The 114,529-nt window shown below is 36.9% G+C and overlaps 2 protein-coding genes and 1 long non-coding RNA gene across 5 annotated transcripts; 1 reads left to right on the plus strand and 2 right to left on the minus strand.

Moving 5' to 3' along the window:
- Positions 1-21,538: 21,538 nt before the first annotated feature.
- On the minus strand, positions 21,539-94,507 carry LOC584889 (divergent protein kinase domain 2A). Of its 3 annotated transcripts, none has more exons than XM_011663312.2 (7): positions 94,209-94,507; positions 81,259-81,498; positions 61,371-62,206; positions 41,764-41,908; positions 41,018-41,324; positions 29,923-30,153; positions 21,539-21,730 (listed from the first exon to the last, which is right to left on the minus strand). In XM_011663312.2, exons 3-7 carry the CDS (start codon positions 62,105-62,107, stop codon positions 21,549-21,551), a joined length of 1,602 nt encoding a protein of 533 aa, XP_011661614.1. In that variant the 5' UTR covers positions 62,108-62,206; positions 81,259-81,498; positions 94,209-94,507; the 3' UTR covers positions 21,539-21,548. The 3 variants fall into 3 exon arrangements, with proteins under 3 accessions (XP_011661614.1, XP_030829319.1, XP_011661612.1); XM_030973459.1 differs by lacking the exons at positions 81,259-81,498; positions 94,209-94,507 and adding exons at positions 66,684-66,795; positions 68,033-68,270; XM_011663310.2 differs by lacking the exons at positions 81,259-81,498; positions 94,209-94,507 and adding an exon at positions 68,033-68,270.
- Positions 94,508-97,845: 3,338 nt separating this feature from the next.
- On the plus strand, positions 97,846-104,300 carry LOC115919445 (isochorismatase domain-containing protein 1-like). The gene is made up of 5 exons (XM_030973278.1): positions 97,846-98,026; positions 100,408-100,455; positions 101,098-101,256; positions 102,143-102,259; positions 102,739-104,300. Exons 1-5 carry the CDS (start codon positions 97,898-97,900, stop codon positions 102,883-102,885), a joined length of 600 nt encoding a protein of 199 aa, XP_030829138.1. The 5' UTR covers positions 97,846-97,897; the 3' UTR covers positions 102,886-104,300.
- Positions 104,301-104,782: 482 nt separating this feature from the next.
- LOC575061 lies at positions 104,783-112,213 on the minus strand. The gene is made up of 3 exons (XR_004061767.1): positions 112,120-112,213; positions 110,636-110,793; positions 104,783-108,688 (listed from the first exon to the last, which is right to left on the minus strand). It is a non-coding gene; the product is annotated as an uncharacterized LOC575061 (long non-coding RNA).
- Positions 112,214-114,529: the final 2,316 nt, after the last annotated feature.

Here is a 114,529-nt window from a genome sequence, read left to right on the forward strand (position 1 = left end):
TTGACCATAAACTAGACTTGAAATATGGACGACTCAAAACCAACTATAATACTTCAGCCAGCGGTCACGAATGGGAATCTTCTCGATCTTGAAGATGTAATCCAAGATGAAAGCTTGGCGCCATGAGTAATTTACCTTGATCTGAAGGGTAACTATGGCAAGGTAAAGCGATGGGATGTCATGAGGAGGAGACATGCATTCATAAAATACAATGTGGTTTTCTGCATACAACTCCCATTTATCACAATCCTTTTCATTATTTATGCTGCATTGCTGTATTGTTTATCTGATCTGATGAAGATGATTTTATAGTACATTGGTGTAGTGTTTATCATATCTTATGAAGATGGTTTTATAGAACATTGGTGTAGTGTTTATGAAGATGGTTTTACAGTACATTGGTGTAGTGTTTATCAGATCTTATGAATATGGTTTTATAGTACATTGATGTAGTGTTTATCAAATCTTATGAAAGTGTTTTTATAGTTCATGGGTGTAGTGTTTATCATTTTTACGAAGACGGTTTTATAGTACATTGGTGTAGCGTTTATCAGATCTAATGAAGATGGTTTTAAGGTACATTAGTGTAGTGTTTATCATATCTTATGAAGATGGTTTTACAGTAGATTGGTGTAGTGTTTATCATATCTTACGAAGATGGTGTTATAGTTCATTGGTGTAGTGTTTATCATATCTTATGAAGATGGTTTTATAGTTCATTGGTGTAGTGTTTATCATATCTTATGAAGATGGTTTTATAGTTCATTGGTGTAGTGTTTATCATATCTTATGGAGATGGTTTTATAGTACATTGGTGTAGTGTTTATCATATCTTATGAAGATGGTTTTAAAGTACGTTGGTGTAGTGTATTCTAGGTCTCATGAAAATAGTTTTATAGTACATTGGTGCAGTGTCTATCATATCTTATGAAGATGGTTTTATAGTACATTAATGTAGTGTTTATCAGATCTTACGAAGATGGTTTTATAGTGCATTGGTGTAGTGTTTATCAGATCTTACGAAGAAAATTTTATAGTGCATTGGTTTAGTGTTTATCATATCTTACAAAGATAGTTTTATAGTACATTTGTGGAGTGTATCCTAAATCTTACGAAGATGGTTTTATAGTACATTGATGTAGTGTTTATCATATCTTACGAAGATGGTTTTATAGTGCATTGGTATAGTGTTTATCAGATCTTACGAAGATAGTTCATTGGTGTAGTGTTTATCAGATCTTACGAAGATGGTTTTATAGAACATTGGTGTAGTGTTTATCAGATCTTACGAAGAAAATTTTATAGTGCATTGGTTTAGTGTTTATCATATCTTACAAAGATAGTTTTATAGTACATTTGTGGAGTGTATCCTAAATCTTACGAAGATGGTTTTATAGTACATTGATGTAGTGTTTATCATATCTTACGAAGATGGTTTTATAGTGCATTGGTATAGTGTTTATCAGATCTTACGAAGATAGTTCATTGGTGTAGTGTCTATCAGATCTTACGAAGATCGTTTTATAGTTCAGAATATGTGTAGTGTTTACCATGTCTTATGATTATAATTATAGCACAATGGTGTAGTATATCTGAGTTTCATGGCCACATTCGTGTAGTGTCTATCAGATCTTATGAAGATGGCTTTATAGTGCACTGGTGTAGTTTATCTTAGATCTTACGAAGATGGTTTTATAGTGCATTAGTGTAGTGTTTATCAGATCTTACGAAGATGGTTTTATAGTGCATTGGTGTAGTGTTTATCATATCTTATGAAGATGGTTTTATAGTACATTGGTGTAGTGTTTATCAGATCTTATGAAGATGGCTTTATAGTGCACTGGTGTAGTTTATCCTAGATCTTATGAATATAGTTTTAAAGTGCCTTGATGTTTATCGGATCTTATGAAGATGGTTTTATAGTTCATTGGTGTAATGACTATCATATCTTATTAAGATGGTTTTATAGTGCATTAGTGTAGTGTTTATCAGATCTTACGAAGATGGTTTTATAGATTAGATTGGTGTAGTGTCTATCATATCTTATGAAGATGGTTTTATAGTAGATTGGTGTAGTGTTTATCAGATCTTACGAAGATCGTTTTATAGTTCAGAATATGTGTAGTGTTTACCATGTCTTATAATGATATATTTATACCACAATGGTGTAGTATATTTTGGTTTCTTGGCCACATTCGTGTAGTGTCTATCAGATCTTATGAAGATGGCTTTATAGTGCACTGGTTTAGTGTATCTTAAATCTTATGAAGATGGCTTTATAGTGCACTGGTGTAGTCTATCCTTTATTTTACGAAGATGGTTTTAAGGTGCCTTGATGTTTATCAGATCTTATGAAGATGGTTTTATAGTGCATTGGTGTAGTGTCTACATATTATATCAGAATATATTCTAATCCCCCCTTTCTCGCTCTCTCTTTCTCTCTCTCTCTATGCCATTCTAAATAAAACTGAAGCGTAAATGAACATGAAGCTATCATCGCTATTATCATGAAAGACCTTTACCTTCCCTGCTCCACTCAATGAAAACTCTATGATTGGCTCATCTAAGCTCATCACTTTACCAACCAGCCTTTTCCCCGGCATTCCTCTCATGATAATTAGCCATAATTGTGGCGAGAAATATTGCATTTGTAACGGTGATGATCTTACCGATTCCATAAGTTCTATGGTTTATAATCTTGTCCCAGTCACAGGCATCAAAGAAGATACGCTCAGTTTCCCGCTCTTATGGGAATATGACTTCACGGTACGATTTCCGCTGTAAATATCAGCCTTATTATTTGGTGTCTGTTCAGCATTGCCGTGACGCCTTCCCAAGGTGGTGCAATTAGGCCTTACTGATTTATGCACAAAAACAAAACACATTTTAGCTTTCATATCCTGCTGATTCTCTAATGAGGGATCCCCCATGCGTGAGATCAAGATGAGATTTATGAACAAGAATTGGAGAGTACTCATCAGGTTCAACCATTCATCAATTAAAGCCGGTGGATGAAGGTTATTACGCTCTGAGGCTCAGTGAAACAGGGTTAGTAGTTATTTTAATGTGTGTTGATCATGAAAACAGTTGATGATTCTGAAAAGGGATGCAGCGAAACTTGACTCATTTTTGGATCATGCAATATATAGAACACATTGACTGGGTGTATTTAGCAATTCACAGTATGCTGGAGAAAAGCCTTTAGTTTCCAATGGTTTTAAGTATACTAAAAAAGAGCTATTATTAATTTCATTATTGATGATGTTGATTGAAGGTTTTCTTTTTACTTGACTGCTAAGAAAGCATGTACATGCTTGTAAGTAAACAAGCAGGGGACCGACGGCTTTAAGTCTTCTCTATAGGGACTTGGTTATGAGGATTAATGCCTTACCAAAGGGCACGAGCGCATTGACATGGTTTCTAACCTGGGACCTCCCAGTTAAGAGACCACTGCTCTACTACTGAGCCATCTCTTTTTTTTTTCATACTAGACTACCACGAGTCTATACACACTGTTAAAGAGAGAGAGAGAGAAAGAGAGAGAGAGATAGGAAGAGAGAGAGGGGGAGAGAGAAAGAGAGAGATAGAGAGAGAGGGGGTAGAGATAGAGGGAGGATACAGTAGACGGACAAACAGTGAAAGAATGGTGTGCCCAGAATAAGAGAAGAGGTACATTGTGAACAATAAGCAATTTCTTTTCATAGATTCTATTCTTGTCGCCAATGCGTCAATATCGAAGTATACGGCATACATATCCATATGCGATCCATCAACATTTTAACAAACACAAGTCATGTATGAATATTTAATGAACTCATGCGGTTAATGGAGCATGTAGGCAATCATCTGCCGTTAAATATATGAGATACATATGTATCAGAATAAGTAAAGACCTCGTTCGATCAAACTGCGAACAGCTTTACTCCTTTAATGCAATCATTATAAAAGTCTGTTTCAATTTTATTTAAAAAAACATCAGATTTCTAAATGTTTGTATTTTGTGAGAGTGAAAATAAACACGTTGTGGAAAATTGTTTGAAAACATCGTTTTCACGCTCGCATACGGAGGAAAACACCATTACTCATTTGAAGAGAATAATAGATATAGCGTTTTCATTTCTATTATGCAAGTGTAGAAGAACATCAGAGAAATAATGTTCCCTGAAAAGCATGGCTCTTCAAATGCATTCCTATTCTTAGTATGACATGTAACAGCTTAAAAATGAGGACATCATTGTTATGCCACTTGTTTGTGTAGTTCCGTATACATCTTTTTGTGTACAGTGCTTGAAACTTTTACCAAGACTGGGCTAAATTTCTTATCATTTGATGATTCCAGAACCTCGGCAGTACACGCCAATACTTGACCAGAATTCATTTTTATCTTTAAGTAAAAAGTCTGAAACGAGTCTGATGATATTTATCAAGTTTATGCTACTAAAAAGCCGGTAAAATATAGAAAGGTACAATGGATCGTCTTCTTTGTCTAATAATACGTCAAAGCTTTCGCGTTTCGCGCAGGAGGAGGGGGAGGACTGAATTCAGGTAAGAATTAAGAGTCGAGAACGGTACATCGAATCGTCTTCTTTCTGTAATAAATTAATAAAACGTCAAAGCTTCCGCGCTTCGTGCGGGAGGAGGACTGAATACAGATAAGGATTTAAGAGTCGAGAAAGGTATAATGAATTCTTTGTCTAATAATACGTCAGAGCTTCCGCGCTATGCGCAAGAGGGGCGGACTGAATTCAGACAAGGATTATGAGTCGAGAAAGGTACAACGAATCGTCTTCTTTTCCTGCACCCACCCCCTCTATATGGAGCGCGCTTCGCGCGCTCACTACCGCCCCCCCCCCCTAAAATGAAATCCTGGCTACGCGCTTGGGCGAATATTGTAGGTTGTCCACAAATATATGTATTTCTTTCTACTTCTGATGGTGATGAAAAGTCCACTAATTGATTCAAGAAATTTATCTTACATTGATCTCTTTGCATTAAATCGAAATTATATGAGAAAGTTTTTAAAAGAGCAACCGATATATGGCACAGTCACACGGCCACTTACGGTAGCTGCGGATGCTTACGGATAAAAGTCCGTAAGCATCCGCAAGGATCCGTATCATCCGTAAGCATCCGTATCCATCCGTAATTCAATCCGCAGGATCCGCAGACATACGCAGATCCGCAGCGGAATTTTGAAAATCTCAAAATTTTGCTGCGGATGAAATATACGTAAGCATCCGCAGAATATACGTTATCCATACGTAAAATACGTAACTCATACGTAAGATACGTAAACTCATCCGCAGGATACGTTAGATACGTAACTGATCCGCACACTTTGTCGGGTGTGCGGATGCCTGCGGATACATAGGGGTACGTAAACACTATTACGTAGGAGTTACGTATGTTTAACGTATTTTTGACATATATATTGCGGATCTTACGATAGGACTTGCGGTAATTGCGTATGCTTGCGGATGGGATACGAATATTACGGATGGGATACGGATGTTACGGATTGGATATGTATGTTACGGTTGAGATACGGATAATATGCGGAATTTTTACCTATGTCTTCTTTCATTTCGGCGGATGTCGCCCATGCCAAATGGTCTTCACTTGGGTATGCAACCCTGGATGCTGCCAGCATCCTCATCATTGTCAGTTCTTCAACTGTAGACTTTCACAGGTCACTCAAGATGGAGAGAGAACGCCGCCTTGTGTTGCTGGATTGTTTGATTGCCATCCAACACAATCAGATGCAGATGAAGATCCTGATGGCCAAGATGCAAGCCATCCTTGAAAGGAGAAAAGAGAGGATGTGTTGGGTTCGTCACTGGATCACATTGCGACCACACCAGGGTGCCTATGGTAACCTGATGCACCTGCTACGCAATGAGGATGTTCAGGGCTTCCGCAACTTCACCCGCATCACACCTGCCATGTTTGCCGAAATGGTCACCCGCCTCACTCCTCGCTTACAGAAGTATGATACCTGGTACAGGAAGGCCCTTCCAGTAGGCTTGAAGGTCGCCATCACCATGCGCTACCTTGCCAGTGGGGACTCCTACCACAGCCTGATGTACCTATTCTATGTACCCCAAAACACCATCTCACTCTTGGTGTTGGACGTGTGTCAGGCCATCTACGCTGAGTATGGCGAGGAGACCATCAGCAACCCATCTACTCCAGAGGGGTGGAAGGGCATTGCCCAGACCTTCTCCGACCGGTGGAACTTCCACCATTGCCTGGGAGCCTTAGATGGCAAGCACATCCGCATCAAGGCACCCGCGAACTGTGGCTCCCAGTTCTACAACTATAAGGGGTACAACTCGATTGTACTCCTTGCCCTGGTTGATGGCAACTACAAGTTCCGGTGGGTGGAGGTGGGAGCAGGTGGTGCGAGTTCTGATGCCCAGATTTGGAACACGTGCAGTCTGAAAGAGGCAATTGACGATGAGAACATTGGAATACCACCAGATGAGCCACTGCCTCATGACGATCGAGACATCCCTTATTTCGTGATTGCTGACGCTGCATTTGCACTACGCACCACCCTGATGAAGCCTTTTGGTGCCAAGCCACTGACCATGGAGGAGAGGATATTTAACTATAGACTTTCCAGAGCTAGGAGATGTGTGGAGAATGCCTTTGGCATTCTTGCAAACAGATTCCAGTGTCTTCTGAGTGCTATGGCACAGGTGCCTTCCACAGTGGAGACCATCGTCCTCGCCTGCCTGTGCATCCACAACCTCCTGAGAGACCAGGCATCCGCTGAGCAGAATGGCATGATGGACAGAGAGGACGACCAGCACAACATCATCCCGGGTGCATGGAGAGAGGGGGGCGTGCTGGATGACATGCAACAGAGGCTTGCTGGCAACTACACCACCAAGATTGCCAAGCGCCAGCGCCTGTACCTCAAGCATTACTACAATGGCACCGCCGGAGCAGTTCCCTGGCAGCAGCGCATGGCCTAAGCAGTTGGCCAAACATAACAAACAGACAAATCATGCAACTCTTGATGCTTAAATTTGACAACAAAAAAATTGAACAAGGTAACGAAAGGATGTAAATTTATTTATAAAATCAGTGTTGAGAAAATCTTTAAAACTCCTCTTTCACAAAACAAATGGAGGAACATTGTTTCAAAACCAATTGTTACTTGGGACAAAATTTATATGATTCCTTTTAAATGTTCTTTATCAAGAAAACTTAGATATTTACAATATAAAATTCTTCATAATATCCTTGGTGTTAACAAGTATCTGAAAACTGTTGGTATATTAAATTTGTGTTCTTTTTGTTCAAAACACTCTGAAACTATTGCCCATTTATTTTGGGAATGCCCCTTCAATCGTCGATTTTTAGATGATTTTGAAAAATACACTCTCAAAAGTGAAATAATGTTATCTTTTAATGATTTTGTATTTGGCATACCAGGTGGAAATTATTCTTCTTTTAATTTTGATATTTTATATGCTAAATATTATATATTTTCAACTAGGTGTTTAAATGGTTATTTATCGTTTTCATCATTTAAAAAGAAATTAAAATATCAGCATGAGATAGAACGCGTTATGAACACGCAACGAAATAAGTGTATTGTACATCTTGATGGGTCGAGGCACATCGAGCTTATTTAAATTTTGTTTTGCTATATTTTGTTTTCTATACATGTATAATATTGTTTGTAATGTATTACATGCATTTTGCATTTGATTATCGTCGGTGGGCGTCCAAAATCTCGTAAGTCGTTTTTTTTTGGAAAACACTTTTGCGAACTTTTGGAAGCAGTATCACTCGACTAATTATCTGTAAAAATCTCGTATACCATCTTGTCACATGGTTAGAAATCCACTTTTCCATTGGCTATGGTATACGAGATTTTGACAGATAATTAGTCGAGTGATACTGCTTCTAAAAGTTCATAAGTGTTTTCCAAAAAAACAGACTTACGAGATTTTGGACGCCCACCGACGTTATATGATTTGTGGAGAAATATTGAATAAAGACTTTCTTTGAAAAAAAAAACAGTCTGTATATCTGCAAACAGTCTGTATATCTCCAAGCAGTCTGTAAATCTATCAAAGCACATTATGGTAAACATTTATAAAAACAAAGTATTCTGCTACTTCTTCTGCCAGACATGATGCACACGAAAGTCCAAAAAGATGGAGAAGAAACTGTTGAATAACTGGAACTAGATCTCAGACTTGATGAAATGCGACTGAAGCAAGCTCCGATCCACGTGGGTTTATATGCGGATGGTGCGGACGCCAGAGGAAGCCGACATGCGCAGACACGAGCGTAACTTATCCGTATCGTCCGTAAGTCATCCGTATCGTCCGTAAGTCATCCGTATCGTCCGTAATTCATACGTAACATCCGTAACTAATCCGTATCGTCCGCAGAATATAGGTAACTTTTGCTCAAATTTCCGTATTGGGGTTAAAAATTACGCATTTTCATTATCCAAATATACGCAGGCATCCGCAGGTCCGTAACATGGCCGTGTGACTGTAGCATATTACGAACTTTACGTACGAAGCAAAATCCTTCATTAGTTACATTTACAATATAATATCGCTTTCATACGTTTCTGTAGTACGAATAGAACACATACAACGTCATCTGTCCACGTTCCCCGTCTTTATTTCATTTAAAAAAAATCTCAGTGACACAACAACTCCCATGAAAATACTGTAAACACGGTAAATAATATTGAGAAATTATTTTCCCATCAATCCCATGAACAATTGTAAGAGACGATTCCCTGGTTTGAACATAGATTTAAAGATTACACTTTCATTGATTGAGGTTTATAATATACTAGCTAGATTAGTTGGCCCATGTGCCCCACTTCCCCGGATCATGCACTGCATAACACTTTGCATTTTTTTTTTTTTAGATACGAGGTATAGGCAATATTGTATGAGTTCTTTTCAATCATGACTTTCCAATCGAATATCAATTTAAATGTTTAATGTATAGAAATCGTAGTATTCTTCTAGAAAAAGGACATTACAGCCCTCACACTCAAATCTGAAAAGAGTGAAATTGTGAATATATGATTAATCCCAAAAGGAATCTAATGCATAGTGGATGAGCTTGGGAGAGAAAGAGAGAGAGAGAGAGAGTGGATACTGCAATTTTACAAAATGGAAAACAAGGAAAGCGATTGCGAGATAGATGAAGGCAAAATGGGATAAGAGAGGGGAGGAAAGGAATATAGGTGTATAGCCTATAGAGAAAGAGAAGTATAGAGAGAAAAAGAGTGATATATATATATATATATATATAAAGAGAGAGAGAGAGAGAGAGAGAGAGAAACAATGAAAGGGCATGCAAAAACAAAGGAAGAGACTTTTAGAGAGGGAGAGAAAGACACAGGGGAAGGGGGATGGCTGTCGGTATACCAGTGAATACTTAGTAAGACATAATTGTCCATGGAGAGAGAGAAAGTTAGAATGAAAGAAGGAAGAAAGAGAAAGAGAGAGAGAGAGGGGGGGTATTAGATGGAAAAGGAGAAAGAAAGAGAGAGAGAGAGAGAGAGAGAGAGAGAGAGAGAGAGAGTCTCGCTTCCGTACACAATTTGCGATTGCCTTTACAGGTCTAATTTATTTTCTTAAAAGTGTGTAAAATCCACAGGTTACACGTGTAATTAGCGACAAACTAATCCATTTATACACTTAGTAACATGGCAACTTTTGCTTTACTTTCAATATGGAGCAAACAAAAAGAAACCTTGATGTTAACGTGAACCAGCGGTGGGTATAGGAAAAGCGGGCAAAACGTAACCTTGTAGTTACCAAGCAATTTGAACAAACTGGTAATTTATCTAAAAGCATTTTGATGCTCGTTTGTTTTTAAGTTCATTGAACAGATTGAGAGAAAAAAATGTCAACTGATTAGAGCAGAATCACTGATCTGTGAAAGATGGATGGTCAAGGTTGAACGTGACTAGTACAAGGTTCCATTATTGTTTATATATTTTTTTAATTATTCATTTATCATTTTTGTATAGTGAGGTGCTTGTGTTTTCCTTTTCACACCAATCGGAATGCATCAATCTGAAGAAGTGTCATTTCACACAAGCTCTGTAATTTTACTTAATCATGATCATTTTCTCTCAAATCGATAAATGAGTTGTCTAAAGTTTTAAAATCCGTCGTGTTCATTTATTCGTCATCATTAAATCATTTCGTGGTTCATGTCAAGTTCTCTTTCCCTTCGTTTGCTTGCTTCACCGACTATCAAGAATCGCACGTTAGTATTGGTGATAGTGTTTTGACATTAAAAGTACGTCAGCACTGTTGAGAGTGCTTTCATTCAATCACTACTAAAGCATATTCGATCCATGGGCAATGCACCTTCTTCTTACAATCGACATATTATTCAAAGCCATATTGCTCAGATATTACAAGCGACAGGCCGCTTCCCCTTCCTCCTTTTCTACTCCATAAACTTGCTAGCGGCGTTTTGATACGTGTTGGTGAGAAACAGCGACTTGCGCAATAAACGAACAATTACTAACTTGTACTTTAATGGAAGCCCTGTCAAACTTAATGTCGTCATGAAAATTCATCAGGGGATTCAAAAGATAACAGCAACAAAGCGGTATGATAAAGATATACGAGCACGTGGAATAAATGGTCCTCAAGCGATATATTCGTCATTTTTGCTATATACATTGCAAGGTCTTACTGAATAATGGCGCACGCCAAGGGATACGTCATTTTAAATGAATAATGTAAATATTGTAAATCCTATTTGAGTCTGCTCTTTTAATGCATTTCCATGAGAGAAATTTGTATGTGTCTGCATGTTATAACCTTGAAATTACACTCGTTTGATAAGACCATATAGTGAAGATGATTGCTTTTTTTTATTCATGTTATTGCTTGTTGCAAAGGAATCTCCTTGTGATGTGTCTGATTCATAATTATTTTTGTACTGGTATGAGTACTTTATTGATTGTTGTTGAATTTGGATCGCTCTTGAGTTGAAAAAGGCAGAGTTGGGGGGGGGGGGGTAAATTTGATCAATGGCCGGTGTGAAATGCCAAGAATGGTAGATAGTATTATCTTTCGTGTCATCAAACATTCGAAATTGGGATGTTTTTATTTTCTGGGATCAACACAATATACAGCGCAAATTGTCTGATTGAGTTGTTGGGTCGGGCAAGAAGTTTCACCCACCACCTACAAAATGATAAACAAAGCATCAATAATGATAACAATAATCAATAATACATAACGATATGAGTAAATTAAACAACCTTAAAAAAACGTGATGGTAACGCTTAGGTCTTGTTGTGCTTTTCTTTTATAGTTTCATAATTTGCTAGATGGACTTCACAGTCCCCACGGTACAGCGTCCTTTTAGATGGTATATGCCCTATGATTGTTCGGCGCTCTAATTACGTCTCAGTTACGTTGATGACGTTTTCATTGCGTCCTTACATGCTATAATACTTGGGAGAAATCCAGCTAGTATCCAGCTACAGTGCTTGAGAGCAAAACTTTTGCAATGGCTCACCATAGCTCCAAATTCTTATATCCTTTTCTGTATTTATTGGTGTCGAAATAAATGACCTTGAACTTGAACTTGAGGTCCTGCTGTGTCCAATGAACTTCATACGAGTTCGGATTGCATGTCGTGTCATGATTGGCATCACTTTAAAAAAAAAATGTCATTTACATGCATAAGGCACCGTTAGGCACGTAACACGTCCTCCTTTGGAACGCAATGAGGACGTTGAAGGCGCGCAGTAGTCAAATGGATTTTCCGTGGAGCTAGTAATGATTTGCATCACGCTTTTATTAACATGATGTAATGGTATGCATCACGTTTTAATTAAAAGGATATCAGTCGCATACATAAGGCATATGACACGTCACCGTTTGGAACGCAATGAGGACGTAGAAGGGACGCAGTAGGCAAATAGATTTTCTATGGAGTTATCAAAGAGGGTACGACTCTGAAAGGGTACAGTGGTGACGTCGTGCACTTATAATTATTTCCTGGGCCATTTCGAGAAATTGTTCTTCTTCTCATAACGTAGAAGGCGATAGTGGCAATCTACTTCTCTCTATCATGTCTACCTCATAGATCAGTTTGATCCCTAAGGATCTCCCCATTTTCAAGCTTTCATGAGCTTAGAATATTCAATTCGGCATTTTCAGGGCTGTGATTATTCAAGGTCTTTATATTCTCTTTTGGCTTGTTTCTCTCCTCAGCAGCAAGATAAGAAGTGGGATGATAGAATGACTGCCATCTCACAGGGGTATAAGCTAATGATAATCACAATGGAATGCTGCTTTTCTCAAAATTCAATCGCCGCCAAACCTTGGCGCACAATGCATAATCCATGATTACGTTTGGTCCGAATGGAGATAGAGAGAGAGAACCAAGGAGATATTCACTAAATCGCTTCGTCCTATCTACGTAATTCTTTGAAGTGTGCGATCGCAATAAACAACTTTTTTTCATTCTGTACACATTCGTTGATCAAAACTCTCTTTCACGGTCAACTGAATTGATTTTGTAATTTCTTGAAACGTTGCAGTTTAGTCCGTCATAATAGATAACAGGAAATGATGCATGATTGTATTAAGGGAGTACTGATTTAAGGAAAGATTTTGAAACTGAATTCCATTGATATTTAAATATATGCAATACTGTAAATCGATTAAGGAAGACAAAATAAAAGAGTTTACATGAAAGCTTTAAAATGTTGGCCTAAACATTGTTTTGAGTAGTTTAGCGCTCGAAACATAAGCTTTCTCCCTTGTAATACCTGGGATGAAAATTGTATCAGAGATAGTTATTTACAATAAGAACAGAATTGTGTATTTGCATGTAAAACGAAACTATCTAATAGTATTATAACTATTCACAATGGGTGTAAGTTACGCCCAGTTCTTGAATGTCGCCGTACTGTCGCGGCTAAGTAACGCTATCCGATACATAATGTGACACAAAGCAAAAAAAAATACTATTCAGTTGTGTTTATTCGATTCTTGTTACATAGACGCCACAATGAAGTAGTGCAAACATAATTTACTACCCACCTATTTCTACTCGATTTTCATCACAGGGATTCTCGCGTTCATGCAGGAGCGTTGTTAAATAAACTATGCGCTGACAAAGACCGTAAACTAACGGACAATACATTCATCCTTGCGTGTGGGACTATACAAATGTCCACAAAAGCAAGGAATTTGATTTGAATATAACTGTGTGGAAGGGTGCAGGTTTCTTTTTGATCCATTCACGCGAGACAATATTTGTTATGAATACCTTGTATGTCACCTTGGTGAGTTTAACTTACCAATCTGTATGCAAAGATATGATGAATCTTTAAAAGTGCAATGGTAGTAGGCCAATATAATATTCAAGTTTTTAAAACCTTCATACCAAGGTCTAAATGTTCAGAGTTTTGTTCACAAATCGTGATCTTGAAATGATATATAGATAGTAACATAAATAATTTAGGAACTCTTCCTCTACCCTCACTTCCCCGCCACGCCCCCTTCCTCCCCCCACCTCCCCCCCCCCTCTCTCTCTCTCTCTCTCTCTCTCTCCTCTCCTCTCTCTCTCCCTCCCTTTCTCTCTCTCTCTCTCTCTCTCTCTCTCACTCTCTCTCTCTCTCTCTTCCATGGCGTGATATCCAAGCCTTTCCTAATAATGAATTGAAATGGTATTGATGCATTTTTTTTTTTTGCTTGTCAAGGTGAGTATACTATACACCCGATATGAATCCACACACCACAGATCTGTCTTGGCTCCAATCTTTCATCAATCTCACAACATATTTGCATCAAACTGCAGTCCATTCAATCATTTCAAGGTCAATTCTTATAAATAGATTTCTTCTCGTTCGCTTCAGTAGACAGTCGATTTTGAAAGCACTGATTGATTTTGAACAACACCTTTTTACAAGATTGTCTTTTGCTTTTTCTCTTACTTCAATTTCTTCTTTTCATTTCACCATAGATTTTACAGTTTCCAGTTGTATCTACAGAATTTCACACAATAAAATTGGTGACTGGAAATGGAAGACGTCTCCGGTTTTATAGTGTCAATTCTGTCGATTGACTGTGCAATTTCTGTTTCATGCGTTTTAAAACATCAATATATAAATAAGTTCCCTCAAAATACCTCCCCCCCCCCCCCAAAAAAAAAAAAAAAAAAAATCCCTTGGTGACATACAACTATCCCTATCCAGGGGCGGTGATCCTGGGAAAAAGTGCCCCCCCCCCCCAAAAAAAAAAGGGTATAGAAAATACTGATTAAAAACTCGATACACTTTTAGGCTCTGGAGAGCCCAAGAATGCAGCGTTTAGACTAATACAAATGCTAAAATCTTCTCGCTCGGTCGTTACGCTCTCTTGCATAATATCCTTCAAAATGTACAAGTAGGGCCTAAACCGTTAATATTGTAGAAAATCTGTATTCCGTTGGTATCGCGTAAGCATAGTTTACACTGTATGTATGCCCAATCTCCCTACTTACTTTAATTAACCTACTAAATATTTACAACCCTTCGGACTGCATGCTAATTACCGGCAACTTTAAAGTGTTGTTTGTAAAAAGTATATTGCTTATTTTTATACTACAGTTTTGCTAAGGAATGTAACTCCGAAAAACTTCGAAAAACCTGTGAGAGGGTAGTCACTTCCGTCACCTCTCGTTCACTATGCTCCCTCGTCCCTCGCATCCCCCCCCCCCCCCCCGGCCATGAAAAAAAAAATCGCCGCTCCTGGGCTATTCTCCTTCCACTCGGCATATTAGCATAAGATTTTAAAATTATCATGCCCTTCTGATCTATATAACAACACGAGAAATTGTATTCTTCATAATATCTTACCACAAGATGGCGCTAAATCAAATATCATTTGCCGACACATTATGTCTCTATCTCGACTACAATAAAAAATAAGCTCACGATGCCTCTTTCTAAACGCCGGTTTGAACCACGTAAAATATGAACGTGCCGCTTTGAATTTTTAAAGAGTGCCGTTCTATAATGCCTTTTTAAGTGCAAATAGTCAGAGTCATGCGGTGCAGTATAAGTTTTGAATATTTCAGTTATTATTTAGATCTGTACATATTATGAAGTAAGATACTTGATGTTTTCCATACGTTTCCTGAGCAGTTAAGCATTGAGCACGATGTGGCAGTCCTCTTCTACAAAAATGATGAAGAAATTTGTTTTCATGTAGGAAAAAGAGACCCCTCCAATCCCCCCCCCCCCTTTCCCAACACTTACTAACACACAAACGGATACCGCCCTCCCATTTCATTGTTGTCAGAATGATACTGAACTTGATACACGATTTGGTTTGGTTGAATAATAATAAGTCTTACTTTTCTTTGAATTTCTCCTCGATAATTCAATAGAATATCATTCATATAATAATCTAGATGGAGACATGGAGACTACTCTAAAGCGTTTGATACTGTAAATCATTATATTTTAATAGATAAACTGTGTCATTATGGTGTAAGGGGAAAAGCATTAGATTGGTTTAGAAGCTACTTAACAAATAGGAAACAGTTTGTTACTTTAAATGGAATTGATGGATCCACAGGGATCCCTTCTAGGCCCGCTTTTGTTTATTGTGTATATTAATGATTTTCAACTTTCCGCAAAGATGTTATCATTCATTTTATTTGCAGATGACTCAATTGTATTTTTCTCTCACAGAAATCCACAAACTCTCTTGCAGACTGTAAACTCTGAGTTGACTAATGCGACTTTGTGGATTCAAGCAAACAAGTTGTCTTTAAATCTCAAAAAAACTAATTATATGCTATTTAGTAATTCCCTGAGTATACTGCCTGGCAATGTAATGTTTAATGGTGTTGAGATTGAAAGGGTATCTACATTTAAATTTCTTGGTTTGCACATTGATGAACATTTAAATTGGAAGTACCATATTAGTAAACTTTGTAAATTATTGTCAAGAAATACTGGTGTAATTTATAAATTGAAATCTGTGTTCCCACTGAATATTTTACATATGTTGTACGCAACTTTAATTTTGCCATATTTGCACTATGGTGTGCTAGCTTGGGGCAACTCATTCAAATCTCAAATGGATAAATTACTACTGGTACAAAAAAGAGTAATACGAATTGTTTGTAATACTCACTATCTTGCGCATACAGATGTTCTCTTTTATAATAGTGGTGTTTTGAAAGTTGAAGATATTTATCATTTACAACTAGGAGCTCTAATGTATGAATTGAATGCAGGTCTACTGCCAGTAGCCTTGGCTGGAATATTTAAGAAAAATAACCAAGTTCATAGTTATTCTACACGACAGGCGCAAGCATATCACTTACCTCTTGTTAGAACGCAATTTGCCCTTACTACTTTGGGGTCCACTGGACCTAGGTTTTGGAATTCCCTTGAACCAAGAATAGCGCAATCGGTCAGTATTTATGTATTTAAGCGAAAACTGAAGTTACTGTATTTGAGTCGATATCGTCTAGATTTATAGTTGTGATCAATATTTAAAAAAAATATTTGCTATATAGGTCAGCATAATTCTACTCCCGTTTCTCACATCTATTCATTTGTCTGTCTTGTTTAGTTTTTGTCTGTGTTCCAGTCCTGTTGCTTGTAGTATATTCCTGTTCCTGTTGTTTATAGCCATTATTTAGTAGTCAGTAGATTTTATTGTACTTATTTATGTTTAATATTTTCTCAGTTGTTTAGTTAGTTTAGTTTTGTAAGCATTTAAATGTACGCATTATTTTTTATTTGATGAGTTTGTTCTTTTAGGACATACTCATAAACTACTCATGAGGGACCTTAAATCCACAAGCCTTGCTTTCAACCAAGGTCACCTCATCTTTCTATTGTAACGCCATATTTTGTTCACTCCTTTATATTCATGTCATATTTATAATGTGTGTTATGAAAGAAAGATAAATAAACATTGAAACTTGAAACTTGAAACTAATAATAAAAATCTGTCGGCCTTTCGCGAGGGCTCAGGCTAAATGGCCAAGTCAATTTATTGTTCAGCCGGACAGCATGCCCGACAGGTATAGCGCCATCTAGCGTTAACGTAACGAGTGTTAAATCTGAACAAATCTATTAACAGCAAAAAAAAATACACCCCTCTCCCTCTCTCTCTCTCTCTCTCTCTCTCCCGCTGAAAGTAAAGAAATGGCTTACCAGTTATAAGTCTTACTTTTCTTTGAATTTCTCCTCGATAATTCAATAGAATATCATTCATATAATAATCTAGATGGAGACATACCAGTATATATGTTTAACATAATTAGATGCCATCACGTCTTCCATTTGTACCGCAGTCATTACCGCTAACCCTGATCACATGCACCCATGCTTTCACAACCACATCATCACTCTAACGACAGATACGACAAATGACGTCACCGTTGTCAATATATTACAACTGACACCTTGATTAGTATCAAACACACTATAGATTACAGTACCATGATTTTTTATCAACAAATCCACTTTAATCCTTGTAGCGGAATTATTCATCATCACAGCTCCCAGAACCAAATCTGCAATAAACATCACCATCATCACCACCACCACCACATACATTATTATCATCCCCATCATACTCATCACCATCATCATTATCATCATCAGCAGCAGCAGCATCATTACCACCATCATCACCATCATCTTCACTTACATCATTATCACCATCATACTCAAGCCATTGTCATAACCATCACCATTATCATCATATCCAAGACTATAATAATCCTCATCCTCATCACCATCACCATCAGCATCAGCAGCAGCAGCATTAATACAATGACGAAGCATTCATACAACTTCTCTCAATCCGCATCACCATCACTACCATCATCAACATCACCTAAGGAGCAGAGCCAATAACATAGGAATTTAGTTCAAATTTATACTTATTTTATTAAATTTCAAATAGTGAAAAAAGCACCTCACATACAAAAATTGTGCAACATATAAAATTCCATCTGATAACTTATTCATATTTCTCAAAGTACATAACATATCATTTGTTGCAAGCCTGTATTTTTGTTTTAAAAATTGGCACCAAGCTTGGATTATTGTTTTTTCCCTTCACACAATTATGTACAATACCTATTATATTCCATGATATTATTCATAAATAGTCAGCATACATTTTACCTTTCTGACTATATACATATATTTCTCATCCATACTCATAACAATGCTAACATTTTCAATTAATAATCCCTCCGAAAACTAGATGAACAAATCAAGATTTTAAAAACAGCAACATTTTCTACTGCAGCTGTAACTTCATAATTTCTTTCATATTTTCATGATGACAGAAACGACACCAGTGAAAAGAGAAAATTCAAACATTCTTTTAAAACGGAATGTTGGCAAGTTACTTAAATACAACATTAAGGTTGGCAACAACAAGTGTAGGCAAATTTATTTAATAAAGAAAAGACCTTCTTTCAACAATATTTTTACCCTTTTTTCTAACTGACTCTTTATTTCACCTGGTAAATAATCCTTTTTGGGTTATTGCTCATATTGCTATACGAGAGCAAAATATATATTTTTTTAAGGAAGTGCCTGGCAGAAAGTTCTAAAAGATGCATAGCCATGCATTTTAAGAAACACACATTTTGAAACTTTAATGTTTATTTGGTTATTGGTTAATAATATGGGCTTTAAAATATTAAATCTAATTCATATCTACTTAATGCAGTCCCTACCCACTTAAAACGTCAGTAAAATTGCACAAATTTGACCACCATACCTTGAAGAAGAAAAAATCCTTTTACTTATTCAAATGTACTTATGAATGACACAATTCTATAAATCCAAGAAAATTGATATGATTCTCTTGGATTTTATTTCAACTGTTCTCAAATATATTTTGATTATGACAGGAAACCCCATAATACAATCAATATTTCTTAAAAGATTACCTATTATTAAAAATAGTACTGGTTGAAGTATCATAGTAAATATTTTCTCATATATTACTTCACAAGTATTTCCAAAAAGAGTTCTTACAGATGTGACAGATGAGAAAGAGGGCATGTCAGAGAAAAGGCTAGAGCCCAATAAAAGAGGAAATAAGGGAAGAGATAGAGATAGACAAAAGGGGGAGGAAATTACATAGTTTCAATGTCGATGACATACAGTAAGAGAAAAGTAGAGAGAATTATAGAAAACTAAAATCACAATAATATGGCAATAAAAAATAACTGTTGCTGTAGTTGTATTAACAAAGTAATCTATGACTATTCAAAATTATTTCAACTAGATTTCAGTTTAGTTTAAAACTCTACATTCACATATATATACATATCATACCTGGGTATCACTTTACTGAACCATCGTTAGTACAAGTTCAATAACATCCCAAGAAAATTGTGTAATATAATTTACATGGACTTAAATGGCATGATGGTGAACTTTCACTTATGATGGTTTCATGAGAGACCGCCCTAATTACCATACTCTAATGGATATCAAGTACTATAAAGAGAATTCACGGTAACGCATAGTGGTGTAAAAACACACACCAAAAAATTAAAAAATGTGTCATAAAGGATTGCTCTAAAAAATTTGTTTAATTTCTTTTTGTTGTTGTTGCTGTTTCTGTTTATGTGAGAAATCAATAGGTGTGGCCTTTGATTACAGTGATATAAACTTAAAATCATGGTAGAATTAGTCAGAATAATTTTCAAAATGATCTATAATCATTAAAAAATGTTAATGTTAAACAGTGAAAGTAATCAAATTATTAATGACTTCATTCTCACAATAATAATTATTATTACATTATACATCACTTTTTGACAAAATTAAATTACTTTAAAACCTGTATTAAAATGGAAACAATATTAGAGATCTTGAATTAACTAAAAAGACCAAAAAGATTATACAACTCAAATAAATTACATTGGTCAAGATTTCACCAAACCCCAGGACAAAATATGTAGTATCAAGCCATATCTTCACTCATTTTTCCTGGTGATGTGACTTCATTTGAGGTTTTAAATGCAATTAAATTGATTCCAGTACCAGTAAGCATACTATGACATCTCAAAGTAAGATGATGGGTAATTATCAAGAATTAATGATGTAACACACGAGTCTTGAGCAGATTTATTGTATAATGAACAAAACAAGGCTAATAATCATTTCATGAACTTATGAAGCCTAATGAAATGAATGATATACAAACTAGATATCACAGTTTATACAGAATGGCAAGATGAAAGATAACAACATATTGTATCTGCATTCAACACTCATGCACAGACTGTACAAGAGTTAACATATACCTGGGTCCAATCACAACTAGCTCCCTCTTGTGGTGTAATTCTACACATTCAAATACTTGCAAGTATTTGACAGTTGTCAGATTTAGTTCCCTGTAAAAAGCTGGGAAAATATCTTGGTAATTTTCTCTATATAAATACCCCAGAAAGAGAAAGACATGCAGTCGTTTTGCTGATTAAGATATAACATTGCTTAATACAGCTTTCCATTGGCTATTTATAAGCCAAGAACAAGAGGTAGTCATTTAGACATTGTGTATCATATTTTCAGTCTAGGTATCTCCTACTACTTCTTCTACTGCTCAATTTGTTAACTCTTTCACTGCCATTTTATGACACCTGTTGCACAAAAAGAAAAAAATTTCTGAGAGAGTCTCCTTTAGTACGTGAGAGCATCATCTTTCTTGGGGTGGTGAGATGCTCATGAATCCTGAAGAATGCATCCTCCTGCCAGACTGGCTGGCAGACGACATCCTTGTAATCCCTTCTGGATGATATGAAGAAGTTTACACTATGAACATGACAGACAATGAAAGCGGACAAAATATACAGTTCCTCAGGAAAACAAAGGAACATCCCTTCACTGCTATTATGTAAAAATGTGTAGAACGGGTGAATATGCATGTGACACCTGTTCTACACATTTTTACATAATAGCAGTGAAGGGATGTCCCTTTGTCTACCTGAGGAACTGTATATTTTGTCCGCTTTTATTGTCTGTCATGTTCATAGTGTTAAGAACCCTGTTTGATTGCATCGTCATACTGATGACTAGCCAGCAGGACCTTGAAAGAGAAACCCCTCTGCAAAATACGAAGGAGGCTTTGAAGATCCCTGGCAGAGCACATCCTCCTACCAAGTACCAGGCTGGCAATGAAAGACACAGCGCTTGGAGAGCATCATCTAAGAAAGATAACCAACAGTCTTTTTCAAGACTATACCAACAGTCCTTTTCAGGACTACAAACCCTCAAGAAAAATTACCGAGAGTCCTTTTCAGGACTCCTCAATCCTCCCTCTCTCTCACATGGTGCACCCGCAAGCCTACTGTATATCATCTTAGATGTTGTCATAGCGATGTCCTGGCAGCAGCATCCTTGTAGGAGAATCATGACTGGATGATATGGAGAAGGCGTTTGATGATTTGAGAACTCTAACAGAGCGCATCGTCCTACCAGACTAGCAAATGAAAGACACAGCACTTGGAAAGCATCATCTTAGATGTTGTCATAGCGATGTTCTGTCAGCAGCGTCCTTGTAGGAGAAGCCTCTCTGGATAATAGTTAGAAGGCGTTTGAGAACCCTGACAGAGTGCATCCTTCTTCCAGGCTGGCCTTCAAAGACACACTCATAGAGCAGTTCAGAGAGCACGGAATCTACCTCATAGGGAGCATCATGAAGCATACCACCTGCGAGATAAGATAAAGAAAGGAAGATGGCATCATTAAATGGATGGCTCCACCCTGTGTATGTTCAAGACTAGACTAGACAATGGATTGTTGACATAAAAAAGTGGAAACTTATCTCCTCTTTGTAAACAAAGATAAATTTCTCACATCACATCTTTGAAGTCTGCTTACAGTGTTGCTACTTGATGGGTATGTCATTCGCTTCATATAAATGACCAAGTCAAAATAATTTGCTTTTCCTTCTGGTTTTCAAATAAATGGAGGCCTTCTGTACTTTTAACAGAATGGAATGCCAGACATACAAGATGCCCCTTTGGCCTTTAAGTCTTTTAAATTTTTGGAGAAGATATCATTATTATTCTCTCTTTTTCAGGCAAAGCATGTTTTTGTCTGATCTTTGATACTAAGCAACTTGACATTCTGTTCCCCCAAGATGTGTTATGGAAAGACATTTATAGATTTACACATTATCCACTTACATTGAGGTAATTCAATAAATTACTTCAAATTATGGAAACTCTCTGCGATACAAACATTTCTTTGATCAATGGAGCAAGCACTATTTTTTACACTAATGAACAACTTATGGAAATGCCATTTGAGGATGTGGTTTATGGACAGGGAAAACTACGGCCAAGAATGAAAAAGAGAGAAAATAGGGAGAAAAAAACAATCAAAAAAGGGGGAGCATGAGATAGAGAGAGAGAGAGAGAGCAGGGAAGATGGGGGATAGATAAATATAGAGAGTGGGAGAGGGAGAGTGACAGACAGACAGACAGGCAGACAGACAAACTAATACTATAGACAGACTGCTAAAGAGAAATGTGGGAGAAAATTGCCGCGATGAAAACAAGTGGGAGTATGACTGTGAGTTTATTGGAATAACTACAAAATTAAAGACAGAAATATGGACAGTACCTTCCAAACATAAACCAATACAAAACCAATGCAGATGGACAAAGACAGGAGAGATTTAATACCATGCAATATACATCAAAAATATCTTCATCCCAACATGTACAAAACGAGTGAGCCTGAACAGAATGTTTGGGAAACAGGAATCGGAAGGATTTAAGGAAAATTGAGTTGGTTTTGGAGGAAATCTCATTCTTGTCAAAATAAGTCAGCATTATTCCTAAATCAGTGAATACTTCCTCTTCTAGTTCAAGGTTAGAGCCGATGTTTAGATCCCAGTGGTGTTGTGAAACTCAGCTCTTAAACATGGCATCAATCATCTTATTCTCAGATGAGGAGGATGCAGACACCGGATAGATTGTTAGGGGTGGGATGGGGGTGTTATAGGAACCAGATAAATTGTTATAAAGAGGATGGAGTGAGATGGGAGAACAGCAACCAAGAGAGATTGTGAGAGGTTGGAGTGGGATGAGAGAGAACATGAGAATCAGATAGATTGTTAGGTTTGGGGTGGGGTGTTATAAGAACCAGATAAATTGTTATAACAGGATGGGGTGGGATGGGAGAACAGCAACCAAGAGAGATTGTGAGAGGTTGGAGTGGGATGAGAGAGAACATGAGAATCAGATAGATTGTCAGGGGTAGGGAGGGATGAGGGGGGGGGGGTGTAAGAATCTGATTGATTGTTAGGGGTGGGATGGGGTGGGGTGAGGTGAGGGGATACAGGAATTAGATCAACTTTTAGGGTGGGGAGGGGTGAGACCATAACAGCACCAGAAAGCTAGGGGTGGGGTAGGAGGATGAAGCAACCAGGTAGACTATTACAGTTGGAGTGGGATGGAAAGATATAATTATGGACTAGATAGAATGTTACAGGTGGGGTGGGAGAGGAGGATATGGCAACCAGATAAGATAGGAGAGACTATATTTTGTGGATGGGGTATGATCAATATTATCATCATCCCGGGACGATTTACATATCACTCATCTCTGAGTACGAGATGGAAAGGAAATGTTCTCCTCTTGAGAAAACACCAAGTGTTGGTTCAGAGAATGAAAATGGTGTCTCGATCAGGGTGAAGGAATGGTTTCACCTAGATTTGTTGATCAAAGAGATTTATTGTTTGAGGATATACACCTTGAAATATTTATGAAATGCTTCCTTATCTTTGAGGAGAAAATTGAAACTTTATCGTCATGAAGGTTTCACATTCTTTCAAAATACATATAAAGGAAAACAAATCTTTTGTCTTTCTCTTGCACTTTAAAAGCCCCACTCTTTTTCTAAACTTTGTCTATAATCCCTTTACGTCTAAAAAAAATATATCAAATTTGATGTCATCGAAGTGGACAATTAATCAATCTTTGATGGAAGTATATACAAGAGTACACAGCCTATCATCCTTGACCATGAAACATCTGGTCAGAACGTGCTTAAATTCACTGGGCCTTATTTACACACCGTCAACTCTTAATAGTTTGAGGTCAGATTGATTCAACTATTGGCAGGGGACCTAAGGGAGATGTCTCAACTATCACGATGTTTGTGGATTAAAAAGAAATTAAAGTGGCCCTCGTTGTGCCAGTATTAAGCTAGTAGGTAAGAGGTATCTCACGGAGCAGCGAATGTAGCAAATTTGGGTTTTGCCAGGGTTCGTAAAAGGTTGCAAAAGTTTTGTAAAGGATTGCAAGAAAGTTTGCAAACAGTTTTCATTGTCGCAATTCATTTTTCCACAAATAGTTGCAAGCGTTAGCAAAACAGTCGCAAGCCTTTGCAAACGGTTGTAAGACGGTGTCGCTTCAGTTCTTTTTGATTCGCCAATGCTAGCTACCACGTTACCATATGGTTGCTATATAAAATCGACCCGTTGAGTACCAGGAGTTAGCAAAAGGTCCCAAACATTCACAAATAGTGGCAAAGGATTGGCAAATAGTTGCTAATCTTCGCAAAACCTGTCGCTAACATTTGCTCAAATGATGCCTATTGTTGCTAAACATTGCTAAAATTGCTAAATGTCGTAAATATTCCCTGTCCCTGATTTTCGCCAACATTCATCAGAAAAGTTGGCAAATCCAAATTTGCAACGTTTGTAAGCATTCGCCGCCCAGTGAGATACCCCCCTTTAAAAATGAATTGTAAAAGTCATCAAATGCAGAACAGACAAATAGATGCTCCATTATTAAAGAAATAATCTATTTTTAAAGAAATAAACAACATTCTATGCATCTTCCTCATCTTTTATGTTGGAGACTGATTGTTAATTTGTGTAAATTTGCCTATGATTTTTGGTACTGAAGCTAGCATTTCTCTAAATAATATCCTTCGTTCTCCTTTGTTAAATCATGTCTACGTATTTTTCCTACTGATTGTGAAGCTGCTACTTTCAATTCTAAGAACCAAACCAAATCAAACCCTCTAAGCCTAGCCTTCATCCACATTACTCAACACCATAACAAGTGTAGCTTCCGCTACTTCTACCCTTCCTTTTCCCATTTAACATTTCATGTACAATCTAAGGAGTGATCCACAATTTTGACCAAATATCAAGTTCTGCATCCTGGATTATGAGATGTTGATCCTCAGCTGTGTCTGAGATGATGGAATAGGAAAATGGAAGCAGATTTTCACTTGTTTTCTTATCATTATGGTAGGATCAGAGAGAGCACAGCAGTCTGGATACTAGTCTGAAATTCTTCCTCAACAATCTTCAAAATTTAGACTATTGTGATTGTAATTTGATACATGAAAAATCAATTTTTCATTTTTGATGGAATTTTATTTTTTCTCTACAATTTGTTTCTTCTTTTGAATCATCCTCAAGCCCGTTGTAAACCTTTATTTATTCACATGTCTTGAATAATTTGCCAAAGTTCTGTTTCCATTTCTCTCACTATTACAATGTTAAGATTTTGACAAACATGAACTAAAGGTCTAAACAATCAAATTAAAATGTGCCTCCACTAACATGGATCGAGTTGTTTTCATCTAGTTGAATGATTGAATAACCGATAAATAATTTGATAAAGTTCTGTTTATATTTCTCTCACTATTTCAGCGTTAAGATTTTGATAAACATGAACTAAAGGTCTACAAAAACAATCAAATTAAACTGTGCCTCCAACATGGATCAAGTTGTTTTCATCTACTTGAATGATTGAATAACTGATATATTCAGTATCTTTTGAATGAATGATATTACTTGCAGCAAAGAATAAACATCTCATGGAATTCTAAAACGTGCATGGCTTATCTGCAACAACACAGAGGTCCTAAAAGCTTGCGAATGATAAAGGAGGTCTGAGGCCAATGTGCTGTTCACCTTATCAACTGTCAATGATTCACATGCTCTGGTAAAGACTAAGAATATACGGATTTACGACATGACAAATGAAGAGAACTTTCACACCCAGCTGGCATTGACATGACTAATAGCTGTCTAAATGGGAAGGAATATATCTCAATGGTATAAATCAATTGGCGTCAATGTCTGTAACCAGCCTTTCCTCTATGATACTCTGGGGTAGACAGCCTGATGCCTGGAAGAGTTGCCACAGAAACCAAATATGTATTCACGCCTCGGCACAGAAACAAGATAACCTCAGAGCTAATGTACCAATCACCAAAACATGTTTTTCTCTTGATGTTAAATGTTGCCTATACTGTATTCAAAATATGAGCTTCCAAATTACTCCTACAGGAATGAGACAGAGAAATTCCCCAAAAGGAGGAAGATAAATGGGGGTCTGCGGGCATCGCCACTGGCGAGGGCTATAGGAAACTTTAGAATATATTCAATTAAAGGACATGTTTTCCTTGCATTTAAATTCTAAATTGGAGAGACATTTGTTACCCCATCTTGCTTAAAGGGACTCTGTAAGTGTAACATTGTTCAGATGAGAAATTTTGTATTTTATTTTATTTTTTAATAACAGATTGTGTGTTGAGTATGGTAGACTATAGTTGACACCAACATAAGTGTTCGCAAAGAAAAGGGCACACTTGGAACCTAAGTCGGTTCTGTATGCTGCGTTTTATGTTATCTATTATTTTGTTCTTGGTTCACTTGAATATTGACATGATGAGGGAAATAATGCACTTTAAAACAGACTTCAATTTGGCAATGAGGAAATGTAGCTCCATCAAAAAATGACCCATGAAACCAGTCTTGTTTCACTTCATCAACGAGAGCCAGAAGAACATTAATTCATTTATTTAAGATGTAGCCAAAGTCTTTATGGCTCTCCGCAGACAATATAAAATTTATGATGCCTTGCCTCAGGGCTATAAACCCCAAAGTCCATCTCTTCTTGATGGGATATTTGCTTCAAGAAATTTGACGAACAAACAAAATCATTATTGCGCAAACACTTAAATATTTGCTACAGGAAATAGAAACTGTTATTTAGAACAGGAGGCAAAGATTAAATCTTGATTTCCTTGCAAATAGTGATTCATAAAGACCTCCTTCACTTTCCATGTCCATGTTTGATTATCCCAAAAAGGTATTGCTGTGCATAATTGAAAGCCACTTTGGGATCACAGAAGAATAAACATATTTGTTCTTCATTGTTATAACACTTCTGATAATAGTAATTCAAACACCGGGAAAATAAGAAAGACCAGCAAAGGTAGTCCACACAAAGTGGGAGATGGAGAACTATATAGAAGCAGCAGCAACAGAAGTTGAAGCAGTTGGACCGAAAATGACGATGCAACATTTGTGTAACAATATTCATAGGGTAGTGAAATAATATCATTTGTACCCGTGGTTGAAACAAGTCTTACTAAAAATGAAAACATATGCCTATCTACCTCCTTTTGATCACAACTTCTATTCTCCACACAGAATTGCAATGTTAGATTTAGTACAAGGAGTGAAGGCAAATAATATATAAAAACAAATAAACATCCCCTCCCCTAAACCATTTGTTCTTGTACTTGTGTATCCTAATACTCTATCAGAATATATTCATCCACAAATCACCCACTTTCATTTATATTTGAAAATGAAAAGGAGAAGCTTCGAAAGTACCTGAAAAGGAAAGAGTCCTATTTAATTATATTGGGTCAAAATCTTTCACTACAAATAAGCAATGTTTGCAGGGCACACTTTGTACAATAGTTGGCATGGTAACAAGCGATTTCTTTGGAGTGATTTACGACACAATTTCAACAGTTTGAAAGAAAAAGAAGGGAAAGTTACAGACAAAAGGGAAACATAAAAATGAAGACTGTGCCCTAAAACCACAGACGAATTCGGAAAGGAAAAGGAACTTCTACCACAAAGCTATATTTTTGACATAGTGACAGATGGCATTTAAAAATATCACCAAGGTAACATGCGGTTAGAAACACTTTAAAAGTCACTTCGCTCCGGGTTATTAAATTCTTTCAAGGAATTAATGGTTAATACCGTGATAAAGCCGACTAGAATCAGGTCAAAGCTGTAAGATTATCTCAGGTCTCTAAAAACATGCGCTAAAATGTTCTAGAAAATACTTGTCAACAGCAGGATTATTCTCCTATTCCAATATCTCTGACACCTTAGGGTAAATAACCTACAAAACTCTTAAAATTGAATGCCAGGGTCTCTTTCACTTTGAATTACATTTAATTCAAAGCTATGACAAGAATAGTGTGCACATGAAAAATACATTTTCTTATACCTCTTCTCCACCTCTTTGATCATAAATTTCATATTTTTTTGGTCTTTATCTCTTGCTATTTCTCTCTATGTCTCTCTATATATCTCACTGTTTCATTATACTATAATTCCCTGTGGGTATTGCATGTGTATTCAATTTATGCATTGGGTTAGACTGTGCAACTTGGGAATTGTAAATTTCAGAAATTCATGTTCTAGAATGTCACAAATTGGGCTAACTGGTGTGAGATGCTTATTATTAGTTGTGAAATTTCGCTTGCTCCACTTTCTAGCGACTGAAGCGAGTTTGAATCACTATAGAGAAGTATGTTTTATGTTTCTGATAAAATTTAGTAGGGAAGTATCTAACTGAAATATGATTCCTCCAATTAAGTATTTTTCATAAGCTTGGGGAAGAAAATGTACATGCCTTTGAAAAAAGGGAATAATTATAGGCCTATATGTTTGACTCAACTTTGAATCACGTTTTGAGCTTTCTACCGATAAAAGCATGTTCACCAGATTGAATCCTCTTGCATACCTGATCATCCCCTCAGGGTCTTACCCAAATCCCATACACATTTTCATCTTTAATGCTATCTTTTCACACATTTCCTTGTCTTCTCTTGTCCTAGGCAACCTGTGTGGGTGTCCTTTTTATCCAAACCATCCCCTGTAGAACCAAGGAATGACTGGTTTACAAGTAATACCCTACAAAAATCTTATTTTTAAGAACCAAAAGTGCATGTGCCATTTTTGATAATGCCACATGCTTTGTTTGAAGGAAAATGAAAACCAGATGACCTATTGTGTTTATGACAACCGGCTATTACTGCATTAGGATGTTCTGAAATAGAAAGGAAAAGGAAATGAGAACCCAGATTTTCACTCGGCACTGCATTTTTGTGCCATCGAGCTTAGGTCTACTTTGACTCTGTCAGTCCATATAATCTGTTTGATGAAAGAAGTTGGATATTTCATCCCCAAAACCACTAAACTTAAAGGCGAACTGTAGCAATGTTTTGGAGTGTTTTGGGGGTATATTTTATGTTTAAACATGACACTTGGAGAAGTCTATGTATATAGGCCTAATTGTTATAATCATTCAAATCAATGTTTACTTCAGACACCAATTTGAGATGAAACAATTATATTTAGAACATTTCTGCAAAAGAAAGAATATTCTTCAATTTGAACCTTTGTATTATTGCACTATGGGGAACCTCACTCTCTGTATCAGAGAAATTTGTTGTTAACCAAAATTGATTCATTGTGTCATTTGTTACCATTTTGTTGGAAACTAATATAGTTCAAAAAGGAAATTCTCAATGAACAGATTTTCACAAACCTGTGAGAAGTGTTCCTATGTCATAGAAGGTTATCAGAACAGGTACAACAAAGTTTAAATCCTATCTGCACTAGTTTGGCCAGGGGGATTAGACCTCCCTGCAAGGTCACTGACAGGTGGTTATCTCATTGAAACAGCTCTCAATTAACATAAGAACAAGGGGACCATGGGGGACCACTTAGGTATTGTTTGTGCTATATAGAGGGCGCAGGTAGCTATAAGTAGTGCAGTGGGGCTCTAAAAGATTTAATTTTTGTAACTTTAAGAAAGATGGCATCACAAACCTGGATGATGCTTCCTGGGAGTATCCAGAGGCTGGAAGAACCGTTCATATTTAGTTGTCATGAGGTCAGAGAGTAGAGAATGGCAAGCCATCATATACATGAGTTCAACATGTCTTGGGACTTCTCTACAGTGAGTATCCGGTTCCGTCTGCAGCTGCTTCACAAATGTGTTCAGGCAATCTTCGTTACAAAGCTCTGTGCGGTTGTTCAGATGCGGGTTCATGTCAGGTGCTGAAAAGAGAAAAAAATATCTGGAAAATCAGTAAACAAATACAAGACACAAGATTCGATAGATTTTGCCACTTTTTGATGACTTCCTTGGGACATATATATTTCTGGCTGTTTTTTTCTTATCTGAGGTGTTTGGGCAGAAAAGGTGATGGGTCAAATGGATAATATCATAAAGGAAAGGAATTTTGCTGACTTGAAAAGTGAATCAACCAGTACTTGAGCCTAATGCCTTTCTCCTGAATTTGTACAGAACTGATCATTTATGTGAAAACTGAACAACTTGTTCATATTAGGCCTTACCTATTTGCATAATTCATGCTATATATATATAAAGTCATAAAACCTGAATGTTCTGAAGTTTATTGTTTTAAAAAAGGGCAACCAAATAGCTTAAAGAGAAGGTTGAGTTCCGGGAAGAGGTGAAACAAAATTTGTGAGCGTTATCATATTCTTATTATGCAAGTGTGGAAGAACATCAGATATGACATGTTCCCTGAAAAGCATGGCTCTTCAAATGCCTTTATATTCTAAATATGTCATGTAACTCGTAAAACTCGGGGGGGGAGGGGGGGGGGGTAGGTTTTTTACGCCATGTGTTTGTGTAGTCCCATAAACATCTTTCTGTGTACAGTGTTTGTAACTTTACCAAGACTTGGCCAAATTTCTTATCATTTTGATGATTCCAGAACCTTGCAATACACACAAATTCTTATATGCTAGATGATCAATCTTTTCTGGTCGATTTCACACCGTTTCTTTTACAATGCAAGCACATGACCAGAACTCAACTTCATCTTTAAACCTTAGTGACATCCTTACCTATGTATTTATATAACCTTTCATTTGATGTCTGTATGACAATTTTTCAAGCAAATCTATGATTTCAAAAATACTGAGAAAGATTAAGCTAGCTATTGGTAATGGAAGTGTGAAAGATATATGGGTTTCATCAGGTAAATCCAACCCACATTAAGAACTACTTATCTGTATACCGGTACACCTAAATGTATAGTGGAGCCACGACCCATCATTACCTCATTATCCAGCTCAACAAACGTTGAGTAATACATCATCTAACCTCTTCAGTCTGTCATTACTACTGACATGGTGATTAATACATGTCCTTGCACACCAGATTAAATTCACATCACATCATATAGAATAATAGAACTACCTTTTACCCCTATCAACATCTTACATTTCAATCTCTCTTAATTCTACCCCTTAAAACCCAGACCAAGCCCTAAGCCCCTTGCTTCATTTTCTTCTTCTTTTTTTCTTCTTCTTTTGAAACTATGCTATGTAACCGACTGAAAATTCAATGAGAAAACATAGCAGCTAGTCAAGGCAATGTGGACTGTCTGTAGAGAGACTGACAGATACCCATATACAATATTGATTTTTTGCTTGAATGATATTTACTTATTGAATAGAGAGAATAAACCTACAAAATCAATCATATATCCATATTTCTGAAATTACATTGATGACAAACTAGAATTTTAGAGAAGTTATAATTCTTGTAATATGCCATGCTATACCTTGTCAGTACTAAGAGAACCAGGGGAGAGCAAAGAGAGGGACACGGAGACAGAGACAGACAGAGAAAGAGAGAGAGAGACAGAGAGAGAGAAAGAGAGAGAGAGAGAGAGAGAGAGAGAGAGAGAGATGCAGACAGATAGAGACAAAACAAAGACCAAGAGGAAAATGAAAAAGAAGTTGTAGAAGGAAATGAATTAGATGCTACTGTGAACACTAATCTTCTATAAGATTCTACTCTCATGCACCTCATCAATTGTTTTTTTCTTCTCTCAAGGACCTTTAATTCATCCTGGGAAAGATTGATGTCTAGTTTTGATCATTCTGATTAAAGATTTTGAACAAAACCTGAACTAAAACCACAACAAAACTGTGTCTGAGAACTCTAAGTGTAGATTGATGAATGTATTTTCCAGCCCTGACAGATCTGTAATATTAAACCAGTCAGCCCACTCATAACATTCATTGCCATAGTGATCAGCTTTTGATTCAAAGTCTATTAATTTCCTTCCTCGAGTTCAAGTTTAGCAAAGACATTTGGCCTCACCATCAAGAGAAATGTGATAGGTTATGGTAATGTTCTAGACAAAATGCATTACATTCATGGACAGACATATGGAGAGGGAAACATGTCCCAATTCAGAGAGGGAGGGAGGGAGATATATATATATATATATATAGAGAGAGAGAGAGAGAGATAGATAGAGAGAGAGAGAGAGAGAGAGAGAGAGTGGGGGAGAGACAGACAGACATTATTTATTACATTCATGGTCAAAAATATGGAGAGGGAAACATGTCCCAGTTCAGAGAGAGAGAGAGAGAGAGAGAGAGTTAGACATTATTACATTGATGGACAGAAATATGCAGAGTAAAATATGTCCAGATTCAGGAAGAGAGAGAAAGAGAGAGTGGGGGATATAACTATATATAGGAGGGGTTTCAACTGATGACAAAGAAAACATGTACGGTAATAAGACTGGAAATGAGAGAAAAATTATAACATCATGAATGACTTTTATCGAATCCAAACAGCAATGTGAGTCACAGAGTTTGGATGAAAATGAGATTAACTTTTCTGGCTCATATTATCCATGGAGGATTGACTGCAACAAGATTTACAATATTGATGATGATTTGGCATAATTCACTCATCTAACACTCTTCTTTTTTATAAGTAATTTATATCTCTGCATAGGGGAGTACTACATCAAGTTCAAGTTCAAGTTCAGTTTATTCAATTCCAATAAAATATACAAAACAGAATACAATCATGATAGAATAAGAGTATAAGTCGATCAATAATACAAAATGAGGTAAAATTATAAAACTATAAAGTGATACATCAGATAACAACATATCATTCAGTATAATTAAATAATCAAACAGAGAGAGAGAGAGAGAGAGAGAGAGAGAGAGAGAGAGATCTATGAAGTCTAAAACTTTTAGGCATTGCTGAGGGATGACACATTTTGAAGTCTGCCCTTTGAGAGCAAATATGATTCTCCATAGCTCGTACTATCATGTGAAATAAAGAAAACGCTTCTTTGAACATGTACTGCTAAAGATTGATTTAAAGCAAGAAAGTGTGTCTTTTGAATTAGCACGCTGATAAAGTAATTAAAGTCTGAGATTTCCATGAGCTCAATGCTTTCCCTTGTGCGAGGTTGTGCGAGGTTGTGCGAGGTTCTGCCCGTAAGGCGAGTCCTCCACCTTAATATAGTCGAATCTGCAGACACAAATTGGGCTCAAATCATACCGGTATCCTAGATATTTCAGCTTCAGTCGGGAAAACATCTTGCAAGAAGATTTCCTTCGTGAGAGAGAAGTAAACACTAAATAGAGTGCATTATAAGCACGCATTAAAACCACAGGAAATGCATCATGAAAGAGTGGGCCTCGCTGGATAAAAAACTTTAAATCTTTCTCAGCAAAATAATTGATTTGTTCTCTTTACAGTAAGCCCTCTTCTAATCAATATGGAACATATGAGCCAAAGGAGGCTTTAAAACGTCCCTGCATGTTCGTATGATATTTATATACACAGGAAACATCGAGATACGTGGCTTAACCATCAGCTACACGTACAGTATATTGATAAATTCATTCGCATTCTGCTCATACATTATCGTGGACTTTTAATTGAGATTTAGCCTCAGTGCCATTACTGAACAGCATGAGTTGAATTATTGAATATGATTCATGACCTAGCTGTAGCACATGATTTGACTTCTTTCTAAATTATCAGCGACGAGAGCTTATCATTTAATCTCCTCTCCTCACTTCCAAATATACTTCACCTAGGGCCAAAGCGGTGAGAAATGATTAGACCAGCTTCGTAATGAAATCAAATTTAATGAGATGCTATTTCCAATTTTCCATAGAGTTCCCCTCCCCCCTTCCTGCATCCTAACCCCATACCCCTTCAATACTATCTTGATTAGCAGTGCCTCGTTACAAATTATTTCATTCATAAATAGTTGTATTTTAATAGTCAGAATGCAAATTGCATACAGTAATTGTTGCTAGGTAAGACAAACATCATGGCTTTTCCTACCTAACAACACAGCATTCATGTAATTCGCATTCTGACTATATACTGCAATACAATTATTCCTAACAGGTGAATGGAATCATTGTAGTTGGGCACTTAAAGCTAAAGACCAGTATTGGAAATGCCCCAATTTCAAAAAATGAAATGGAAGCTCTTATTACCAATCATGTGAAAGAATATGTTTTGAATATTACATGATGATAAAAATTTTGACGGAAAACCGCCTACTAATTGATATATTTGGTAAATTAGTGTATCTCTTGCCTGTTGAGAGATATGAAATGCATGTGTCAAGCACGTGTGTGTAGTCCCATATACATCTTTCTGTGTACAGTGCTTCTAACTTTATGAAGACTTGGCCAAATTTCTTATCATTTTGATGATTCCAGAACCTTGCAGTACATCTATGCTAGATGATCAACCTTCGATCGATTTCACAACGTTTCTTTCACAATGCAATCGCATGACCATAACTGGTCTTTAGCTTTAACAAAGATTTGTGCATCAAATTTGATTACATTGTGAAAATAGCCTATTGCTTTCAATCACTTCATTTAAACCAAAAACCTCTTAACCTCAACTTGTAATGTAAAACACTCCATAAATTGGGGAAAGAAGGACATTAAATCCAGTAACTGTCAGTAATTTCAATACTGCTAACAAAATATTCTACTCTTTCCATGCAAATGACAGGAAGTTTATGGAGCCCATGTTCTAAATGACATTAGGATGGTTTGTTTTTAGGATGGTTTGTTTTTAGCCGACATCTAGTAGGTCTATGTGTCCTTAGATCAAAACAGACAGCTTTGTTTAGTCTGATATCAAGTCATGTCGCTGACCAAATGGACAGGTTGCTATGACCCAATTTCCTAAAGGAAATGAGCTCTCCTTATTAAGCCTGTCCTCATCAGCTCAAGTTTGCCAAATAAACCGCTATTTCAACTATCCTGATCGCAAATTATCCAGCTAATCTGCATCTTCATCAGCCCGCAGTTGCAATTAGTGGGATATTTGGTCGAGAAAATATCCAGAGAAATCTTGGTCTTGTTTCCAAAATATCACGCTATTTGGGGAAATAGCAGGCTAAGTTGCGCCCGTCCGAGCTAGTTTGTGATGAGTGCATCGGTCTGGTGAAGACGCTATCTCGAGCTTCGGGATAATATCCTGAGTCTGAAAGTAGCGGGTTATTTGGCAAACTCGAGCTGATGTAGACAGGCTTATTGGAGGAAGACACCATTCTAGCAAAGAGATACTCACAACAGTGATTAGTAAGATGATAACCTATTTAATTCTCTATTTTACAGTTTTAACAAAGCTGTCCCTATAAATTGAGAACTGCACTATCTGATGTTGAAGTGATTGAAGCAATCATCGACTGGTGAATGTAATAATATGAATCACACCTTTCTTTCCTGAACAGATTTCTGTCTACAAATAAGAGCTTAAACAAAACATAAAGACAATTTTATTGGAAAAAAATACCATACCCATACTGTCCAAACCACCAAAAGTAAATGTTTACCTTTAACATTTTACCTTTGAGTTTTACAGGTCAAGTAGTTGTGTTCCTAGCTGAGAGCTCGTTTGCACTTGATACCCCCTATAAACCAGTCAAGTCCAATAGCACTGTCCATGAGTCTCCAATTATAAGCAGGCAGACTTAAAGCAGCTGGGATAGGTAACACCTAACTAACCCTGAAGATAGATCACTAGCTGGGGACTCAATCTCAGGGTGATACTTTGCCAGGATTTACAATCAAATATATTCCCTGTTATTCCTTCATTTCCTGTACCTCACTGTGGGATCAGCATCATCATTTGACTAAAATGTGCCTCCATTAAGTGAAGTTTCTTGGTTCATTCCAAAACATCAATGCATTGATCTCTTCTCTCTGAATATCTCTTTACTTTTTACTCTAAGTCTTCTTTAAAAGGATATTTTAAAGTGAAAAAATAAATAATGACCTGTTGTTGTACTGTATACTCAGCTATTTCAGATGCAGGCTATATCTCTACATAAAATTTGGGAATATTCTAGGGCATTTAATTTTTTTTAAATACAACATGAAACACTGAGTAGTCTGCATTACAGCAATATTTGTGTAACTACATTATTCAAAAGACCAAAGCCAAATTGATAAGAAATAAAAAAAAATCCTTCTATACGTGGTTATCATTTCAGAAAATAACAACAGTCACTGCTGATCGCTTCACTTGTTACACTGAAAAATTAAAAAAATTTGATTCCGGAAGAAAATGTATCCAACTCTCCGATCTTACAACAACACACAAAAACGGAATAAATAAAGTCATTTGTCAGTACGCATGTAACAAACACCTCTATCAATACAGTTCATCTGTAAGCTCGAGCTATTACTAACAGATGACGGGCAGAGATTACGTTTGTTAAAACCATTCTTTATGTGTGAGACTGAAGCGTTGAAAACATGTTTTGATTTTTTTTCTGCTACTACTAGCCTAAAGAACTACCGGTAGATGTTTTCCAGATATTAAACTCCTTTCTGTTCTATAAAAAAATTCCCTAGGGCCAGTGTTCTATTATGATTTGAACCATAGAGAGCATAATGGTGCTTGAAGCGCCCCAGAGAGTTAGAATTGGGCTTATTTGAAGGGGTGAAATAAAGGTGACCTACAGAATGTGATAGTGATAAGAACTGCTTAGTAGTTTGTGTAATCCTATTCTCAAAGAATGCTAGATTAAAAAAAAAACATTTGAAATATCTCCACAGAATGTTCGTAGCTGCATTTCAACAATCAAACTTGCTAAGTGGTGTAAGAATGGTAAAAGAAGACCAAACAGCGAGCCTACGAGAGACAAAAACAAGATGAACTGGTTTCATGTAGATGCAAGATGAGTAGAACTACAATGACACCATTTCAAAGGAAGTCACCCCCCCCCCCTCTATTCTACCCGCCCCCTTTCCTCCATCTCCACCCCAACCCATGCAATACTGTCTAGATTAGCAGGTGACAAGGTGACAACTTATCAAGGAGTTTTCAGAAAGTTCCAATACTTGTAAAGTTTTTTTTAAATAAACACTTAGGCCATGGTTACATACTGACTAAATATTCTTGTGACCTTTTATTTATCCCACCTGCCCTTGTGTCCATGTTACAAATTACTTACAGCATAAACACTTCATTAGATACAGCTGCTTAGCCTTCAATCAAGACCTTGCTTTAAATCTCAAACTTCAATTGGTCCCTTGGATCCCATCAAGGCTCGGGAATGTACTTGAATTTCCGGCTGCCTTATAAATATGGTTACCACATGTCAAATTCGGGTATTTACACATTTAGAGGACAAACACTGAGGGCATTTGTTACTGACTGCTTCAAGTGTTTGGGTAAGATAGATAGTGTGGGGAAAAGTGATAAAACATTTAACTTATAGGCTGATAGACAAATGTTACAAATGTTTTAGATTTACTAGAAACTTTCAAAATACTAGAGTGACAAGGGAGGGAAAGAGAAAGTTATGTTTGTAATGAAAATGTTATGCTTGCGATCAAGAGAGGCTTTAGAAATAAGGAATCTTGAATATAGGCCATATATATGACCACAACAACAACAAAAGAAGACAAAGAAGAAGAAGAACGAGGAGGAAGAGGAGGAGGAGGAGAAGAAGAAGAAAAACGTATTCGCATTAATTGTTCAGGTACATGTATGGACTGTATCTAATAAATCCTACTTGTAAGTGAATACAAGGTAGAGTTTCCTTCAAAGTGTGAACTTATTATTATGAGTTATGACACACAGAGGAACATGGACAAATATGAAATATGGTTGAACACTGTTGGTCCGTTCCCACGGGAATCTGAGTCAGAGATTGAAGGTGTGTCCTTCTCTGAATCCTATCCAGGTGTATCCAAGCCTTAATGCCAAGAGACAGGGTCAAAACAAGATGACTTAGAACTTAGTCTAGGTCTGTTTTCATCAGCTCGAGATTGCCAAATATCCCGCTATTTGAACTATCCCAATCGCAAATTATCCAGTAAAATTTGCCTACAGTTGCAATTAGCCGGATATTTGGTCGAGATACATTAATCATCCCAAGATATCTTGGGCTAGTTTACAAAATACCCCGCTATTTGTCCGGTGCGCCTTCACCAGCCCGAATACTCGCACTATGCGCGAATGCTGAGCAAAATATCTTGAGCTAATCTCTCGATCTTGAGTTTCAAGTTTCGAGGTCAATCTCGAGCTGATGTAGACATGATTTGTAACTTCAGGATTATTTCCCAAATCAGAAATAGCGGGCTATTCAGCAATCTCGAGCTGATGAAAACAGACCTTCTGTGACACATTACCTGGGTCCCTCCAAGAACACTTGTCACAGGATTTATAGAATGGAGGTGTTACTCCCTTGTGTTCTTAAGTTGTGTCAGAAATCTTTAAGCGACACAAAAGTACCTCGCCTTGGCTTTCGTATACCTGGAACCCTTAATCAATGTCAGGAGTAAATCCAGTTTGCTCTTTGGGAGTGGTAACAGGTTAAACTACATACATATATGACCTCTCATGTAAATACAACCATATTTGTTTAACATATTACCTTGCTCTCAAAGTTTAAATATGCTACAAAACAGATTTATGAAACAGATTCCATTTACTTAAATACTTCCAAAACCATTATACAAAGCCATGATGACTGACCATGATATAGTTATTTGTTTCTGTCTATCTGTTGTTTTTTTTTTGTATGGGGGGTGGGGATTGAGGCCTTGAGGGGAACTTCATATCTAACTAATTATATTAATGTGTCCAGAAGAAATTCAAATCTCCGGATGATAGTTTTCTGTCTGGTAATGTCTCCTTGCTAATTTGTTTGCAATCAGAGCGCTAATGGACATCATGGATCTGAAATAAACATTGTGGTGATAAGATCCACTCCAAACTTCTCCAGCCAGACAGACAATGAGTGATTTCAAGTTTGGTGTTAGTGTTAGTGTTAGTGTTTAGAGCAGTCAAGAGCTCTTAAATCGAGCGGAGAATTTGCTGATGAAATTAAGAGCCCGATACCTATATCAAAATCGATAGTTTAACACCAGCCGTGACGTCACCACATACTTGATTTTACGACCATGATTTAAAATTAGTACATCAAAACTAAAGATATCATGAAAAGTACAGAATAAATTTACACCTATTTCTCTGGTCTTAGAAAATAACTTATTTTACACGAAAGAATATAGGAATTATGTGTTTCACATATTTTTATTTGATCGTCAGACAATAAATTGGCGTCGTTCGTGCGTTGAATGTGTGCGGGTACAACACTAACACCAAACTGGATATCAACATTTGCTTAATCCCTAGGGGCTAGTGTTAGTGAACAGGACATTTGTACGTAAAATATTAACACCAGCCACAAAGGTCGATTCAGCAGACGACAATTTTGCAAAATCGATAACACTAGCTACCGGAAGTTGACGATATTCAGAGGTCAAAGCCTTAACACCAGCTGATTTCCATTTCGGTGTTTAGGCTGGTGTTAGTGTTTATTAAACACTAACACCAGCCTTAAACACCCAACTTGAAATCACTCAATGTCCTTCACTGCTATGAGATCTAAAAACAAGTATTACAAATCATTTTGTATTGGAATGGCCATAACTGTAGCATATCATGACGTTGAATTTAGAGTGAGCGATTAATTGGTACCTAAAACTGATGTTCTTTGTTTTCTTGATCCCTCCTGAACAACAACCTTGAAAATGTGAATTACATTTTTCTAAAGTATAACAGACTAATTAAGGTACCTTTATATTGTAAATAAGGGCAGGAGACATATGAGTGACTGTCTAAAACTGTGTTCTGAATTAGACTTCCCCCAATTTTTTGTCAGAAGAATTTGCCTATCAGTGATTCGATATCTGTCCTACTTTATTGTTAAGTATTTAACCATTTTACGGGTAGTTTCTTATTTTTTGAACAAAATGGACACCTAAAAGACATCACTGTATTTAAAACAGTTCACTGTCTCAAATTTCAATCTAATCTTTGAGAAGCAAGACTGCCCTCTAATCCAAGGATTTGAGGGGATCATTGACATCTTATCGGACAAACTCAACAAGATCATCTTGTTTCCATCCCATTCCTTGAGTGCTATCACGCTAATGAAACCAATCCTGGTCCATTCTTTCAATATTAGTTGAGCTGGTGTTATCTTGCTATAAAGTAAATGATGAGTACTGTGTTCATGGTCTAAGCAAAATGTTGGCCTTCTTCTTCCTCTGTGTTTCAGAGGGTAAACAAAGATTGTGTCACTTTTGATTGAAGATGGTTGATTATTAACTGGGTGCCTTTCTTATTGATGTTAAAAGTACATAGTGTATAACATGATTTAGAAATGGGGTATACTAGAAGACTTGTTTGGTAATATGTAAATTAAGAGATATAATTCCAAAACTACAATGCATTAAAACTAGAAAACATCTAGGTTGTAGTGGTGACTTGTCCTCTTTTAAATTCAGATAAAGTCTATATTTATAGCCTACAAGCCAAATCAATTTCAAAATTCAAGGTTTAAAGATATAAGGCCTGAAATAGCCTGCAGAAAGAGATGCACAAATTGTCAATTCAGAAGGTTGTTTTTGGTGTGTTCTTTTTTTATTGCATATGATTTACTAATTGTGTGGTAATGAAGTTAAGTTGTCAATATTATAGATGGCTCGGGTTAGTTTCCAAGTAAAATGATATTTCCCACTGGCATTAAACTTTGACTAAAACAAGAAAATCGGCTAGACTCACTTGTGGAGGTCTGATCCTTATCGACAATCACCATACCACCAAGGTTCACGACCTTCAGCTGCCCTTCGGAGGTCATGACAAAGTTTTCATAACCAAAGTCTAGGAGCAAGACAAGCCACTTGTCACTGGAGTCATGAAAGTCTTCGATCATTTGGAGGATCTTGAGAGAGATGTCAACCCTGTCCTTCCATGATGCTTTGAGGTAGCTGCTGAGAGGTTTGCCGCTGGGTTCAGTCAAGATGACACGGCCACATTCTCCTAGGTACTCAGTGAAGTAAGGTCGGAGGGATGGGATGTTCCGGAAAAACTGATGAGAGTAAAAAGGAAAATATCTTTACATCTACTGAAGATAAATTATAATCAAAAATATATTTTCTAAAACCATTGTGCCTTAAAATCTCACTTGCCAAAGAGAAAAATACTCAATTACATCAAGTCATTGGTGTATATCAATTAAAACTTTGATCTTTTTCAAAAAATTGGTCGGGGAGGACCTAAAGCCATCAGGCCTCTGGTTGCTTATTAACAAGCATTTGTGCTTTCTTAGCAGTCAGGTAAAATAACCAACACTACTACTACTACTACTACTCTCTCCTTCCCTCTATTTTTTCATCATCGTCATCATCATCAATTCATCATCATCATCATCATCATCATCATCATCACCACCACCACCACCACAAGCACCATCACCACCACGACTACAACCACCACAACCACCACCACCACCACTATCATCATCATACCTTAAGTAAAGCTGGTTCTGGATTGAGAGCCATGGTTGTAGCAAGGATGGCCATCTCTGTTGATGCGATCCCTGTCCCCCATCTACTCACTCGATACAGCTGCTTCAACTCCTCAAAGAAATCTGGACTTGCACAAGTAGTTGCACTGTAGAAATAAAAAATAAAAAACATTAATAATGGATATGAAGCCAAATTGAGAGGATCTTTCTTATTTCTAGAGTACATGGTCAAGCATTTTTTCTTCTTCCAAAGCAAAGAGTATTTTCCTTATAAGTGTCTACATAGAGCCGGAAGGGTTCATGTAAACAGGATATTACTTTATTTTTTATTTTAAATATGGGAATATAGGCCTACAACAAATTAGAATGACTTACAGTGCCCATATATACCATCATTCTTAGATGTCCATATTATAGGAACTGAAATAACTTATAGTACGGTACACTGTCTAGTCATCATCAGTTCTAGGTCACTGAAAAGGCAAATGAAAAAGAAAGAAATAATGGAAGAAAGAAATAATGGAAGAAAGAAAGAGTAAAAAAAGAAGAAGAAGAAACTAGAATGCAACAGATAAAATGTATTCATGGGAGCATGATTTTAGCACCTACCAATGACATGTGAATAATCAGGAGGTATTGAAAGATACTAGAGGGAAAAAACTTCAAAAGAAATCTTTATTCAAACTTCAAAGCACACACACCAAAACAAAATGAGTCTTCTATAGGATAGCCTTTAGATATCCCGCTGACCTCTAAACAGTGACAATGTACACAGCAATACCACCTCTTATTTAGACTACCATGTTTGGTCCCTTTTCAATGAGAAAGCCTATGGGAAATATGGAGCAATACACTTATCAAATATTGACAGGTATGAAAGAGTTCATAAGTTCAATTTCCCAACCCTCTACAAACTTAGGCAGGGACCTACTTATATCTTTGTGTTTGATCTTACAAAATAACCGCGGCCACTCGAAGAACGAAGGACAATACACATGCACAGAGTAGATTAATTGCTCCTTTAAGCCAAAATTGCCACCATTTTCATCTCTGTCTATTCAAATTCAAAATAAGGCTACAACATACTTCATGGATGTAGTGTAATAGGGCCTGTCTGTTGCAAAACAACATGAATCATGTATACTCTTTACAACAATTTCATTTACAGGGAGACGGAACATGATACACGAACTCATTTTCACAAGCTTTCTGCATCCTTCTGGCAACAAAAGGATATTGACGTGACTAGGGAGAGAAGTGAACTTGAGCCATGAAAAGAAATCTGACCTACAAACTTAGCAAACCAAACATTCACAAACCTTGAACAGACCTCGAAAATAGGGGGTGGGACCAAGCTTACCCATTCATCAAATGCACAATAGCCTAGTCAGAATACTGGTAGAATCTAATCTTATGCTAGAACGCTCTACCAAAAGGTCTCTTTCAACCTTTAGATGTGTTGTCAAATTTCTTCTTTTTGTGTGCTCTCTTTTTTTCAAGTCAGTACAAAAAGGTTTGTTTGACGGAAAGTAAAGGGTGTCCAAGTGCATGAAACTTGTATTATTAGAGCGGTGTCACAGTTCCACCAAGCAAACACCATAGAAGAAAATACTTCCCAAATCCAAGGCTAAAAATTGGCATCATGTCTTTGAAGTCATCTATCTGTTATTCATTCATTGATTTTTCTTTATTAATGTCAACGTTAAGCTACTGCACTTCTCATTTCTTACCTTCAATCTATCAACAATCTTTGTAAGATTATGAAGAATGTCTACAAAAATATTGTAGCATGAAAAATAAAAAACAAGAAGTGATCATTGCCAGGTAAAAACTAAAAAACAAAATCCAAGGTTTTATATGAACTGAGCCTGTATTGAATGATGAATCCATTTCACCAATTCTCCCTTGATTGATGTACCTTTGGGGGGTAACCAAAATAATTACAAGCCTAATATGTCTATTTGTTGCAACTGTTTACATCATTCATGTATGTCAGAGGAACTTTTCCTCTGCCAAATAAATTATGATACACTGTCTCATCCTACTGATGTAGTGGATATCACCTGCTCAATAATGACAGTAGGTCTTATTTTGTGGCAGCACTCCAAACTTTCTGAACATTTCTTAAACATTTCAAAGTTTCAGTAGTGGCCTGTACTTTTTTGTTCAGAAGCACTTTTTTTCAAACTTGCTGAATGGTATGCTGACTTTTCTTTTTCTAAATTCTTAAAAGTTGAATTTAAACAATTGTCTTGATATTCCATTTCGAACTGTTTAATACAAACAGAAGTTGCATCTCTGGCACAATTGCAGATTTCTGAACACGAATATAGGAGCTAGGTGGGTGGTGGATGTACAGTTTATTTGTGTTTGGTAGGAGATTTTTGTATAGCTTGTATGATATATTGCATGAAACACAGTTGGTTAGCCCTGTTCGGAACAGCAAAGACGCTTTTGGCACATCACTGAATCAGGAACCAATTTCAGGTCATCTACTACCCGTCAACATCTTCTCATTTCAAACCCTGCTGAATCCGCTTCACGGTCTCGGAATTCAGGGCAATGTCCAGAGGTGCAACAAACTTCTTCCTTAGTAACTTTGTTCTACTTTGTCAAATCACTTATAAAACCAAGGAGAAATCCGACAGTACCTCCTTGGTAAAACTACCTTTTCATGTTGTGTGGAAGTCCTAAAGTGTGAAGAAATAGGGGAGGGGTGGTGGTTACTTTATATGAATGATGATGACAAACTCCATACAATGGGCAACAGAAATAATTTGTCCATGTCTGAATGAGCCAACGAAAATATTGCTCATAGTCCGCAAGGTTTTGTGTTATCCTTTATTTTCTTCATACTCTATATACCTATAGAGCCAGGGGAAGTCTTTTTAGGTTAATTTTATACATTCTACCAATAAACAATTTATTTTTCAGGTGATTGGTACACTTAAACGTGATTTTGACTTGTTGAGCATCAGAATGGGAATCACAATTGTAACTTGGTGTAAGGATGAGACAAGCCGGATTCCTCATTAAAATTAATAAATTGTATTTATGTTTTACAAATTCAGCAAGATATGAGTGTCCTTATTACACATCTATCACTCATCATGCCGAGCTAGATGTCAGCTATTAGACTCTATAATGACTCAATGATAGCATTTAAATTACTAAATGCCCACACCTGTATCGGACGAACCTGGTCCCTGAACGGATATTCAATCTGTCTTTACCTGGCGCAGAACAGAACTAGTTATTTTCATATCTAATACAAGTTTTGTATTCCGTCCTAAGATATAAACAGCCTGACCTTAATAGGGGCTGATGACTAAGGGGTATTACAGGTTAAGAATTGTTATTGGAATGGATTGAGTAATGACCTAGAAATTACTGACAGAACCCTATTCATGACGGACAGAACGCTATTTTTGTCTTACAAAACGCTATTTTAGCTCATTTTTTGGTAGACTGAAATGATAACTCATTTCAAAAAGCTATTCTCATCGAATATATAATTGATGAAAGAAGAATATGTATTTTTTAAATCATGACATAAAAATATTTTGTCAAAGAGCTGATTCCTAGTCAGAGCCAAATTGTAAAATAGCAGCATCAGATTGAAAACAAGAAATGAGCTGAGACAGGGGATAGCGGAGTTTGACTGACTTCAATGCAATGAGACAATGAACTATTTTTACAGGAAGTTCAGAACCGATGGGGGTAATTATTAAAGGAAGGGGAGATAGAGGAGGGGGAATGTGAACATCACTTTAGAGTTGTTTTGTACAATGGATAGTTCATTAACTGGAAGAAGAAAAAAGTTGGAGGTTAACCCCATACATGTCATCGGCAAATCAAATTGTACATCCTCGTAATTCAAGACATCTTTCATAAAAAGAAGCCTGGATGATAATTATGGCTTTCCTTGTAGCTGATAAATGATCAATGCAGTAGAAGAGGATATTAACATCACTTTCAGAAAAAAGAAAGACTGTGGCATTGGAGGATGTCACAGATTGGACATAAAATGACCAGACTTTTCAGGATAGAAGAAAAACGAGTTGGGTCACTTCTGTCCTTCTTCATTATTTTGTATACCATCTCTTTGTCCCTGGGATCCAGTATATAACAGGAAAGATGGGTATTTGGACAATCCCCCATGGGAATCACTAAATGACATACACATCTATTAATTGCTGTACTGTGTCACATTTTAAGCACAATATAAGTGTTTAGAAGGTTATTGAGGGCAATTATTTTCACATTAGATTTAGATAACCTAATAATGAGATTTGTGATCATGAAAGGAAGGCCAGACACATAAAAGATATTATTAGACATTTCAAATGAAATGCATTTTTGCAATACACATTCAATGTATCTGTTTCTTTAAATCATTACTTCAGGTGGTACTATACCATTAAATATGTTTTTTTTTTTTTTTTTTTTTTTTTAATATAATGAATTCTGTATCTGAATGTTTCTGTCAACACAGTCAGTGACCTGATCATGGTATGATGGATACAGTCCAAGATAACATTCCCATGAGGTACCATGGGGAAGGGAGGGAGGGGAACAAGAAAGTGAGGGGGGTAGAAAAGAGGGGGAACAGTCAAGTGAGGTGGGGAGGGTGGGAATAGCTCACAGCAGAGAGAGACAGAGAGTGACAGAGAGAGAGAAAGAAAGAGAAAGAGAAAGAAAGAGAGAAAGAGAGAGGGGAGGGAGAGAGAGAGAAAGAGAGAGAGAGAGAGAGAGGGGGGGGAGAGAAAGAGAGAGGGGGAATAAAAAAAAACAGAATACAAATAAAACAAGGCAAAAGGATAGAGAAAGCAATCAAGAAAAATAAATAGTGTTGCTAATCCCAGCCAGGACATCATCTCTAGAATAATACAAATGCCAACAAAGACTAATGAAAAATCATATTAATTTTAAACAATAACCATCATCCCATCTCCCTGCACTAACCAAGAACATTGACTTTTTGAGACATTGCAGAGCATGCCCCATGAGCACCCATCACAGGTGGACACTGGTGCTATGCAACGATCATCATCACTGTCATCATCACATAAAAATTCATAAAGATTACGTTTTTATTCTATCAATTTCTATTAAACATGCACTAGAGAGAAAAAAGACAAAGATTAGAAAATTTACATTGAAAGAAACATATGAAACAAAAAAGGATTCACAGGAGAAAGAGATGACTATCCTTGGTGTGACTCAACAGCTTAAGGTGTTAGGTTGCAACAAATTATTTTAACTTAGGTAAAGAAAGGAGTGATCATATAGAAAAAAACAGATTTAATACATTATTCCATGGCCCAAACCCTGCTAAGTAAAGGTGTAAGACTTCCCTTAGTACAGCATCCATTTCCCCTTAGGAGGAAACAGCAAGCATGACAATTTCCTTGAGCCTTTGAGGTGGAGAAAGCGTTTTGTCTTGGGATTTCAAGCAAATCCTATCCTTGCTAAACTCTGAACCCATAGGAAGAGAACATTCACTGGTTTCTCTTCTATTCATAATGTACTACGTGTGTCACACAATCGTGTTTGAAAAGCCTACACGAATATACAAAGAGTCCTAATCTGCTAAACTAAAGTGGGATTTTTACTTAGTGCCCATCGGACATCAAGTTATTAGCCTACTTCTGAAAGCTTATCTGTGTTCTAGATCTTATGCAAAGCAATGAGTAAAAAGTGCAATTTATAAAGCAGAAAAGTCTGGAGTAGCCATATTGCCTTTCGATATCAAGACAAGTCGGGAAATGCTACTTGACATAGGGATACCCAGTAGAGTTAGGTTTATAGTTTGGTTGAATATCTAGCACAGATGATTTCAGAGAATATAAGAATACTATATGGCAATATGCCCCATGCATATCACAATCTCAGCTGTTATTCAACAATACTTCTAAAACTTGAAATTGAATGACACTACAAGGGTTTAAGGTTCGAGCCCTTGCATGAAAGTTAGGTTCATTTCAGCCTCTCTCCACCCAGGTGTAGGATGAGTACTTGGTAGGAAACCAGCATAACTGTGATAAGAAAACAATGTGCCTGCATGACTAATGGTAACTGGTTGGAATACTCCCCAGTGGAATCGAGAGTGATCAAGGTTTAGTACAGAATCATCATTTCATCCATCGAGTGGATTAATTACAACCCTGTAGTGTAGAGCATTTCTATCAGTTACTCCTAATGGGAACAGGGGGGTGTTTCATCAAGCTGTTTGTAAAGTTACGCATGACTTTACAAACGACATGTAAATGAAGTGCCAGATAGGATGCCCAAATTTTTTTCTGATACTTCCAATAACCTGAATTACATTATGGCAAAAAACAAACTTTGCATTAAAAATGTTTGTTATAATAATATTAATCTACATCTGCACAGTTCAACTTTAGTTGATGCAGTTAAAAATGATTAAGCATCCCATTTGGCTTTTCATTTACGAGTCGTTCGTAAAGTCATGCGTAACTTTACAAACAGCTTTATGAAACACCCCCCAGCTCTATATAAAAGTCTACATAATGGTCTCTTACCTATACTATCCTCAAACTACTCAGAACTACCTATTATCATTGTGAAACATTCATGGGTAAATCTGCAAGGAATAATAGTTGTAGCACTTTTAAAACTCTCACCAACGGATCATACAACACTCTGAGTACAGAGAATATTATGCAGAATTTAAAAATTAAATTAAAAGGCTACATTCATACTGTAATAGCCAAAGCCCCTTCCCCTTCCCCTCAATCCCCTTCCCATGTTCAGTTGCCAAGGCAACACAAAATGACTGCACTCTTGTGACAAAGTACTATTGCTTGCCCATGCAAGCCTCATGTGAATTTATGTAAGAACTCCTCAACAACTTTGCTGATTGCTTGCAGACCAATCCTAACAATGAGTCACTAACAATCAGGGAGTCTACAGAGATTATATGAAGCCTTTGAAGGGATGTCAGAGAAATGACCAGCTGTTGTTCCTTTGAAAAAGGAATATGGGAAGTTGAGAACACAAACTGCATGATGTGCATATATTACCATAAATTACATCAAACCCCTGTGTGCTTGCAATAAACTAATCAGATCTCCAAGTTCAATCCAGCACCTACCCGACCCCTAAGATCCATCATCACTTCTCATACAATACTCATTTTTTTTATTGCTTGATCTTTTCTTGCTCTTCCCACAAGAAAACAGGAAACAGCGGAAATGATTCTGCAGATCATGTTTCACGATTGGACAATTACATGGATAATGTTGCTGATTGCAGATGAAAGATCCCTCTCTTTTTGCTCGAGAAGGTGGGGATATGTTTCCATCTTTTCCTTTCTCTGGCTCTGCTGATGGTAACCGATGTCATGAAAACCTAATCAAACATTTAGTTGCGTTTTCATGACTTGCACTCTAGGGGGAATGGTATCAATCTTCTTTTAAATCTAATATATATTTACAGAAGATACAATTGTAAACTTGACTGGGGCTAATGTCACAGTACAAGGAAAATTTTACCTCAATTTTTTTTTTCTCCAAAGATTTTAATTTACTGTTTACCAAACCTAAGCATCTCAGGAGTTGATTACATGATCACTGATCAGTGTTATGCAATTTTTTATATTTACTCTCCTGTAATGAAATAAAAATAACTGGAATGGAGTCGTGTAAGGTATCAATATACCAATGACCACAGTAACATTTAAACTGCATACAACAGGGAAAAAATACACAGGGGCTCAGGGCGAATTAGCCCCCGAAATGCCAAAAAGAGCCCCCGAAAGTCATACAAGAGCCCCCCCAAAATTTGCATAGAGTTCAATGCAAAACAAATTAAAGAGTGTTATTTTCATGCAAGCAAGCTTGAAAAGTAGCCCCCAAATTTTTTAAATAATTTATTCCCTGGCACACAACTGAGTTAGGTTGGGCATTGGCCATTGGATGATGCTTACAGTGTATATGGTGCAACAGCTAGGCCTGTAAAATTGTTTTTCTTGTCAGCACTAGTTAGTCATCCTAATTTTCATAAAAAAAATTATAATTGAATTTCCCATAAGAGTTCCAAGAAGCCAAAGGAATTGTTTAACAGTTCGCTAAAATTAGAGATTCACAAACACAATTCTAAGGTCAATTCATTCTATAAGTCTCCTTTTCTCTGGGAATTCAATCTACTTTTCAAAACATCTACTGTGAGTGATAGTTCAGGAGGGTGATATATCCCTTGTACAATCCCAACTAATATGTATTTACATTTGTCTTTCCAACAGAACTTACACACAGCCTGTACATGTATTTGTATGTTTTGTGTTTGATTGTATAAAAATGAAAAGAGAGTTATATTTCTCAAATCCAATGCAATCTTCACAGACGTGTTCAAATTCCATTCAGAAAATAATAAAAATTGAGCAATTATGAAATGTAGAACTGCATCTGACCTTCAATATTTTAGTATATTTTCCAAGTGATTACATGATGCTTTTTTCAGAGTTCCCTTCGCTAAACTAGGGTCTTCCTAAAATGCAACCCTACCAAGTACCATCTAAATCTGTCAATTAAGAACATATGAATGTTATTGATGTTTGTGTAATAATGTAATCATTCAAGAGGCTTTTCTAAAATACCTAACCTTGTAGCAATCTTACAAAATACTTAGAATTAGACCATAATCTGGTTATGTTCTCGATTTCTCAAACTGGCAATAACTTTTAAAAGCAACCATGAAACATGAAAGGAGAAGAAAATCACACTTGCTTTCTATAATGAGTCTTGATTGAACATGGAGGACATTCATAAAGATTTTGATAGCAAATCTACTGGAACCATTGTAGTATTAAATAGTTTAAACATCATAGAAGGTAACATTTTCTGAACAATTCCAGGAGATTAAAGACATATTAAAAGACTAAATTAAATCGGAAGGGACAGCTTATTAACGATTAACTGCTCATATTGTGTTTATTATCTGATGATCTGATTAGCAAACTTACTTTAAAAAAAGTTAAGTGGTGTGGAAGGACACTTCTAATAATGATGCTAGGTTTAAATGAAACTGTAGACAAAACAATTGTCAAGATAATCTGAACATCTTAAACGAAGTACATTCTGTCAGTATGGATTAACCGGGTTTTAAACAACTAATAGTGCGGGACAGACGGATTACAATTCTGTGGAGAAAAAAATAAAGATTTTAATCTACGGTAAGAATCTAACAAAAGATACACAAAAGATACTGTAGTTTATGGGACAATGCCCTTCACATTTTTAAAGGAAATCTTCTGCTGCTCTTGCAGATCGAGAATAAAAAAAAAAACAACAGGACAAGATTTTAAATTCATCTGCTATATTTCTGTCATAATAGCATATTTTGTGAATAGTACAACTACAAAGATTTACTCACTGTATTTCATCCTAGATTTATCAAGAAACCTATACGTTGATTTTAAACTGATTAACTTTTAGGTTAAACCAATTATTATTATTATTTATTTTTTTAAACTGCAAATTCTGTCAGAGATTGTACTGATTTGAACCAAAAAGTTGTTCAGAATAATTAGTACCTAATAGTAAATTACATTTTGCTGAAAATTCTAACACTTGAAAAATAGTAAGCAAAGACTCCATCTTAACAAGTGTTACAATATCTTGATTAACTATATACCGGTAGGCAGAATTTCCCCATAAGCTTGAATGTATAAAGGGCCTTATACTTGTTGTACACTTCTCAAAAACTGACGGTAAAAGAAAATTAATATGCAGGTGTGCCTTTTCAGCGCTTTGTGGGTGTTAATCCTTTTAAGGGTTGCATTGAAAATAATGATGAAAAGAAAGGTATCAATCACAGTTGACAGTTTTGTAAAACAGTCATATTATGGTTTTCATTCATAAGGCGTTACCTAAAAGAATGAATTGCATTCCACTGCATTTTGTTAACTATGTGTTACATTTTTTGTATAAAGTTTCTGTAAGAGCTTGTATTTTCATATCACTGTAGTTCAAATTGAAAGGTTTTCATAATACCATCAGAGAGAGAGAGAGAGAGAGAGAGAGAGAGAGAGAGAGAGACTGACAGAACAAAAGCTTAATGGTCATCACTGGATTGATGGAAGCCCCAATCTAGACAAATTCTTGGCTTTTCAAAGGACTCACAAATTTGTGAATTGTGATTTTCCCATCAGGTTTTTTACATCTCGCCGCCAAAGATACAGATTTTAATCCTGTCAGAATAGCTAGCATTTATTCAACAAAACCATGGCAAGGCCAAAGGAAATTATAATACTTGTCTATGAATGTAATTTGTGTCTAATTTCAATGAAGATCCAAAAGAACACAAACAACTCAATTGTGCATAGAAAGCGTCACAGATTATCAAAACTGTAAGAATACTAGGCCGCAGAGCTAGAGGAAAGTTCTATGGAATAATTTGAATAGTACTTGGTGCTTCCTAAATGGCCAGGCCAACCCAATTACATTATTCTATCACAATTTTTAGATCATAAGGGGTTTCTAAACTCTGAAATGCTACAAATACAAATTAGCTGTAGTATCTTGCTTTAATCTTGTGGCTTTCATTCAAAAGTAGTACATACATGTATAAGTGCCCTCAGTTTATGAATATCAACTAAATGCTGTGAGGGAGCTGATCTACTGTTAAGCCAATGAGGAAGAATACATTGGGGATGGTTTATTGAATTCAATAAGCAACTAACCACTAAACTAATTTATAAAAATGAGAAGTTAGGCAGAGCATTATACAAAAAAATATTGGTTATTAACCTGTATGATAAAGATAATGGATTGTGGTCATTGCAGCTAATTGGGCATCAAATTGTGTGAATATGATATCATGATGAACCAGCTTTGGATGCCTGTTTTCCAACATTAAGTCACGTACAAACTTGTGGGAATAGTTAAGGTCTCGAAACATAATAGAATAAAACAGAAAAGAAATATTACTCAGCAAAACCCAAAGATAAATCACTCATAATCATATCTCATTTCATTAAGGGGAGGAGTAGTCATCCTTATTACTTTTTAACTGTTATAAATGGCAATTTTGTGTTACATGAAGGCTTTGCAAGAAAAATGACTCACGTTCAGCATATCTGATCCAGAACAGCATGGGTCATTGCCCTGGCAGACACATTACCTAGGGACACAAACAGAGGAATCCGGGCCCGCAACAACAAGCCTTTCAAATGGGCCGGCACTCCAAAAGGATCTTCGTTATTTGCTAATCACAAGTCTTGTTCACACACTATCCACAATCACGCCTCTTTACTCATGGAGACTTTATGCTCGCTCGCTTGAGGAAAAAAACGTTTGCAGAATTATGTCAATATTAGAGCAGCACTAGCTGAGTTCAAATGTCCTCAAGGATAAAAGCTATTAAAGTCTTTCTTTTTCTGTCTGTGTCATACAATCACTCAATATTTATTTTACATACACATCTGGAAAATGAACATGAAGGACTACATGTATAAAAGATCCTGAAGATATATCTAAGGATCATGAACATACCAACAATTTACTTAATTTAAAAAAAAATCATTACCAGTCTAACTTTACAAAATGGTGAACTAAGCAACCTGGCAAGATATTTCAGTCACAAGCTTTTTGAAGGGAAATTTTTCTGTTGTTTTGACTTGTGAATAATATACGCCTACAGAATTGTATTAGGGCAAATTACATGTATGTAGTTCATTTGGTTACATACTGTGTACTAACTCTTTGATTGTAATGTTTTAAAGAAATTTTCTTGATCCCTACCCTAATTAGAGATGGGGTAAGTGTTTGCTATACAAATCATAAAGGCATTATATAGCCATTAGGGAACTGAGTGAACAATAAAAACAGATCAGCTATAGATAGAAAGGACAACAACAAGTTTTAATGCATGTTTAGGCTAATAAGTGCTTAGCTGTGGCCCAAACGTGGTACCTTGGGAAGTTTCCTTCCCGTGTGAACGTGTCTATTGTGAGGAAATCATGTACATGTATCTGGATATGGGGATTGATCTCCGCATATGATGCCAAAGGGGGCATTAACACGACTCCTCTATAGAGCATTCAGTCAACAATCTCATTCATGAATGAGGATTCATTTCGAATAAATATTTTTGGGGAGTGGTATATTTCCCAACTGGATAGATATATTGGATGTGCTCATGGTTGAATAATTCAGTCTCGATGATAAGCCAGTCAATTAATCAAGCATTCAACCAACATTGTTGTCAGATGCTGTGTAATATCAATGATATTGAATTGAATTCTTTCCATTCAGTCATTGCTAAGGTCAGAATCCCTTAAGGATATAGGGCATCAATTTATAGACTGCATTGATTTGTCAATAATAGATTCAGGGTGGATGAAAATTTACCAATTTTCTTGTTTGTGTGGTTTTTTGTCCATTTTCATCGCTGTCAAATTGGTATCAAGGTCTGAAATGGATCACCTGAAAGCTTGCAGTAATTTCTAAGATTAAAGTGAAAGACATGTATCCAAAGGCATTGTATCTCAATGATTGATGATGCCAACTGACTGAAGTTTCTAACTCTAGTCAATGACCATGACGCTTGAAGAATTGATTGATATTGCTCTTCTTAAAAAATATGAAAGAAAAAATAAATGATCGTAGTGAAATATTAAAATTACCTTGACCTTCACACTAGATTTGAGCTCTTAATCATTGATTTCAAGTTTACCAGTCTCTGTAAGAGATACAGAGATAGAAGGAGATTCAATGCAGGCCTCCTTGTTTCTTGTATCTACGGATCAAACACAATTCATACAGTTGATGGTTGTGAACCATTCTCCATCACTGACAAAGAGTATGAATTGTCGATCTCCTTTAGCCAATGCATGTCAAAGAGAAAAATCAGAAGAAAAGAGGAACATTTGGAAGGGAAAAGGCTGCAAAATATGTTTTTTATACAGTAGGCTACATTCCACCCACTCCCCTCCTCTTATATTAAAACCCCATCTATAAGATTTTACTTCAATCACCTATAAAATCAGAGACATTTGCCATAAGCCCCTGATCACCTACAAGTTTGTCCCTATCTTATTCTTGGTTTTTTGTCCTCAAATCCAAGTTGAAGCCATTAATCACACAATGTGAATGTAAAGTCAATGTCCCAATGCAGCTAGATCGTCTCTCATGAGACTACGCTGATGAGTGAATTTATGGGGCAGCAAATCACAGGAAACACTGTGAAATTGAGACTGGCTTTGCGGTAAACAATGACCTAGATCTAGAGTCTTCAAGACCAAGGTCTCAGAAGGGAGAGACTTTCCCTTAAAGTTTCACTGAATTTCATTTTCATAACAAAATATATGTTATTCAATATAGCAGAATGTGGCATATGATAAGACCTACAGCTGCTAGTTTAAAAGTTCTAACTAAAGATTATAGTACCACTGATTATTCTATTTGCCTTTCCCTGGGTAGAAGGTGCTTATTATGGTGTTCAACTCAAACAGATACATTTCAGTAGTAGCAATGGTCATTCCAATTGTATCCTTGGCAACGTGAAGAGGTAGATGACCCTAAGATGAGGAAACACTCTTCCAGCAAGAAGGAGATCATTTCTGATTCAAGAGGACATCGTTTCCCCTCCCTGAAACCTGAGAAAAACCATGGTAACTCTGCAAAAAGGCTTTACCTGTCATGACTTCACTTCTCACCAGTCATAGACCACAAAACCACACAAAACTAAAAATGAGCAAAGCCAGATGGACTGAGGTCTAGGGAGTATGAGTACATGTACATCCAGGCAAGTGATTTACCCCTCCCCCTCCCCCTTTCATTCAAAATGTTCTAAAATACACATCCATGTCCATGATGCACTATAGTCCTCTCTGTGAATCAATGCCAACTTAAGTAATTGCTTCCAAGAAGTTATAACGCACTGTGCTTATCCTGCCATCATGAATAAATCAAAAACTTTGCCAAACAAATCTGATGTGTCATTGTCATAAATGAGCAATATTGAATAAATATGTCTTCCCGTTTTCCAGGGAGCTGCATGTAAAATGGCTCAATGACTCTTCAAATCCTGAACAAAGAACTTTGAAGCGAATGCATGTTAAATTATAGCAACAAGAGAGTGCCAAACACATTGCTCAAAGCTTGAATAAATGCTCGGGCGGAATTATATCGCCACTGATTCAGTCTATCATTTTTTATACATAAAACTGGAGGTTATCTCAGCAGCACTTTGTTCACTCAATTAAATTTTGTTTGACTAGACATCATAAATCATAAATATGTATGTTAAATAAAAATGTTAGTTAAATAAAAATGTTAGGTAAATATCACATGAAATCTCCCCTTGTGCATGAATATCTCCTGTAATAATTATCACCATGCACTGCACTGCTAAATATCTCTCAAATTCCAGACTACTCATTTTCAACAACAAGGACAAACTGTAGCTTTAAGATGAACATTGCTAGGTTTTCTACATTCAAAATCTTATCCTTAGCACACACATGTCCAGGAAACTTTTAAATAAAACTAGGTTCAAGTGATCTGGATCATAACAAACTTTGCATGCGATTCTGCAATTAGAAGATCCAAACTAGACAATGTGACTGAGCAAACTTCCTTCCCCTCACTGTGAATCCTCATTAATGTTTCCTTTTTTCAGTTCAACCTTGTTCTTTTCTATTTTGCTGCTACACAAACCTACTACATTTAGCTGCTAAAGTCATACCATATTTTTCACCGACATGATTTTTGTTATTGAAATAACAGTACAGACAATAACATCATATCAATCAATGTGGTATCATTCATCAGTCTATTTATAATACTTTATCGTAATCCCTCAGGGCATAACGTTTTTACAATATACAGAAACAGAGGTGGTGGTGGGGGGGGGGGGGGGGGGGTAAATGTTTGTCACACCAGTCTTGTATATATCATAAATATATTTTATCAAACTCATATCTTTCTATGCCAATGTAAATAATGAATTGTGATCTGCTGCATGAGAAAGAATGTGTTTGTGTGTTGCCAATAAATTTTCAAGTGGCATCCTTTATCTCTCCCTGAATGGTTTCAAGATAGCTGAAAGTGCACAATAAAAGTCCAAATGATGCAATGAAAATTGAGGCATCTGACATTGAAATGTTGATATACCAAATACAGGTGACCTTGGGATGTTCACCCAGACAGTCATTATACATGAACCCTGATCTATCATTACAATGATAGGTCTATACTGCATCCTCGTTTTTCGTTGCCCATCTGATTATCATTCCTGTGAATGGGTCATCAATAGATTACTTTCAAGTACTAGCTGGCATCATGGGTGGCAATATGCTTGCAACTCCTAAAATATGAGCTGATTCCTGCATATTTTACGTGGAAAGTTGCACTGCATGGGATGGTTTATGATATCAACAAATGATTTCAGGTCAAGATAAGTACATTCCATACCCATTTAGGGTGATGGAATACAAAGCACTTTCAACTTTCTCACAAACTACAACTAAACTAAAAAGGTGTCTTGAATATGGATCGGGTTCGAGGTAACAAATATTCTAGTGTCAGTTACCTAATAGTAAATTCCCATCTAATGTAATTAAATTATCAGATCTAGGGTACAGTATACAATAAACCTACTTTAATACCAAGAAATTCTTGACAATTACTCTTTTCATATAATAGGTATTGCTTGCATTAGCTGAATGTATAGGTGCAAAGAATGAAGCAGCATTTGTCCTCCATTTTATCTTCTCATTGTCTCCCTAAAACTTCAAAAGCAGTCCTATCACAAAACGTGTTTACATGTCTCCTTCAATTATGTTATTATCTGTCATTATCTTTTGCCTTCACAGGTTTTTTGGTTCTCAGAAATTACTCAAAAGGGGCTACCTGTCTGGAATATTTAACTCTCAATGGTTAAGGTACTAAATGAGTTGTTGAAAGCAAGGATATACGGTATTTCTCCTTGGTTGAAGGGATAATGTGTGACTTTGCAGGTACAGTTGTATGATGTACAAGAGAGAGAGAGAGAGAGAGAGAGAGAGAGAGAGAGAGGAGGGAGAAAGAGAAAGTCAGACAGAAAAGACACAGAGAGAGATAAAGAGAAAAATAGAGATAGAGAGAAAGAGAGAGAGAGAGAGAGAGATAGATAGATAGAGAGGAGGTAAATGAGAGGAGGTAAAAAAGATACAGACAGTATGTAAATGGGCCCATATACAGGGTGTTAAAAGACACACAAAAATGGATAAAGAGCCAAGAGAGCTAAATTGAGGGATGCTACATCATGAGCTGATAAAATATAATAATTGTAGACACACTTGTATAAAGGGAAATCCAATATTGATAGCAAACAACTAAAAAGGAAAGCAGAAAAGTAAAAGAGGCAGTTTCCATTCTGTTCTTCTTTTCTTTAATTCAATTCAAATGAATCTTATGACAATATTGGATTGCCCTTTAATTAGTTTATGTTGCATTAGACAGCTGTTCCCCCAAACAATATCTGCACGTATCTTTGGGGATGTCTTTCCCCTAAATAAAAATAAATGGTGCATGAAATAGGACACAAATCGTTGATAATCCCTTAGAGTTTCTTTCTCTTAGAAAAGCTTCTTAACACCTTTCTTTTTAACTCCAATCCGCTTAAATTGAAAACAGACCTATTCCTAGGGCCTACTGCACCAAAATTTCCATTTTTCGTACATGAATGACAGGTCCTAATTGGCCGACAATAACCCGGGTGGTTTAACCCATCCAAATTGGGGTCAACGGGCCTATTGAAGGGGGACTTGGACCACTTAAAGGAGGGCCCCGTGGGAAAGGGTCCTACTAAGGTAAATAGGACCTGGCAGCGGCTTTCTAAGATGGTAGTAACAGTAGTACATGTACTATGTTCTTGTAGACTTTATAGTACAAGAATATTGATTTACAGTAAGAAAAAAAAGACATGCTGTTACAAAATTTCTGTAAAATGTAGACCTATGCAAGTATGAAATTAAAAAAAAAATATCTGTGTTGCTCAGATGCAGAACTTTAAGGTAATACAAAGTTTTGGTATGGGGTCGTGAATTTGCTTCAAATTAACATATTGGAAGCATATGCAATCCTACAATATTCACTGATCGTTGTCTCGGTCGAAATCGACTCTAAAGTTATGAAATTGTCAATAATAAACACTTAATGTTGTATAGCTCCCTCTCAAGGTCAAGATATTAATTAAGCTATAAAACAATGTTTCTTGACTAAAATCAACCGATTAGCTATTCTCGTTCGGAAATTATATACCACAACTACATATTCTGAGATTTTCATGGTCGCAGCTACCATTGTACGGCCGTAGGAGATATTTGAAATTTATCAAAATTTACCAGGAGCACCGGTAAATCCTTTTATTCAATTTTTCTCAAAAGCAGAAGTGTTTTAGGAGCTAAAGATTTTAGTGTTTTTAATACATCCACAGGGGCATCCAAATATATAAAAATTGTAAAGAATCACTATCAAACCATTTTTAAACATTTCCCAAAACTTTGTAATACCTTTAAGTTTGGGGAACAAAGTTTATTTGTCCCCTATCTATCCACTTTCCCTGACTTTTGATGTTGTTTCAAAACCTGGTGCATTCTGAGGTTTGCCTCTATGCATTCCAGAGTGTTGTCTAAAGCTGATATTTAACCAATTGACATTTTATTTTTAAACCATGAGATAATGGTCTAAAAAAAAAAGAAGGTATGATCTAATCATAACTAGTTGCAGGACCTGTGTTCTGTAGACAGCAATGGCTTTCAAGGGATTAAGTAGTATGGCTACGAAAGTATTGAACATCTGCTCAACAATTTGTGATTTTCTTTTGGGCATTTACAAAGTCTAAGAAATCATCTCTATTTGTTACATGTATAGGACCTACATGGAAATTGGCATCTTCACAGTCCAACATAACTTATAACCCATTGATGATGCAAGTAGAAATCACTGATGCTTTGCACACTTATCTTCATCATTTTCATTAAACAAAATTGCAGTAATTCATACAAAAATATACAAAGATACGTGGATTGTTGAATTTTCATCCACAGGCCTTCTTTTTTCTTACTAAAAATCCTCTATTTAGACTGACATAAACCCATATGACCTCAACACAGATGGTTACCATGCCTGCCCACACTGAACTTCACCTTTAGATACAAGACAATGGCTGTTCATTTGTGAAGGGTATTTTGTCAATAATTTCTGACACTTTACAGATGGGTCTTTCTACGATATACAATAGGAGTATTTCATATGCTCAATTCTGATTGAATCGATGAAATGATTTTTGAAAGAGATTTCTAAGTATGGGTCCCATTGAAGTATGGTGAAACCACAAACAGGTCTATATCAAGCCTAGTATACTAGCTGATCAGGAACAAGAAATAGCCGACCTCACATTAAAAGCTCCTAAAACTGGATGCACCACAAGAATGGCATTTAAATGGAACTCAAAATATATTAAAGAAGTTACCCATATTAACGTGATCAGTCCATTTTATGAAGCATTTTAAAGCTTCTAACTTCAGTAATGGTTCAGCTATTAAAGTGAGCATTTGATTTCATTTCTCAAAATTTACATCTGTGGTACACGTAGTTTGCAATTTGAGCTCAGACTCTTGTTTACATTTTAGCCTGGAAAATGGCATGGCGGTAACTATACATGTAAATCACTGGCGATATGTTCTTTATGACATGTACTCACTGCACACACTTTTTTTGCTTGCAATTATACATGCAGTAGGCCCCATATACATGTACTTAATTTAGTTCACATTTGCTAATGTTTCAGATGAGTAGGTACACCTGTGCATGTACATATGTTTTATTGTGGGTACAGTATGTAAAAACACAATCATACCCCTCATTTAGTGTAATTCCGACTGAATTGTAAGATTTCTGTGCTTGCTGTAAATCATAGAGAGAGACAGAGTGATGTATTAAACTGCCAGAGGCTAAATAATGAACTGTCATGATTATATCTATTCAGTCCATCTTGTGAAACAAGTCCCTGAGTTCTTCTCATAAACAGTTCTCGATGATGATCAACGATGTGATGAGATGGAAAATAACAACTTGCTTTCCATGCATAAAAAAACATTATGATGACAGAAATCTAATGAAATGGATCATTAATTATAATCAAAACCCATCTTCAGTATCAACACAAAACATCACACCGGTACTTTTTTTAATGGAAATGTTACTCTACCATAACTGCATGCCCCATAATAGTACAATAGCTTGCAGAGTTCAATCAAAATACAAATTCCTATCACTGTCTATATCAACAGAAATTAATGATTGAAAATGGTAGGTGTAAATTTAAAGAGGAAGATTCATACATTTTGAACAAAAATCATTTCTGGAAAACTTTCAATTTTTGTTTAGGTCCTGAGTCTTAACACTGTCGTACAAAAATCCATATATTTGAGGATGCACAACTGAAATATTCTAGGTCAAGATAAATTTCTGGTGCAGATCTCTGCACACTGGTACTGCGAACTGGCACACTGACAATTTTCCTCTTCTTAGATACTAATTTCTATTTTGGAGCAGTTGTTGTTCAATAAGATGATTATAAAAAAGATATACCAACCTGATTGCAATAAGCTGACTTTCATAAACTTCTTGATGAAGTTTGTGTACCCTGTTGAGAGCAGAACTCTTGGACATCCAGCTGTTGGTAGCTGCAGCATTGACCTCACACGACCTCTTAGGATCCACCTGAGACTGGTTACATATGATCTTCTCCAATCTTTCAAACACCTCTCTGGAGACGAGCCTCTTGCCCACAATCCTCCTATCTCCCCAGGTGCCTCTGATGGCATGAGGCTCGCTCAGGTTCACGCTTCCAACATGGAAGGAGATGTTCCCAGCGTAGATCTGGTCACAATTTGTGGTCCCGTAGCACAACGGACACCTCTCCTCTTCCAGCAGCGATGGAAACAGATTCTCAAATTGGAGTCTTGTTGTCATGACAACTGTAGCATTCTTCATCCCTTGCACTCCATCCTGAGTCAGGGCAGTCTCATCCCCTGCCTGTATCCTCGGGTGTCCTTTGATTTCATCCGCTGTTCTTATATCTTGCAAGGTTCTTCGAGTGTCTTTGCTATCGAATCCAAGTTCTTCCTTCCCTTGTTTCCCTGCATGGAGCAAGTTTCTTTTACGGTCTCCCTTGCTGGGTACAAAAGTTCTGAACTTTCCGTTAGTACTGGGCAAGGCATTGTTGTCATCATCCCTCAGGCTGTTCAAACCTGTTAGCTGGACGGTGAATATAGTGAAGAGGATGGAGCTCCCCAGGATGAGTATCTTCTTGCGTATCCGTGGACCCATCTTGAACCTTGTGGTTTTTCCTCAAATCAAAGCCCTGTCATCACCGCTTCATCTCTGGGTTGAATATGTTGTCCATCCAGGATCTTGCTCAAATGTGATCTGGAGAAAATGAAATCATGGGAAAGAGGAAGTGGGTAAATACCATGTATTATTATCAATTAAACTTCAAGCATGACTGTAGCACATTTTGTTGACAACAGAAACAAAAAAGAAAATTTCTCAAGAACTTCATTTCTGATAGAAATAGAGAGCAAATAAGCTGCCCTGCAATATTCTATTCTTTCATATTATCCCCTCTTGATAATCAAATATTGATTTTACCTTGTCGAACACCAAATGATCAAAACATCTTTGTATGAACTTAATGCCGGAAGTATGTCATGTACACACAGCCTTTTCAGAATCAATTCACCCATGCAATGACTTTAACAATATGTTTCTTCAAAGAAAATTGTAATCAAAGGTCATTAAAATTCAAGGTGGAACCTCTTAACACTTGTTATTAGGATCATACAAGTTCAGGTGAATAGAATAGGTACATTATGCACAGCATCTCCAAGAAAACTTTTTTTAAAGCCTGCAGTGTACATATTCAAGAAAAGAAAAAGCTGTATAATGTGTAGAGTAGATGTATATATTCTTTCCAAGCTCCAGATATTACTACCAGTTCAATACTACTACAATTGTATACAAGTTCACAGTCTGTTCCTATAGTGTGTACTTCCTGAGCCCAAGTCCAATGGCATTACCATTGCTAGTATGGTATGAGCGCATGGTTTAAGTTTCCCAGATATCCAGCATGGCCATGCAACGATTCTGTCAACACCATACTGTAAGATCATCTGAAGAAATAAATAAGACATTACAAACTTCCAAAACTCAGTGAGCTAGGAAGCTAGAAGATGCTCCGCCCTAGACAGAGATGAAGGGATTCAACGTGGACTTTCAATCAGCGGACATGATGTGCTCCACTTAAAATACCAGACGTAGCAGAGGGGTATTGGGTTGGAAGCAAGGGATGAAGGAAGCCTAAGATGATTTGATGAGAGATAACTAAGGAGTAACACGAGATGCAGAAAGAGATGTGGTTATTCCTCCATACACCTCTCTCTCTCTCTCTTTACTAGCCTTTAGGTTTTCATGGTATACGGTACATGTAAATTTCAAATATTGCATTTGGTCCTGAATGAAAATTGACCACAAGTTGATCAAATTTCGAAATGACAATTTCCCCCAAAACCTTGTTCGCAGTTTCTTTGTCTTCCTTTATCTGAACAGAGAAGGCTGTATTTCTCTGTCTCACAGTATGTCTCCCAATATTTGTCACTATGATGTTACAGAAGCATACATGACTTAGGGAAACTTACAAATACACCATTGAATTAAACATGTAGGTATTTCAAATGCATTCTACATTGTACCATCCAATTTGAATACCGGTAATGAGGCAATATTCAGCATAACAACATCGGTGGAGGAAGAAAGCAATAGGAGAAGCACTCCATGGTAGACATTTCGGAAGCGGAACACGTACATAAAGACTGGAAAATTAATGTCATGTTTCCTTTATGCCCTTTCTCCATGTCATATTGCGTTCTATTTCATAAAGCTGCAGTTACCGGTAAACCTCTTAAAGCAAGCCAGGTCCAGCGGTGACTCACTGTGGTGCTTTCAGGAGAGCTGAGCCAAGGGAGAGCATCACAAAGAACCATGTCTACAATAAAGAGACACTTGAGGATATCCCCAAGCTGATTATCTCACCTAAGTTTCATCCGCTCCTTTGAAGTTTGAGGAAGGGTTAAGTATGTGCCAAAGGGTTTACTCTCTCTCTATTCTTGCAAGGAGATACCAGCGATTCTTCAGACCTCAGTAAGAAGGCATACAGTGAACAGGTTTCTTTTGTCAATCCCTTTTTTCTTTCATTCTATTACTGACCCTCCCTTCCTCTAGGGCTCCTAACCTAACCACAAAGTACAAGTAACCTTCATGTTTAGCACTGTCTTATTAAAAAGAATCGAAACTTAAACAGTAGCCAAAGCTTGGAAGGGGTTGGCACAAGTAACAGGATTTCACGATTTGGGCAGTGCTGAATATATGCCAATTGTGTGTGTTTTTGCCCTACAATGCTTGAATAATCAAAACACAAATTTCAAAAGCATTGGTTTATCCAAGGAGGATATTACAAAGTATCTCTTTTGTTTATCAAATGGTGCCTTGGAAAATATGAGACAAGTAATGAAAATGAAAGATATTGGATGAATACATTGTCCTGTTGTTAAATCACACCTCCTCAGACACACAGGTAGCACCACAAAAATAGATTCATTTCCTTGCAGCTTGTCAATAATACTTTGATGATCTGTCAAGTTCCGTAAATAGGGTTACACCTAACAAGCCATAATCTAACCAAATGAAGGCCTACATCCAGTCAATGAATAGAGACAAACCAAAAACATGGACCAATTTGTGTATTACCACATCCTGTCAAATAAAACAGGCTGTCAATAAAGTTTGTCTGTTAGAAGGGAGAGGAACTCAACAAGACAATATCTAAACAAAGTTGACCAAAGCAAGCAGACAGACAGCAATCATCTACAAATTGTCATTAATTTTCCTAGAATTCAGTGAAATAACACATAATCAACATCCTTCTATATAGTATCTGAATTACCGGTAGGAGATATTTTCATGTTGAGACACTTTGATTTTAGTACCAACCCTGCCTTTTAAAAAGATCAGTCTTCCCACATTAATCACCATATCTGACTGATACACCTCTGTAATAATCAAGTGACACACACAATTAGTGAAACAAAATGGAAAGAACTTGACATGAACTTGACTTCATGTACCATAGACAGAGCACAACAGACTAATTTAGCACTAGCATGTCCAATTTCACTAGGCAAATATCATTAATCAAAAGTCCAACAAGCACAGAGGGGAAATTCAATCCCCTGTGTGCTTTTGTTGTAAAAAGCCATCATAAAACACTTCAAAGGAGTTTGCGAAAAGCCGTTCATTTATACATAGATTTAGAGCTTAGCGAACTGAGATAAACAGCATTATCTTTATACTTACTTAAAGTCAGAAGGGAGAAAGATCCTAAGTTGGATTATCCCTTCTTTTTAAAGGCTCTGTTTGATGGAAATTGATCCTAAGCCCCCCTCACTCCACTCCTTATAATTGACTCTTGTTTAAATAAACTTTCTAAGATCAAAAAGATAATGGATTACCCCTGGTAGTTCATATTAGGTACAGACTACATCAGATCTCTTTAAATAATTTTCCATGAACAAAGTGTTATACTTGATTTTCATATATCAATTTGAAATGTTACCAGGGCCCCGTCTTACAAAGAGTTGATATCAATCGTAACTTATTTGCGATTGATATCAATCGTAACTATGTACATAAGAGATAGGAGACTGCAAACTTGCGATTGATTGGAGGACTTACGATTGATTTGGATCGATCGTAACTCTTTGTAAGACGGGGCCCAGGTCTATTATAAATAGACTGATAAGACATGATCAATCCATACAATCTTCTTTCCATGCACTTGTTATTCTGGGAGTAACTCAGTCATGACAGAGTACACACAAACAAGCAAGTGAACAAACAAAGTTGATGACTGCCTTCAGGTGTAATGATCCAACTCATGTTATGAAATATCTTCTTTTATCCATACTTATTCCATTCAATATAGTAGACAAATAAATGCATGATTAGTCAAGAAGTTCAACCTACTAGACCTACTCATAAACAAATATTATGCTCTGATTTTTGTAAAGAAAACCAAAAAAAGAAGAACATATTTGTGCAGTACAGATGAAATTGGGAGGCCTTGTGCGCATAAACATGAAGTCCTTGCACATTAGGCCCGTCTTCACTAGCTCGAGATTGCCAAATATCCCGCTTTTTGAACTATCCAGATCGCAAACTATCCAACTAATTTGCGTCTTCATCAGCCCGAAGTTGCAATTAGCGGGATATTTGGTCGGTATTGTCATCCCAAGATATCTTGGGAAAGTTTGCGAAATATCACACTATTTGGCAAAATATCCAGCCATTTGTCCGGTGCGTCTTCACCAGACTGAAGACTCGCACTATGCGCGAACACTGAGCAAAATATCTTGAGCTAATTTCTCAAGGTCGAATCTCGAGCTGATGAAGACGCGATTTGTAACTTCGGGATTATTTCCAAATCAGAAATATCAGGCTATTTGGCAATCTCGAGATGTTGAGGACGCGCCTATTGATGGTAAACCCTGCATTAGGGAAGATCGGTTTACGATGGTTTTTTTTTTCTTCAAAGAAATCTGGTAAATTCTGGACCAGGATTTGATATGTACATGTAACACCGTAGCCTGTACAAATTTAATACATCTGAACAAGACCCATTTTAATTTTCTTAATCTGTCCGTCTGATTTTAATAGGTTCATCTATTCATGTGTGAGTCTCTCTCTCTTTCTCTCTCTCTCTCTCTCTCTCTGTCTCTCTCTCTCATTTCCCTACTAATTCTCATGCTTTAATATAATCCCTTCTTCCAGCCTCACTGGATTCTTTGCTTACCTGTCTTTTCGTTTCCAGAGCAATACAGTGATGTCTGAGCATTTGAATGAGCAAATAAAGCTGACTTTCCAAATGATTCCTCACTGCTGCACAGACTTCCTGAAAGTATTATCTTTCACAAAAGAACCCAATCCTCTAATATAATGCCCATTACAAAAGCTGTATTTGATCAAACTGGCCGACACAAAAACTACTGGTAGCTAACTAATGATACAGAATTAATCCTTTCATTGAACTGGTAAATCAACTGGAAGACTAGTAGAGACTGAAAAACATGGATTATAGGGATATCTTCTTCAAAAACAAGCCAGACATCCGTTCCGTTTCTTTGTTGTTTGCTCTCTACCTGGAAACTAAGGTATGTCACAGTTCAGCTGTGACAGAGATTGTATTTTATGGATGACGAGGTAAATTATGGATCATTATCTAATATTGTGGATCACAATGTCTTATCAAAATTGCAATCATATAAACATGACAACTAATGTAATTTTTTATCAACTTAATAAATATGTGTAAGCTGTTCATCTAATGGGTTCTCAAGGCACCCAACAAAACCAGCTTAGAGTAATTGGCAGTGTATAGTTTTAGCCAAGCACAATATAGTTTTCTGGTATATTTCTACAATCTTTCCAAGTACCATATATATATATATAATAATTGTGAATCTGTAAAAAAAATTAGTTTTTTTGATCTTTCTATGACCCTTCCTGAACACTGCTACCTCTCTATTATGTGCATTAATTGGTGACATTTTAACTATCAGTAGTTCAATGGTCATGATGGCAAATCATGTTATTTGATATAAAATAATAATTATGATTTTCATTTATAGAATTAGGTTCAATAATTAATTAGAATAACAGTCAAAATAGGCCTACTTTTTCTAGTTCAAATTCTGTTTGTGTTGATATGATCATTTTTCAGATTACAAATTTAAGACAAATTTGAAAATTAATACAGATTGTATGAATAATAATAATAATAATGATAGTTCAGTTCTTGTATAGCGCATAATACGTTATGAAATACCATCTCTATGCACTTCCAAAGAGGTTTGGACTTTATTACCCTAGCTTTAGCTCTGGCAGCCTTATCAGCGCACAGTGCATTTCAAATTCAAGGAATATCCTACCAGGTACCCATTTACCTCACCTGGGTTGAGTGTGGCAAATGTAGATCAATGTCTTGCCAAAGGACATTAGTGCCGCGGCGAGACTCGAACCGCAGACCTTGTGATCGACAGTCCGGTGACATATCCACTCGACCACAACACCTCTAAATAAAACTTATTAATACAAAAATTACACTTTTACTTTCTCTAAGAAGTGCTAGAAGTTAAGAAATACCTGGTGATTCAGCACTCTTCCTTTGAAGAAAAATGTATCAAAAGTTGGCAAAACTGAACGAGAAAAAAGACAGGTAGAATCCCAAGATTATTTCCACAAAGTCCAGTGTGATTATTTATCCTGGCTCAAACTGTCTGTAACAGACCACACCAACCGAGTGCCAAGTGACAGACATCTACACAAATAGATGGCTTCCAAGCATCAAACCCTCCACTGCACACACTCATACAGCACCATACTACACAGGCGGCAGGTGCATGCAGTGCACACTTACATGCACACTGAATGCAGCTTTCCTATTGGTTGCAGGTCACATACTCCATGAGTATATTGGACCAATCAGAGTTAGCTGTGAGTATTGTGGGTTTTTCTGTAGAGTGGGGAGGTGTGTATCTTTACCCAATGAATTAGCTGGACTGGGAAATTGACAAAGCTTCCTTGGACATGGTTTCTGGCTGGGCTCATGTTCAGTTCTAAACAATTTCCTACTTATTTCAGATAACATTCAAATTAACATACCCTTTTTTTAATACATATGAAGAGTATGATATGTGATAATGCATGGAAATATCTTGGTATCCTCACATACCATGAAATGTTACAAAAATAAGTATATTTTGTTTTTGTTGCAACTATCTTTATTCTGAGAAAAATCATTCAATCTTGTCTTTCCTGGGCTGGTAGTAAGTAGTGGAGTGTACCGGTATGTAAGCAATAAGGTCCTTGACTTGAGCTAAAAGGTGACTTACAATCAACAAATAAAAGGTGTAAACTAATCCATCTCTACCTGTGAATCATCTTTTGTCTGACCTCTAGTCAGGGTCAGCTGTAATGAAGCTTTATGTGCAAATTGGACTAGATTTTTTTTTTTGTCATTGAAGGTATAGTTTAACATTCTTAGAATCTGTATTTTTTAAGCAATAAGTGTTGGCCTTTTTTCTGTGCACTTTACGAATGGCCACTGCACAATTCACCTAAATCATATTCTAATCAAAATAGCAAATTACATGATTAGACAAATGGAAAACAGGAGGGATTGAGAAGATGGAATAGGAAATTAATCAATTAACTTTATTACCACACAAATAATCACACAATTGTACAAATTTTGAACATGGGACAAATATACCAAACTCTTTCAGATGATTGTTTTTAGTGCAAGAACAATCTACTGGTGTAAGAGGGTTGTCATGGAGCTAATCTTTATCGTAAATGGGTAATTTTGCAAAAGCATTGAGTTGCACGAAGTAATTCTTCTGTCAGTAGGTTGCTATTGTTTTATGCACATTTGCACGTTCGGCAAACGAACAACCATCAAGAGATGTATCTATTCCCTATTCCTTATTACATAAGTCATATCATTTACCTGTTTTATTGTGAACTTCCTTTTCACCATATTTTGTGAGCTTACTGCAAAAAGATCTTATGCCTGCTAACTCTAGCAATGACATTTGGAGCTGCTTGAACTGCACCAATATGAAGAATCTACATATAAGGAGTATCATAAACATTAAATGCAGGTAACTGGAACAGAATATTGAATGCTTTTTATTGATTGGGAGTATCATTAGATATTTATTGACATAAATCATCATTTCTACTCAGATAGTGAAACAGAATTGAATGACCCTGCTATGTCAAAAAGCAATAGTAAAGCCGTTGACTCGGTTCATAAAACATCACAGCTAATTCATCTGCATGCAATAAAAAGGTCCTACTTCTGTCAGAAAATAAGCTTAGACAAATTCCTTAGGATTATTCGATTAGATATGATGAATAATGGCTGAAGGCATTCAAATGTTCACAAAGGAATATATTCACAAAAGCACAATGATATCTGAAAAATCATTTTCTTTGCCTTCAAAACATGTTATTTCACAGACTTCTTCATAACAAATGATGACAAATACTAACAAAACAATCAAGATTTACTGCCTGAAGTCGGCCTTTGTAAGGGGCTGGTTCATGGTCATAAATTTCAGAGTTCTGGTGTCAGATTGTCGCACAGATTAGAGAGGATGATCTAGGAATGAAATCTGTGAATTGATTTTATATCCTCTCCTTGACTTTAATATCTGGTGATAATATCATTGCTATCTGAATGTTAGTAGCCATTAATTTAGTTCAGTTTGTTACTATATGGTTCTAATAAGGTTTGTAGTAGTATGAGGACTATGCTGTAACAGGTGACTACCGGTATAGCTGAATTTACACAGCAAGCAAAAGCTGTTGGTTTTTTCACATTTCTGAGTTTTGTTTGAAGTTGCTAGGCACTTACCCATAAACACAACGAAAAACCCAAATAAAAAACACACCTCTAGAGTGTTTTTTTAAAACACAGGCCCAAACTTCACCATTTTGGGGTGTGTAAATGCTCAGGCTTAAAGGTAAAGACCAGTATTGGAAACGCCCCAGTTTCAAAAAATGAAATGCAAGCTCTTATTACCAATCATGTGAAAGAATATGTTTTGAATAATACATGATGATAAAAATGTTGACGGGAAACCACCTACTAATTGATATATTTGGTAAATTAGTGTATCTCTCGCCTGTTGAGAGATACAAATGCACGTGATGCGCACGTGTGTGTAGTCCCATATACATCTTTCTGTGTACAGTGATTCTAACTTTATGAAGACTTGGCCAAATTTCTTATCATTTTGATGATTCCAGAACCTTGCAGTACATCTATGCTAGATGATCAACCTTTTCTGATCGATTTCACAATGTTTCTTTCACAATGCAATCGCATGACCATAACTGGTCTTTAGCTTTAAAACACCAGTGATCTTTTCCAGTTTTTGTTCTTGTGACCCTCCTCACTTTCCTATTAACACACGCAGAGCACCAACAAGTGGGGCATATGCAAAACTTGTCCCTGTTGTATCCAAAGTAAGCTACAATATTTACAAGAATAAAGGTTACAAGGGAACTAGTAAATGATATACATGTTCATCTTCATGTGTTTGAGAAAGAGAGTAGACACGTAGAGAGTGACAGCTCATAAACTCCTGATGGATGACTCTATCCACCTAATACATCCTCTTTCTCTGAACTCCAGTGAACTGTTTGAGAGGAGTCCCCGAGCAATACACATCATTCCTTCCTAGACCTCAGCATCACGCACGAAACCATCTCGGCTGGATGGATGCATGGACAGACTTGTGAGAATAGTCACGTCATGGGTCTATGGTTACATGGTTTGCAAGTATCCAGGGGAAAATCATCAAAACTTGAACTTTTCGTGGGTGGTCTCAGAAAAATGAGAATGGTTTTGAGATGGTTTTAAGAAAACATCTCTGGCTGTCATGTACCTGTAAATACCCCCCCCCCCCCTTTCCTTGCATGCATGGCACATATCGTCCCTATTTTCATGAAGTGACGGTAGTGAAGAAAATCGTAACGCAAAGTGAATGCAATTTTTTTTCACTACCGTCACCTCGTGAAACAAGCGACGATATGTACAAGCTATAGATGTCTCGGCTGGATATCCATTAGTATAGAATAGAGGCACATGAAGCCATGAACAAATGAATGACTAAAATTTGAACCCTTATTGAACTTAATTTCACACCTATTTATTCATTCTAATAAATGCTTTCATGAAACAACAAATGAAACATCGAGCAGGGGGAAAAGCACCGTCAGACCATGCATGGAGCTTCTAAAACACAGTTTGTGAAAAACTCTTCACCCAAAAAGCAGAAAGACATAATAAGTAAATCAGCAGGACAAAGTAGAATGATGAAAAAAGAGGGGGAGAGAGAGGGGGAGAGAGAGGGGGAGAGAGGGGGAGAGAGAGGGGGAGAGAGAGGGGGAGAGAGGGGGAGAGGGGGTGGAGAAAGGGGAGACAGACAGTTTGGAAGGTTTATTTCAGGGCATTTATTTTGTTCCTGTTGTAAATATTGGTCAAAGAGCATCAAATGTTGTGATTTCTGCACAATGTGTTGTTATCTGGTACCAATATATCATATGAATAATAGAAGAATGTTCAAATCAATTCATTTAGGAGGGGAAAAACTACTGCAAATGCAAGATGGAATAAAGAAAATTGATAGTAAGTACTTAAATAATAGCAGTCAATTGCTATAGGAACCAAGGAAAGGACACATTAAACAGTTCAAATTTTATATCTTAGTGTGTAGGCCTGAAGGTTCAAGTTTTGTTGTGTTTTTTCGGAAGGGGGGGGGCATTGGCTTTTGAATAATAGCATTCAAACTATTTAAACAGTTAAGTTCGGAAGATCCAGTTAATCCCTAGTAAAATCCTGGAATAAACCTCAGCTTTTGTATAACAAATAGTGAATAGAATCAGGCAGGACTAAGGGACTTGGTGCTAATTGCAGTACTTCATCAGTCAGCTCAGGATAGTTAACTCTTATTCATCTCTCACCTCATCTTCTCCCAACCTAATTGATGCTATTCATCAATGAAAAAATAAACACCTTTAGTCCTTTAACCATCTCCAAGAAATATAGCTCCAACTTAATCTCCAGTCAGTCTATCTAAAGACCAAAAATGCAATACTAATTATGGTCTCACTTTTGAGCAGTCGTTTTCTATTCTGTTTTAAAAATCATTCTTTTTCATGCGGTATATCTAGCTTGCCACTTGACCGAGATATTGGGAATGGCTTAAAATCAGAAGGCTGATGACGTATCCTCTCCTATCAGTTCATTTACTTTTTTGTTAGATTTACCTTACAATTCTGTTTCTTTGCTCTAAGATGTATGCAAGTGTAAGTATAACTTATATTCAAAGTATATTGGTATTTGGCTCAAACTCTTTATCATGCATATAAGCCTTGTATAAGGGTATAGTGTTGTATGTGCATGAATATCATTTAAAACTCAAAAATGGAAGGTTTATTACATAGCCTAAATACATACGCCGCCTCCTCATCCATACACAAGGAAAAGTTCAACCAGAAGCCATCATGGCTGGCTACCAGGCTTGGTAAGACAGACCACAAGAAAGAACTGCTAGAAAGAGAATGACAAAAGATGTAATTCACAGTGGCATCTTGATCAATGAGGCTGAAAAGGGGCTTAAATGTTCTAATCCGTGGAGACAGTCCAATTTACTCCAACTTGATCTGTTACCCTGGCCAGCAGAATAGCCCTGTCTTAATCCCTGAACACAACCCCTTTAATCCATTCTCACATCCCTTTCCTATAATCCCCTCCCCTCTGCAAATCTTATTTGATGATCCAATGGGGGACAGCAGGCCCTCCTTTCAAATCCATTGCCAAGACCACTTTCAAAACCCAATTCCCGGGAGCCAAATAAAACAGCTTATATTCCTTAAATTGCGGGCCAAGACCAACTTGTAATGGAGAGAGGACAATACAGTAGCAGGGCACTTCAAAGAAGCCCCTGCTATTGTGGCAATCCCCTATTTTGCTGAAATAGCCGAGAGCCATTAATTTTGAAAAGGCCTTAGCTAAATCAAGAGCACTTGTAAACAGTTAATACAGATTAAAACAGAAGTTCACTAATAAATCATGAATAGAGTGAAGAATGTTATACATGGACATATAAACCACAACATTTTTTCAACAAAGACCATTTTTAGATTACATAATATCATTAAATAAAATGAAGCTAGTTCCTAGGCTAAATGACCAACTAAACTGCAATGAAAGCAGACACACAGCACCATTCATATGAATGTCTTATTCCTACATGTATATCTTTGCTGACCACAATACTTTGCTGTATCTGTTTCAATCAAATTACTACCAAAATTAAAATATTCATTTTCAGTAGTACTCAATGAATGCATTGAAACTTCTTTAACTGACGGAAAGAATAAGTGGCACATCATAACAGACAACAATCAACTTATCAAAGGCTGAGTGCAAGGATGAGGGTCAATTTCAAAACTTTGAATACCAGGTAACCATAATTATTTCAATGGACCGTGGACCTACTTCTGTCCAATCGAACTGCATTCCCAGGTGTGTTGGTCCACAGCAGTTCAAATAGAGTGTATTCTGGAGCTTAAAACTGACTGTTTGCTTCAGACAAAAAGAATTTTCCACTTGGTTTCCTAACTATAAATCTAGAGCATGGTTGATGGTCCACAAATCCCGGTTATTTCATGGGTTTGACAACGGACAAAAGATTGTACATCTACCGACATGTCAGATTTAATGTCATCTTTGCAAATACTAGAAACCACAAATTATGCACGGACGACTGTGGCTTGGGAATTATCAGACTACACAGAAGTTGGTGATTTCCACATTGTTCAATCATCGGACCTATAGTACTGCCCTGTGATTATAATGAATGAATGACATTTCTTATAGTGTGTTTATCAACTCTTTTCTAGCCTATAATCAGCATTTTCAAACGTAATTCAGGCAAATTTGCAAGTTGATAACGCAAGCACGTTTTCATACGTGTTTAAAAAACGCCATTTTGATACGCGTATAAGCCAGAATCACGTTTCTGAGAGATGATATTAAAGTGCAAAGCTGAATTGAAAAGTGTATTTATTTTGGACCTTCCCATGCAAATTTCCTGTTCAGAGAAAAAAAACCTGTGCCTACAGGCGCTGTGTCATGTTGTACAAGCATGCATACAAGCATGCATATGTAATAGTTCATTGTTTAGGCTCAGAATGCACACATTACTTGAAAGTCAAGGGCCGGGCAACTAGGCCGCTAGCTATAGCTAGCTACGCGTAAGAAACGCGGTTTCTGAAAGTCAAAAGTCGATAAACACACCCTAAGCAGGTCCATGCTTCTAGATAATCAACCCCTTAACTGAAAACCCTTTACTCCCACTCTTTTGCTCTTCTCTTTTTCTGTTAGATACAATGTACTTTACAATTCAGCAAGTGTGGTATTACACACATCACCCCCTCCTCTGTATCTTTTATACATGACCCAATTTTACTGAATGTTCTTAAATAAACATTGATCTAGTAAATCGTGCACGGCCTGAATCTGTGAAACCAATTGTTACTGCCGTAGAGAATGCACAATGTTAGAATCCATCATTTTTACTTCTGCTGAGAGAACATAAAGAACATTAACTCATGTCCTTCTACACAGAGCTAATGACCTTCTGGCCCTCAATCAGCAGCTGATCTGTTTCATTTTAAACTCCTTCTTTAATATTGATAAAAAGTAATCATCCTATTGAATATATGTGAATTCAAATTTCATGTTTGTTCGGCATAATTTTCATTTGCAAATTAGTCCAGATGAAATTCACTGCTTTTTTTGCACATTATCAAAGCTCACCTTTACATTATTTCAGCTAAATATTAGTTGAAAAAACCTCTCACTTGGACACATACCAAATAATGAACAAAGATTTGTTCATTTTGAAAAGATATATACATAATGGTGAGTTTCTAGTTTTTCCTTTAATCATAGACCAATACTGATAGCACCTACACTTCAAACATGTCATTTCATTTACAGTTGTCGCTCTGATTCATCCAGGATTTGTACACCAGTCCCTAGGATTAAATTGAATGTTTTCAGAATAAGCAGCTCAGTCAACCAAAAGGGTATAAGTATGAACCTTGATCCTCTCAATAAAACTTTCTATACTGTCGGTCCAATACAAATCCTATTATTTAGGCTGGGAGATAGAAAATTGCCCTTTCATGCCTACACCGTAGTTTTATCATCGTATAAGAAAAGGATTTGCTTTTTTCTTTCGGAAGCCAAATCTGACTTATCTTTATGACCACTACCGGTATTTATAGGTTTGGTTCTGAACTGAAACTAATCTGTACTGAAACTAATCTGTAGGGATGTTAAGCATCATTTTATATTCCTTAGTGTCAGCAACAAAAGTCCAGCACACAAAAAGTTTGGATCAACACAATCAAGTATGGAAAGGCATCAAAAACAGACCTTAAAGCACTGGAGCGTCTTCAATACAAAAAAGTGATTTACATGCAATGTAAATGATGTCTCCATCTTGACAGGCTCTGATAAAAGCTGATGTCCAGCAACAAGAAACCGAGACTAATCAGGGTGACTGGTTTGTCCAGGCTAGTTATGGGCCAATGTTATGTCCTGTTGTTTTGATCTGACAAAATTATGACCACTAAGAGATACAGAACAGATTGTTTCTTCTATATTTATCCATAGTTAGAGCATGGACCTACAGCATGTCCCTAGTTAGAGGTAAGAATATGCATCACTCAGAGAAAAGAGTTTTCTTCTTGTAAATCTTGAGTTGTTTCGCACTGTATGAGATCACAATCAGAAGAGGGAATAACAATTCACAAAGGACATGAAGCTCCTTGAATATGATATTCTAAAAATTAAATTAAAGCCCCCATTTGCATGAAAACCACTGCAATGTTGTTCATGAGAGGCCTCAAAATGTCCCCACCCCTCCCAACTGATTTTAAATGGAGTGATGATCACAATTTGAGCTAGTGTTACGAAGCCGTCACAACTGTTACCACACATGTACCTGAACACATGACTGCTTATCCGTTTAACAGGATATACAGCTACTTGGTGCTTTACAAACTACATGTAGTAACCTTGCAAGCGAATTATCTCTTCTTCAATTATACATGTAACAATTAAACATGGAGCTCTAAGGAAACTTTCTACTCCAATGAATTTAACATAATACTAAATCCATGTATCTCTTAGGTAATACCTTTTCAGTCTGATTTTGTCATGTAAACCTTCAAAAATTGTTAAAAAGAGCATCAAGTAGTGTGACACATTTCAGTTAGACCAATGCCACTTTTGTCAGTTTTATAAACCCTTTGTACATCTGAATGTCAAATGATAGCACTTTGTTATTATTCAATATAAAAACAATTGGATTTTTCTGTCATTTAATTAGGATATCTCCCAAGATGATACCTGCAAAAAATGATAAATATATTCTTCTTCTTCCATTTGAGTACATCCCTCTTTACAGAGTATTGTCATACTATACCAGGGTGTGCAGGTGGACCACTACACCGCGGCTTCCCCTTCTCTTATACAAATAGTGCAGATCGTTCTTCATGTGCAAAAGTAGTGACTCTTCTCTACACGGAGCCTCCATTCAACGTCCTATCCGAGGAGCGGAGTGTTTTCCACTTAACATAGCCTGCGTCTATGAAACAAGGGGAGGGGCACGTTAACACACAACACAGGCTTCAGTCATCCGCCTGGGTGGGATAACCAAACAACCAAACTATCTTTAAAGAAAGTTGATGTTGTTACAAATGTACTGCTCCAATTCATTCATTTTGGCACTTGGTAGAGTTCTCTTTTCACAAGATACCAGAGCAAGATAGAAACATGTTAAAGGCTTTAATAGAATGGGCTAGAGGGGCGACACACATCTCAATCTTTGAAAACCAGCTATAGACAGCCCCAATAGATGTATTCTCTTGAGTATAATAATTAGGAGGATCTAATTTTCTCTTCAAAGAATACACAACGCATCGTTTGTGAGGAGTTCGTAATAGAAAGGAACGGAGCACAGCGTTGATCAACACAAGCGCATAGCCAGGATTTCATTTTAGGGGGGGCGGTAGTGAGCACGCGAAGCGTGTGAATCACTTTAAGGGCGCGCGAAGCGCGCTCCCTAGGGGGGTGGGTGCAGGGAGGGGGAGTTTCCCCCCTCCCGCGCAAAGCGCGGAAGCTTTGAAAGAAGACGATTCGTTGTACCTTTCTCGACTCGTAATCCTTGTCTGAATTCAGTCCCTCCCCCCTCTTGCGCGAAGCTTTGACGTTTCATTATATTACTAGAGAAAGGAGACGATTCGTTGTACCTTTCCCGACTCTTAATCCTTATCTGTATTCAGTCCCCCTTCCGCGCAAGGCGCGGTAGCTTTGAAAGAAGACGATTCGTTGTACCTTTCTCGACTCGTAATCCTTGTCTGAATTCAGTCCCTCCCCCCTCTTGCGCGAAGCTTTGACGTTTCATTATATTACTAGAGAAAGGAGACGATTCGTTGTACCTTTCCCGACTCTTAATCCTTATCTGTATTCAGTCCCCCTTCCGCGCAAGGCGCGGTAGCTTTGAAAGAAGACGATTCGTTGTACCTTTCTCGACTCGTAATCCTTGTCTGAATTCAGTCCCTCCCCCCTCTTGCGCGAAGCTTTGACGTTTCATTATATTACTAGAGAAAGGAGACGATTCGTTGTACCTTTCCCGACTCTTAATCCTTATCTGTATTCAGTCCCCCTCCCGCGCAAGGCGCGGTAGCTTTGAAAGAAGACGATTCGTTGTACCTTTCTCGACTCGTAATCCTTGTCTGAATTCAGTCCCTCCCCCCTCTTGCGCGAAGCTTTGACGTTTCATTATATTACTAGAGAAAGGAGACGATTCGTTGTACCTTTCCCGACTCTTAATCCTTATCTGTATTCAGTCCCCCTTCCGCGCAAGGCGCGGTAGCTTTGAAAGAAGACGATTCGTTGTACCTTTCTCGACTCGTAATCCTTGTCTGAATTCAGTCCCTCCCCCCTCTTGCGCGAAGCTTTGACGTTTCATTATATTACTAGAGAAAGGAGACGATTCGTTGTACCTTTCCCGACTCTTAATCCTTATCTGTATTCAGTCCCCCTTCCGCGCAAGGCGCGGTAGCTTTGAAAGAAGACGATTCGTTGTACCTTTCTCGACTCGTAATCCTTGTCTGAATTCAGTCCCTCCCCCCTCTTGCGCGAAGCTTTGACGTTTCATTATATTACTAGAGAAAGGAGACGATTCGTTGTACCTTTCCCGACTCTTAATCCTTATCTGTATTCAGTCCCCCTCCCGCGCAAGGCGCGGTAGCTTTGAAAGAAGACGATTCGTTGTACCTTTCTCGACTCGTAATCCTTGTCTGAATTCAGTCCCTCCCCCCTCTTGCGCGAAGCTTTGACGTTTCATTATATTACTAGAGAAAGGAGACGATTCGTTGTACCTTTCCCCGACTCTTAATCCTTATCTGTATTCAGTCCCCCTCCCGCGCAAGGCGCGGTAGCTTTGAAAGAAGACGATTCGTTGTACCTTTCTCGACTCGTAATCCTTGTCTGAATTCAGTCCCTCCCCCCTCTTGCGCGAAGCTTTGACGTTTCATTATATTACTAGAGAAAGGAGACGATTCATTGTACCTTTCACGACTCTTAATCCTTAATTTGAACTCAGTCTCCCCCTTCCCGCGCGAAGCGCGGAAGCTTTGACGATTCGTTGTACCGTTCTCGACTCTTTTTCCCTCTTTCTTCCTTCGTCCTCTTTCTTTTTTTTCTTCTCTTTCTCTCTCTTTTTTTTTTTGGCCGGCGTTTTGGGGGGGGCGACCGCCCCCACCGCCCCCCCCTGGCTACGCGCCTGGATCAACATTGCATACCAACTAAACATCACAAGCAATAAGCTAGGCTAGTTGTATACAATAAAAGGTTGGTTTTGTAGGAATAGAAGTTTATTTGAATTAGTTTGTAAGAAAGAGAGTTAAGTAGGAAAAACATACAACTTGTAAGTATTCTATGCCAAAGATAAATGAATGCAGTTGTGTATAGATGTCATGCTGAAATTTACAGAATTGCTACAATTATTCCCACAAAATTATATTTCATCTTGTGGTGCATATAGTTACATGTCCAGTTTAGCTGGTTTCAAAACTGCTATTATGCAATGCATCATATATGCTGAACATTTGAACAAATTTTCATCAAAATTTATATTTGATTTCAAAGGGAGAAACAAGGTTTGCAGGAAGATCATGGGGTATTTTAAGCACAATTAGTTAGGAGGAGTCTTATCAAAAGCAATCCACACATTCTGAAATGCACTATTAACCAGTTGACAACTAAATTCTCTCATTTCCATAGGTTTAGGTAAAAGAGCCACCCAGTTCTCATAGCAAGTGGGTTAATTCTCCCTAAAACATCAGCAATAAAGTACTAATAAGATCATGCTATCCTTGGTAATAGAGCTAGGAGGCTATATAGCTATAAGACACACTCACAATATTACAAATTCTAGTTATATATCCTAACACATTATAACAAGGATAGAAAAAGCCATAGAGGATAATGGATGTAAAATAAGCACATCTTCATTAGCAACCATCAAAGTATAACAACAGATTTTGTTTCCCTTGAGAGCAATGTTTTTTATGGAAACATGTATTAGATGAACCTGCACATGAAACCACCTGCTTATAAAGGCTGCAATTCTGGTATCGTGAGTGGTCTTACATGTGTTATAGCTCCCAGAAACAAATATCTGAGAATGACTTGTTGTGCCTGTATCATGGCGCCATGCAAATAAAGCTTGATGGATCAGGGTGATTGATTGTTTCTAAGTCACTTGAAACAGATCAATAATAAAATAAAGTAACAAGAAGACTGGAACAAATCCCATTGACGGTGTAATCATCTTACGCCCAGCCTTAATTCAGACCACAAGAATCGGATAATGGATTAATGGTTTATCAATCAATACAAGGGGGCAAGGAAGAACAATCCATTATCCTTCAACAAGATCTTGCAAAGAACCGAAAGTGCCAAGATGGAGTAAGTATTACTACTCGGGAACACCTGAAAATAATCATATAGGCTTACCGATTTAGGAGTACTTATGCAGAATAAGAAGTGATATCATAGGAAGAGCAATCTGATAGAATTTAAAGATTATCTTGCAAAATCTCCAAGAGAGTCTAACTCTAAAAAATAAATTGCTCAAACAGATGAGGGAGAAAAGCATACCTATAGTTACTGCTGGAATTAATCTTCTCATGAAATTTGACAGAATTTGCCCTTTTGATAGATATTGTCAATCAACCTTGAAAGTATGATACTTAATATTATGACTGTGATTTAGTATCTCTAGGCCTGTCATCTTCAGCTTGAGATTGCCAAATAACCCGCTATTTGAATTATACCGAGCGCAACTTATCCAGCTAATTTGCGTCCTCATCAGCCTGCAGTTACAAAAAGCGGGATATTTGGTCGAGATAATCAGATAAATCTTGGACTATATAGTTTGCAAAATATTCCGCTATCTGTCCGGTGCATCTTCACCAGCCCAAAGACTCGCACTATGCACGAAAGGCTGAGCAAAATATCCCAAGCTAATTTCTCAAGGCCGAGTCTCGAGCTGATGAAGACGTGATTTGTAACTTCGGGCTCACTTCCCAAATGAGAAATAGCAGGCTATTTGGCAATCTCGAGCTGATGTAGACACACCTAATTATATCTTTATCACATGCACTGCTTACTTGCCCCTGCATATTGATATATGTTTTGTTTAACTCACCTGACCTGTGAAGTCTCGATGGTTCACTCCTTCTATATACTCCTGTTTCAGCCTAACATATGCTGCGATCCTCACAATCTGATGAGTTCCATCTAGATACAGAAAAGTTACTGTCCCTTTTTTGCTGTAGGCTGGCTGAACATTAATCCTGTCAAAAACCCTCAGAACATTCAATGTAACTTCCTTCTTGATGGTAATCACAAAGAGAGGTGTAACTGTTTTCTCCTCAATGTTCCACTCCTGTTTACAGAGAAAGAATGGAGTAAGGGTAATGTTTAGAGTTTGGTCTGGGCCAGTCTGTTACTCCTCACCACCCATGCTGGCTGTATTGTCATCTGAAGAATGGGGCACACAATAGGGCTGTTAACACCCTCACAATGGACTAGAGCTGTTCTTCCATGGACCCTTTTCTTTGTATTCATCTCCAGTCTATTATTCTTTTGCCCCCACCAAGGCTTCCTTTCTCTCTCCGTGATCACCGAGTTAAAGTCATAGAAGTATTTCTTAGGAATCAGAAGCTCTAGATGATACAAGTGTTGGTATACACAAGCACAGGACTGTTTGGAAATGGGAAGAGCTACCCATTGTCCTTGCTTCCTCATTTGTGTGGTGTTTAACAATTCCTTGTAATTGCTGCATAGCAGATCTCCATACTAAAATGTACAATGCAATTTGAAGTACCACTTTCATTGAATGAAGAACGATTTATTCACTCAAAATAATGGAATGCTAACTGTATTATTTCATAGGCAGTGGGATATTGTGTAAGGCTAACATTGCAGTTCAATCCTAGGACCAATGTACACACAAAACTAAAAAACATTGTGTAAATGGAAAAATCATCATATGCTATTAAAATTTTCTGCTCTTGTAAATCGTATATCACAATATGAATCAACATCTCTATGATTCCACAAGACTATGGTTAAGCTTCAGTAGGTACTTAAAGGTACTATGTCCCATTTGCAGGCCAAAGAAATGAAAAAGTTAAATTCCAACTGCATTTGAAAGATAATACTAATTTAGAACTTCCCTAAAAAAGGTGGGGCTTGAAAATGTCTTCAAGTGGGAAAATAACGACTATTAGTTGTCAAATCGACTTTAGGGCTATAGAGCCCAAAAGTAATAGTCTTGATTTTCAGACAATTGTACCGAATGGTCATACGTTTTATGCTGCGCAAAGATTCAATCAGTTTAATCTTGGCCATCACAAGAAGTGGGTTATTGATGTAGACAAATGCTCATGTACCCTTTACAACTCTTTTCATGTGTGTTATTACCAAAGAAGAAAAAAGCCAGTCAGTCACTCGATAGTGTCTGACAGTGAAGTCTAGCAAGTAAACGGGTTTCCTTGCATAATTTGAATATGAGGACACTGCTAACGTTTAAATTTCACAGATAGGACATACGTGACATATTCATAATTCCTGCAAAGTTCCACAGAATTTGAGGTTAGCTGCAAAAGGGACATAGTACCTTTAATTAACAGGTATCAATATCTATCATTGCCCTGACAGAATTTTTTGTTGTCAATTCCAAAAATGGGAATAGAATAAAACATGGGACACTTGAGTTAAGGCCCCAGGGGAAACAAATGACATCTTATCATGAATATAAAGCAGATACATCAGATTAAAGCCCCACTGTACTAGCTACTTTCGCCCTCTATATAGCAAACAATGCCTATCCAGTGTCTGTTGGCCCCCTACTCCCCATGATCCCCTTATTCTTATGTTAATTGAGAGCTGATTTGATGAGATAACCACCTGTCAGTGACCTTGCAGGGAGGTCTAATCCCCCTGTCCAAACTAGTACAGGCAGGCTTTTAAAAAATTGGAATTTCAGTCATGTGCTGTCATAACCTTCTTTTCACCCATCTTTGTGTACATCATAATCTCTCAAATTTCTATGTTTTCCAAGCTGATTTCATATGCCTTCTAAGGTAACTGAACAGTCTAATCCTTGGATCGCTGTCATCACACAAAAGCCTCACGATGATCTCTTAATGATACCTTGAGCAGACAGACTGGTAAACAGGTCTTCGCTAGACATCAAAGATCAGGCTGATGATCGGCGCCTCTCTCTATGAATATACAACCTTCACGCTCTCATGTGAGATCATAAAAAGACTTTGGAGAGGGTCGGTCTAGCTGAAGTCAATACACATGTTACCGGATTAAGAGTGTCCACAAACACCTGGGTGTAAATAGGCTCTCAGACATAGTTTAGGAAAAGCAGGTTGGTGTTATATATATTTGATTGTGATTAGTAACTGAGGGGTTTGCAAAGGCAAGATCTAGAAATGTGAAAGCATAATGGAGTTTAGAATGAAAGAAAACAAGTACCGTATTTGCCGGCGTAAAGGCCGCACCCCCGATTTTGACATTTAAAAAAAAAAAAAAAAAAAAAAAAAAAAAAAAAAAAAAAATGTTTTTTTTGTTTTGTTTTGTTGTTGTTGTTTTGCTGCCGAAAACCCACGCGTGGAAGGACCTTCATTTAACATCGAGGTGCAGTTAAAGGCGCTGATATGTGCTTGTAAACTTGTCACAAATAATAGTAACAATGTCGTTTTTAGAAGAATGTGTAAGATCATTAATGTGAATTAAAAACAATAAAGTACCTATGATACCAGTGGTGTACCTTGTGGTACACCATTTGTTATAGAAAAAAATTTGAGGAACTATTATTATAAACATATTGAGATCTATTAGAAAGATTACTTTCAAACCAAGATGACAGTCAAATTTTAGTGTTGTTGTAGTTTCCGAGTGGTGAGTCAACACACTGATTACTGAGCTGGGAGACATTGCCAGGCATAGCGCCATAAATCGCACCCCAACTTTTTGATATTTTCTCTTCCAAAAATACTGCGGCCTATACGCCGGCAAATACGGTAACTGGAAAAACCTGTTGTATCCATTGCTTTTATTTGGATCAATATAATCATGCTTACACCAATACATTCACTACTTGACAGAAACACCCTCAAATTAAATGTTCCAAGACCTAAGCTTACTTTAACACATCCACTGTTGAAATTCAACTCTTGAATGAGACTAAATACTCATTGAGACTTGAAGGCTTTAGACTGACTTCTAAGTTCTTCTGGGGAGAAGTGTAAATTGAAATATTTTTTTCTGAAGAAAAAAACAAACAAACAGCAGAGCAGACCAATTTTCAGCCTAAATGCACGAGGCATGACAAATTGGTGATTTCACGGTAACAATTGTGGACTCTCGATCACATCGAGCACCCCAAATCCTCCTTTGATGAAGTGACCGGTGCTGTCATAAGAAGCCAGCATAGGAGATTACTCTACAACACATTAGCTTCAAGTAATCAAAATACTAGAAGTGAGCATACAAAGACTTACAGCTGATAAATGCTGGCGTATTTGTACAAACAAGGCCTTTTGAAACAGATACCATAATTGCGGTCATAAAATGGCATTCCTCACAATCTTATTAGAAGTCAACATCTAAAGAAAAGACTACGTTAACCAACTTCAGAAAGGGCCCCCCCCCCCCCGAAGAAAGTCATTCTACACTAACCACCTTGAGATGACAACTCATTCACTATTCCTGACATCTGTGCAGAAACAGATACAGAACTGGTAAAAAAGATATATTGAGCATGTTCCACTGAGAAACTTATATGTTTAAAAATAGATTTGTCACTATATCAGGCATATTATATTGACAGCAGTATGTTAACAAAATAACTTTGCTATGTACTGTACAAGTACATATTAACTTTAAACAATATCTTCAAATTCAGTGAACCCTGCACATTTCTAGGAATCTATAAAAAAAAAATTAAGTAGTTGTACTTGTTTGGTGGTCTTTGATACTCTTTTTCTATTCATCCTCAACAGTAATTTAAACAAGTAATTTTGGGTTTTAGGGTCCAGCATACAAATTACGAATGATCTGGACAAGGGTTTTAGACAGTTCAGTTTCTGCTTTTCTTTCAAGATAAAAAGTCAAACCTATCATTATCGTGATTATAGATTACATCACCACCTCACTTCACTATATCAATCAGGATTAACAGCTTCCCTACAATAGTTATCTATCTAACTTACGTGATTATACTGTCTAATCCCCTGTGAAAAGAAATATATTATCCTTGCTAACAGATCATCCTATCATTGGTTCCTGGTCCTTGTGATAAAAGAACTGTAGTGATATTTGATTTGTTGATTTAAACAAAAATATTTGTCACTCGGTTAAATATGACAAGTCGTCAAAACTGATTTAAAATCTAATAATCTATTGTTTCGGTTACCTTCGGAAGCCAATATTCAAACAGAGAGACTAAAAAAATGTAATGTCTGCGGTGGGGACCAAAGGGGGTGAATACAAAATATTTGTATCCAAGGGTCACCACGTCAGCCAAATATGTTTTGTCAGAAGCTTAAAAAGTTACAATTTTCCTCAATATTCAATAATTTGTTGCCTAAGGGCCATCAGAATTATAGCTGCGTGAAGCTGTCTGTACCAATCATAGAGAAGAACCTTGGGTGAAATATATCCCTCTTAATCCGGTGTTATATCAATGGTCGAACACAAATACAGACCCAGGGGCTGGGCTTACCCCCCTTTGCTTGTGGCAGACGGAAAAAGTTTTGATGTGGGTTGTTGGTGACCCCTGGGAGGGGGTTGCGGTTGATCCCAGGGAGATGCTGGATGGTAGCAAGAATGGAAGAAAGGACTAGAATGACCTTAATACATCCATGGAAATTATAGTAGAGAACAGCTAAACTCTTGAAAAAATAACATGCAATACAACAGAATGTTAACAATGGATCAACAAAACTTATTTACCCCTCTTCAGTTCCGTCTCCGGACAGACTATGTACTCCCAAACACTTAATTCACCCATGCTTCACCCCTCTCTCCTATCCCTATTCTCCAATGTCTCTGCTATTTGAGACATAAATAACTAACCCAGCATTTCATTACATTTACAAATATTGAAGCATGGCATATGATTATTCTTTCATAATGCAAGTATATAAACATCTGCTCCCTGTCTACAGATTATGATTGACTTCAAGATATGGAGATTATTAATATCTGCATGGTTCGTGCAGTAAGGAGGAGGAGGAGGAGGAGGAGGGGGTAGAGATCGAGGCATATAAAGGGGTGATGCCTAGGGCACATCACTGCCAATGACCCTCGTCATGGGGTGAGATTGGGGGCACTGACTCCAGAGAATTGCATGGTGCAATGTATCACTCTGACAGATTACAAACATTAAGGAGGAAAATTCTTTTAATCTTGAGGATTAACTCTACTAAGCAGGGTTTGCTTTATCATTCACTACTTTTATAGAATTATAAATTGTATGGTTGAATGCAGATCAAAAATAGAAAATTGTGCATTTTCATTTCTTTCTTCTGGACAAGGGTATGTGCATTCTGGTACCTGTCAGAAAAATGTGAGGGAAGTAACCTTTCTGCAACTTTATGACAAATATCATCCATTATCATATTTGAATGCTTTATGAGGTACAGTGACATTTTTGGTATAAATGTAAAAGAAATAATGTCTATTGCAAGTAACTAAAGGAGATTCTATGAGCCATAAAATGCTTTAAATTATCATCAACTGAGGTGTACAAATCAGTATCAAGAATTGAAAATCAGTATTGTCAATTCAACCCCTTCCCCCAAAAAACACTCTGAAATAACTCTTTCACAGAAATATTAGTAATCTACCATCAGTGATGAGTGTGCATTCATTTTTAGATGAGGAAAAGGGACACAAACTGATTTTCAAATAATTTTTCAATTTCAAACTACATGATCATAAGTAAAAAATATATTTTGTTCATCTATTTCAATATTATGATACCTCATACTCTCTTTCATCATTCTTCCTTACATCAGTGAATATGAAGTTTGCTCCAATGATCACTTTATTGACTAAAGCTAACTTTAATCCCTTCTCCATATGATAACACTCCAGTATTTTTAAAGGTATAGACCAGTTTTGGAAACGCCCCCCTCTCAAAAAATGAAATGGAAGCTCTTATTACCAATCACGTGAAAAATTTGTTTTGACTAATATGTGATGATACAAATTTTGCTGGGAAACCGCCTACTAATTGATATATTTGGTAAATTATCATATCGATTCGGCCTGGAGAGATATCGCGAATGCACTTCAACGTTGAACATTTGGGCATATATTTCTGCTTTTTCGCGAATTTAGGTATTAATTTAAGTATTGCCATCTAAACCTCTAAAGGCAATATTTAAACAATATTGAATGGATATTTTGCACCCAAAACCTTTGAATCACAATTCTACCACTACTGGTCTATACCTTTAAGTCCTGTGAAAAACTGACAGAAATTAGATCTCTGGCATTTCTTCCAGACAAAGCCAAGCACCAAGAAAGGAATATCACTGAAAATATTGACACTAACCCTTGCCTTGGCATATATTTCACACACCTTAGAATAGAGAAGGGAATATCACTTTTGAGGATATTGTATCAAGAAGCAATGAAGTGTGACCCAAGCAACATCAAAACATATCATATTCACTGAAAACAGATGACCCATCCCTGTCTGTATGTCACTTTGGTCTAGAATTTCAAGAACTGTGACAGAATAGTCTCTTTTTCAAACTATTCACCTCTTTTTTTTTTTGGTTGCTTCTTCCAGCTCTGTTTGAAATAACAAAAAGAAGGACAATTTGGAATTGAATAAGAGCCCATTACTGACGATTTTTCAGAAGGGTCACAAGAGTTCATAAAAGCTCTTACAAGTAGGTCTCTCTTACCCCCTCTTCTTTCTCTTCCTCTTTATCTCTCTAACTTTTCTAGCTATTTCTTTCAAACTTCCTCTCTCTCTCTCTCTCTCTCTCTCTCTCTCTCTCTCTCTCTTTATCCCTTTTCCCTTTTTTTCTTAGGCTTATCTTTAATTTTTTCTTACACTCAACAAAAAGTTCAATTTAAAAGCAATCAATAAAAAAAATCTCAAAATGACAAGAGAATAATTAAGTATGACCAAACAAATGTGATAACAAGTGTAGGAGAACATGAAGTGAAGCACAAACCCACTTAGAAAAACTAACACATCTTTTATTTCCAATACCAACGAGGCGTCTATCTTCTTCTGAAATGACTATAAAGAGGGTAATTGTAGACCAATAGCGATCTTTCGATTAGTTGAGTGGCTATAATTCTAGAGAGCGTAGTTGTATCCACCTTCTCCATTTGGTGTTTTCCTTGTCAACATTGACACATGTGCTTATGCATTCCTGTGCAAGACCAGACTTTTGATGTTAGCCGTTCTCAGTAAGTTATGTTTGCAAAAGAAGTCTGAACAACAGTCATTGGCTCCAGATGAATGAATGTTGTTTTGGTCATGTAAGTTTTAAAGGTACTGTTTAACCCATTTTTTCTGTACAAAAATGAAAGTTGTTGGTGGTTTCTGCATCGAATCTATGCTTTAAGAAGTACTGTATGTGGAAAGTTTCAGGCCCAAATATCACTGTTTAGTTTTTAGAAATGAATGTTGTTTCTCTTCTACCATTTTCATTCATGAAATGCATTTTGTAAATCATTTTTAATGAAAATGACAAAACTGCCATTATGATACCATTTTTGAAAGGAAAAAAAAAGTGTTATTATCCTCCCCCCCCCCCCCCCCCCCCCCCAACAAAAATAGTACCTTTCTTTGGATTGCATCAATGAACTATCTACAGTAGCTAAAGAATGAAAATGAAAATATTTATCTTCATTTCCTCAGCTCTAGGCCATTATAAATACCAAAATCATGTTTATAGTGTCTATGATTTGCAAATTGTATACGTGATGATTAGCAAAAATTGAACTACAGAAATGACAATTAGGGATTTTTAAATTGAGTGGACGAGAACGGCATGAACGTCCACTAATCATGCGTGATTTTCTGTTATAAAGCAATAGTAATTCTTGATATCAAGAAATAGGAATATATGTTAAAACGCCTTGCCATTGACAAGCATGGACATTCACGCAGTTCTCGTCCACTCAATCTAAAAGTTCCTAATATGTGAGACTCTGCTCTGGGATGCAGGCCTAACCAACATCAATGCAGTGATGCTTCCTCCAAACTGAATGGAAAGGGTATACTTTTCAGAAGTTCAAAGTAAAGCGTGGACCCTAGCTATGAAAGTTTCAGTCTGCCTCTGGGCTTTGACCACCAAGTCTAGCCTTGTCTGAAGAACTAGGTGGCAACCCAAACACACAGTAGATATTCTTAACTAGGTCAACAGAGGAGAAAAAAACAATACCAATCTCTTGTTTGGAGGAACCACATTAATTGCAGAGTGTTGACATAAGTTGCATGGGTAAAAAAAAAGTTGTCATACATTTCCATTTTAAGTAAAGTTTGGGCTCGAATGCCTCCAAAGAAATCACATGCTGATTATTAGTTCCAGGGGTTAGCTAGCACTAATAAAATATATTGTGTTTCTGCTCATGAACAGATTCCGTTCAATCCAAGTTGATGAATTCTTCGAAGAGCTAAGGAGTTAGAATTGTCTTGAAAAGCTCCTAGGAATAACAAAAGAATTTGTAATTCCAACAGGAAATGGTGTGTGTTGAAAGAGGAAAACAGATCCGCCATGCTACACAGATAATCCCATCTCATTATAGCTTCTAGAATCTGATCAAAGCGAAGGGACTTTAATAATCATCTTAGTCTTGCCTCATGAGACTAACTAAATGTGCCAGGAAAAGATTATTTCCCCTGAACTATGGCTTTGACCAATCCTCCAACTTAAAGGCCAGATTCACAAAGGAGGTTTAAATATAATAAATCGTGGGTTAAACTTAAACCTCCTTTGTGAATTCGGGCCAAAGTGATCATGCAGACTTTTAAAATAGGAAAGGAGCTACCGGTACACTAAAATTAAAAAAAACTTTTCTTCAGGAATAATCTCACTTGAACAAAAGATTCATAAATAATACAGCTATAATAGCTACAGTGTATGCAAAAAGACAGAACCATTTCTTTATACACTCATCCCAGGGACCTACTAACCTGATGACATTAGGACAAATATCTTTATCATGGAAGACTGCATAATCTCTTTTTAAATTCCACTCTCTTCTTTTTTCTTTTCTTTTTTACGATGTAGGCTTTTCACGATTATTACAGAGAATACCAGGAAACAAGAACATTAGGTCCATTTACACAACCCAATTTTTGTAAATCATTGCTTTTTATTACTGCCATTTACACTACCGGAAAAACCCATAAGAGTGTTCAATAATTTTTTGGGGGTTGGGAGGGGGGAGGGGGGAGGGGGGAGGGGGGAGGGGGAGGGGGGAGGGGGAGGGCGGTGGGGGGTAAGTTGTGCATATATGCGCCACCTATCGCTGCCCTGCATGCATTAGCATGGAAGCGAGGAGATTCATGTGACCAAAATACCAGAATGATTCTCCAGTTTTTTTAGAGCGAGCATTTACATGGCAAAAGACCTGAGAAGTTTCTCATTTCAGAAAAACACTCCAGAGGTATTTTTTCAACATGGGTTTTTTCGTTGTGTTTTGGGGTAGTGACTGAGCAACTTCCGACAAAACACCGGAATGAGAGAGAATGTGGTCTTCCTTGCAGTGTAAATGCAGCTGTAGAGAAGTATCACGACAGGACCTAACCAATACCAGGTTGACCATACTATTGAGTTTCTCTGACCAGCCATTCCATGCCTTACCCAATAGTGATCAACAGGGGGCAGCAGCACACCTGTGGTGTTACTACAAGGTTATGTCACAGAAGATTTGGTTATTCCTCTTAGATTTCAGTTTCTGTTACATTCAAAAGGTCTTTAATATCCTTTTTGTCCAATGAATGGAATTGACCTTGCAAGCTTGCTTAATAGGTTTCCTGGGTTTTTTTGTCCAACCAAGTTTATACACATTGATCCCCAAACAAAGACCAACCTCCTATTAATGGAGTGTTATGAATGGCTTAAAAATAATAAACTACAAGAACAAAAGTCAAGAAAAAACATTAACAAATAATGAATTACAGCCAGAGCCGTTCCATCGATTTTCAACCTTCCTTCCATATATGTCATAAAAGCCCACACAAAGGACAGAGTTCTTTTAGCAACCCAAATATGTTTGAAGTTGATCAGGACAGATTATATATATGAAAAATTGCACTTGAAAATTATTGATAGTAAAATAATAACATGAAATAAAAATATAATGCATTATTCCACATACCGGTATTGATCTGAAATATAACTCAAAGTGGCACCCATCGCAGCGTGGTAAAAACCATTACAGATACAATTTGTGTTCTTTAAATTTTAAAAGCCTTTTTTCCATTAGGGGATAAATTCTCATGAGCAGGCAAACACAATAAGAGAAAATGAAAAATGAAATATACTATGTGTGATTTAGGGAGAGTGATGATGCTTTCATGTTGAGTTGAGATGGTCGTCAACCTCCAGGGATAGGGAGATCAATCAGCGATCCGTATGCTTCATAATAACCAGGATTGTCGGCAATTTGTGAAGTAAAGGGAGTCAGCTGTTCTTGATCACATCAATAAAGGTTAACAGTGAACATTGAATAATGTCTCCTGGGGTAATATTTGGGATGCTAACCCTAGGGATCAAATTTACTCAACACTTTACTGAGCTAGAGAAACAATGCTGCAGAGTATCGGTAGTTCATCCTTTGTACAGACTATGCAATTTTTCTTGATCAAGGATAAAATTCTCAAGAATTGTAGCAAGCACAGGTGAATATATATAACAGAGTAGATGCAAATTTGCTGAAATTTAATTCTTAAATTGGACATTTTCCTTGTACTACTAGAGATGAAAGCGATGAGTGCATGACCCCCAGCTGAACTTAAATGACAAAAGTTTATTAAAAGGTACAAGGCTGAGTGATTAGGTGAATCAATATACATTTCATGCCCAATTACCAACTCCAATCCCAAACAGAGCTTGGTTAAATGATCAGAATAAACCTCTTTGATTTTTACTGAACAGACTGGCTTCATTGCAATGGATTGCATTCAAACTCACTCATTGTGAAATGAATATATTTTTCACCAATGCTCTAGAAAATAAGATATATTATAGCAGTGTTTCATGGGACCTCAACTTAGCCCATGTATTACATACTTGGTCAAAAGGCAATATCATTGATTTTCAGAGACCTATGAGGAATTATTTAAGAAACTTGCTTTCAAAACAATAACAATCAAATTCACCCATTGTGAGATGACATTCAATAACTATTAACTAAGAACCTTAAATAGATGTTGTACAGGATATAAGCACCTGTAAGGAGTTACTGGAGAAAAATTTGTTTTAAGTTTAAAACAATAAGGATGTGGATGTAGCTGCATAAAAATGTTCAGATGTTTTTACAGATTATTTTGTCTTTAAAAAAAATTAATTAAGTAAATCAAATAATGGAGATAATAATGGAGATAATAATGCAGATGGTTAATACTTCCTCAATGTACTTGAAAGTACAATGTGCTGAAATTTTGTTCTACAATCTAGTTCTCTTCTTCTTCTTTTTGTTTTGGTGTGCATTTGATGTAGAGGGAGAAGGGGATCAAGAGCAGGAGTGAGGGAGGGAGGGAGAATGAGAAAGAAAGAGAGAGGGTGAAAGAGAGAGAGGGAAAGAAAAAGAAGAAGAAGAAGAAGAAGAAGAAGAAGGATAGATGAAGGGAGAGAGAGGGAGAATAAATTGTGTGTAAATCAGAATTCATGGTGGTATGGTCATAATTGATCAAGATTCACTGTTTGAATGTGGGCACCTGTATGGTATGCTCACTAAAAACATTCATTCTCCAAATCCCCAGGTACATGTAAGCGAGGCATGCAAGAGGGTGTGTGTGTCTCCTTTTCAAAGCAACAATATCTAGTGATCATCACACTACAGACTAAACAAACGTATTTGTCAAGAAGCCAAATTATGGAAAATAAAAGATTTGATGAGTGCCTCGAGACCACCCACTTGTGGTTGAATAGCTCTGAAAGCTAAGCTTCAACAAACCTTTTGTCAATACATGATGAAAGAAGCCTGATCAGTAGCATCCAACCACAGTTTTTCATGTTCTTAACAGGTAATGCTTCTTACATAATATAAACAACAAATTAATGGAGTCGTTATTAGACCTCACATGGCTTTTGAGGTAAGTAAGCCTTCAATCAAACATAAATACTTGGTATTCCATGAGGGGTTATTGAAGCAATTGAGACAACAAAATAATGTGTGCAAAAATGCGTCCACATCAAAATGGTTCAGGGCCTGATTAATCTAATAAACATTTTGAAATATGGGTCTGACAGAATTTTTTTAAAGACCTTGTAATTAATCTGTTGAAAGGGAGAGATCAGTTCTATCATCAAGCCAGGGAAATAAATATCATTCAATTGCTTGCCCAATCAGGATTGGATTCAAGAGGGGGGGGGGCACAAGAAGCATATGCCCCCTCCCCTCCCTGTCAAATTCAGGATCTTCCCCTTTTTGTCAGTGATATAAATATTCTGTTTTAAATCTACCTGGCCATATCTAAGTTAATTACTACAATGTCTTGCCCACCACTTTTTCAATTTTATTCAAAACAGAACTAAATAAAAATTACATATTACCCTGCAAAGATTATTTTGGCAGTCCAGTATTTGTTATTATTAATGGTTATGCACTATAATAAAAATTATCACAGGGGAGAAACGTGAGAGAAGCCAAAACGGGAGTGATAAAAGAGGGGGGGGGATGAAACGAGATGGATGGTGTAAGTCAATTTAGTGCATTTAGTTTTGAGTTGATAAATAAACAAAATATACAATTGCCCCCTCACCCCCCCCCCCCCCCCCGCATCATATTTATCATCTATTGAAAACATAGATTGACTTTTAAGATATTTTAATACATCATCTGCTTACAGACCTTACTCATGATGTTACTTACCGAACTAATGTTCACCACGGCGGCGGCGACCAAAAAGTTGACTTCTTCCCCCCGAAAATCAGGACTTGCCGTCAAAGCGTACGTGTTCATCAACGAGTGGGTCTACACAGACTGATGACAGTCCGGCGCTGTGAATTAACTAGAGTTTCGCATCTTTTATCATCATGATATGTAATATTTTCTCTTGTCCCCTTTGTATTAATCACCCATGTAACGTCCAAAACGAAGAACCAGGCTCAGGGGTAAGATTTCAAAGACCTGACAATTAATTAGTGACAATGATTATCGTGAATCTTAAACTAGGCTGCTTTTGCCAGGCCAGCTGTATCAAAAAGGGTGTGGTGGGTGTGGCCGCCGAAGTCATGATAACCCGAAGATCTGAAGCATCGCACAACTTGTGCTTGGGATTTGATATTATACCAACAAATTAGAGTTCTTCCAAGACGCGCAGGTGTTTTTAAGGAGGTTCTGACGCCGGTCAAAACTATAAAGATTAGGAGAAAAATGATAAAAACACTGGGCATTACGATTCCTGGTGGTCTGCATCTTTCATTTTTCCAATACCGGTATTTGAATCCCGGGATTTGAATTGTTCACATCTTACCCTAGCTTATTCATAAGCATTTTGCTTTGTATCTTTGTCAAAATCAAGGAGATTGATGGAGGTGAGCTCCTGCAATCTCCTTGGTATCATCTATAATCTGATTTGGGGACTTGTACCTCCCATGATGTGTCCATTAATTTTCTGAATGCATCATACTCAGATGCCACAGTCAAGAATTTCGTTCGAAGACAGGTCTAAATATGCATCCACATTAATACTGGACAAAAGTTTAAAGGTACATCTATGTTTTTCTTTCATGTTATATTGATCTATATATGATCATTCCTTTCGTTAAAGTATGAGACTGGAAGGGGCGGGGTGTTAGTAAAATTTGGATAATTGGAGACAGAAATGTTAGCAAAGCCAAGGAGTTATCACAGAGCAACTCCTTGGTAAAGGTAGGATCCTAGGAAATAGAGATGGGATGGTAACAGAGGCAAGAACTTAATGCTGTCATGTAGGATAGAGCTCAGAAGTTAGCAGAGAAATTATTGTAACTGAAGCAGTAGAAAAAAAACCTTTTCACAAATGCCCACGTTTTACCTCTTACAAATGCCCCTATAAAAATCTGATGGGTGCCCCATTTCCATCGAAAAATGCCCATTTACCATTCTCATAAGTGCCTCTTTCATCCCGAGAGGAGTACCTCTTTTTAGGTATAAGTGCCCTATTTTCACCTCTGATAATTACCCTTTTGTACTTTGACACGTGCTCCTTTTCTTTTCTGATAGGTGTCTTATCCTTTTTTGATAAGTGTCCCCTCTTCCTTTTCCTTTGCCCCTAATTTAAAAAGACTAAGAGCAGTTTCCCAAGAAGCTTGCTCGCTACACTCACTAATATTATAGGTGATATAATTATGTTACTTATCAAAGGTCTTTTCAGTCTTCCATTATTAGAATGTGCTTATAACCCCATCAGGATTGGGTTTTTTCCTGTTTATAAGATGTAATATTTCGCACTGCTACCTTACAAATCTTAACATTTTTCCTCGCTCGCAAATGAATATTTAGACCATCACTTCAAATTATGATGCAATATCTTGTATGATGTATAGAGAGAAACAAATATAGAAAGCATCCCAGGATAATGTAATCACAATGTAGGCTATAGAGGTATAAGGGGTATATTATACCATCGTCTACAAAATTGTACATTTTCTCTTTGGAATTTCCTTTTGTAGTTGCCATTTTTTTTCTCAAGAAAGTTCCCTTTTTTGTTGGTGCCTCCCCCCCCCCCCCCCCCCCCCACACACACACACTTTGGAAGTCGCTCTGCCGCCCCTGTATACAGGGGAGGAGCACTGCGTTGTCTCCTCAACATTTGGCTTGTAACAGATAAAAGGAGGAGCTCCTAAAATATACAGTGGATGCAAGTGAGGGCGCTATACCAATCATTATTCAATAGAGTTTGACAAAATAATACATTGTAACATTTTTAGTCTTTATGTCACCATAATAAACACATACCATTTGATAAAAAGTTCACATTCACAATTTAATCTTGGTACCTGCAGTGTTAATCTACTTTTTTTAATGAACATGATGAAGGTTTAATTGACTATATTATTCTATTTAATTGGCAAACACAATCATACTGTTACAGGAAAAAAAAGTTATGTTAAAGGTACTATGTTCCATTTGCAGGCCAAAAAAATGAAAAAGTTAAATTCCAACTGCATTTGAAAGATAATACTAATTTAGAACTTCCCTAAAAAGGTAGGGCTTGAAAATGTCTTCAAGTGGGAAAATAACGACTATTAGTTGTCAAATCGACTTTAGGGCTATAGAGCCCAAAAGTAATAGTCTTGACTTTCAGACAATTGTACCGAATGGTCATACGTTTTATGCTGCGCAAAGATTCAATCAGTTTAATCTTGGCCATCACAAGAAGTGGGTTATTGATGTAGACAAAAGTACCCTTTACAACTCTTTTCATGTATGTTATTACCAAAGAAGAAAAAGCCAGTCAGTCACTCAATAGTGTCTAACAGTGAAGTCTAGCAAGTAAACGGATTTCCTTGCATAATTTGAATATGAGGGCACTGCTAACGTTTAAATTTCACAGATAGGACATACATGACATATTCATAATTCCTGCAAAGTTCTACAGAATTTGAGGTTGGCTGCAAAATGGACATACCTTTAAAAGTGAGGGAAGCAGGGTATGCTTTCGAAATGCTCTTACTGCAAACCCAAACTAGGGTTAACCCATTAACTACTGAATTATCATATTCCCCATGAATTTAATACAGGAACCGCCCGATTGAAGTAGTTATTGGTTTTTAAGAATGAATAAAACTTAGGATATTGCTACAATTCTGACAGTTTCCTACCTCACTAGTGCTACGTGTTTACTTGAGTACACTCATGGCTAATAGGGAGGCCTTTTATGTTCCATGATCCTCGTCCTTCAAGTGAGAGCTCTGGAACCTGGAAATAGGAAAATAGGATCTACTTAAAAATATATATCACAGCATGATCGGGCTTTCCCAATAAATGTATGGTTTACTCTACAAGATACTTTAATTCCAATCAACTATATCAACTTAATTGGAAGTGCATATAATACAAATAGGCCTACATCTAATTTGCGAACAACTCTTTCCTAAATTTACATGCATTTATGATTGGAAAGTTTTTTAAAAATCAATATAGCAATACATGTACAAAGAATTGAAGTATGACATATCGGTGCATAGTTTGATTTATTTTACTTTTTTCAAGTTTTTTTTTTTACCTCAAACTTCTTTTTTGCTTGAATTTTCAGACCATCATTACACACAACATTTAAGTAGCGTACTAATGCAGTTTCTTTGGACAACGTAAAGAGAAATCGTGATGATCATCCCTGATAATGTATTCATTACAATGTAAGGCTGCATGGGCTGTATACAGTGTCTTAAGATTGTAATTTTCGCTTTAAGGTTACTCTTTGTGCCCCCTTTTCTCTCCAAAAAGTGCAAGTTTTGCTGGTGCACTCCACTGACTCTACCAGTGGTGCACCACCGCGCTAGTTTGAGAAAGTTCGCCCCCTGTGGTTGGCTATTGTAAAGCTTTGACAAACTTCGAAGTCGAACTCTGAAATCATGGCTCAAAAAACTTCTTTTGGTAATATATCACCTGAAACAGCAGCCTTGTTCGTGTGTGACATGCAAGAGAGATTTAAACCGGCCATTAAATACTTTGATGATATAGCAGTTGTGGCCAAACGACTCGTAAGTGTTGACAGTTTATGATTTCAAACGTAAAGTGAAGCATATGGGACTGGGTTTAATAGAGCCTCTGAAAAGCCAAAAGTTTCGGGAACAGTTCCTGGTGCTGATGGCTGTGCCGCGGTGGATTTCTTAGTAGATAGGAAACTGCAGTTGGGAGCAGGTTAGGAGACAGGATTGGGAGTTTGATCTTACTGCAACTTTGATTATGGCTCTAATTTGGGCCTAAGTGTACTATTGCACTGCCTTAAATTAAATGTGATTGTGTTAATTCTGTTAAAAGGATCTAGGCCTACACTAGACTCTAGACTAAAAACTTTTAAAATAGAAAAACATTGATTGACCACCACTGGGCACACATAGGAGTAGACCGAATTTTCCGTCTCTTTCGTTCTACCCAAATAAGAGGCTTAACGAACGAAAGAGACGGAAAATTCGGTCGAACATAAGAGCATCACTATCCTGGCATCGGCATGATTGTGTGCAGTCTATGCAATATTGTGTGGTGTGAATATTGTGTGTATAGGTCTAATAATACCTGCCTCACAGCAAGTATGCAGTGCTAGAGGTCAATACGCCTTAACATTGACTCTATGCTTTGCTGGAGTGCCCAGGTCACTCCCAACATGACTGACTACGCGCCCGCGTCCAGAAAAAGCGGCGAAAGGGTGTCTTTTCCAGCTATACGGCGGCGTCGATATTTTCCTTAACTAGGGGTGTTTTTCAAGCACTGATCGCAGAATTTGTGTAGAATATGAGAGATCGAATATCACATTTTGTAATATGTTAAAAAATGTCCGCGAACTTTGGTCACCCCTTCATACTCTATAGACTATAGTATAGCCACTCAGTCAAAGTCAAGGCTAGTCACTAGGCACTATGTATGTATGATTAGGTGACCAAGATTAACAGGGATTTTTGAAAATATTAGAAAATGTGATATTAAATTTATGATTTCTCATATTATAGACTATATGCTACACAAATTTATTTGTTTCAATCAATTTTTGGATCAGCGTGTGCGCTCAGCGCTGCATCTAAAAAAAATCATATAAACAACGAGGCCTTTCTTGGCGTATGGGGGTTTACAGCCGTTATAGTAAAAGAGCCATCCATCAAAAATGAGGTAATTTCATACAATCATTTGTTACCACTTTTTACTTACAATTTTGAAGATATCTGCTCTCAAAATTAAGATTTCCAGACCCTTATAGCCTAATCGGTAAGTAAATAATTTTTTGGAACAGACGCAAATGTCTGCAAAATTATCCGATCTTTTGTCAACATTTTCATAATTTCATCCCCAGTTTCGAAGAAAATTCCCTCTTTGGGTAATTTTATGTTCCTCTTTCCATTGGTGATATCAGATTTTTTGAGTTGGCGGACTTATAATGTAGGTCACACGTGAATGATGGTCGCACCACCATAGTAAGTGTTGCTGATGTGGAAAAGAGGAATTTTTTTTTAATCAAGACCAAGAAAAGAATAGAAGAATTTTTGTTGTTGATAGCTAGTCAACCCCCCCCCCCCCCCCCAAAAAAAGGAGGCAGGCAGGACAAGAAACTAGGTCCTCTAGGAACCATTTTTACTTGGCCTAATGTACACCTGATATATATATTTTCTCCAGAATCACGATTTTCACACTAAGATAGGTCTTTTCTCTGCACCTTATTTCACAGAAAAAACTATATCATGTTTTAAAATGTAGATGACTGGTGTGAAAGTGCATTAGCACCCTAATTTGTATGTTTTCAACTGTCACTGTCAATGAGAATGCTTAGCATTAAGGAGGCGAGTTGGCTCAGTCGGTAAAGTGGTCTGCCTGTCGAACCAAAGATCCCGGGTTCGACTCCCACCCAGGCGGATGACTAAAGCCTGCGTTGTGTGTTAACGTACCCCTTCCCTTGTTCATAGATGCAGGTTATGTCAAGTGGAAAACTCTCTGTCCCTCGGATAGGATGTTAAATGGAGGCCCCGTGTACAGGAGAGTCACCACCATTGCACGTTAAGAACCCATTGCACTATTCGTATAAGAGTAGGGGGAAACCCCGGTGTAATGATCCACTTGCATACCCCAACCAGGCCGAGTATACGGCATCTGCAAGAATATTCAGTATTGAAGGAGGCAGATTATCTTGAAGAAGAAGAAGAAGAAGAACCATTGGTTTGCCATCCTTGAATAATCAGTAATCAAATATATGACTTTGCAAGTTTGTATTTCATCTAAATGAACTGAGCTAACTCCCTCTCCACCCCAACACCTGTTGTGATTTAGTTCATGTCCATGTACATGTATGTCCTTTCTGTATTTTGTATATGTTCTGTTTTGAGCTGGAATCAAAGAATATTCAAATCCTGTTCTTTTTCTTCTCTTTTTCATGCAGATTGAAGGAGCCAACATCTTGGCTATACCAGTCATTGTAACAGAGCAGGTATGAGATGGAAGATACATTAGACTGTTTTGGCAAAAACAAAAACAAACAAAAACAAAAATTTAGCATGGTAGCATGCTAAACCCGTTTGTAGAAATCTATGTGATGATAACATTAAAAAGTATATTCAATTTTGCTTGTTATTGGTTCTTTTACAAAATGTTGACATTTAACCATTTAAATTTGTTGACATAATGTCCTTAATTCAAGTTACCGGTATGTCAAATGAGATGTAAAGGTAACCAACTCCATTTTAGTTTGTACCTGGCTATCCAACTGATAATATTGTACAACTTCTTATTCATGCAAGTTGATCCTTTGTTACCAGGGCTTACTTCAAATCCTCGTGTCGGGTGGGGCGGTGGCGTTACCCGACCTTTTGTGAAAACATGCCCCGTTATTCACAAAATGTCACGGGTAATGTTTGTGAAATAAACCCCTCTCATGTACAAATGGTCTGGTCCAATTCACCCGTTACTTTGTGAAAATCCTACAGCAAATCTATGTGTAACACATTCATCCGACTGGACGCGATGACCCGATGATTTGAAGTACGCTGTTACTAGTAACCATTTTCATTCTGTGATTTGTTTCACCAATGTTGTAATGCATTTGTTAAAGTTTTTATTTACCTCTACATAGTACCCAAAGGGACTTGGACACACTGTAGAGGAGCTGGATATCAGTAAAGCTATTGGTGTTTATCCGAAGACCAAATTCTCTATGGTCGTTCCAGAAGTTGAAGCACAGCTCACCCAAAATCTGACCAATGTGAAATCCATCATTCTTCTTGGAATCGAGGTGAGGAAGAGAGACATGAAATTTAATTACTTAAAGGCATCGTTTAACAATGTTGAATCTGAGATGCATGGCCCTACGTGTTATCAGTATCTGTGATATGGTGTATTATTGAAACCCTACAAAATTGCACTTCAAAATGATCAAGAAGTGCCTCAAAAAAGTAAAAATCTTTGAGTGACCGGTTTTACCATACTCATTTTCCCCAATAGACTTTATAAAAAACTGTTAGGTAAACGAAAAAATGAAATTTTGATTTCCAATCATAAATATCTTGATAATCAGACAGGCGATCTGCTTGTAAAAGTCATGGGATTCCTGACTGACCTAAAGGTTCATAATTATGATTGCAGCATGAGCTAAATGCAGGATTTTATTTCAACATCTGAGGCAATGTTACTGAGTCACCTTAACGAAGGATATCATGTTGTTTGAACATTACCTTTTCAATATAATTGGATGGGGATTCAGTGTCTGTAGCTTCAAACCAGTTTCACGATCATATAAAAAATGATTGATAGATTTAATTGAGGAGAACCCATATCAATCACAGATTGAAACTTGAGCCACAACTTTTTCACCTGCAATCTTGTAGGGGGCACTTATTACAAAGTTCTGATTTTAAGAAACATGACTTTCACACCAATGATACCAAAAACAAACAAACAAAACAGAAATGCATTTATCCCTCTAACTGAAAATGTCCTTCTTTCCACAAGAGGAATAGTAAGGTAGCTTTGATTTCATCTTTGTTTCACTACTTAGCCTGAGATCTATGATTTATAGCCAACGAGTATGATAATGTAGTAGCATATGATTGTATCTCGCTTTTGTTTATGGATCAGTGTCAATAAAATGATATGGTTTGGTTTGATTTGACTTTATACAGGCCCATGTGTGTATCCAGCAGACCACTTTAGATCTCTTAGCCAGAGGGTATGAGGTTCATGTGGTAGCTGATGCAGTCTCATCAAGGAGTATGATGGACAGACAATTTGCCTATGAGGTCAGTTCTTTCTTCTTCTTTTCTCTTCTTCTTGTTCTTCTTATTTTTCTTTTTTACTGAGATTCCTAAGTTAATTGGGTTTTCATTCTTTTTTCATTCCCAAAATATTTGTACATATTTATGCTTTTGTGTCGATTGTAATTGTAAATTATTCTCCTTTTTTAAAACAAAAAGTAGATATCTAGGAGTCAGGAGTTAGGAATGAATATTTTTAGCCTAAATGCATGTTTCCAAATGCATGTTTCCAAATGCCAATACACCCTGTAACACCTATTTTGGTAACATATCAAAATCAAGCTTATTAAAGGATGTCAAATTTTAATCAAATTTCTTCTTTGCTTTTGGTATCGTAGTAACTCTTATAAAGCAACAGTCATTTGCATCTATATTACATTGCAATAGATTTTTACTATAATTACATGATTTAGTCATTTAAATGCTATAATGAATCAATGTATCATCTTGATTTTGCATCACAGAGGTTACGTCAGTTTGGAGCCATCATCACGACCAGTGAATCGGTACTCTTCCAGTTGCTAGGAGACAAGGACCATCCAAAGTTCAAGCAGATTCAAGGCTTAGTCAAGACAAGTGCACCGGTCTCTGGACTTGCATCAAATATGTAATATGAATTAGTTACCCATCTTGCTTCAAGTACCATGCAGTGATGTCGTCATTGTATCATTCTTTGGCTTGATAGACAATGTTGTTAGATAATTTAATCTAGTCTTTGAAAAGATGTGAGAAACTGTCTGAAAGGCATGTATGTATTGAACAATTTGAGGGAAAAGTGGAACATTACGTAAGTGATATATGTTTATTCATGGGTGTCACTACTCTGTTTTGAATAGTAAGTGTTTGACCAAATTTCTCATCAAGTTCATTAATATTTCCATCAATCAAATGTATGGAGAACATTAATTGGCAGACGGAACATTTGGGGAGTCGTTACATCCCGTCTAGTGATGGCCTTGTCTACATTGTAATTATTATATTTTGCTTTACTCTCTCATATGATTGTAAGGATCATGATATTAAGCGATGCAGTAATAAGAAATGTGTAAACATAGAGCTCTTCACTCTTGTCTATCATCTCATACAAAAATTATGACTGTTATTTCAGTAAGCTAGCTAATTCATATCTGATTGTGAGAATCTGAATGTAGATCAGATTTTTTAAATGTATGTAATAATATATACTGCGCCTAGAAACAAAGTATTAGGCGTGTGATACATGTGATCTATTATGTTTTGAATTGATTTGAATATATGAGGACTTTGTTATATTATCAGACATGTAATATGTCAATTGTTGTATGAAACTATTAATAGTAGCACTTTAATAGAAACTGCCTGCAATCGTGCCATCCTTTAATATCGATAATATCTCATAAGTAATGTCTCAATTAAAGCTTGAAGAGGTATAGTCTACATGTCCACCCATTAAAAATGAGGAGAGGCTACTTTGCGAGAAAAAATAAAAATTGAAGGATAGAGAAGTAGTCCATGTATTGCCTATTTGAGGTTCTCCAAATGTCTAAATTCATCTCAACTCAGAGCATTTAGTAGTTTTGCCAGAAAAGGAAAGCTAATATGTTGATATATATGACTAAGATAGATCAGATCCTACAGGGCCTGTTATACAAAAACTAAATTATTGTATCGTGTAATAGAAACTGGTGTATTTTTATATTTGGATTTGCTTTTTATAAAAATGCAAATCAGTAATTGAAAGATTGCCAAGATAGTTTAAAGCTATACAGGGTGTACTGAATTATGTATACTGTGTCAGTGGTTATTTTTGGTTCGTTTATGTTTGATACTTTGTACTATGAAATTAAAAGAGCAATATTTTTGTAATTATATGGTTTATCTATTTCCCTATGTGATAAGGAGAACCAATAAATGAATTGAAAATCACATTTTTTGTTGTTTTTGTATATATTGTGCAATTGCAAACAATAGCCAGTTTAGGTATCAACTGATAATTGTTGATAGCTCGTCACACCAGCAGTCCCTGTACAGGAAGTCCCCCCCCCCCCCCCCCCCCAAAAAAAAAAAAAAAAAAAAAAAATATTTATTTCATCCTATTTCTTGATTGTGTTTTTTTTTGGTCCATCAAATAATATGTAATTCCTTGCAGAGACGATGTCGCATATGTAGTTAAAGGTATTGAAGGAAAAGAAAATCACGAGAAAAGTTTTATAATGGGAACCTCAACAGAGATGAGGGTAATAGAAATGTGCTAGTTAGTGTGTAAAATAGGACCATATTACCAAAAAAGACACGAGAGTTGGCAGTGGACATGGTTTATGAGTGTGAACAAGAAGGGACATACATGTAGGTAAAGAGTTTGTAGAGGTATCAGAGTCTTGGAAAGAAAGTGTTAAAGAGAGACAGAGAGTACACAAAGGGGGGGGGGGGTGTAGAAAGTAAGATGGCCCTCAATTTGAAAAAATCAGAGGAAAATGGATTGATGGGGGGAAAAACACGACAAAATATACCAAAAGGTCACATTCTATATAAGTGTAAGATATATTTATTTTGGAATATATTTTATTTAATGATTATTTAAAGCAATTCTGTATAAATTTCAAGACTGGTAAGGCACACTTTATCGAAGGCACATATCGTCGCTGTTTTCACGAAGTGACGGTAGTGAAAAAAAATTGCATTCACTTTGCGTTACGATTTTCCTCACTAACGTCACTTCGTGAAAATAGGGACGATATTTGGTTAACAATGGTCAACACTGCATACATTTGAAATTATTCACAACATATCTCTGGCCAGATCATACCTCAGTCACACTGCTAACCCTACTCAACACCGATCCCAAACCGACTGATTCTTTTACCATTCAGTGTAATGTATCTTTTGTTCAGTCTGGAAAAGTCTGGAGTTGGTCTCTTTGGTATGACTTGGGTATAACGTATTCTAGTTTCTTCATTTAAATAATCAGAGCGATGGGGCTATCCATTTCAAATTCCCAAAGCTGAAAAAAGGCACATTAATTCATTTATGACATAAGGCCCCTCATGGACAACCTATAAGCACTTAAACTTAAGATGGTACATAATTATATAGAGTTCACTCACAGTGAAGAATATACATGTATGATAGTTAACGCAATATATTAAACTTCATTTCACCTTCATTATTTAAAGAATTGTATAAATGTACATTTTTTGGCAAAGAACATGAAAATTCACTAACATGCAAAATCATGACCCTCAAATCCCTTACAAATAAAAAAAGGACATAATAATATTATCTGTCTGGAGCCAGAAGGGCATTAACTCTGTGTTGAAGAATACGAGTTAACGCTCTTCTGGGCCCAAACAGATGATATCACAGCAAAATCAATAAAATAAGCTTTCAGATGTACATATACAATGAAGAGTGAAGTTGCATACTGTACCTAAAATGACAAAGCCCATATCCAAAAGATGCATCATGTTTTATTGCTGGTACACCTATGCATAGCAGATTATTTTTGCATCCAAACACTCATCATATTTACACCTTATATGCCGGACAAGTTGTTTGGCCCAATTGCATGATCAAAAGTATATTACATAAACTCAGATAACAATAACATTTACAATTTTACATCTTTAATACATAGATGTACATATATTACTGCTTTTTTATGCTTGTATGTACATAATCTCCCAGTAGACACATGTACCATACTTTATGTGCACTGTTCACATGTACATATCCAATACAATGGCATCCTCCGAGCTGCATTCTAGAAAGATATGAACGACTCGGGGGAAAATCCTCCCTTAGTAGGCATCACAAATTGCATACAGGTTGCATGTAGATTTACATTAGTAGTTCGGTTTATTTTAACCGTCTCTGATCATCACACTATCTCATTAGCTCAATAGTCACTACCGGTACATTGATTACATTCTCCTCTTATCAACAGCACATACAAAGTAGAGAGACTTGTAGATTAAAATCAATGTCTCAGCATTGTACAACTACATATTTGGCAAAAGTCATAGTCACACAATTTGCATAACATGTGATACACCTACAATGTATAATGGTTGATTTTTTACCCTGCAAAGGCTTTATCTGGAATACCTGAATAGTTTCATAAATTACATGATGAAATGTTATCTTTCATCAAGGCTGATTAAACTGAAGTAGAGTTTAAAAGAAAAAAGGAAAAAAAAATTCAATTCAATACCAACCGAGTACATAAAACAAGAATATTGTACTTTGTTATAACATCTAATTAGTCCAGGAAGTCCAATAAATCTAGGGTGACCAGATTTTTGGCATTGGAAGTACAGACTTGATGTACACCTGTATAATCTAAAAGTAGGACTTTACCCTGTACATTATGTTTGTACATGTACATGTATTTGTGTTTTCTGATGGTAAGCAATCTCTCTTTTCAACAGTTTGCAAATCAAAACCAATACCACAAATAGGATTTCCTGGAAGACGCAAAACCTGAAAATATGCAGTATGTACATTAAACAGTAGACGTGCTACTGTTTCTTTCAACAATTAAAAAAGGCACTTGTTAAAGAAAAGAAAAAAATTCCTGTATGATCTCTGGAATATAATGAATCAAAGTGAAACAAGAGTAATTGATAAAATATACAAATCCAACAGGAAATGAAACTAAATCCTCATAGAAACCAGCACAAGTTGATGAATTTCCAGGATGTTAACTTGGAAATTGATGCATGTTTCAAACATTCAACAACAAAGATAGGTTAAAGATACAGAGAATTGCCAGTGTGAATTTCCCCATATCAATTAGTAATCGTATCATAGGTTCTGCTATTATCGCAATCCCTTCTCAAACCTTTACTTCTCTGTTCATACAGTTCTGTTCATACAGTGTATGGAAGCAAGAATATCTTAACAAAATAGAATCAAAAGTCTACAGTCACTCCTCTATAATGTAACTGAATATGAAAGGACAAAAATAGATAAAAAGTGTACTAGTAGTACTAGAAGAAGAGAAAATGTCCATGAAGAACAGGTGTTGTACGCTACTGAATGAAAACAGGAATATCTTGACGAAATAGAATAAAGTCTACTACAATTTGTCCTTTATACATTTGTAACTGAATATGAAAAGGAGAAAATTGATTAAAAGTGTACATATGCAGCGCTTATAGAAAAATATGTCCATGAAAAGCAAGGCACTACCTGGACTGGAAGGGCAACCGCTTAGATGGAAGACTAAAATATCAAGAAATGTGATTGGTGAAAGACAAATTTCTGAAGGCATTCAATAATTTTGGATAATTACTTGAAAGATGTCTTCACTCAAACTGTGGAGGGAATCCAGTACAATCTCGCCGAGAACAGATAATTGGAGTATTAGACAATAGACACCATATCAAGAATACAATGAATAACTCTGGAAGACCCTTGTGCAGCAATGAAGACCCTTGTGCAGCAATGATAAACTTAGATTGACAATGTTGACATCTCTGCAATCTTCACTTTGTATACCAGTAATCACTTTGTTCCTGCATCATATATCGACAAATCAGCATTTTCAATAGTCGAGATAGTTTCGTTTAAAAATGAGAAGCGGGGGGGCAAGGCAAATGTTTGATGGTAAAGTCATTCAAAAAGTAAGAAGAAATTGAACACCCTCTAAAATGAAAATGGCCACTGAAAATCACGTAAAAATTTCCATTCTTGAAGGCATAACAATTAACATGATGACGTAACATGACTTCCATAATTCATCAGATTTTATACTTATAGTAAGCCACAAAAATGAGAACATAGGTGAACGTATGAAAAACAATCTTGTAGAGGTAAACAAAATTCATTATGCTCATTCAAATACATAACTTTATCATTGGAATGACAACTGCATGCCCACAGTGAATTTCAATAGCGTATCTTCATTTGTACCTTGCCATTTACTTTGCACAATCATAATAGAAGTTACCGATAATAGAAGTTACCCATCTCCAAGGAAGATCAATCACTGTGGCAAGCATCTCATGGTTTTTATCATGTTTGTCCCAGGCTGATAGAAGCAACCAAAGCCATGAAGCCATTCTCCATCTCAACATATACAGAATATGCATCATGATCTTAGGACGAAGCTACTACATGTACTGTATATTACTCCCAGAAACTCATTCAACACACATCCTGAAATGGTCACCTGATGTATTTAAGGCTTTGAGAAAAGATCACATGACTGCACACTTGTCATCTTTCTTATCCTGTGACGATGATGAAGACCCGCTCCTTGTTAAAGAAGAATCGTCTCTCGAGGGTGCTTTCGCGGAAGGGGTTGGTTTTCCATGGTTCGTCACTAGTTGCTGGTCGTGCTTGTTCTGCTTCAGTCCATATTTTTCTCTGATTTTGTTCCGGTTTACTGCCCTCTCTGCTTGCTTCTTACCCTGTGCTTCCTTTCGACGTTGTCTGGAGGAAGGGGTAGGAGAAATAATAAATATTATTATCTATATAAGGCTTCCAAGTGGTACAATAAATCAGTGTATTCAACATCTTTAGCGCAGTACCGGGAAGACTGATCAATATTGTTTTAGTAAAGCTCAGTCATCCAGGAACATCAACTATCGATATCACATGAAAAAAAAGCCATATTTACTGAGGCAAATCAAATGTTGAAATTTCGCTGGTCAGCCTGATATAGATAATAGTAATATATGGCTTCATTTTTGTGTGATACAAGAATATATATTTCTCTCGCTAAGACGATATTGGACTCGTCTCCGAATCGTTCAATATCGTCATAGCTCGAGCAATATATTCTTTTATCGTACTCAAAGCCATCCAATATTATATAAGGATTTATTTGAAAAACAATTTAGCGAAGATTAAATGATTACATCCTAATATGGCACTGTGCATTATTGGTCTCATGATAAGTTTTCTACTACATGTATAATCATTTCTGTAATAACCCTACAGCTCATGTGAGTAAACATTATCATACTTTTAACCTCATCCTAATTCTACCCAAAACACAATCTATTAACCTCAGATCAATGATGCTAATGTTCCAAGATTTTTTCTGACTTGTTTTTCAATTACAGATCGATCAATCAATCTTATTTACTGGGTGTAAGCCACAAATATGTTTAAACTATTGAATTTCTCCCAGGAAGCATTACATTTATAAAAGTTATTGTCCTATGGCGGACTAATGAATATTAATAAGTCAGAATGAATCAGGAGAGCTTGGGTATTTGTTTCTAGTTCATCGTGACTGTGCCATGGACTAGTGATGGCCTGGTGGTAGAGTCGCTGCCCGGCAAGCAGTAGATGGCAGGTTCAAATCCCGCTGGTTTCAAGATTTTTTCTGACTTGTTTTTCAATTACAGATCGATCAATCAATCTTATTTACTTGGTGTAAGCCACAAATATGTTTAAACTATTGATATTTCTCCCAGGAAGCATTACATTTATAAAAAATGTATAAATTGTTTATAATAAATCAATTTTCCAGTATGGGCTGATTTATTTTTCTCTGGGCTAAATATGAATGATAAATCTACTAAGTACAAAGCAGACCAGGGTATGATCACTATGATCTCATTAATTCTCAGCTCATCCTCAACACCAAACTCCATGACCCGCATCACAATGAATTGAAATCCATGGCAAGTGATCAAATTGATTCTTACAATACTGAATGGACTTATAAATGTAGAATAAACTTTAGGCAGTAATTATCAAAATATCGCTCATAACTGTTACTTTTTAAAGTAGTATTTAGTCAGATATGTAAATTTAGAATATGATGATATAATGTTGTCATACTTTCACCAAATCTTTTAGAATTTTAATGAATTACAGTATTCTTCAAGTTCAAATTCACATGTTTTAAAATAGTGATTCCAGTAAATGTGCCTGGATACTCAATTCAATTCATTCTATTCAATTAAATTCATTTATCTTCACATTTAAACAAAAAGAATAATTACTTGAGTTAATGATAAATACATAATATATATTGAAAGAGAAAATAACAAGTACTGTATACAGAACTGTGTCATATCATCAAGGCTCAAAATACACAGGGGCGACGGGCAATTTACACAGGGGCGACGGGCAATTTGCCCCCGGGAGCTACATAATTGCCTCGGTCCGATTGCTCACGAGGGCGATTGCAAAATTAAAAATCGTAAATTTAAAAGAGGAAAAATGCTGACTTATATCAATGATAATGATGGAATAGCAAAGAATTTAGGAGTATCATGGTTACAAATTCAATGGAAATTTGTATTTAAAAAAGAGTCTCTGTGAGAAGGCTCACCGGGGCTCTTTTTTTTGGAGAGCCCCCGTGTACAAAAAATTAATATGAGCCTTGCATATCATACATATCAATCATGAAGCATGACCCACCTTTGTTCTGCTAGCTGTTCTTCTTCCTCTGCTTCTTTCCGAGGATCATAGTTACTCGTCTTCTCCTCCTCGTCTCCTTTCAATCCAAGGTCTTCTTTGAATTTACCAACTTGGTGAGAGAACATAGCCTTCCCCATCATATCCATCCTGAATTCAATCTGCAAGAGATTATAGCAAGAGTCGTTTTACAGCATGATCTACTTAGGACTTATCTACTTAAATCTACTTGGAACTTATTCTTTAATCTGAGCCTTTTGAGGACTCATCAGAAGTAAGTTTCGTACCCTTCTGTTTATTTTCTCAATTGTCTTTAAGCCTTTTGCGATAAGCGGAACTCGATTCTCCTTCCCTTATCTCACGGTACACTATGTGGACACTGCATGGAAATTTGTTGTGAAATCAGAGCACTCAGGGGCCAGTTTCTTGAAACTATCATAAGTCTAAGTTCATGGACAACCCATAGAAATTTTCAATGGGATGTCTAAGAAGTTAGACTTATGACGGTTTCGAGAAACGGCCCCCAGCAGAGTGGTTTAGCCTACCATTTCTCTCCTTTCTCTAGTGAATTTGTGCGACAAACAATCTTCATGGAGATAATTTGACTTTGCCATGATTTCCAACTGTTACAACATCAGTAGACTATATCAGCTACAGATGACAGAATACAGTGAATATTTATTGGCAGTAGATCTAGGCCTATACTGTACTCTTTTTGGGTTTTGGTTTCAAGTCAGAGCCTACTCTCATCTTGGAATAATAGTCAAAAATCAAAAACATAATCAATAATACTGATGCTGATGATGATATAACAATATTAATAATAATAATTCAAAATAATAACAGTAACATTAATAATAAATGATCATAATTCTTATTATTCTTTAAACATATTAAAACTTATTTAGTTATTGTTTATGTAAAGATGGGAAGAAAACCCTGACAATGATAAAAAAATAAAACTATTTTCCTCAAAAGAAACATTGTGTATTCTGTTCACACTAATTTTTTTGTCATCAAAGTACATTAATTTATTGTAACTCAGAGATTGCTAGGTGGAGCCTTTCAATAAGTTTCATTCAGTTTCTTGCATAGCAGCAAAAAGTAAGAATAGAGTCTATATTATAAACAAAAAATATTGTCATAATCAAGAATACCGTGCTATAGACTTCTACTAATGAAGGCTACGCCATGTCATTTAAAATACTTCAAACAAGTTCACACACAGTGTCAGACTTGTACTAGTCCTTGTAACTTGTATCATTTCAGTGACTTCGTCCTGCCCTAAACCCGGGCGGAATTCTACCAGCAGTCGCCATGCCCTAGGCCTCGGCTCGATCGAGTAGCACTCAAAAGTCAAAGCCAAACAAGATTCCATCGCTCTGTCGTACATGTTTCTTAGACTTTAATAAGTCAACATATTTTAGACTAACTATTACTTATTATGTCACAGACCAATCTATACAAAAAATCAAGTGGAATCTTACTTGTATGTACGCAGCCCCTCTGTCGAGAAATGCCAAGGAAGTTAGAAAAATAACTACTACCACAGTACAACAAGGAATACACGTTTCTAGACAATTCACTCCATAATACAACTCACTGTACTATTTTGTCGCCCCTATTACCGACCGATTGTTCAAGGGACACTGGTAGATGATGGATGGTTGGGGACCATGTCGGGACCATGGGGTGACACTACACGACAACGAAGACAAAAAGAGTTGCCCCAGTATTGTGTTTCTATATCATTTTAAATTGCAGTTCCGAAAGGAACGCCGAAGTTTAAACCCAACTGGAAAAATTACGTGCCCCCCCCCTTTTTTTTCCTTATCCGACTCGATCGATCTGGAGTAGGCCTAGTATGATGATCATGTGGCACACCCGGTGGGGTCACTCCCCTGCAAAGAGTGACACGTATGACCGTTACCACCAATGCATATAACCCCCTTTTGCGGTCAATTTCAAGGACATTTTGTGAAATTTAACCCCCTTTTTTACGTCAAAACAAGGACAAAATCGTACTTTGGAATACCCCTATTTATAAGATTGTAAGGACACTTTCGCAAATTTACCCCTATTTTACCATATTTCAAGGACAAGACTCGGCTCCGAGAATTTTTCTTCCCGGTTTTCTCTTTTCCCTTCCCGGTTTTCTCTTTTCCCTTTTCCTGACCCCTATTTATCAATTTCGGGGACACCTGTGCCCCCCTATTTTCTTTATTTCGAAGAATATTTTGTCCGCGGACATTGCTTGAAATTGACCCCTTTTTCCGCGATTTTGGTAACGGTCATGCGGTCCGGAAGTCACATTGAGTGACCCCACCGGGGTGGCACAGGCATATAGGCCTCAATTATGCAGTGATGTGATCCCGTTGTGATTTCTACTTTTGAGCAGGATTAGTCTTAATTTGTTTGACCAGAAAAATCAAGCCGGTTCTTCCTAAAATACGACGCTATATTGCAAGAACTCAAGATATAATTAGGGGGATTAATCTCAAACTTGCTTAACGCTGAACAGATGCAGTCTGGAGAATGGGGAAGTTTAAAATCTTTAAAAAGATGATATCACTTTTAATTCAATTCAATTCAATTCATCAATTATTTTTCCTCTTTTTCAATAAATCTAAAATCTCAACCCTTCAACCAGCCGCTGTGAAAAGTTCGGGAAGATCCAGTTACGGGAAGCTATAAGCGTATATACGAGGCGAAGGGAGGTTTTTTTTTTATAGATTTTATAAAGTTCCCTCGGATATTTGGGTATTAAACCACCACTTCGAATTGGGGGAAAAGGCCATATTTGGGCAGTTTGTGGTTATGGGGGAAGGGTAGGGTCGTAGTCGGTCACTAAACTTAGCTTATAGATTCGGACCTCACTTTCAGGGCCAATTTCTACATTTTCACTACAAAAAGTGTAAATTTTGTGCACGCTCACTAGCACAAAATTTAAAGGCTTCATCCTGGCCTCTCTTAAAATTGTTTATGTACGCATATCGGTCAAAGCCACGGTCGTTTTATATATATTAAAAGCCCCTATTGGAGACGGAACTTCCAACACTGACTTCAAAAGTTCAAAGCTTTTTACCGTGGTGCCAGGATCAGTGGCGGATCCAGGGGGGCCGGCCCCCCTCCCCCTCCTTGAGAAAAAATCATGTAAAATCATATGATTTTTACCTTTTTTGGGGGTCGGCCCCCCCCCCCTGGCGCTCAGGGGGGGGGGGGGTGGTGCAAATTTTTAAATTTCCGAGGACCAAAAAAAATAAAAATGTGCTCACTACCCCCCCCCCCCTCCCCCCCCCTCCCCCCCCCCCCCCCCCCCCCCACTGAGCGACTTTTCGCCCGGCGCGATTTTCAATTTTTCGGGAGCAAAAAAAAAAAAAAAAGTTAGGCCCCCTCCCCTAAGAAATCCTGGATCCACGCCTGGCCAGGATTATAGGGTCACTCCTAATAATCTGACGAACAAGCACATAAGAAATAAATATCAGAATAAAAGTGGAGAAAGGTTTTAAAAATACTGAGAAAAAGGGTCCCCATAATTATAGTGTGCTGCATCATTATTCGTTGACCACACCCAAGCACCCGAACCGGAGCACCTCACCACACCCAATCCTAATTCCATGGACAGAGGAGAATATTTGTCGACCTGACAAAAAAAGGTGAATAAGGTCTTTAAGATGCCATGGTCGGGCATGGTCAGGCGCGGATCCAGGATTTCTTAGGGGTGGGGGCCCAAATTTGAAATCACTAAATTTAGTGTGCTGAAATATGAAAATCGGGCCGACCATTATTTCACTCAGTGGGGGGGGGGGGGGGTAGTGAGCACTAATTTTTTGTTTGGCCTTCAAAAATTTGACAAATTGCGTATGTGTATGAGCGCTAGGGGGGGCGGCCGGTTGC

The sequence above is a fragment of the Strongylocentrotus purpuratus genome, unplaced genomic scaffold (assembly GCF_000002235.5).
Source record: "Strongylocentrotus purpuratus isolate Spur 01 unplaced genomic scaffold, Spur_5.0 spur5_scaffold_6, whole genome shotgun sequence".
Lineage (NCBI taxonomy): Eukaryota > Metazoa > Echinodermata > Echinoidea > Camarodonta > Strongylocentrotidae > Strongylocentrotus > Strongylocentrotus purpuratus.

Excerpts from the sequence above, each read along its gene's own strand:
- LOC584889 (XM_011663312.2), bottom strand. The coding sequence starts at position 62,107 with ATGGGTCCACGGATACGCAAGAAGATACTCATCCTGGGGAGCTCCATC. Across the intron at positions 30,154-41,017 it reads TAAGGATCAGACCTCCACAA|CACCTGACATGAACCCGCAT; the intron begins GTGAGTCTAGCC and ends TTCTCTTTTCAG. Across the intron at positions 21,731-29,922 it reads TCCCAGGAAGCATCATCCAG|GTGGTATGCTTCATGATGCT; the intron begins GTTTGTGATGCC and ends CTTATCTCGCAG.
- LOC115919445 (XM_030973278.1), top strand. The coding sequence starts at position 97,898 with ATGGCTCAAAAAACTTCTTTTGGTAATATATCACCTGAAACAGCAGCC. Across the intron at positions 101,257-102,142 it reads TCATTCTTCTTGGAATCGAG|GCCCATGTGTGTATCCAGCA; the intron begins GTGAGGAAGAGA and ends GACTTTATACAG. Across the intron at positions 102,260-102,738 it reads ACAGACAATTTGCCTATGAG|AGGTTACGTCAGTTTGGAGC; the intron begins GTCAGTTCTTTC and ends TTTGCATCACAG.